A 144,179-nucleotide genomic window follows, 5' to 3' on the forward strand; every position below is an offset into this window, starting at 1 on the left:
GCTTTCAAGCGAACAGTTATCCCACTCTGTTATGAGTATTGAAGAATAGGAGGAAATTGCATACTGCATCAGGAACCATCATGTGAACAATGTTCAGTGTGTGATATAGGCATATAAATAAAAGAAATTGATAATTTGTTTGTTGTTTATGTTTCTTTAGCCAGGTGTGTAAATGGGGATTTTCCAATATTTTGCCTCAGTTTGATAGCCACAGTTATCGGATGAAACCATGCATTGCTTAGACATCTTTGGAATAACACATTGATCTGCTATGTCAAAGGTCAATGTCATAGCCAGACAAAAAAATTGTTAATGGCCAAACTCTTCCTTAGGGCAGGGATAGAAGTTGGCAACAGGTCATACACTTACTTTTTACCCCCCCCCCCCCCCCCCCCCCCCCGGCATATAATATGGGGTGATATAGCGATCAGCCAGTCTGTCTGTCCGTCCGTCCATCCGTAATCATTTCCTTTTCCAGGGGAAGGATTCCCAAACCATTCAGTGTATTTGATCGAAACTTGGCAAATCTATCAGGCGCATACTGAAGTGGTGCCTTTTGGTATTTTGGGATTTTTCTAAAAAAAAATTAATTTTTTTTTTTATGGAATGACGTTGGACATAGACTCAATTGGGGATGGGGTTCGTTTCCGGGGCAGAATTCAAAAACCATTCAGTGTATTTGATCGAAACTTGGCAAAGCTATCAGGCACATACTGAAGTGTTGCCTTTTGATATTTTGGGATTTTTCTAATTTTTATTTTTTTAAATTTTTATGGAATGACGTTGGACATAGACTCAATTGGGGATGAGGTTCGTTTCTGGGGCAGAATTCGAAAACCATTCAATGTATTTGATCAAAACTTGGCATTCATATGGATGCGACCATGGTGGATCTTTTGTGGATAAACAATGTATGCTTCTTAAAGAACTTTAAACTGTTGACTCATTACATACAGAAATGCACATTTACTAGTGGTTACTTTACAGACATCTGCCGGGGGGTTATGTCATCTTTCTGATGACTCTTGTTCTCTAATGTGCCTTTTCCTGCAGAAGTCTAAATAACTCTTACTCATATAGTTGTATATCATTGTCATATGTTTGTCAATGTTATACTGAATGAAGCAATTTACAATTGTTTTTGAAATATTCGCAACTGATATTGAAGGTCAGATTAGCTTTCAATGTCTTTCAGTAAAAATGTTCACAGTAACTGAGGAACAGCTCTCTGTAGTGTGATGAAATCTGGTACATGTCACCCTCAGAGTGAGGCATATTGTGTTTCAAACTTAAATGAAGCTGGTATGCTCGCAACAAGTACTTGTACCTTTACAAATAATCATATTATCATCTCACTAGGACCAAAGGCCCAAGTGAGCACACAGTCGATGAGTTTATACTTTCACTCAGAACAATCTGGAAGTCTGAACATGAAATTTAAGGATATCATCATACACGTATTAGAACTAATGTTTGTTCATTAAACAGCTTAACATCTAAAAAGATTGAAAAAATTGTCTTCTCCAAAAGTACATGCCCATAGATCTCAACTTTAAGGGGATATATACAACTAAAATGACACAGAATGTTACTACAGCTATCTGATATGCCCAGGCTAACATCATTTACCAGGATTGCATCCGGATACCTGCCGGATTCCTTCAGCAATGTTCAATTTTCATGGCTAGTTTCCAATATATATTTAGGTGTTTCACACTTAATTGAACAAAATGCACCCCCAAATTGTGACATGTTTTTGGAAACTCAGAATGAGGTATCCGGTGCCGGATCCTTGGTATCCGGTGCCGGATCCTTGGACACCCAGATTGAGGTATCCGGTGAGGTATCCGCTGCCGGATACCCGGATTCCAGGTGGCATACTTTCAGGTGAGGTGTCCTGCCGGATACCACGGATCTGGTATCCGGCTTGGTATCTGCCACCGGATACCCGGACGCGTTTTGGGTAAGTGTCCGGTGGTATCCGGCAGGTATCCGGATACCGGAAACTGCATTTTTTTTGCTGTGATATGATTCCCACGAGAATTGTAAAATGCTAAACAGCAACGTGTAAACGTAACCAATACTAATTTCGTTTTAATTATGTCAAGTAACCAATTTGAAATGAAACAACATTGATCGTGACCAACACAAAGTACAGGCTTATGCGACTTCAGGACTTGAATATTCCTGTCCTCTCATTGCCTGTACCTGGTCTGCTCAACACTTCTCTCTGCTGATCTGAAACTGCGAGATCAAAGGACTTTTCGTAAATAAATTTGATACAGGGATATAGAACATTATGTTTTGAAATTAACTGACCTATCGACGTTTAGTAATGTAAACGTGGAACTGATAGGGGAATCGGAGTTTCCAACCTGGCTGCGTGTCCACAGCAACATAAGGCGCGTGAGATCACGTGACGGCCTGTGTGCCTTGGACTTGTCTATAATTACTTCGTGTGTGTATCGAATAGATTCGTGTACTTTATTAACAACTCGTTGAGGCTTTATCCCTGTATCTGGAAGCAATGCAGTATCGATAATACTTAGTATTAAGAGAAAACAAGAAGGTGAATAAAATATGACGGTAATATTTGGGTTGATCGTTGTAGTATGGTGAGGATTGATGAAAAGCGAGGTATAGTCTTAGTACGGCGAGGGAATGTACGTAGTAGTATGGTTATATGACGACATGGGTTGTTGTTGTTGTAGAATGGTGAGGAGTTGATGAAAAGCGAGGTATAGTTTTAGTACGGCGAGGGAATGTACGTAGTAGTATGGTTATATGACGACGAGGGGTTGTTGTTGTAGTGTGGTGAGGAACTGATGAAAAGCGAGGTACAATCTTAGTACGGCGAGGGAATGTACGTAGTAGTATGGTTATATGACGACGAGGGGTTGTTGTAGTGTGGTGAGGAATTGATGAAAAGCGAGGTATAGTCTTAGTACGGCGAGGGAATGTACGTAGTAGTATGGTTATATGACGACGAGGGGTTGTTGTTGTAGTATGGTGAGGAGTTGATGAAAAGCGAGGTATAGTTTTAGTACGGCGAGGGAATGTACGTAGTAGTATGGTTATATGACGACGAGGGGTTGTTGTTGTAGTGTGGTGAGGAACTGATGAAAAGCGAGGTATAATCTTAGTACGGCGAGGGAATGTACGTAGTAGTATGGTTATATGACGACGAGGGGTTGTTGTTGTAGTGTGGTGAGGAACTGATGAAAAGCGAGGTATAATCTTAGTACGGCGAGGGAATGTACGTAGTAGTATGGTTATATGACGACGAGGGGTTGTTGTTGTAGTGTGGTGAGGAATTGATAAAAAGCGAGATATAATCTTAGTACGGCGAGGGAATGTACGTAGTAGTATGGTTATATGACGACGAGGGGTTGTTGTTGCAGTATGGTGAGGAGTTGATGAAAAGCGAGGTATAGTTTTAGTACGGCGAGGGAATGTACGTAGTAGTATGGTTATATGACGATGAGGGGTTGTTGTTGTAGTGTGGTGAGGAACTGATGAAAAGCGAGGTATAATCTTAGTACGGCGAGGGAATGTACGTAGTAGTATGGTTATATGACGACGAGGGGTTGTTGTTGTAGTGTGGTGAGGAACTGATGAAAAGCGAGGTATAATCTTAGTACGGCGAGGGAATGTTCGTAGTAGTATGGTTATATGACGACGAAGGGTTGTTGTTGTAGTGTGGTGAGGATTGATGAAAAGCGAGGTATAATCTTAGTACGGCGAGGGAATGTACGTAGTAGTATGGTTATATGACGACGAAGGGTTGTTGTTGTTGTAGTATGGTGAGGATTTGATGAAAAGCGTGTTATATATTGAGAGAGATTGCTGTAATATGGAGAGAGATTGTTGTAGAAGTTCGATAGATTTATGTAGTATGTTGAGTTGCATTGATAGGGTCAAGCATGATATTTTAACTGTTGTGAATTATGAACAGGTGGCGACACTAGTATTGTTAGACTCGTTGGCAGCATTTGATATGGTCAACCATTCAATTCTTCTGATATCTCTGCCACACGATAATAGCATCATCGACACTGCAGTACCCTTGTTTGGAACCTATCTCAGCGACCAATATTATATTATTACAAGCTTGACCACGGTGTCTTTCAAGGCTGTCCTTGGACGACCAATGCTGTTTACGTTTTATATGCAAGATCTCTAAGCAACATTTGTGACAGTACAAAGTCAATCAACACCAGTATGCGGGTTATAACCAGGTGTAATTTGGTCTATCGTATGGCCATACTGAAGATTGTGTAGCCAAGATTGAAAGATGTTGACTTGATATAAAGCCGTGGATGACATGAAAACTGCTGAACTTTAACCAAGACAACACAGAATTTATTGTGAAAGGTCCCGAACGTAAATCCGGCAATGTACATATGTTCAACAACATGTTATAGGTGATGCTCTCATTCTTCGTTTTGATAAGTTGAAGAATAAGGGCACAGAACTAGACCAGGAGCTGAGTATGAACCATCATGTGACCAGGGTGTGCCAAACAACTAATTGCCATTTAGAAATATTGGAAACATTCAACCATATCAGAAAATAGTCTGCAGTAAAACGTTTGTAACAGTCTCGTGAATGAAACCAAAAGAGCAGATTAATATACTTCAAACCATCATGAAAAAGGCTGTTGGGGTTATATAATATATATCTTCCAAGTTTGATCAGGTCTTCAAACATCTAATGGAGTTCCACTAGCTACCAGTTGGTGCAGTATTGTACTTTCGGCAAAAGAAAATTTTTCAGTTGCTTAAGCGTCCCTTTGGAACAATCTGCTAAAAAAAACCTAAAATCCGATCCCACTATTTCCACTTTCAAATCTCAGATTAAAACAGTCTTACAGTTTCTCAAGCATAAATGCATGTATTATTTTTGTTCATTACTATGGCAATTGATTGTAGTAGTACAGCGAAGGGTGTTTTTGGTAGTATGGCGATGGGTTTTGTTGCATATGGAAAGGGATATTCTGACGGATTGTTGCAGAATGACGAGATATGGTTTTATTATCGTTAGGAATTGCTATACTATCGTGAGACATATCGTGAGACATGTCGTAAAGCAATCGGTTGTTTTATGCAGGGGGATGCTTGACGTAAGGTGATACCTTGTTGAAATATGTCAAAGAGATCGATGAAGTATGGCGAAAGATAATTGTGGTATCCCGAGGGATCGTTGTAGCAGGCTGATAGAACAACGTACAGTAAACTACGGTTATAACGAACTCAAAGGGACTACTAATTGTAGTTCGTTACAGCCGTAGTTCGTTAAATGCATATATACAGCATAACTACAGCAAATAGTCGGGACCAAAAAGTAAGTTCGTTATATCCGTCAGTTCGTTATGAGCGTGTTCGTTATAACCGTAGTTTACTGTATTGTTTGTAAGATGACGATTTAGCATGAAGAAAGATTTCTGTAGGCAAATGGTTGATGTATGATTTGAAATGTTGTTGTTTGGTGAAGGGAAATACAACGTGATGTAAGATCACTGTTCATGTTCTAGGATGAGGGATCATTGTCATGCAGTAGGGAGTTAGTGAGTATGGTTTTACGCGGATGTAAGCAATATTACAGCAATATCACGGTGGGGGACATCTGAAATGGGTTTCACACATTGTACCCAGGTCGGGAATCGAACCCAGTGAGGTATAGCTGTAGTTTGGCAAAGGAACACTGTAATACACGTGATGTATGGTCTTGATGATCGTGCACCTTATTGAGTAAGTTTCGGTTAACACTGCTTCGAACAGTGTTCCAGTTAAAATACAGCGTGTCAAGGTGATGTTCAAGTGATGCAGGTCTCAGGAGTTTTCCAGTTTTGTGAAACTGGCACCCGTAAGAGCAGCGACATACAGCGAGTTATATCCCACGATATATTGTGGTATATACGTTCATGCTTTTATAAACAAATATAATAAATATATCTTAAAACAATTGGATTATCAAAGATACCTCTATGTATGTCAAATGTTAAAAACAAACAAAGTTTGCAATAGGTAGGAAGACTTAAGAAACAAAAACCGATAAACGTAATCGTCAGTTGGGAGCAATGCATTGCGGTCTTCACACATCAGTTGGGAGCAATGCATTGCGGTCTTCACACGGCAGTTGGGAGCAATGCATTGCGGTCTTCACACGGCAGTTGGGAGCAATGCATTGCGGTCTTCACACGTCAGTTGGGAGCAATGCATTGCGGTCTTCACACGTCAGTTGGGAGCAATGCAATGCGGTCTTCACACGGCAGTTGGGAGCAATGCATTGCGGTCTTCACACGGCAGTTGGGAGCAATGCATTGCGGTCTTCAAACGGCAGTTGGGAGCAATGCATTGCGGTCTTCAAACGGCAGTTGGGAGCAATGCATTGCGGTCTTCACACGGCAGTTGGGAGCAATGCATTGCGGTCTTCACACGGCAGTTGGGAGCAATGCATTGCGGTCTTCAAACGGCAGTTGGGAGCAATGCATTGCGGTCTTCAAACGGCAGTTGGGAGCAATGCATTGCGGTCTTCACACGGCAGTTGGGAGCAATGCATTGCGGTCTTCACACGGCAGTTGGGAGCCATGCATTGACCTGCTGTTTCATGGATAGAATTTAAAGTGAGTTCAACTTGCATGTATTGCTTGCTGTGTGATATCAGCTGGATTGGTACAAACATTTCAGGCTGCCTGGTAGGTAGTGAGGTATCATATGTGATTGCTAGTTGCTTGTTGGTATTCAAGAAGACAATCTCATCATGCAGATATACACTCATATGAATACTAGTGATAACTTGTGATATTGTGAATGGAATTAATTAATATTGCAGCTGGCACGAAAGTTATATAATAGGAATATAATTAATTTCAAAGCGACAACTAATCCTCTGCCCTTCAACACATGCCATGTGAACAACAGGTGGGTGAGGAATATAGATGTATATCAAGTCACCCTGCTACGGAAAACGACAGTTGTTGCATATGCGTAAATCAGTATCTCGAGTGCCACTGGCGGCAGCCTGCTGAGGAACTTTGACCATCTCAGAATCGATCGGAAAACGTACGGAGATGAAGAGGGCATTGAAAAAGCGACGGAATATTACTGTTTTGGCATATGTGGTCACGGCAGCTTTAGTTAGCTATAATATTATAATAACTTGGTATGAATTGGTTAACCGAGGCAATAGGGACTCTTTAAAGATCCAATTTATTAACAGTCATCATATTTCTCAACTTGACGAATATGAATCATACAACGTGACACAGCTTACCAAGGATGATTTCCGAAAAGATGATTTGATTCGAAACTTCAACGTCAGTGCCAATGGAAGTGATGTCATTGTTTTCATGCGTATACAGAAGACAGGAAGTTCTACATTGGAATTCCATCTGACTAACGACGTTGACGTCAGCCCATGGTGTAAGAGCAATAACGAAACACCAAATAACTGCTCTATACATTGGAGATCTAATGTTCTTTTCCAACGGGTAAACAATGGTTGGCCGTGTAAGGTCCACCCAGACTGGACTTACCTTCATGAATGTGTGGACGGGGCAATGGACAAGCGTCACGGCCGACATTTCCAACGCAGGTAAAAGTTATTTATCATATAATGGGAAGGTTCCAATGCTGGAACGGTTTTTTTGTTGGGGTCATATGCGGATGGAGATGCAAATGTGATAGGTCAGGAAGATACTTCTTTGAGTGTTTACAAACGAACATGTCGTCGACCTTGTCAATCGGTGATCGAGTCAGAATTAACTAACAGGAATCTGGAGAAATTAGTGGGATAATTGTTTTAATCTTATCAACAGTCTACGATACTAAAAATCAGTGTCTAACTGGCCATGGGACGTAGCGAGGGTATTTTACAAGTTTCAGCAACATCGAATATCTACATTGCGAAAATTTAAGCGAGGACATTAGCCTAACGGGATCAGTTTCCATATCTGTGCGTGTAGACAGCTGCGGCTTTGGGTCTTTTACCAAGTGAAAACACTTTAATGTGGCCGAAAAAAAGTCAGTATCCTTACCTTGTTTTAATTCGTTCCTGTGTGTACACATGACTTTAGAGTCATGCATTTCGTAACGTTATATATGATATGCTAGGCAGACCAAACAAACGTGACGTCTCATCGCCTGGAACGACTAGAGAAACATTCTTTATATTTCATAAAGGACAATTGCTCTAGCAGGTGGAGCGAATGATTGCCGCGAATGTCAAGTATACACAGTATGTGTTAGCAATTGGTATTGTGGCGGTCGGGTAGCCTAGTGGTTAAAACGTTCGCTCGTCACGCCGAAGACCCAGGTTCGATTCCCGACATGGGTAACATGTGTGAAGCCCATTTCTGGTGTTCCCCGCCGTGATATTGCTGGAATATTGCTGAAATTGGCGTAATCCTCTTTTTATCCCGAAGGAGATTCTTATATTTATTCCTGCTCTCAGTATAAGACTGTAATGAAAACAATCGCTTGGTTTCTAGTTTTAAATATCGACATTCTTTATCAAACCAAGACTAATCATCTTTAACACCCATAAACTCTATCTTTCTCTGCCGCTCGACGTAAAGCATCTGAAAACATTTCTGTTCCTTTATTTACATCTGACGGGGCTAACTAACACAGTCATCTGAACATATCAGTAATTTCAGCAGGGAGAATATTCTCCCGGAACTTGTTTGCACAATCGTTGTCCCATTTAAACTTGAAGCTGACATTAGCAAAATGTGTATTTCGTGAAGCATAGTTCTTGTTAGTTGACTGGAATGAACATGTGATTGGCAGGTGAGGTGACCATGGCCTAGTTTAGTTAATTAAATCTGAACAACGTGTAAACAAGTCACTTGTTCATATTATTTAATCAATTACACTTACACATGCACTAGAAATAAAAGTCAAGTTACCCACTGAGTTATCAGCACGACAGCGGCCATTAAAGATATATAGATTAGAAGATGAACATCCCTTTTTGAAAACATACCGCCGTATTTAAGTACAATAACTTTGGTCATTTTCGTGCTAACGCTTCATCCAAATTGTTCACACAATTGCTCCAGCACATTTATCTGTCTTTGAAGTCCGGGTACAGTACAGTACAGTACAGTACAGTACAGTACAGAAATCATTTAAAATATCATGGGCAAACAGAAGCAAATATATTTTAACAATATCTGTGTGTAGCTGTATACCACCTTTGCAAATATTTTGTATTTATTCTGCCAAGTTTTTTTATAATGAAAGTGAAGAGAAAAGGAATTAATATCTATCCTTGTCAATCACCTTCATTAATTACATTCAAAATATTATGAGTACTTGACATTACTTCTTACACAAGCCTTTACTTGTTCATAGATACTTGATAATAGTTTCAACATCTTGCTGCTTTCTCTTCGTAATTTGAGAATGCCCAACGTTTCTCGCGGTTAATGGAGTCAACTGTTTTAGAAACATCTACAAAAAAACCGCATAAAGTTTCCTTCCTTTGCTTGATAAATAACGTTGAATTAAAGAATAAAACTAAAAAATATTGTTCAGTACCCCTCTATAAAACGAGCTTGTTCATCACCTATTTTCTTAAATGATTCAGCCCCAAATACTAACCTTGTATTAATTATATCTAAGAGAGAGTGAGCGTGTATAGTTTTATGCCGCTTTTAGCAATATTCCAGCAATATCACGGCGGGGGACACCAGAAATGGGTATCACACACTTTACCCATGTCGGGAATCGAACCCGGGTCTTCGTCGTGACGAGCGAACGCTTTAACCACTAGGCTACCCGACCGTCCCCATATCTAAGAATGTTTTACAAATATAGAATACTAAAAGAGCTGCACGGTCCACGGCATAGTCCAACTGAGTTTAACAGAATAATACTTCAAACACGTCACAAGTTGAAACGTACGAATGTATTACCATACAACGGTCCACGTTTAGAATTCACAAAATTATCGTAGGGCTAAGACTATCGCAACTCACATACTTTAACATGGACTAACGACTGTCGTTGCGCTACAATGCGATCGCCATGTGGAACGGAGCCTTGCACCTTAAAGTTTACAATATCGTCACAATAACCTATGATTTGTGGAATTGCGTTGCAACATCCATCGGCGAAACAATGCCATGTGACTTTAGCCTAGCAACAAGGTTGCTGGGGTCATCGAGTGTGCATAAGCTCCTCTCAGTGATCTATTAACTCGACACACAATGTCGTTGAATAAGCCAAGGGATGTTGAGAGCTTTCAATATTTGTTCGTGAAACGTGTTCCGAGAGAACATAAGCACGCGTTTTGGTATTTCACAATGTGTAATACAGCTGTATGTTCATTAAACGGATGACCTCTTCACGAGCAAGTAATGATAAGATTTATGGATGAACAACTTCTTTATTACAATTAGGAGCGACTTTTCAGTGTAGGTTCTGACACAGTTATCAAGCAAGTGATGTACTGACTGACTGACTGATATAGAAGATTTAACGTGCGCTTTCCGACTGCAGCGTATTTCGCACACGGGCCTGGCCGGACCATTTAGTGTATTCCGAGAAGGGTGAAAGTGGTGTGTGCAACCGAAGAGGGGGCCTTTAGGGGTTGCTTATATTGATTTTTTGAAATTTTGAAATTTGGAATAAATGCCGAGACGGGTGGAGGAGGGAACTAAGGGAGCCGGGTGAGGTGGGTGTTTGTATGTTTATTGGATTTTGGATTGGTAGATTAATTAGTTTTTAGATGCGCTTAATTAGGTCTGTTTTGATTAGGAATACGCCTAGGGCCTTGAAGTTTTCTAGTTTATTTTGAGGGCTTAGTATTTCATCTAGAGTAGGAACCTTATTTAGATTGAGGGTGGTTTGTAGTGTGGTTCTGTGTGTTTGGTAGTGGGTGCAGTGGATGAGTGCGTGTTCTGTGGTTTCGGGTTGTTTGCAGTGGGGGCAGTTGCCTGTGGTGTGTCTTTTAAGTTGTTTTAGGTGGTTATTTAGGTTCGTGTGTCCTGTTTGGAGTTTTGTAATTAATCTGTCAATTTTTTTAGAGGGGTGTAGGATTTTAGGTTTGGCTAGTGGTTTTCTGAGCACTTTTTTATTTGGCTATTTGAGTTTGGATATTGATAATGCCATTTTTTGGTTATTTTTTGTTTGTTTACACTTTTAATTTCTGATTTTGAGATGGGTAGGTTTAGGCTTATTTCTGGTATTTTGAGAGATAATTTAGCTGCTTTATCGGCGCTTTCGTTGCCGTAAATTCCTACGTGGGCGGGGATCCACAAGAAGGTTATTTGTTTGCCTGCTTTTGTTAGGTCTTTGGAGCTTTTAAGTATTTGTTTTAATAATTTAGGTCGTTTTTTGGTATTTTTGTTTTGGAGGGCTTGTAGTCCACTAATGGAGTCAGTGAGAATTAGGATTTTTTTGTTGTTTTTAGATTGTTGGTTATGCAGGGCTGAGGCCATGCCCATTAGTTCGGCCGTGAATATAGATTGGTTATTAGGGAGTTGGTAAGATTGTGTGGATATAACTGGTTGTGTGGTATGGACTCCGAAGCCTGTGTGGTTGGAGATCGGGTCTGAAGATCCGTCAGTGTATATGTGACACCAATTTGGCCAATTTTCGTGTATGTATGCAAGTGTGGTGGTTTTAGCTATGTTTGGGTCGGTTTGTTTATTTATTTGGTTAGCTAGCGTTGTGTCTATTTGGGGTATTTTGAGTTTAGGGGTGAAGATATTTGATTTTTTGCAGTTTTGTTTAAGATTTTGAGTTTGGTGTTCATTGAGGTAGTTAGTTATTCTTTGGGATATTGGGGTGAGTAAGGGGTGTTTTCGAGCTAGACCTTGGTTTCTTGGGCTAATGTTTTGGTTAATTAGGTTTTGGATGAGAGGGTTTGTTTGGGACGCGGCCCAGAAATTAAGGCTTAGATGTTCCCTGCGTAGATTTAGTGGCATTTCTCCTGTAAGGGCCTGAAGTGAGGTGTAGGAGGTGCCATGTTGGGTGCGTGTAATTAGTTTCAGAGCCTGATATTGTATTGAGTCAAGTTTTTTAGATAGAGAGTTGTTTAGGGTATTGTATATGGCACAGCCGTAGTCTAGTTTTGATCTAATTAGTGTTGTATATAGTGAGAGGAGGGTATCTTTGGAGGCTCCCGTGTTAGAGCCGGTGAGACATCTTAATGTGTTAAGGTCTTTGCTGCATCTAGTTTTTAGGTTTTGGACGTGAGCCTCCCAGGTGAGGTGTTGATCGAAAATAAGTCCTAAGAATTTGGTTTGTTTTTGGAATTTGATTGTTTGGCTGTTTAGCTGGGGGATTGGGTAGGCAGGTTTCATGTTTTTATGTTTGAATACTACTCCTGTTGTTTTATCTGAGTTAAGTGAGAAGACCCATTTGTCTGCCCATTGTTGTATTTTATTTAGTGATGTACAGAGTATGGCTGACTAAGTATATATCCAGGTAGGAGGCAATGTTTATACAGTCGAGTAGATTAAGATGTAGTTACACTGGAGTGGAGAAGCCTGTTATGTACACAAAAAGGGTAGTAACCATATTGACCGGCGAAGACAGTAATATAAACAAAAGGGTGAAGCCAGTAAAGTAAACAAAAGGATTATGAATGATTTGGGGTCTTTGATTAGTTGATGGTACGCCGGGGGTAAGCAATAGCCTTGTCACGATTGATTGACGGTTGGAGTCTTTTGATATGTTTTCTTCTAGTTTTCTGATTTTGAAGTTTTTGGGGTTGGTGGTGAGGGCTTTGACTTTATCCCAGTGGATACTGTGGTTTGGGTTGTCATGGATGTGGTCTGATAGAGCTGATTTAGAGTCAGCTTTGGAGTCAGCTTTGGAGTCGGAGCTTTCATGTTCTTCAATTCGGGTTTTAAGGGGCCTAAATGTTTCTCCAATGTAAGCTTGTCCACAATTGCACGGAATGTGGTACATTTCTCCTGATGGTTCTAGTTTGTGGCTGGATGGCGGTTTCCCGTGGCTTTAAGTGTGTTCTGAATGGTATAACTTGAAAACTGAAAACTTGAAAACTCGCGGATGATGGAGCCCTCTGGATCCGCACAAAAAAACATTAAAATGGCCAAAAACCTACTTCAAAAATCTCTAAACAAAATACAGCAATGGGCTGACAAATGGGGCTTCTCCCTTTACTCGGAAAAAACTACAGGAATAGTATTTAAACACAAAAACATGAAACCCGCCTCCCCAAAACTCCAGCTAAACAACAAACCAATCCAATTCCTAAAACAAACCCTAATTCTTAGGACTAATTTTCGATGAACATCTCTCCTGGGACGCTCACATAAATAATGTAATAACTAAATGTAGCAAAGATCTAAACACGCTAAGATGCCTAACTGGCTCAAACTGGGGGTCCTCCAAAGACACCCTCCTCTCACTCTATATATCACCAATTAGATCTAAAATAGACTACGGGTGTGCCATATACGACACCCTAAACAAATCCCTAAGCAAAAAATTAGACTCAATCCAATATCAGGCTCTAAAACTAATAACACTCACTCAACATGGCACCTCCTACACTTCACTCCAGGCCTTAACAGGAGAAATGCCACTAATACTACGTAGGGAACAATTAACCCTAAATTTCTGGGCCGCGTCTCAATCCAACCCCCTAATTCAAAACCTAATAAACAAAAATATCAGCCCCAAAAACCAAACCCTAGCTCGAAAACACCCTCTACTTACTCCAATATCCCAAAGAATAACCAATTACTTAAATGAACACCAAATAAACAATCTTAAACAAAACTGTAAAAAATCAAATATATTCACCCCAAAACTTAAAACACCCAAAATAGACATAACACTAGCTAGCACAATAAATAAACAAACCGACCAAAACATAGCAAAAACCACAACACTAGCAAACATACATGAAAATTGGCCAAATTGGTGTCACATTTACACAGACGGATCCTCAGATCCGATCTCCAAACACACAAGTTTCGGAGTCCACATCACACAACCAACTAAAGCCACACAATCCTACCGACTCCCGAACAATCAATCAATATTCACGGCCGAACTAATGGGCATGGCCTCAGCCCTTCAAAATCAACAATTATAAAAAACAACAAAAAATCCTAATACTTACCGACTCGCTCAGTGGACTACAAGCCCTCCAAAGTAAAAACACCCCAAACCGCCATGAACTAATAAATCAAATACTAAAAAGCTCAAACGATTTAACTAAGGCAGGCAAACAAATAGTATTCATTTGGATCCCCGCCCACGTAGGAATATACGGCAATGAAAACGCCGATAAAGCAGCTAAACTATCCCTTACAATCCCAGAAATAAGCTTAAACCTACCCATCTCCAAATCAGAAATTAAAAGTGTCAACAAACAAAAAAATCACCAAATATCAAAACTCAAATAGCCAAATCAAAAAGGTTCTCAAAAAGCCCCTAACCAAACCAAAAATTCTACATCCGTCCAAAAAAATCGACATAGTAATTACTAAACTCCAAACAGGACATACCAACCTAAATAACCACCTCAAAATAATAAGAAAACAGGAACCTGCCCACATTACAAACAACAAGAAACCCCAGAACACGCACTCATACACTGCACCCACTACCTAACACACCGAACTACACTACAAACCACCCTAAATCTAAAAAAGGCTCTTACTCTAGAAGCAATCCTAAACCCACAAAATGAAATAGAAAAATTCAAAGCCTTAGGCGTATACTTTATCAAAACAGGACTAATAAATCGCATTTAAAACCCCAATAAACTGCCAAAACCAAACCACATAATCAAACTAACAAACTTCCATATTCAGGTCCCTTAGTTCGCCCCCCAAACCCTCTTGGTATTTTTTCCGAATTTCAGAATTTCCAAAATTCTATATAAGCAACCACTAAAACACCCCTACTGGATTGCCAAACAACTTTTTCCCCGTTTTCAAAACACATTAAATGGCTTGGCCGGGCCCGTGTGCGAAATACGCTGTCGGAAAGCGCACGTATAATCTCCAATATAAGTAAGTAAGTAACTTGAAAACTACATCAGTGTTGGCCTGTTTCTTTAAAAGTCTCTGGATTTTGTGGCTAACTGTACCAAAGTAAGGGAGACTTTAGCCAAACATTGCACACTCTCATGAATATCAGCTAATGCCACTTCCATTGACAGACTACTATAGAACGGAATCAATGCTAATGCCATATACATTCAAGAATGGACTCAATGATTCTAATGATTGTACTCAAGGTAAATTTTGGAATGTCCCATTCCATTGCAATGACTTTCTTGGCATATGCCTGCATTAAAAGCATTAATGATTCTGAATGTCATAAATTGCTAAATTTCCTCTTAATAGAGCACGCTATGATATCATGTGCAAGTGAACTGACACTTTGACACAATCTCGTAAGATTTATGTTCAATACTTGTTGTACGGACAAAGTTTGTCCAATTGCAGGCAAGATTATCATAAAGCAAGTTGGAGAAGGTTGAATCGTCCCCGTAATATCGTTTTTAAATCATACCCACGTGTGAAGAAATACATACTTGTGTTTCTGATAGTATCGTATTTTTGACAGGTATAGAAAAGTGAATTCCATCTTCAAAGTGATATCCACAAGTGCAGTATGGTATGTCTAATACGTGTCGTCTAAACTTACCAGCCTTTAAGTCACTGCTACGGGGCCTTAGACGACAGTGGACAATTTGGCATGATCTGTGGCCTTATTTAAAGTCAAAATTATTAATAATTGTATCAGAACGGATTATTAAGGAGTTGAATTCTTTTGTCTCTTGTCTTTTGTATGTTTATCAAATACATATTCTTTTTTTATCTGGCACCACATGTGTATTTTTGTTGTATGTTTGTTAGATACATGTACATCACGATGGTAAGAGACCCCGTGCGAAGGTTCGTCAGCGAATGGAAACATGTATATCGTGGAACAACATGGGAAAAGGCACGACTTGTATGCAATGGCCGTTCAGCTACAGAGAAGGAAGTTCCACCATGCTTTAATACAACGAACTGGTTTCACGTCACCCTTCAGGATTTCATGGACTGCGCATCAAATCTCGCCATAAACAGACAAACCCGGATGTTAGCCAACCTAAGCATTGTTGATTGTTACACCACTTCCGCCTCCGGTCTCACGTACGATGAAAAGCACTATCTCATGCTAGCAAGTGCAAAAGAGAACTTACGGAACATGGCTTTCTTTGGTTTGACAGGTCATCAAGAATTATCACAGATCTTGTTTGAGAAAACCTTCAACTTGAATTTCATCACAAACTTCAAGGATACTCCACCCAGTAAAACAAGGAGTGGCAGTGTCAATTTATCCAATGTGCAACGTGACAAAATAATTTATTTGAACAGATTTGACGTCATGTTATATCAGTATGCGAAAGGTTTGTTTTTCCAAAGATTGCAGATGTTGGCTGCGCGATCAAAGGACTCTTCTCTATTAAATTTGATAGAAGAATATAGAACATTAGATTCCGAAAAGCCAGCACACAGCTGACATATCGGTGTTTAGAAATGTAAACGTTCGGGTGGTTCTGATGGGGAGTTTCCGGGTTCGAACCTGAGAGCAGTGGATCCTGGCTGTGTATCCACAAGAAATTATGGTGTCTGAGATCGCGGGATGGCTTGTGCGCCATGGACGTGTATGTAATTACTTCGTGTGTGTTTTGAATAAAATGATGTACATAATTAAAAAACTAACAAAAAATAAACAAATGTGGTAACATGGTGAAGGATTGTTGTGGTATGGTGAGAAAATGTTAAATAGCGAGATATAGTTTCAGTAAGGCTATGGATTGTTGTAGTCCGGTGAAGGATTGTTAAATTATTAGGAGGATTTGTCGTTGAATAGCCAAATGTAGTTTAAGTAAGGCGAATAATTGTTGTTGATTGCTGAGGGATTGTTATATTGTGACGAAGAATTGTTGTAGTATGGCGATGGACGTTGTTGTAGTATGGTAAGGAGTTGTAGTATAGTGGGGAGTTGTTGTATTATGGTGGGGAGTTGTTGCTGTAGTATGGCAGGGGATTGTTGCAGTATGGTGAGGAGCTGTTGCTGTGGTAGGGCGAGGGCTGTTGCTGTAGTATGGCGAGGAATTGTTGTAGTATTGTGAGGAGTTGTAGTATGATGAGGAGTAGTTGTAGTATGGTGAGGAGCTGTTGCTTAGTATGGTGAGGAGTTGTTGGATATGGTAAGGACTTGTTGTATTGTGAGGAGTTGTTGTAGTATGGTTAGGAGTCGTTGCTGTAGTATGGCGAGGAGTTGGTGTAGTATGGTGAGGTGCTGTTATAAAATGGTGAGGCGTTACTGTAGTATGGTGAGGAGTCGTTGTAGTATGGTGAGTTTTTTTGCTGTAGTATGGTGAGGAATTGTTGTAGTATGTTGAGTTGTTGTACTATGGTGAGGAGTTGTGTTTGGTGAAGAGTTGTTGAAGTATGGTGAGGAGTTGTTGTAGTATGGTTAGGATCATTGTAGTATTGCAAGGAGTTATTGTAGTACGGTGAGAAGTTGTTGCGGTAGTATGGTGAGGAGTTGTTGCTGTAGTATGGTGAAGAGTTGTTGTATTGTGAGGAGTTGTGCTATGGTTGGGAGTCGTTGTTGTAGTATTTTGAGGAGTTGTTGTAGTATGGTGAGCAGTTTTAGTATTGTGAGGAGTTGTTGTTGTAGTATGGATAGGATAGGATAAGTTTTATTCCATACTGAATGGCCTCAGGCCCATAGTACAATTCTGTTTTCGGGAGTGGTTACAGATCCGTTTAACAGGTCATATTCTAATGAACATAGCATGATAAATGAACATTGATATATTTTCTTAGAGTATCTTTGTCAGTTGTTGACATGATCGTTGTATATTTTTGTAGAGTGGGATGTACATAACAAGGCAGATCAATATATTTTCTTCTAAGGTGGTCGTATTTTGGACAAACTAACAGAAAATGAAACTCATCTTCAATCACATTTAAATCACTTTGCTCACATATTCTCAATTCTCTGTCTGTGTTTCTATGCCTGCCTACTTCGATCCTAAGTCTATGAGAGCTGCATCTAAATTGTGCTAAACTTATTCTAAACCTTTTAAGGTTGATGTCTAACAAATAGTATTCTGGGGAAATTGTTGTCTTGAAAAGCTTGTAATAATTACATTTTTCTGAACTTAAAACATTCGATCCCCATTTTGGTAAATATATATCCTTAAGTCTTTGGCGAAAAGATACTAAAAATGAATCTGGGTTGTTTGGTACACATTGAGTATGCCAAACATAACCATAGCCGCAATCATTTAATAACGACTTTACATCATATACCCAATTGCTGATTCCATGTTTTTCATACAATAACATCATATTGTAACATTTTCTAGGTAATCTATCAATAGGCATTTTAAAAATCTGGAACCAATACTTGAGAGTTCTAATATGTTGAAATATGTAAAGTGGTACACGTCCACATTCACCATATACCATAACATAATCATTTACAAGCATATAGATGGACCAGTTCAATAGTTCTGTATTCAGTATGTCCACAGACCTCTGCTCCATATAAAAGAATTGGAGTAATTTTTGTATCAAATATTTAAAAAAAGGTTTGATATGAAAGATCAGTGAAAGTTTTTAAACTATGTAAGGTTCCCATTAGACTCCTTTTTGCCTGCATTGCTGCATTACTGGTGTTGCAATTCCACGATAATCTACCTGTGAAGGTTACCCCCAGATATTTAAAAGAAGTGGCAATTTGTAACGGTTGTGAGTTGAAGAACCATTTTTCCCTACTTGATAGTTTATTTCCCTTTTTGAAAAGTAACACTTTCGTTTTCTCGGTGTTCACTTGGAGTTTACAGTTATAACAGTACAGTTCAAGTTGATCTATCAAATTATGTAAACCTTTTATCGTACTAGAGAACAGGACTATATCACCAGCAATAAGCCACAGAAATATCTTAACAATATCTGGATGCAGCTGAATACCATCCGTACAATTTTCCTTAATTTGTGCAGTATAGGGTTGTTGTAGTATTGTGAGGAGTTGTTGCTGTAGTATGGCGAGGAGCCGATGCCTCGGTAAAAATTGTGATGACATTCAGCCACCAGAAAGTCACTACAAAGGGTTACACGCTCCCTTGACTATGCAAACTCCCAAAGTCGCAAGATTCTCGCGTTCTCGCGATCTTGTGTTTTTTGTGGCCTAATTTGACAAGTCCCTAAAAGTCGGGCCGGGCCAGGCCAAGACGGGCCAAAGTTGTATTGGCTAATTACTCCATTATCGGCGACCATACCTACATATCATTGATGCAACACACACACATGACATTAATGATCAATCATCAACCAAGAACTTAATTAAGTGATTCGGAGTAAATCGCTTGAAAACTAGATAGTGGAGCTGTGTATAAGCGTCGCTGATCTAAGCAACATGTAAATGGAGAACTGTTTGGCTTGTGTTGGGTCCGACTTGGCCCGGGCTGTCAAAATCAACTTTAAACACACAGATGTATCATCAAATGTGTTTACATCTATAGATTAGTATTATATCTGCTTTTATACTACTTTATAATGTCACAGATAGCGGTATTTAAAGAGAGTAAGGAGCTCAAAGTGAAGCCCTTTTCCCTCTACATTCTCAACATGGTTTCTATCAGAAGTGTTTGGTCCGACTTGGCCCGGGCTGTCAAAATCAACTTTAAATACACAGATGTATCTTCAAAAGTGTTTGCATCTATAGATCAGTGTTATATCTACCTACATACCACTTTAAAATGCCATAGTTTATCGCGTTTAAAGAAAACTGAACCGTTAAAGTCAAACACTTTTACTGTATTTTCTTAAGAAAATCTCTGTCAGAAGTGTTTGGTCCGACCTTGCCCGAACTTTCAAAATCAACTTAAATCATATTTTTCACTTACATTTTCCCCAGCAAATCCTTGTGTTTTACAGTCCCTATTGTGCAAATATTACCTTGAATATCATCACTGTTATATCCAAATGTATTTTTGAAGACGACTTCACATTTTCACTTCCAACCACCGATTGTCTGTCAGTATATAATACTTGGCTTGAAATGAACTTCGACGATTGGGGTTGATATTGTACATTACAGGCAGTCGGTGGAAATATTTCTAACAGCGATGTACTCAAAGAACACGCATGCATTCCATAAGAGTTTACATGTTTGTAATGCGGGTATTCTATATAGATCACATCTTCTCCACCACGCTATCCTACAAATGATTATGTTACTCTGCTGTGGAGATATCCACCCAAATCCAGACCCTCACAGACTATCAGATCTGAACATAGTTCAACTAAATATACGCAGTCTTAAAGATAAGATATACCCCAAAGCTATTGAGTTTCAATACTGTGATATTATCTGTATTACAGAAACGTTGTTACACCCTGGCATTCCGGATTGCCAAGTCTCTATTCCTGGCTATCATTTACCATTTAGGCTTGATCACAACACTAGAGGTGGTGGGGTTGCAATATATGTCAGGAATAGTTTACACGTTAAACACATGAACCAACTAAAACTGGACTGTAATAATTGGAAATGTTTATTGAGTAGACAAAAGCAACTCATACTGGGATCTCATTGACAAATCGATATGTAATGCCATAGGCCTTAATATATATCCAATTATAACATGAGATTTTAACATTGATTTTCATGGAGTTAATAAACAAAAAAAATAATATCTTCATTCGACATATGGTCTAAAACAGATAATCTCTGAGCCAACTATGATAACCTACCATTCTAGTATGCTACTTGATTCGATGTTTGTATCACGTTATAGTAAGGACCTTCGGTGTGCTTGACCCTGTTTGTAGTGATCATTGTCCATGCGTAGGAATTAATATACCTAAACCAAAATGATTTGCATATTCCAGAAAAACATTTAATTATAATCTTATGTTGATAGGTTATTGGTAGATCTCAATGGTAATGATGGAACGAGTTAATAAATTATAGCAATTGCGTAGATGATGCAGTTACAGAATTCACTTCAATACTTTGTCAAAGCTATGACGTTTACGTCCCAAACAAAATTATTACGGTAAGAAGTAAGGACAATCCGTGGATGAACAATGAGATCAGTCGTTTATTGCGTAATTGCCACCGTAAAAATAAAACTGCAAAAAAAATAAACTATCCCTAAGATTGGAAAACCTTAAGACAATTACGAAATCTAGTTGTCACCTCTGTTAGAATTGCAAAATAAAATTACTGCAAAAAAAATAGATGAAAAAATTAATAATTCCAGAGGATCTAAAACTTGGTGGAGTTTGGTGAAGCGCTTTCTAATAAACAAAAATCCAAATATGCTCTTTCCAGCTGTTATATATAAAAAACGGTTTATGATGATGATGTTTTTAAAGCTAATAATTTAAACGACTACGTCTCTGAACAATCGACGGTCGAATTCCCGTAAAAAACAATGCCAGTTGTAAGTACTGAGTGTTCTAACACATTGGACCGTATTGCCCTCACCCCAGGGGAAATTCAAGATGTTTTACTTTCTGTTGATACCACCAAGGCATCCGGACCTAACGGTATAAATAACAAACTTATCAAAGTTTCTGCTAAAAGCATATCCTTCCCCTTATCATTAATCTTCAACATGTCACTTAAATATTCTGTTTTTCCATCAAAATGGAAACTGGCATCTGTATTGCCAATTCCCCAGAAAGGAAATGTAAATGAATGCAGTAATTACAGACCAATCGCACTTACAAGTTGTTTGGCAAAAGTATTTAGAAAAAAAATGTATCCATAGACATGTGTTTAATTTCCTCAAAGACAACAGTATTCTGAGCAATCTCCAGTCAGGCTTTATACAAGGCGATTCCACGAGCTGCCAATTATTACATCTGTATAATTTTATTTCAAAGGCTCTGGACGATGGAAAAGAAGTAAGGGCAGTGTTTTGTGATATTAGCAAGGCCTTTGATAAAGTCTGGAATAAAGGATTACTTTATAAATAATCTTCATGTGGAATTCGAGGAAAGTTGCTGAAATGGTTTGACCGTTATCTATCAAATAGAATACAAAAAGTGGTTATTAATGGTAAAGAATCACAGTTAAAATCTATCACGGCAGGTATTCCACAGGGATCGGTCCTAGGACCATCATTATATTTGATCTTTATAAATGACCTGGATGGTGATATAGACAGTAATATACTTCTCTTTGCAGATGATACGTCACTTTATATTATTGTCGATGATCCTAACACAGCAGCGATTAATTTAAATGTTGATCTAGAAAGAATATCCGCATGTACAAAAAATGGCAAGCAACGTTTAATCCACACAAAACCGAAACCATAATGTTTTCAAGAAAAAACAACCTGTTCTTAAAATTAAAGTTACTCTAATAACACAAACATCTAGCGCTAATTATATAGCAAGATGGCTACTGGTCAAATCTTATAGATAATATAGTAGAAAAAGTAAGCCCAATTATTAACCGCTTTAGAACTTTCAAATACCGCCTGTCCAGAAAAGCGTTACAGAATATACATTTATCATTTATTTTGCCAATATTCGACTATTGTGACCAGGTATGGGATAACTGTTCTCAAGAACAAGTTTTGGTATTGGAAAGGCTAAATTTAGACGCACTGAGAACAATATGTGGAGCTACTCGTGGTACCAGCCACTGGTCTCTCTACCCTGAAACTATTACACCCTTATCCAAAAATTATATTATTTTACAAAATGGTTAACAAGTAGGCCTCTAAATATCTATGTAATCTTGCTCCCCCTAATGTCCTAGCGGGCTCAAGTTACAATTTAAGAACTACAGACTGAAAATGCTAGAACAAATCATTTTTACCCGACACAGTGCGAGTGTGGAATGAATTACCGGGTAATGTTCATTCAAAATATACTGTAAATGACTTCACTATATGTATCACCACGAAATAAACTTCGACTATGGTACCTGTTGCTGTCAAATTATCCACTGCCGCCTCATATTAGGATGCAGTGATTTAATTGCACACTAATATCATAGACATATTCATGAATCTACTACTTGCTCCTGTGGATATCATTATGAGGATCCTACACATTACTTCTTTTCATGTTGCAACTACTGTAATCTTCGGAACAAGATGTACTACTATATAAAGGGATATACAGTAGAGTACGTTTATAACGAACACGTTTATAACGAACTGACAGATATAACGAACTTATTTTGTAGTCCCGGCCATTTGTTGTATAAATGCTGTATATATGCGTATAACGAACAACTGTTATTACGAACTAAAACTAGTGGTCCCTTTGAGTTCGTTATAACCGTAGTTTACTGTACATGACTTGGATTAGATCTACTGATACTAACCTTGCTATTGTCAAATCTGTCCATTTGTTCATTGCAAAATCAAAAAGATTTAAAATCTAAATATGTTTTTATAACAGTTACATCGATCAAATAGTTGTTTGAATGTGTGAATGCTGTTTGTTTATGTACCGATATACGTATGCCTGTATTTGTGCCTGACTTGTATATCATCATAATATTTGAAACAGTAGGCACAATTAATCTTAATTTATATTTTATGTACAGTTTACTCTTATTAATTGTTAAATGTTCTGTGAAGGGAGAGGTGTTAACCTGTTCACCAATCCCATTCCTTTTTTCTTGGAAATAAATATTGTTAAAATCACACTGGTGGATAAAAGAATCCTATCAACAACAGTGTTGGTTACGGGATCCATATCCACAGCTCCAACCCCAAGCACATCCGGATTGCCTGCCTGATGGTCAGTATTCACTGCTGAATTGTAGGCAATTAATCATGCACACAAACTCATGCTGGAACTACCAGAAGAAGTCTTCCTATCAGACTCGCTAAGTGCACTTAAAGCCATCAACGGCAGAAACTCAAGCTCAAGGCCAAACACAGTCAATAATATTATATACGAATATACAATACTATCGAACCAATGGCAACAGCTGTGTTTTATCATGTCTCACATGGAAATCATATTAATACAAAAACAGAAATTCTGTGAATACCAAACTCGCAATAGATATGTGTACCCTACTCACACACATGAGTCCCAGGTCAGGTCAGCCGAAATAGTTTCGGCAGAAGACGACCTCTTAAACACTTAAAGCAACAACAACAACAACAACAACACAAGGCATATATGCTGAGGACAATTGCTTCTGACATATTCAATATCTTACATAGAAGTATTCTTGGCAATAAATTCACTTCGAGCTGAAACACTGCGTGCTTCTATCCACGAACGGTAACTCTCCTCTCTATGTCAATTCATACACACATTTTTATGGTACAGTCGGAAAAAGAAAAACACATTGTCGTATTATCTTTGAAAGTTTGAAAGTTGTTTTATTCAAAATAATGACGTAATGGTGTAATGGGAAACGTAGCAGTATTATGTTCTACCCTTGCTTGTCGTTATGACTGTGTACTATTAAAAAATTGATCAAAAGCATGGCATATGCTCCCTTACGCGGACTGCTATAAAACGGAATCAATGATCATGCCATATACATTCAAGAATGGACTCTCTCTTCTAATGATTGTACTTACTGTTGATTTTGGAATGTCCCATTCCATTGCAATGACTTTCTTGGCCTTTATGCCTGCATCAAAAGCATTAATGATTCTGAATGTCAAAAACTGATAAATTTCCTATTAATAGTGCCCGCCATGATATGATGTGCCAGTGAACAGACACAATTTGTCCAATTACATGTAAGATTAACATAAAGCAAGTTCGAGAAGGTTGAATCGTCCCTGCTGATTCGGTGTGATTATGATGAGACACCTCTGATTGCGTACAGCTGATTGTCAGTGCACAGCAAAACAACGCAGTTTCCGGTATTAGGATCCGTTCCGGTTACCTCCGGACACTTACCCAAAATGCATCCTGGTATCCGGTGGCAGATACCTTGCCGGAAACCAGATCAGTGGTATCCGGCATTGGACACCTCACTGGAAAGCATGCCTCCTGGAATCCGGGTATCCGGCACCGGGGACCTCACCGGATACCTCAATCTGGGTGTCCAAGGAACCGGCACCGGATACCCCACCGGATACCTTAGAACACGTTTCCCCAAAAATGTCACAATTTGGGGGATGCATTTTGTTCAGTTAAGTGTGAAACACCTAAAAATATATTTGAAACTAACCAAGAGAATTGAACATTGCTGAAGGTATCCGGATGCAATTTTTCGAGGTGTCTTTTTTTCTGGTAAATAATGTTAGCCTGGGCATATCAGAAAGCTGAAGTAATACTCTATGTTGTTTTAGTTGTAAACATCCCCTTAAAGTTGAGCACGTATTTTTGGAGAAGACAACTTTTCAATCTCATCTATAATTCCTTTTAGATGTTAAGCTGTTTAATGAACATACATCAGTTCTAATACATGTATGATGATATCCATAAATTTCGTGTTAAGACTTCCAGTTTGTTCTGAGTGAAAGTATAAAGTCATCGACAATGTGCTCACTTGGGCCATTGGTCCTGGTGAGATGATAAGAAGATTATATGTAACGGTACAAGTACTTGTTATATCTAGACATACCAGCTTCATTGAGGTTTGAAACACAATATGCCTCACTCTGAGGGTGACATTACCAGATATCATCGCACTACAGAGAGCTCTTCCTCAGTTACTGTGAATATTTTTTACTGAAAGACACTGAAAGTTAATTTGACCTACAATATATCAGTTGCGACTATTTCAAAAGGCTTCATATCACTTATACCACTTATGAAGGCCCTAGGCAGAATTATATGCAACAATGAAAATAACAGGATAATATAAAGATGTCAGGAATGTATACAACCATTGATTTTGCAACAACAGCTGTGAAGGCCATCTGACAACACACACACAATCAGTCATTATTTCGTTGCGTAAAAAAGGCCTATGAAAACCTTGTAGTCGGAGCAGCATGATACGAAGTCGATGGTGACGACATTTACAGCCTGTTTGAATAAGTGTGTATGCATGATAAAAGATGTTGCCGAGAGCCACATCGATGCCAACTATTGATTTGTTTTATTGTAACATGGATATACCTTTCCAAGACTGGGCCCTCCAGGCACACCGCTTTTAGCAATATTCCAGCAATATGAGGGGACACCAGAAATGGGCGTCACACATTGTATCCATGTGAGGCATCGAACCCGGGGTTTCAGCGTGACGAACGAACACTTTAACCACTAGGCTACGTCCCCGCCAGACAAAACAAGAAATATGATGTGATAGTTAGTGAGTGAGTATTGTTTTACGCCGCTTTTTGCAATATTCCAGCAATATCACGGCGGGGGACACCAGAAATGGGCTTCACACATTGTACCCATGTCGGGAATCGAACCCGGGTCTTCGGCGTGACGAGCGAACGCTTTAACCACTACGCTACCCGACCGCCCCTATGATGTGATACAATGGGAAGTATTACTTGTGACTTGTACCGGAAGCCTTTTTCAGGTGAACAATTGATTTGCCTTTGCATGTGTTTGTGACGGGTGCCCCCGATGGAATTGCACAATCGACACTGCTTTATGCAGATATTTCTATTGGATATGGAAAGGGTTTTGTCGTTTCATTAACATACATGTTTACAAACAGTGAAGGCATATGTAAGGCGATAATCTTGATCGCGATAAACCCCATTTCATCTCACTTCACGTCGCCCTACAAACCGCAAATATAATATTGCACATATAAAGTTTATGACCCTAACACGTTCCCATAGATCAATGCAAATTACAGCAGATGCGCACAATACGTCAGTGAGCGTCCACGCTCTGCAGTGACAAGGTGTGCATGTTCTCTGCTGGACCTTAGCTTTCTGTCGCAATGGGTGAGTTCTGTTAAACTTCGAATTTCAACTTTGGTACAAGTTTAACTTAATCGAAAACAACATCTGACAATGAACATGTCGATGCCTTTTGTTCATATGTCAATATTTAAAGAAACGTTGTGCTCTATTTTGAGACTATGACGAACTGAGGGCAAGCAAGGTGAATTATCTCCTTAGGTTTCCATGACCTGACGATACAACCGGTGTCCCATTTGCTATTGTCGACTGACAAACCGTGGAAGAGTTGAATCGATTGGACATAAAATCTCCATGCTGCAATTAAATTTCTAATAATAATCAATCAATCGACTTGATTTATGCCAGAATGATTTGGGGGAAATGAAATTATTGTTCTCCAGGACATGAAACTAAAAATATATTTGCTTCATTTTTAGAAAACAAAACATATCCCTGTTCGCCTTGCACTTAAGTGTCTCACTTGGTAAAATGAACGAAAACATGTGCCATTTATTAATATCAAATATACCCGCTCCCCTCCTCCCGCTCCCCTCCTCCCCCTCCTTTAGTCCCTCGATTGTCCCAAAGCTGTTGCAATATTACTCATTTGGAACATTGCCCGTTGGAAAGATAACGTGGCCTGTTGTCATACAGTCTAGTACATGTGGATAGGTATATTGTCACTTCGAACCTTGTTGCATATCTTAAAATTCGCAACTGATGAGGCGGTTTCACTGCCAAAAAACATGAGCTGCGAAATCACTTGCCGTGTGAGCTTTGGTGATGATACTTATCGAAATAATCGAGTCTGGACCAGACAATCCAGCGATTGACATCACGAGCATCGATCAACGCAATTGGAATCGATGACATGCATCAACCAAGTCAGCGAGCCTGACCCCCTATCCCGTCTGTCGCCTTTTAGGACAAGCATAGTCGCCTTTTACGGAAAGCATAGGTTCCTGAAGACTTATTCTACCCCGGATCTTCACGGGTCTAATGAGCAGGTGCGTTATAATCATATTGTTCTCCAGAGACTACCAAGGCCTCCTAAATAAATTTAAACAACACAAAGTAAGCTATTATATCCTCAAGCAGTATTCGCATATGCCAATAAAACGTATTCATGGCAAGATTAAACAAACATCTCTGCCCCTTGCGGTCCCACTGCAGGCAGCTGTTGAATAAGGAAGAAAATGTGATGTCACAGAGAAGGGAACGAAATCTTTACTGAGGATGCAGTGTTGAATACATGACCTGTTTAAAAAAACTCGTAGGTTCAATACCTGCCTGCAGGTAAATTGTCCAACAAATTTACACAATCCGAGCAGGATTAAACTTTCTCTAGCTCGGCAGGACCCGATTACATATACAGTAAACTTCGGTTATAACGAACTCGCTTATAACGAACTGGTGGATATAACGAACGGGATTTTAGGTCCCTGCCATTTGCTGTGTCTCTGTTGTATATATGCTCATAACGAATTACGGTTATAACGAACTACAATGTGTGGTCCCTTTGAGTTCGCTATAACCGTAATTAGAAGCTGCTAATATGTCGGATGGATGTCCCAGCGTTTCGATAAGCTTTCCACCATCTTTGCTTCAGCTATGTTATTCCTATTCACATCTGCACCGTACACCTACGCATGCTTACCATAGTTGAATCCATAAAACACTTCTGTGACGCCAATGTATTGTTAAAACGCTCAGTTATTTTTCAGGAATGGAGAGCTGTTTGTCAACTATACATTATATTGAACCAACATTTGAATTACTTTGCACTTGGAAGTGACGGAACTATTTTTAAAAATATTTCGACATGTGAATGCGTTCAAGTTTTGCGGATAACATGTATCGCCAGTGGAGTTCGAACTCGCGTCGTTTAATTTGTTGACGTGATTGTCGGCCCCAGCTACGGCAACACATGAGGGTATGGTGTGAAACATTTACGTCGCGTTTTCCTGACTATGTAATTCATAATTCTCGAAGCTATTTGCATCAATTTTTTATTCCGGGGAATGGTTTTCACTTTATAAGTATTAACACACTTGCAGCTACACTGTTGCATTGAAGTTCATTCCCCTTTTCACTGCAAACACGGTCGTTTTTCCCCGTATATGGTCATTGGACGGAAAAACGACTTTTTTTGGACGCTTTCGAACCATCGTATTTCTATCAAAAAAGCGTCGTTATTTGACATCGGAATTTACTGGGAGAGAACTATGTCATCAAGTACCTCCCTTTTTTGACTGACATTGTCAATCAAGCAACAGCGTCTACTGGTATTTCTACTTCTCAGATTTCAGTGATCAGTTCGCGCGTGTTAGATTACAGGCCTGTTCTAAATTCATCCTCTCATATTACCTTATATTGTTCATAATATCAAAGTTTAATCAACAATATCAAGAGCAGCAATTTAAACTAATAAAACACAAACACAAGGCTGTTATCAAGCGCTAGTGCAAACATTATGCATCGTAAAAACTGTATCGTGACGTCTTCAGAAAAACACTTTCTTGCAAATATACATGTATATACTACGAGAGAGTAAGGCTTACGCTTACTCACCGGTGCAACGTAGACAATATCGCTGATACATATACCACGTTTTTGAATGTTAATACTGAAGACAAACACTCGTCATTACTTTTGCAGTGACGATATGACACTTATACACGTTTCTTGGTAACTTCCAACAGTTTTGCTCTTCATTCTAATAACTTTCCTTTCACATATGCAGGTAGCACTACTCGACTGGTCTGCCATACATCATCATTGGGCAGTTTTCAATTATGGTCTGACTTACTCTGGTGTGACTGAGCGAAGCTTATTGACTCTGTTCTTTCGCCTCTTTCTTTGTGGAATGAGGTTTCACATTTGTAAAATAATCTCTCTTATCTGTCTGCACCATCAACTTAACTGCCCTCACCCCCTGCAGTTCTCCGTCCCAAATTATCAAGCATTGCTAATATGGTTGCTGATTAGCGAGGGAAAGGGTCGCCTGGCCCTCGCTCAGTCCAGCTTTTCTGTGCCTAGCACAGTATGTTGTGAAAACGTAGCCTTGCTGTGGCCAAACATTTTATAACAACTTTGATATGTAAACAGCAAACATAATTCAGTTTTATCTCATTTTAATATATCAATTGAATCCTAAAATATGTCTTCAGCAACCCATGCTTGTCGTTAGAGGCGATTATTCCTGTCTAGACTAACAGTTGGTAAATTATAGTTTAAAAATATAATAAAAAGGGGCCCATAAATGTTCTTCATTTACCTGATGCTGCAGTAATGTTGACTTGCCAAACATTATAGACTTGCCAGGTCTGTATTTGATATATTTGTTTCATGATCTGTATGCCAGACTATTGCTTTTCGTAAGAGGCAACTAAAGGGATCGGGTAGTTAGGCTCGCTGACTTAGTTTATGCATGTCATCGTATCGCAATTGCGTGGATCGATGCTTATGATATCAATCACTTGATTGTCTGTTCCAGACTCGATTATTTACAAACCGCCGTCATATAGCTGGTATATCGCTGCATGCGGTGTTTAACAACAAGCAATCAAACAAACGCTATTGTTAAACACCTTCCAACAATGAGAAATTAAACTTTTATTTTCTATATCTTTAGTTTTATTCATAAAATAATTGGATTAATAATTTAATCATTGTGTTGATTTCTCGTCATACAATGCACATGTTCAAACACCTAAACTTTGAATATTTGATTTTTCACAAATGGTAACGTCAGTGAGTTGCCTCGATCTCTGGTTACCTACTCACAAGAACAGATTAAAATAATTTGTTTGTACTATCTTTTTGTATTTCAGTTTATTTAATTAATAATAGTGAGTGAGTTGGGTTTAACGCAGCTTTTAACAGTATTCCAGTTATACCGCGGCGTGTCAGCTTAATGTGGGAGAAAAGCCCGAAGTGATGCAGGTCTCAGACGTTTACCACTTCGGTGAAACCCACGAGCACGGGTATGGTGCTGACAAACCTAGAAACATAATCGGGGTGAACCGGGATTCGAACCCACAATCATAGGTTTCTGGCGTTCCCAAGGGACGCAACTCTGCACAGCGAATCGCGGCGCCTTAGACGACTGGGCCACCCGTGCCCCCTAATTCATAATAAGAAATTAATAATTCACTTATCACAGTATGGATCATATCCGTGTGTATCACTCTCTGATGTTAAGCTTTTATTGCAGAAATCATAATGAATTCAACATGTGGAAAGATAACACAATTGAAATGCAATATTTCTCAACTTTTAAACTATACATAGCATATACTATAAGAATTAGAATGACTTCAACGGGCAGTGTTTAAGAAAGAAATATAAGCCGATTAGTCCCATTTATCAGATATGGGCTTTAGTATTATTATTATATATCTCCAGATAGATGTTAACATTGTAGATCTCATTATTTGTGGATAATTTAAAAAGCAACATAGACAATATTATGCCTATATATTCTACCATGACGAAAGAATACAGAGTATACAATAACTTTCAATTGTTCAAAACGAGATTTCAAATCACAATATCATATCTGATACGAACAGACTTGTGTGAGGTGGTAATGTTTTAATCTCTACTTTGTGCCCTTGTTCGCGAGCCCTTGTTCTATTCAGCAAACAGTCGGAACTCCACAATATATCCGATTACAATAACCGAGGCTGGCCCAGGCGTGATTCTCACGTCAGTTTTACATGCGATACTGACGCCGTTGTGTATCTCTCAGACCATAGAGAATAAATTTAAAAGGAATCCAGCTCAAGTCTAGAACGATTTGGCAAGTCTAGATTACCTCACTTCTATCCCTGAAAGTAACCACTGTTCTGGTTTCCTTTACATAATATTTAATAGATACATATTTTTAACTACGAATACTTTACTGACACCGGTACTGTCCCTGTGTCAGTAAAAAATTATTGTCGAATTGTCGTCCATTGTTCGATGTCAATACACGAATGACAAGTGCGGATATCAGATAGTAATTGTTAATGACGCGCTACACTATGCTACAAAAATATAATCAAGTTTACTAGTATGTATATTACTACAATGACCATGTACATGATCATGCACTTCGTAACGTCAAATACTTATATTATATTGTGTGATGAATTTAACTGGATCAGTGGTAACATGTGATATTAATATACCATCAATTTCTTTCCCTGCTCAATGTCTACAAAATGAAAATAATGAAATTTAAAACGAGCACAGAACAATTCTTATTTTCAGGCTAGAGGTGTGGAAATCTAGACTTTCCCAATCATTGTAGACTTGAGTTGGTCTCCTTTTTAACTTTGTTATCGTGGGTCTACATCCCAGCTCATACCACACAATAGCAAGACCAGTTTGCCCCCCGCCGGATCTCCTGGGATTTGGTTATATCATCTAACATGGCCAAATGTGCTCTTAAGTAGACAAGACCCTAATCATAGTCCTGCACAATGACCGTGGAATATATTTATTTTATGAAAAAATAATAATCGAGAAATGCATACATAAGCAATTCTAGCCAGCTCAAGCTAGCTCTATTCCACAGCATAGGATTTTTTTATATTTTTAGAGTCAAGAAGGATATTGTGTAATATAAAAAGATTTCAGAGACTAAATGTTAGTCTACCCTAATCAGTGAGGGGTCCTTTATCTTCCCTATTTGACTGCTCATAAAAAGCTGACATCTCTCCTCACAGCTGGTTCATATATATTTTCTGCTGAACATTCGAAACAGAGTGAGTGAGTTTGCACTACATGTGTATATGGTTCTGTTATAAATAATTGCAGCGCTCCATTATGAACGAAATTTGTGTGTGTTGTTTAACGCCGTTCTCAGCAGTATTCAAGATATGATATGGTCTCTGATTCCAGTTGTATATGACGGCGATCTGTTGTATAAGAAATACAAACAACTTGAATCTTGAAAGTTGTAACTTTCCGCAAATCAGTGTCACATGCAGCATACATTATATCAACTGCAATATACTGTGTACGCGCTGGGCTGGAGCACACATTTCCTGCCCCTCTTCCTTCGGCAAACACCTCATGGGGGATGTAATGAGGTCACAGGTCAGGCGTGCACTCGTCAGTTGTCTGATACGGTCAAGAGTAAGATCTTCCAGGCGATCACTGCACTAGAGGACTGTGGATTGTTGAGGAGGTACAACGTGTTTGGAACTGGGAGTTGAACACTAAACACTTATATACTATAACCCCCAGTGGTCAGAATGTATCTGGGCAGAGATTGTGGACTTTCAAGTTACAAAATGACATTCCATTAACAGGCTGAGTGCTGGTCCTTATGTAGAGGGGCCTAGGGATGGTGTCTCTTTAAGACAGATAACGGAGATCATATTACCAAACAAAAACCACTGTGTAACAAAGAGAAGAGTTAAAACATTATCAAACGATATGGATCGGCGAAGGGACTTATGTTTTCAATTATAAACGTACATGTATCAGGTTGAACTTCCACGACAGATATAATTGGTTATCTCTTCCTAGCTGAAATATTAATTGAACTCTACGCCTTTTTTGCACATTTGTGATGGGGCGACAATGCGACGAGACATATTTTGACCTTGAACATGTCGCGTTACGGCATCGTAAATAATAAAAAAAAGATTCAAAGAGCGACAATGCGACAAAGGAAAACATATCGCGTTGTCGAATTGTCGCGCTTTGGCTGATTTTGACACGTTTTGCTTGTTTTTGTAAGGGCGTCAATGCGACAACGCGACAATGTCGAAGATTCCATTGTAATCCGTGCAAATAAAACCGAGTTATGAAATAGAAGCATAACATGCCAATTAAAAGATGAAGTTTTGCAGCTTCTGATTTCATAGCTCTTCAAGAAGGTTTATCAATAATGGGATGGGTGATGAGTTCAACTGCAATACCTTGTCAAATGTATGACATGTATTTCCTGTAGAAACCTATTTTTGATACACGTCAATGTTTTTGACGAACAAAATGCTTTACATGCTCGGTAATAGTGAGGACTGGCATCATTGTGTGTTTCCGTGCTTTTTTCAGGTGAACAATTGACTTGTCATTGCATGTGTTTGTGCCACCTGTGTGGCAGGATACGCTCACCTTTTCGCGAACACCTGTTGGATGGCCTGAACCACTTCGTATTTTTATCCCATATCAGTCTGATACCCCGTGATGTACCTGAAATACTGTTCAAAGTGGTGTTTAATGCGATCGCCGTAGTGTGTTACTGGAACTGTCCAAATTATGTGCAGTGATGTTATGTAATATGTAAAAGAAAGCAATTATCCAGTTGATTTGATTAGAATATACTTGCGTCAGTGTATTTTATCAACCACCACAACCGTATTTGTTAAACACATATAATAACTGATCACATACACGCATGGTGCCTTGACGTGCTACTAGCTTTAATTGGCCATCCCTGAATATAATAGTTTCCCAAACAGAGATCTAGATGTCACATGAGCGTGTGTCAGCTCAGATTGCTTTTCAGTTTTTTTAGTTTTTTACAAGAAATGTATTCCAAACATCTTTAGATGAGAAAGGTCTATTAAGAAATACCTCATTAAGTCAATCACAATGACAGAGCGTCTTAAAACATTTACATCAAGTACAAGACTGAATGGCCGACACAATAAACGTGACGGGAGATATTTCCGAAGCTGCTAATGTAACTGTGGCTGTTTGTCATCACTGATCAATTGGTCGATCATTGAAAGGTGATTGTAAAGATGTGTCAAATAGATAGTAAGTAGGTACATTCATAAATTGTTGTAGACTGTCACTATGATAGTTTGGGTGTGCTTTTCTTCGATTCATTCTCTTGGATGGGTTGTAGCGTGGGTATCCTTGAACGGGCATGCATTCAAACTCTCTGATTTATCCCAATGTATGCTAAGATGCTAAGTTCAAACATATGTGGTCTAAATGATGAGAAACAACGCTTCTGTATGAATTTGTGCTTGGGAATTCCCAAGGGTTTCCCCAAGAATATGGAAGGAGTCAATGTTTACGTCATTTCAAGTATACAGTCACGTGAAAAATGTATGAACGTCAAAATGTGTCGTCCATTCCTCATATTCTTCAATTTCGCGGTCATGTGACCAGCATCTCGTCCAATGGAAAAGCCGTATATCGAGGTAACTTCACATTACAAAAATAGTTACTGTTATAACCAAATAAAACATAATCCATTATCCGATAGAGGTAACTGTGCATAGCGGAGGGATTTGTTACCTCAATACACAAGTAACATGGTTTGGTTTGACTTCTTGGTGCGGTTCTGAATTCCATTAACATGTCACATATCCTGATACTGACTAATCAGCAAATCTCGTTGCACTGCGCACGACAGATACTAGAGCAAGGCATGCCAGAAATACGAAACCTAATGCTCTCTAACGGAAGCCTTCGGCATCACGCACGTCGAGAGACCAGCGCCATCGGATTGGCCGTTAACAGTTGTCCAAGGAGGAGCAAAAAGCATAGTTTTTCCGTCTATTTTACGCTTGAAAAACTCGACGTTTTTCCGGAAATATTCTGGACGCTCACCAATTAATCAATGTTAATTAATTTTAGTCGTTTTTCGGTCCAATGACCATATACGGAAAAAACGACGCTTTCGTGTTTGCAGCATTTACAATATATATTCTTTCCAACGTACATAAAAGTGTGTTTTCGAGTTTTTGTCAATTGTGTTGGAATCACAAGCGATAATTGTAACTTGCGGTGACATGTAAACATAAAACGCCTTATGTAAAGCTTGTAGTAAGTAAGATAGTAAATAATAATATTCAATTCGCGTTATAATACAATGATACATCTGTAATCCTCACGCTTTTGTTCACAGAATTGCCAGGAGGAAAACTGATTTAATAAGAGAAGAAGTTTGCCATTACAAACATGCACAGGCATCATCTGAATATAATGATATATGATGTTACGATACTCTACCTATAGACACGAACTATTCAAAAAATGGGCCATGTAGGTCACGTAGACAGGGGCTAAAGATATAATACCATCATGAACATTTCATGTGGTCATTATTGCTTCATTTTAGCGAGAAGGATACCCTGCAAAACACCAAACGTTGAGTTACAAACATTCACCCAGTAGAGTAGGAGGTATGCAAATAAATAGAGGTTATCACGCGAAGGTGTTTGGGGATGGTAAATATCCTGCATTAGGAATAAACATTGTATTTAGCGAGCCTTGGCGAGCTAAATACATAGTGGTCATTTCAATTCATTTTGTCATTATTGCTTCATTTTAGCGGGAAGATTACCCTGCAAAACACCAAACGTTGAGTTACAAACATTCACCCAGTAGAGTAGGAGGTATGCAAATAAATAGAGGTTATCACGCGAAGGTGTTTGGGGATGGTAAATATCCTGCATTAGGAATAAACATTTTATTTAGCGAGCCTTGGCAAGCTAAATACATTGTGTTTATTACTAATACAGGATATTTACCATCCCCAAACACACTCGTGTGATAACCTCTTTATCATATAATGTCATTCTTCAATTCTGTGCTTGAAAATCGCTTCCCCTCACTCACAAACATTACCTAAACATTGCGAGTTTTCCTGGAATGCGCGCATTGATATTTATTACGTCACAGGGTAGGTGATGTGTCAGTCGGACAGTGACAGTAGCCAATATAGTTCAAACTGAAATCTCTTTCTTATACAGTGGCGAAGCAACATATACGCAAAACAAAAATTGTTTTTACTTGCCTTTCGCGACAATCCATCGGTCTGTCCGCTAGAGTAGCTGCCCTTTGTCAAAAGGAAGCTACTCTAACCCTAGTCTATGAGACATCACGGTCAGTGATTGTTCACAGTCGGCCTGTTCTGTCATAACATTAAGAAGTGTAGTCAGATGTATACACAGCGCCAAAACGAAACAAGGTAACAATTCATACATATTTCGCCTAAACCCAACTATTTTTATTTGTGGAAAAAGTTTCAAGCCGCAGAGGTCTACAAGCACAGATATGGCTTCTGATCCCGCTTGGCTAGGCCTAGTGCCCTCGCAAAATTGTTTCGAAATTTATATCTCCAAAGTTGCCCAAACTTATAAAATGCCTTAGTTACGTCGCAGTTCGACACTGACTTTCAGTATATAAGACTGTTTTTTTTAATAATTGTATCAATTATCCCTGTTAGTTTATCCAGATTCACGATGGTTAATTCTGACTCGATCGCCGAACGACAAGTGCGACGCCATGTTTGTTTATAAACACTGAAAGTAGTCCCTACTTGACCTTTGATATTTGCATCTCTATCCGCATATGACCCCAACGGATATCGTTTTTATCCGTTGGCTTTATCCTGCCGAGAAACCTACCCATTATATGATAAGTATATATATATCTACCGATATGCTGGCGCCCAAATACAAAACACTCTAGCGAATGTAATTTTCACAATTTGTGATATATAAAAACTACATTTGTTTTTTTAAATTTTACAAATCGATTGTTTATATGCTAAAATACATTATTTATAATATAATTATTATCTTACTGATATCTAAAAATTCATTTTGCGATATCAATAAATATAACATGATATAATAAATCAGATTTGTGATATAAAGTCATTCTTTGGAATCCATAAATGATTTACTGATATCATAAAATAAGAAATAAATAGTTTAAATTGGCGCCTTATATAGTGTTCACTATTTAACATCAATAAGACGTCACCTAACAACAGGTGTGATAATGGGCCCTCGTCAATATGATGCATTATTATGCCTCAAAGTGAGATTGACCAAACAGAGTAGAACTACTAACCCTATATTGGGCCGTATACCGTCAGTAAAAATCCAAGATGGTTGTTACTGACCTAATATGGGTCCGTATGCCGTCAGTAGCAGCCATTTTGGATTTTCCAACACCCACCTCACATATTTCACATGACAATATGTGAAATATAGAAATTCGTCATTCGACACTGTTTTTTTGTTTTAATGTTATTAATTGTGATGTGCAAAGACATTAATGTTCAAAGATACCACATTCGTGACTTTATTAATATAAAATTTAGAGAAAAAAGCTTACAACGGAGGTAACTGATTTACAAAAAGCAATGTCAGAGAACATAATATAGGATGACGTCACAAACAAGAAACGTGACGCAAATGACGTCACGTAGCAAAAGAATAGATAACAGCCCGTCGTAAAAGGGGAAGGCGGACTGCTATCATGTTACAGTTGCCCGCAGATTTCAGATAACATGCTGGCATTTTAATGAAAAAGCTATCCATTTTACATATAACACTTGTTTAAACGTTCACATTTAGTGTATTATATATTCCATGGTTAACGTTTATGTTTACATTAAAGCGTTGTATCGGAAAGATATGTACCTAGTCCTGTCCTATCCTGTCGGTTGTGTCAAGTTTTCATGTGAGATAAAGATACCAAATAATGTAAACTTTTCGGCATAATAAATACGTTATGATGTCTTTAGTTGCCGTATTCGCCTCGCCCAATATCTTTTTGGTAACCTAATATGACACCGTATACGGCAACTAAAGATACCATAACTGATATTATCAAGTGGCCCGCTCATTGCTGATAACACGCGGGCGGTACAATGATAATTCTATCCATTGCAGGTATAAAGATATTTGAACCAAAATAAGGTTGAAGTTATATCAAATTATTACTTCATAATTCAGTAAGCTACAGAGCCTTGTGGCTCTATATTTGCAAAAAAATATACATTTTGTGTACTATTCTAAGTAATGACCACAATCACATAATGAACGATTGGGTTATTATAAGGGTAATGCTATTTTTAAAGGGCGTTTCATTTCCAGAAGCCCGAGGTCTTCCATTAATTGCCCGACAAAGGAGCGCAGTTGAAAAGAGGGCTTCTGCAAATGAAAATACCCTGAAAATAGCTTTACCGTTATTATAGCTAAAATGGATGGAATTTTTTATCAAATAAAAAGAAACAACAATATTGGGTTTGAAACATTTACTGCAATCAACACGAATGTCACTGACCCACTTTTACAAATATGGAAACGTCATAGAACAAACCAGATGACGTCACTATTGAACGTGACGTCAGCGATCCTATCCTATGACGTCATCTAACAACTGGCGTGATAATGGTCCGTTGTCAAGCAATATGAGGGTATTATCAAGTTACAGTGGCCCGCTCATTTCTGATAACATGCGGATGGTTTAATGATAATTCTATCCATTTTAGCTATATTATATTAGGGGGGACGGGTTGCCCAGTCGTCTAAGGAGCCCCGATTCGCTGTGCAGAGTTGCGTCCCTTGGGCACGCCAGAAACCTATGATTGTGGGTTCGAATCCCGGTTCGCCCCAATTATGTTTCTAGGTTTGTCAACACCATACCCGTGCTCGTGGGTTTCACCGAAGTGATAAACGTCTTAGACCTGCATCACTTCGGGCTTTCCTCCCACATTAAGCTGACACGCCGTCATATAACTGGAATACTGTTAAAAGCGGCATTAAATCCAATTCACTCACTCACTCACTATATTATATTAATGCATATGTGACCATTGATGTGTAGAATGTCTTACTGCAGTCAGGTAAGATTGAACAGATTAGAGGTGCATTGCAATACCCATCGATGTTACGTTAAAAAAACTAGAGATTACGTGGAACATAAATATGTCAGGCTTCTTAATGCTTAGTTATTTTTTTCTGGAGAATCTGTTTCTTATACAAGTGCTGGACCACATTTCAACATTAAACTATATGAATATTTATACATAAAGCCCAGCGAATGAAGAAAAATGTAAATACGTTTGACTATTTAACAGATGTCAACACCTTTGGGATTGCCTAAAAGTCGGGCCGGGTCAGGCCAACGGGTAATACTAAAATGGACTGCAGGCTATTAAAACGAAACGTGCATATCTGGACGCATATATATACGTTTGACTATGTAACAGATGTCAAGACCCGTTTACGCGGTAACATTTAGCTACAATCAAACGGTAGCAGCTTGTCATACTTGAAATTGAAAGGATTACAAACAGTGAATGTCGTATAATCGATGGTACATAATGACATTTAGAAAACATGGTTACCTCGTTAACAGATTGATATTTGTCGATTTTTATTAATAGTCAAGGCCTCTATTTCAGTTCGGTTGCTTCACCATTTTACCGTCATTGTATTGTTCCAACCGTGTATAATTTTCCACGACCAATTACCCCCAAAAGCATGCAGCTGAAACGCCCTACTTGAACAAGTTTTGTAGTCACGATATCTCTGCGCATTCAACCGCCTGTTTCATTTCGATAACGGTGTAGTTGGTTGTATTCGCGCGTTTGCTCTTCGTCAACGTTGAATAATTTATGTCACAGAAATACCCTCGTTCTTTCTTTATGAACATAAACGTCGGTAGGATCCTACGGAAAGATTGTATCATTTCATTATGTTATTACCTATTATTCACGCTTGGTGTGACAGGTGGAATTTGAACATTATGATAGCGTCAGCAGGGATTATAGAGGTCATAATACATAACTTTATAATTAGTTGCTTTTCATCCACAGAAATTGGCATGTGAAGATCATACTTAAATATATTTAAGTTACATTGCAGCAATGTAGATTGTTTACAATTTACAGTGCATATAATGTGTACAATAAAACCAAAGAAACGTATATATATTTTTACACACTTATTTTTGTACTATTTAAAAATGTGGAATTTTAAGACATTTGGCTTATTTTGATAACATCTAGGTAACAAATAAAATATATCGCTGAAATCGGCGAGTATAGTCATGGTGCTGTCAAACCTAAAACCCTAATCAGGGCGCCCAGTTTTGACTTACCAAGTGCCTTAAAGTGAGTGAGTGAGTGAGTATGGTTTTACGCCGCTTTTAGCAATATTCCAGCAATATCACCCAGAAATGGGCTTCACATATTGTACCCATGCGGGAATCGAATCCGGGTCTTCGGCGTGACGAGCTAACGCTTTAACCACTAGGCTACCCGACCGCCCCTTAAAGTGAGTATATTCTTAGACATGTTAAAGGTGATTGATCCCACAAGATATAGAGAACTGTCATTCAGACGGTAATGGGTGATGATGATTTTCATAGTGTTACTGGGGAATGCTCCGTACCATCATTTGCTCCAACGTTGTAACTGTCACGCGTCTCAACTGCGCCATGACTGTGCTTACATATCGACTCCCTGTATTTAGTATCGGTAACATTCATTCTACTGCGGTCCAAATTTATCAGCTTTTTCATCTATTGTTGCAAGCTTGACTGATTTCTTTACACAATAAAAACTCTATAAAACTTCTGTATTATTAGAACATACAAACGTAAAGTAAAGCTGCCATGTTATATGTAGTCCAACAAGCTGGTGATAACTTCGTCGCAATAAGCTGAAAAATTGCTGGTGTGACGTAACATTTAACATCACTCACAGACAATATATATTTCTTGGGAGAGTAGACCGCCTCCGTGGTCTTGTGGTAGAGCGTCCGCCCGGAGAGCGGAAGGTCCAGGGTTCGATCCCGGGCCGCGTCATACAAAAAGACGTTAAAAGATTGTACTTGTTGTTACCCTGTCTGGCGCTCGGCATTAAGGGGCTAAAACAAGGACTGGTCGGCTCGGAGTCAGTATACTGTGTCTGAGTGGGGTATTCATGTTAAACTGCGGCATGGTATCTCAGTGAGCTAGCACTATAAATCGGCATCAGTCCGGACTAGTACAAGCAGCCACACACACACATACACGTGCATGCACGTCGCTATATAAGTGCAATAATCTTGGACGCGACGTTAAACCCCATTTCACCTCACCTCATCTTGGGAGAGTAGGACAAATCCCTATATTTGGCCGTTTACCGTCAGTAAAAATCCAATTGTTACTGACCTAATATGAGTTCGTATACCGTCAGTAACAGCCATTTTGGATTTTCCAACACCCACCTCACATATTTGACATGACAATATGTGAAATATAGAAATTCGTCATTCGACACTGTTTTGTGGTTTAATGTCATTAATTGTGACGTTCGCTCGGACAATACCCCGCACTGACATTTCCCTATACTGGTAATATAAATAATTTATATTAATTTATATTAACAATTTGAATGTACAGCTATAATCATATCACTGCAAACACGAAAACGTCGTTTTTTTCCGTATATGGTCATTGGACGGAAAAACGACGTTATTTGGACGTTTTCAAACCATCGTTTTTCCGTCCAAATAACGTCGTTATTTGACATCGGAATTTACTGGGAGAGAACGATAGCGTTAAGCTCCTCCCTTTCTTGATTGACATTGTCAATCAAGCAACAGCGTCTACCGGTATTTCTACTTCTCAGTTTTCATTGGTCAGTCCCCGCGTGTTAGATTACAGGCCTGCGTTTGACGCTGCACTCGAAGCGCTTAGCGGAAGTACTGAAATCAATCGTTCTGCGCATGCGGATTACTTAATGCCTTGACCAAATTTTCCGTTCTGTGCATGCGCGATTTCGCGTATTGTTTCCTAGAATTAATGTCACCACTATTTTTACAATGGTTCATAAACACAATCACGTGAAGGTTCGGAATCGTAACGAGTAACTCCATTTAAATTGAAGAGTATCCCCAGTGATATGGGAGATTCCAAGATGAAACTATTCTATGGCTATCTAGGCTGCCACCCAAACCGATCTAAACGGGACCCGATAGCTTATTGTATGCTATATAGTCATATGGAAGTGGACAAGAACTATACATTGTATTCCGGCCGATTGTTCTTGCATTTACTTATAAGTCAGGAAAATGGACTTAAAAGGGGAGTTGTTGAATGTAATTTTTTTAATTATTAAATGTTGCCTATACACTAATCTGGACGAACTTCTCATTGTTCTGTTTATGTCATCCTATATACTATTAGTATGTTACCGTTCTAAAGTCATCCTCTCACATAACATTATATTGTTCATAGTATCAAAGTTTAATCAACAATATCAAGAGCAGCGATTTAAACCACTGAAACACCCAAACACAAGGCTGTTATCAAGCGCTAGTGCAGACGTGATGCATCGTAAAACTGTATCGTGATGTCTTCAGAAATACAATTATACTACGAGATAGTACGGCTAACGCGTGACTCACCGGTGGAACAAAGACAATATCGCTAATACAGATATAACGTATTTGAATGTTAATACTAAAGACAAACAATCATTATTTTTGCAGTGACGATATAACACGTATACACGTTTATTGTTAACTTTCATCAGTTTTGCTCTTCATTTTAATAACTTTGTTTTCACATATATATGTAGCAATACCCGACAAGCATGTCATACATAATTATGGGGCAGTTTTCAATCTTGCACTGACTTACTCTGGTGTTAATGAGCGAAGTTTATTGGCTTGTGTGTAAAACCCCGTTTTTCTGGTAATCCTATTATTACTTAGTTTATTTCTATCTAATGACACCCTGTACTCTGGATCATGGCTCCGTGACTATCCATAACAATTAAGATGAACATTCAGTTCAAGTAAATGAATGAGTTTGTTTTGACGCTACAGTCAGTCAAAAAACCAATGCTGTGAGGTTTGATAACACACTTCCACCAGGTCGAACATCGTGGATCCTCATTTTCTGCCTAAAGAGAATCATAGTTCATATGCTAATCCATCTGCGAATACCCTCCCACTCAAGATGACCTTACTTGTTGCTGAATCTATCATCTATCCCCCCAATCTCAACCCCCACGCACCCCCCCACCCCGCACGCACGCACGCACGCACACACACACGCACACGCACACGCACACGCACACGCACGCGCACGCACACGCACACGCACACACACACACACACAAACAACTGACCTAATTAACCTGGATAGGAAATACTGCTGATAGCCTCTGGTCAACTCAGCCGCGCCACCGCAGAATGTCCGTCCAACTCTGCAGGGGGCATTCTCAGTGGCTTCAAACGCGCTAAAATGTTTTCGCCTTGCATCCACGATGGTGGACAAGTGAAATCGTATGAAATTTGGCTATTTTAGGTCTTATCTCTTTTTTGATTACCCAATAAAGTCAATTCATAGTTACACGGTTGTGAAGCTTACAACTTTATAAGACTTATTCATCTCATTCCAAAAAAGCTACTCGCGCTCACACAAAGTTGTAGTTATTATGTCACTGTTTTATTTCTTTAAAAATATATTACATGTTCAACAATAACAATTAAGATGAACATTCAATTTCCGATATTAGTAAATGAATAAGACATTAGTGTGTTTTACGCCACAATCAGTCAAAGACCAACGTTGTCCGGTCTGATGACACACAATCTACCAGGTAGCACATTGTGTACACCCTATCCCCATTGAAGTCTCCACTGTGGGTATTCCTGGGGACGAAAAGGTCCCATGTACCTAGGAATTTCATCAATACATTCATGCGCGGCATTCTCTGCCTAAAGAAGATCATATAGTTAACATGCTAATCCAACTCGAACTACCATCCCGCTCAAGATGAATGTTTTATGTAACATCCAACAGGCCCACATTTACGCACGCACGCACGCACGCACGCACGCACGCACGCGCACACACATATTTGGATTTACCAATCCCTGAATTGAGAAGACGTGCGTTACGAAGCTCCTCCAAGTCATCATCAATATCCGTATATGTCTGTGATATCATTACCCATCCAAAGCCGAATATACATTTATTGTGTTTTCTTGACAACAAATGTTATAATTGGGATAACACTTTCTGAGTAAAGTACAGATTCTCGTACTTTCTTTGGTTGAGTCCCGTCCGGGATTTGAACCCACACTGTGAGTGAGGCACCCAATCGCCAGAACACAATGTTGGCGATCTAACCCAGCCACCGAACCAAAAATGTTAGTCCAGATGACGTATACTTTGTGTACTCCTCTGACAAGAGAAAAATGGCACGGCTTCTATGACCGAAAGCTTTGAACCAACAATGCCTTTAAGAAAGTGGTCAACAGTAACACACATTATATTTGGATACCACTTTCTCAGTAAACTACATATTTTTAGGGTGGAGATAATAGACGTTGATGGTTGATTATCAATGGACAAATTAAAGCCAAAACTTAACTTATGAATGATTGGTAATGGGAAATGGACAATGGGCAAACGGGAGGCGGGGTAATCAGCGCCATGCCAGTTATCTGTTGGCTTCCCTTGTTGCGTTCCCTTCTTTGCTATCTTTTTACTTTTGTTGTTCTTACAGGTATAAATATATGTTCTCTGCCTCATAGCATTTAATAATATGCACCTGATGAAGGAGAAAGTATATATTCCGAAACGCAGTGTTCCTCCGTTGACATCCATAAATATTTTTCCTTGTGTGTATCAGTTCTTAATGCCCTTCAAAGACTCAATCTAGCTTTGTTTTTAAATGTGGTGATATTTGCGTAGAATATAATATGGTCATGCCTATATACATTTGGGTCTTTGTCTACATAAGCATTTAGACATACAATTTAAAGCTAAGGACATTGCTAATTCTGCAGGCATGAAGTACACGCCATAGCAAGCTGTGATCTTTATTCATACTTTAGATATTCGTAATGGAGATCTGTAACTGAAGTTTACCGTAATCTTCCGCAACTCTCACCTCCTGACCAGTTGAACGTCTTAGTGCATTCAGATGCCATTGTAAAATTCCAGGCTGCCCCTCTTTCTGTGATGTTTTGACGGATGAAATCTATTGCGTTATAATAATCTCTGTTTGCTTATATATAATATGTACATGTTGTAAAATATTTACGATATTTTAAACGTGTAATTCGATGCATATGCAATGCAGTGTGAACATAAGTGCGGATGCACGAAGGCGGTTATAGTCATAGTTATACTGCGATGGATGTAGGGGAATGGTAGGGGGGCGTATGTATGTATGTATGAAAGCACGAATACCGATACATGAGGGCGGATATAGTTATAGTTCGATGGATGTTGGGGAATGGTGGGAGGATGGATTATGTATGAAAGCATGCGCATGGATCCATGATGGCTGACGTAGACATAATGGTGGGTAAAGAAGAATGTGTGTGTGTGTGTGTGCGTGCGTGCGTGCGTGCGTGCGTGCGTGCGTGATACGAGGGTTGGCGAACATGTTGTCAGATGATTGTGTGAGTAAGTTAAGTGGTTGAGGATGTGGCGGGTATGAGTATTCGTACATGCAGACTTGGGGTTGGGGGACTGGGTGTGCCTGTACTGAGGTCTTTTGTTTCACTCACTTATAGTGTTTTCTTTCACTCAAATACTGTTTTACGCATTTTAATGACTGAAACTGTAGTGACTCAAAGGTCATACTGGCCGGGCATTCAACATATCTACCCCAACTACATACGTAGCCATTTTTATGGTGTACAATTCTTCTTCTACCTCTCTCTCACACACACACAGACAAACACACACACACACACACACACACACACACACATACACACACACACACGCATTAATTGTTTTATTAAATGTATCTTCGAGAGTCAGTAAGAAACTAGAAATAACTGCCTTTGTTCTGCAAACCTCACTAAGTTTCAGCTTTCGCCTCTTCCTTTGTGGACTGAGGTTTCACATTTGTAAAATGATCTCTCTTATCTGTCTGTACCATCAACTTAACTGCCCTCACCCCCTGCAGTTTTCCCGTCCCATATTGCCAAGCAGGTGACCCACAAGGAGGAATACCGCCCTCCCTCAGTCCAGTGATACTGTTCCTAGCACAATATGTTGGGGATACGTAGCCTTGCTGTGGGCAAACATTTTGTAACAATTTGGCAAACTTTGATATGTAAACAGCAAATATTATTCAGTTTTATTTCAACAAAAACGGAAAAAATCTGATCTTACTTATTTTTGTGGATACCATAACAATAAATCAAGCCAATAGATCGTTTGAGCTGGCATGAATATAAAAAATAATTAGCAAGTCGATAGTCACAATTCCCTCTGTTGGTCCCACGTGAAATGTTCTTCACGAATAGAATAGATGGCTGATAGACGTTCGACCGAATAATATCATTTGCTAACTTCAACTGTTCATCTAATTTCCATGAATGTATGTTACATAGTTCATATGTTCATGGGCTTCTACACTGAATGTATAATGTGGAGGACTACTTCGCTTGAGGATAAGTAACATAAATAATGATGATAATTATGATAGTATTGCCATTATTATTCCTTCAGATTATTAAAAAAAAAGTTATTATGTTTTCATAGAGAGAAAGAGGTATGGAGATTGTGAGATTATTTTTAGCATCGGAATTGTTAACATAATTCTTAAAGATATTATGTTTTGTTTGTTTGTTGTTAAATGCTGCTCTCAGCAACGTAAGGATATTAAAACATTACATTTAGGTTCAGTTGTATTTTTATATTTGTATCATTTTGCAAATGTTACAGAGACCTGATAAGGGATATATAATAATGTATAGTCGCTATTCTTAAAGTAAGAATATGTTAGATTTATCAACCAGAAATATTGCACACAAGAGGATAACCATATTTCATGACACTATTCAACGTCGAAGTCAACGATATTTGTGTATGTTATTGCTACATGACACGGATACGTCATGATAAAGCAATTAGAAATTGGCATTTGATGATATAAGATAGCTACGCGATAAATCACAAAGAACAAAGAAGGAAGCGATATTTATTTCACGATAAAAATTGTTCTATCATGACGTCATATATTGAGATTCGAACATGCACTCGCAACTTGAAAAGTAAAATTTGTAAATTTGACCTTATTTTTGAGAGGTATGTGTCTAGTGAGTTGTTCCCAATAAATGTTGCTGGAGAATCCGAAAGTGAGAGTGATATGACAATCGGTATTGGGAGAAAAGGTACAGATGATCAACGAGAAAATTGTGAGAATATGCGGGACCAAACTCAAATCCTAAAATGGATTTATCTAGCATGGCCGCTGTCGGATTCTATTCAAGGAATCATCATTATTTAAGTACGGGTAAATATTGTAAAGCGTGTATTTTTTCCTAATTTAACACCCTAAAAGAGGCTGTACGTAATGTTGATATCTCATATAGAAATAAACGAGTCTCGGTCGTTGTTTATCGTACAATAAACAACTCCCACTCGTCGTTTGTTTCTTAATTACATGACCATATACACTAACTTTATATCTTTTCATGTTTATCGGTCAACAAAAGCGACATAAGCATTTCCATTATCATGAGAAACCCTTGCCAAAAGTAGCGCCAACTGCACCATTGCGACAACATCGGGAGCATGTTTCATGATTCACCATAATAAATGATGACATTGGATGCTCGCAAAAACGCGAGCTCATTCCGATCCACTAGTGGCACCCGCCACAAACACATCCAAAGGCAAGCCAATTGTTCACCCGAAAAGGCAGAGAATTGCATCTGACATCATTTTTGTCATTGATACGTCAAACCTGGAAATGCCGTCTACACGTCCAACACAAAGCCCAAGCCAGGACCCAAATCCTTCAAACCGGGCCAAAGTTTAATTAATTACATACATTTCCCCCTAACCTTAAATAATCTCTACTAGTTCTGAAGTAAATCGTATTTACCCGTATGAATCGTCTTATGTTATTTATTGCCGATAAACAGAATATGCACACTTTCTGAAAGTACTGTGTGATAAGTCACGCACCAAAACCTATACTCTCGATATACATGCTCCTCTTACTTAAAAAAGAATAACAAGGGTTAACAGGATACGTACATTAAAGTACCATGCTTTCCTGATGTGCTCTCATTCTAATTTGAAATAATGGCATAAATAGTTACCACTCATCTTTCAATATGTTTCAAGGTTGGGTTAATTACGAACATATTTGAATATGTACAACATCTATACTTACTTATCTTTATACTTAAAGGCATCAGGTTTGTCTGTCATAAGACCCCGAAACAAATATGTCCAACACAGCCCAATATTTGGCTCTTGGCTCCTTGTTCTTATATTTTATAAGTATTGTTTAAACAACTGTTTTTTTCTGTAAAATATGTTCATTTCAGAAATTAGATGTTATTCTAGCATCAGGTCTGTGGTACGTTTACTGCATCAGCATTACATTAAAACAATATTACATTATATAAATTCATACAGAGGAAATGCTTAACATTTATCTTTTAGGGAAGAGTGCAGGACGACTTGCTTTATACATATAAATGTGGACATATATGTATGGACATTTGGATGATACAGATATACCTCCTTAAAGATAGTACAGTGTTCGTAGATGACTGTAGACAATGGAATAATTATGTGAGTAATCGGGTTAATACCACGTTCAGCAATATTTAGCCATATTGCGATATTGGTTTCCAACATACAAGACGGACCATGAAATTATGACTTGAATTTGGACCTGGCTTTCTGGTGTGATGTAACACCCCAGAATCTCCGGTAGAAAAAGGGCTCAAAGCACGAATTAAGATCACGAGATGATACTGATGTATGCATCTGGACACATATTTGCGTAGTATTGCTACCTTAATTCATCAGTATATATGTATTTTGCATAAAAGGATATTATAGGATCGACGCTGACGCGCATATAACCTATTCACCAGTGCTGTAATATTTCATTTCTTCTGACACATATCGACACGAGAAATTATATTTAAATTTAAAAGGAGCCCAAGTGGGATAGAAATTTGAGTCTGAACCTGTTGAACAAGGCTTGTTTCATTTTGGGCTATAGCATTGCCGCAAGGCCTGGGCGGAAGGGAACACCTGTTTGCACCCATCAGATACCAATCACAACTTCTCTCTCCAAACGAAAACAAAATACGAAAAATGTCGGAAGTGTATCCTTCTAATTTTCTATTTAGATACATGTTTTAACTTGTAATTATATGTATCTCATGTATTATTGGTATCTGTGATGCTGGTACCGTTTTGTTGCCATTGTGTAGCTTTTGTGGAGTTATTATGAATATCAAATACATGCCTTGAAATATGGACTTCCATGACGAAAGAATACAGAGTATACATAACTCGCAATTCTATATATTCAGCAAACAGCCCAAAACCGAAACTCCACAACATATCTGATTACACTGATTAAGGCTGTCCCAGTTCTCCATGCGATACTGACGCCTGTTCGTCTCCCAGACCATACAGAATAAATTTAAAAGGAATCCAGCTCAAGTCTAGAACGATTTGCAAGCCTAGATTGCCTTAATTCTATCCATGAAAGTAAGCATTAATAAAAAAATATTGTTCTTGTCTGCTTCAGATTATATTTTGTAGATACTTATTTTAACTAGGAAAATTGTACTGACACCGGCGCTGTCCCTATTGAAGCTATCCATAAGAATTTCGAATTGCCGTCCATTGTTCGATGTCAATACATCGATGACAAGTGAGGATATCATAAAGTAATCGTTGATGCCGCGCTACACTTTGATAAAAATTATAATCAAGTTGACTGGTGTGTACATTACTAAAGTGAACATGTACATGATCATGCCCTAATAATCAAATGCCGTAATGTCAAATACTAATTTATTATTGTGTGATGAATTTAACTGGATCAGTGGTAACATGTGATATTAATATTCCATCAATTTCTTTCCTGGTTGGTCCATCCATGTCTACAAAATGAAAATAATACAATTAAAATGGAGCATAGAACAATCCTTAATTTCAGGCTAGAGCTGTGGAAATCTAGACTTTCCCAATCATTATAGACTTGAGTTGGTCTCATGTTTTACATTATTCTCTTGGGTCAACGTCACAGCTCATACCATTCACTAACAAGACCAGCTTGCCCCCCGCCGGAGCTCCCGGATTTTGGTTATATCATCTAACATGGCCAACTCTGCTCTTAAGTAAACAAGAACCTAATCAGCGAGGGGTCCTTTATCATCCCTATGTGGCTGCTTATGAAAATCTGATATCTTTTCCCAAAGACCTGGTTAATATATTTTCTGCTGAATATTCGAAACAAATAGAGTGAGTTGGTACTACATGTACATATGTATACGGTTCTATTTTAAATGACTGCAGCGCTCCATTATGAAAACAATTTGTTTTAACGCCGCTCTCAGCAGTATTCCAGTGATATATGACGGCGGTCTGCTGTATATGAAATATATGCAAATTGAATCTTGAATCTTGAAAGTTGTAACATTTCCGCAAATGTATCACATGCAGTATACAGTATATCAACTGCAATATACTGTATACATCAGTATACAGTGTGTCGCGAGCTCTGCGCTGGGCTGGAGCACACATTTCCTACACCTCTCCCTTCGGCAAACACCTCATGAGGGTTGCAACGAGGTCACAGGTCAGGCGTGCACTCGTCAGTTGTCTAATACGGTCAAGAGTAAGATCTTCCGGAAGACCACTGCACTGGAGGTATGTGGGTTATTGAGGAGGTACTACGTGTTTGGAACTGGGAGTTGAAAGCACTTTTAGAGAAGAGCTCATAATAAAACGTTATGGTCTCGCGGACGGACTTGTGTTTTCATTTCAAGACGTACATTTATCAGGTTGAACTTCCTAACTGTAACAATAACTGAACTTTACGCTTTTTATACACATTTGTGATGGGGCGACAATGCGACAACGAGACATATTTTGACCTTGAAAATGTCGCGTTACGGCATCGTCGCCCTTTTGTAAAATAAAGAAAAGGATTATCAAAGAGCGACAATGCGAACACGCGACAATGCGACAAATGGCCAATTGTCGCGCTTTTGTTAATTTTGACAGGTTTTGCTTGTTGTTGTAAAGGTGTCAATGCGACAATGCGACAACGAGACAATGTCCCTTCCATAGTAATCCGTGCAAATAAAACTGAGTAATGAAATAGAAGTCTGACATGCCAGTTAAAAGATAGAGTGTTGCAGCTTCTGATTTCATAGATCTTCAAGAAGGGGTTATCAATAATGGGATGGGTGATGAGTTCAACTGCATACTCTGTGATTAACAATAATGCTCCGAGTCAATACATTTTGTCAAATGTATGACATGTATTACGTGAATGAACATATTTTTTATACTCGTCCATGTTTTTGACGGACAAAATAATTTACATGCTCGGTAAAACTGAGGACGGGCATCATTGTGTGTTTCCGTGCTTTGTTCAGGTGAACAATTGACTTGTCCTTGCATGTGTTTGTGACGGGTGCCACTTGTGTGGCAGGAAACGCTCACCTTTTCCCGAACACCCATTGGGTGACCTGAACCACTTCGGATTTTTATCCCACAGCAGTCTGATATACCATGATATAACTGAAATACTGAAATACTGCACAGTTGAAAATGATGTTTAATGCGATTACCGTAGTGTGTTACTGCAACTGTTAATATTTTGTGCAGTGATGTTATGTAATATGTAAAAGAAAGCATATTCAATTATCCAATTGATTTGAATAGAATATACTTGCGTCAGTGTATTTTATTAACGCCCCAAATCGTAATTTAAACACATAAAATAACAGATCACGCATGGTGCCTTGACTTACTACTAGATTTAATCGGCCACCCCGGAATAAAATAGTTCCCCCCAAAGCGAGGAACATATGTTTTAGTATGTTTACAAGAAATATATTCCAAACAATATCCTCATAAGATGAGAAGATCTTTTACAGAATTACCTCAGTAAGTCAATTACAATGACAGCGTCGTAATACATTTACATCAAGTACAATACGTCAAAATGGCCGACACGATAAACGGGACGGGAGATATTTTCGAAGTTGTTAATTAACCTGTGGCTATTTCAAGCCTTTGTCATCACTGATCAATTGGCCGATCATTGAAAGGTGATTGTGAAGATGTGTCAAATAGATACTAAGGTAAATTCATAGATTTCTGTAAATTGTCACTGCGACATTTTCCATTTTTTTTCGTGTTTTTTTTCTCTCTGGGATGGGTTGTAGCGAGGGTATCCTTAAATGGGCTTGCAACCACGCTTCTGTATGAATTCGTACCAGGGAATTCCAAGGGTTTTCCCCAGGAATGTGGAAGTAGTCAGTGTTTACGGCTTTTCAAGAATACAGTCACGTGAAGAACGTCATGTGACCGACCTCGCGTCCAAGTCGTATATCTTGTAAACTTCACATTAAAAAATTAGTTATTGTTATAACCAAATGAAACACAACCCATTATCCTATAGGGGTAACTGTACATAGCCGTTACCACAATAAACTTAGTAACATTGTTTGGTTTGACTTCTTGGCGCGTGTCTGAATTCCATTAACATGTAACATATCCTAAAACTAGCTTATCAGCAAATCTCGCTGCACTGCGCGCGAGAGATACTAGAGCAAGGCATGCCAGAAATACGAAACCTAAAGCTTCCGAAAGGAAGCCTTGGACATCACGTGCGTCGGGGGACCAGCACCATCTGATTGGCCGTTAACAGTTGTACAAGGCGGAGCAAAAAGCATCGTTTTTCCGTCCATTTTACGCTTGAAAAACTCGACCCTTTTCTGGACACTTTCTAGACGCTGACCAATTAATCAATTTTAATGAATTTTTAGTCGTTTTTCCGTCCAATGACCATATACGGAAAAAAACGACGTTTTCGTGTTTGCAGTGTATGAATATTAAAATTCATAATCACTTGTCAATTTGACCAAAATGTCACCTGTTGTAAGTAGTCACAGATGCACACTGATTCTGACAAAGTGTGATCGTCGTTGACACAGACAGACAACAGATTAGTTTTATTCACAGATGTGTATCCTGAATTTGCCACCACACTTCATGGGATTGACAGTTACAGCCCAAAACGCTCACAGTACTGAGTGCTTGAACTGAGTAGTTTATGAGTTTATGAGTATTTATCAAAACCTGTTAAAGCTAACTCAGTTCAATGACATTAAGTGAGTGAGTTGGGTTTAACGCCGCTTTTAACAGTATTCCAGTTATATCACGGCGTGTCAGCTTAATGTGGGAGGAAAGCCCGAAGTGATGCAGGTCTCAGACGTTTACCACTTCGATGAAACCCACGAGCACGGATATGGTGCTGACAAACCTAGAAACATGATCGGGGTGAACCGGGATTCGAACCCACAATCATAGGTTTCTGGCGTGCCCAAGGGACGCAACTCTGCACATTTAAATGAGTAAGGCACCAGTGACCAGTTAACAACCAATCAATGATAAAGTATACTGAACCGCCAAAGAAACGTCACAATGGCTAGATATGCGAGAAATCTTATTTGTAAACATACTTTGAGACATATTGAAAAGATAAAACTTGGCAATTTGCATTGATGACTGCCGTGCAACGTCGATACATGACATGGATGAGGCGGTTGATGAAGGCCATAGGCACTTGAGCCCACACGCCCGACGCAGTTCAGCTGCAGTTGTCGGCCTTGGTCGGACGTCATTCAGCCGTCTTTGAATCTCGTCCCACAGGTGCTCAATGGGATTTAAATCGGGACTGAGGGCAGGCCACTGCATGGTTCTGATGCCATTCTGGTGGTGGAAGTCTCTTGTTGTGGGCCGTGTGGTCACGGGCGTTATCATGTTGAAACTCATGGTTGCGGCGACGTGCCAAATGAGGTACTGCGTGGGGTCTCAAGAATCGATCAATGTACCGAGCTGCTGTGACACCATTGCCTCTCCCTGGAGCGATATTCTAGAAGACCACAGGGCCGACCCTCTGTGCACCCACGGACCACCCTACGAGTCTGTCTCAACAACACAAGCATACGAATAACGTCATCCATGGCGTCGCCTCACTCTGTGTGTGTCTCTCTCTGTCTCTCGCTGTGTCTCTCTCTCTCATCTACTGTTGAGATACAGTAACGGTTCTCTTCTGAGAAGTGGACTCTTCTTCACCGCTGGTGGCGCCGATGCTGGTGCTGTGTTGCCCACTGAAAACGGTCCCAGCGATGATGTGGTGTCAGAATGGGTCCTCGGTGTTGCCTGTGACAGTGGAGGTGTCTGTTCGCCAATCGCCGAGGCACGGTGTCCGCACTAATGTGTCGCTGGTGTGTCCCCATGGTCTGTCGATCAGTTTCCGCAGCAGTAACAAAGCGATTTTGAAGATGCTGTCGCACAATCTGACGATTATAACGTCGGATGGAGACCCTCGGTCTTCCACTACGTGGTCGGTCATCTGTAGTGTACGTGGTCTGGTACCATTGCTGGAGCATGTATATGGTCCTTACGTGGACTTGAAATGCATAGGCTACTTGCCAGGCGGTTTGTCAAGCTTGCAATAGGGCTTGGTGTCGCTGATTTCGTGTCAGTCTTGGCATGTGGTAGCAATTCAATAACGAATGAATATTATCCGATTTGGGTGAATTTTTATAGGGCAAGAAATGGGGCTACGCATGTGCATTTCAATTTGCACGGAACTCACGTGCATCGGGTTACCATGGCCGTTGCCGTGATGCGTTTGGTCGATCGGTTTTATTGTCAACTGCTTTGGGTTTTTTTATCATCAAATTTCATTTTTCCGGACAAGGTAATATTAAATATTTTAAACTTTGACAAAAATTACCCAGATACTAAAAGGAGTTTGTGTGTTTTTATGGGTTTTATAGGTTAAGAATAGCAAAGAAAATTACGCTGACTTCATTCTGGATCAGTCTCGTCTTCAGTTGATCGATTCTGCGTTGTATATCACAGAACTTCTTTTTTGGTGGGAGACGTTGGCCGGCCTGGTACTGTAGCAGATTACACTCTGTCTTCTGCTGTTCAGCTCCTAGAAATCTTATCAGCTCAAAGATGTTGGAATGGGCTTTGCCGATGACTTTCTTTAAGCGTCCATGCCATCCCTCCAGGTGGTTATTGGTGCGAGGGCCGTCGTTGTTGAAATGGTTCCAAGGCTCCTTCTCTGTCTCAACCCAGGTTGTGGTGACGTAGTCGCCGAGCTGGACACAGCGTTGGTCGTTCGGCATGTCAGCAATTGTCTGGAGCCATACATCATCAAATTACAGAAAGAATATTGTAGATATATATTATTATCATAATTGGATTGTAATAATAACATATATTGTCATAAGAAACATAACTTATTTACTCTCAATGCTATATGTATGGGGGTCAGGGATGACTTTGCCTTCTGTTTGAGATTCTGCAACGACTCTCGGATCTGTCAAATATACAAAATCACATTTAAGAAACGCAATATTTTAATACGTGTTATACGTAGTTACATTTGCATAAACACGTTTATCTCATACAGTCAAAGTGCATGATAATACACCAGTACAAAGATATCTACTTCCGCGTGTAGTTGGTAGAAACGTGTACTGTAACTGCGCGTTTGCCATATCGAGAATGATGACAGACTATCATGTTTCGGAGATTTATAACAGTGAGTGAGTGAGTTGGGTTTAACGCCGCTTTTAACAGTATTCCAGTTATATCACGGCGTGTCAGCTTAATGTGGGAAGAAACCCCGAAGTGATGCAGGTCTCAGACATTTACCACTTCGGTGAAACCCACGAGCACGGGTATGTTGCTGACAAACCTAGAAACATAATCGGGGCGAACCGGGATTCGAACCCACAATCATAGGTTTCTGGCGTACCCAGGCGACGCAACTCGGAACAGCGAGAAATTAGAGTTCACCATTTCAGTGAACACATTTCAGTTTGCGTGTACATATTTCAGTTTTTGACACTAACCAAGGAGTTAATCCCCTCCTAAAACAACACCACACACCAAAGGCGTACCGGCGGTCGTCGTCCTGCGAATGGAAAAAAATCGAGGGGTCGTAGTCCTGCGAATACCCCATTTTGTACGCGACAGATGATTGTTAAGACCACAAATTCTATCTACAACCGGACAACATGGTTCTTTATGTTAATTTCCAATATCCTTCTATAATGTTAATGGCAAATGGTAGAGTCCCCCACAAAACTGCCTCTTATTAATCCTTACCAAAGGAAAATAAAACATGGGGTGTGGGAAAAAGGAACATATCCCTAAGTGAGAAAATAAAACACTAGTGGTGGTGATTGCTCTAGCATAATTGTACTATCTGAAGCATAAAGTTGGCGAACGAACCTCATTATATTTCGAATCACCTGGAATGAATTATATAGGCAAAAATTCAAACGACAATTTCCGCAATCCACAAACACAATCACTTAATTGCGAACATTTTCCGACCCGCGACAATAGTGTCAACTCGGTGCTTTCCGAAACAACTAACGCGTATCTAAATTCACTCCATGTTCTACTGTCGGCTTGTCACAACGGCTAGACATGGACCCTAGTGGAACGGATCACGGTCCTAGTGGAACGGATCACGGTCCTAGTGGAACGGATCACGGTCCTAGTGGAATGGATCACGGTCCTAGTGGAACGGATCTCTGTCCTAGTGGAATGGAACACGGTCCTAGTGGAATGGATCACGGTCCTAGTGGAATGGATCACGTAGTGGAATGGATCACGGTCCTAGTGGAATGGATCACGGTCCTAGTGGAATGGATCACGGTCCTAATGGAATGGATCACGGAGTGGAAACCCGGTCCCGTGTTACATGTATGGCACGCGCAGGCTCAATGGGTTACCCACGCGCTGCACTCCCGGTGCACCCCCGTGTCACATGCGTGTTACACGCGTTTTCAATGCGTGTTGCACGCGTTTTCAACGCGTGTAAGGGGAATCAACTTCTGGACAGTAGTGTACATGTATCTTCGTTAATTGATCTGATTGCAATGTGTCGCAAGCTTCTGCATGCTGGGCCCAAGTTTTAAGTTTCAAGTTTTATTTAACGTCATGCTCAGTAAAAATTCATCAGCTTAAATATCTCGTCAACTTTGTTCACTCCATCTGGTGTGCAAATACAGCTTAATCAGGGCGTCCCGTGCCCGACGATCGCGTGGTTGACAACTAATTTCACCAAGCCTTGCTGATAATCGTTTACTGGCCGTTTCATGAACATCTGGGTGTCTGCTTTGCAATCCTTTAATAGGGTTGGTTGGTTGGTTGGTTGGTTTGTTGTTTAACGCCGCTCTCAGCAATATTTCAGCTATATGACAGCGGTCTGTAAATAATCGAGTCTGGACCAGACAATCCAGTGATTGATATCATGAGCATCGATCCACGCAATTGGGATCCATGACATGCATCAGCCAAGTCAGCGAGCCTGACCACCCGATCCCGTTAGTCGCCTTTTACGACAAGCATACGGCAGATCATGGTAGAACAATGATTGTGATATAAACCACGCATTGTTCTTCGCGATTTTATCTCATAGCAATGTTATATATATATATATATATATACACACACACACACACACACACACACACACACACACAGGTGTATATGTATATCATGAAACAGGATTAGCCTCAGAACAGATACCTTTTTACTCCGCTCAAGCATTTAAATTTTTTGTAGTACTGCACGCGTCCATTGACTTACACATTAAGGCGACATTTGTTTTTATTTCTTGGTTTACGGATTTCAAACTCATTTCAAAAGTGAGGTAGGTCAATTTAAAAAAAAGTTCAGAGATTTTGTTAATTGAATTTTGTTAGGTAGGTATAAAACATATGCTGGAGTAACAAAATTAAAACAGCTAAATTTTTCAGGAACATTTTACCATATCCCCGGCACTCACCGTGTGCACAAATGGCAATATAACAATATTCATGTCATGGGAGGAAATGCATGAAAAACGCTGCTATTTTGGCAGCATTGGTGACGTTTAACTGTTTCAACACCAGCCAACCAGAAGATTACTGCCGTGACACCAAGTTCCGGAGACTCTTGTTGGATAGATGAAGCCAACATTTATCAAGGAAATTAATCTTTGCTACTACTTTGCTAAATCATTCATAACATCCAGATTAACGACATATGAAGCGAAAATTTAACAATTTTCGGCTAATATAAGATTTCATTAAATCCACCTACTTTTTTTATTTTCATTTGTTTACGTTGTTAGAACATCATTTTAAAAAGAATTACGAATAATATCTGTCATCACCCATTTCCCGATGAAAGTGGCTGTCTGCTCACTAACATGAGGTATTACCTTCGTTTTCGAAGCTTTGTATCATGTTTGGTTTGTTTGTTGTTTAACGCCTCACTCAGCAATATTCAAGCTATATGACGGCGCTCTGTAACATAATCGAGTCTGGACCAGACAATCCAGTGATTGACATCATGAGCATCGATCCACGCAATTGGGACCGATGACATGTATCAACCAAGTCAGCGAGCCTGACCACCCGATCCCGTCAGTCGCCTTTTATGACAAGCATAGTCGCCTTTTACGGCAAGTATGGGTTGCTGAAGACCTATTCTACCCCGGAATCTTTACGGGTCCGAAGCTTTGTGTGAATAACACATACGTCGAAGTGTACATACATGTCAGTGTACATTAACAAAACTTATATTGTTTCACCGACATAATATGCTACAAGGTTCGTGATTGGTCTAATTTAAGCACGTGACCTAAGGCAGCCAATCAAATTACAGAAACGGTACTGTCCTCGTATATGATAATTTCAGACTCTGACGAAACATTTGGGTTAAATCATGTTATTCTGAACGTTTTAAGCATGAAATCGCGATCTATATTGAAAATATTGAACTTCGTGGATGCATAGAGCCAAGAGTCCTTTTGGACTTTGAAAGAGGCGCATCCATAAACCAAGAGATAAATATGTCGCCTAATGTACTGTCTTTGTGTCTTAGCGAGGTCAGAGGATAATGCCATATGTGGTGCTTCCTCTTCAGGTTACAAAAAGATATATGTGTTCGCACCTGTCGTCATTCTCTTGCTGGTGATGTGCTGGTACAGACACCAATCAACGCAAAACTCTATGTCGTATACAGACAACATGACAGAATTTCCTGGTAATATTCAATTTTATTCATTCAACGTTTCTGATTGCTTTTTCACTTGAATGTTATTCATTATTCACCATGGGATCATGGGATCCCTACACGGTTAAGGGATGCAACTCTGTCTTCATAATTCTCGTATATCAGAAAATAGATCAATACGGTGTTTTTTTTAAGTTAAGGAAATATATTTCTCTTTTTTTCAGGTAAAATAGTCGACGAATCCTTTAGAAAACTATTGAATCTCTATCAGAAGAAACTTGAAGGTACGTCTGTAACACGTGTATTGTTTACATACGTGTACGCTAGATTTGTGTTACGATTTCAGTACTTCTGTTGTTGGATGGGTTGAAATATTTATCAAAATAATAATCTGTTATAGACAAAGATAAAATGACAAAAAACTCGCATACAGGTATTACCGTACCGTCTTTTCTCCGTACCGCGTACCATACTAAATTGTTAAAATAGCTATCACTGTTCGGGACTTGTATTATGGATAACAAACATACTCGCTTGTTCATTCAGCAGGGAAGAGAGCAACGAAGTGAGTGAGTGAGTTGGGTTTAACGCCACTTTTAACAGTATACCAGTTATATCACGGCGTGTCAGCTTAATGTTGGAGGAAAGCCCGAAGTGATGCAGGTCTCAGACGTCTACCGCTTCGGTGAAACCCACGAGCACGGGTATGGTGTTGACAAACCTAGAAACAATCTGGGCGAAGCGGGATTCGAACCCACAATCATAGGTTTCTGGCGTGCCCAAAGGACGGTGCCTTAGACGACTGGGCCACCAGTGACCAATTAACAAAATGCCTGGATAAGAAATGTGAGGCAAATCCTTAATAAGTGTGGTCTTAAGGCGTTTCCAGCCAGTGGCTAACTGCGCAGATAGAAAAACACAACTTTAAAAGATCAGTTTTATCAAAATTGGAGATCTGACGTCGAGAGAAGTTCAAAAGTGTATTATTATAAATCTTTAAAAGATATCCCGTCATTTGAAAACTTTCTTCTATCTAAACAAATTTATTATCCTACTCTAAAACATAGAACCTGTAACCATAATCTACCTGTCAAAGTTGGCCGTTGGCTTGGTATAGATAGAGAATTTTGGACATGTAAACAGTGTTTGTCGCCAGCTGTAGCCGATGAATTCCACTACCTGTTTAAATGTGAAGCGTCCAGTGAATCTAGATCTAAACTTATCTCAAACAAATATGTGCAATATCTGAATATAATAAGATACAAACAATATATATTTTCCAGAAATGTAACAGAAATTAAGAACCTTGCAAAATTCATATGTATAATAGATACATGTAAGTACCATTGAGTGTAACTGTGTACATGTGTGTTTGTTTATGTAAGTGTTTCTGTTTAAATGTTCATACAAATCTTCAAGCAAAATGTTTATCGCCAAAAAAGTGTACAGTATAACCGACATCTTGTTAAATATAAATTATTATCACGTTAAGAAACTTTTTCTTTTCTTTCTGGTTCTTTATTAGAAATATATGATGATAAATTAAATGATGATGATGATGATGTATGTGTGCATGCGTGCTTGCTCGGGAGATGAAAAGTATGGATTATATACAAGGTCCACTCCAGAACATGATCACATGTGTAGTGTTTGTTAACACGCCGTGATATAACTGGAATATTGCTAAAAGCGGCGTCAACACCAACTCACTCACTAACTTAATGCAATCGATCTATTTCATAAAAGCATTTAGTCTTAAACATCATGAATCAATCACCAAGAAGAATAGACATAAGGTCCATATAGTCCATATAGCCCGTTGATGTCAATGCTTCTAGCCAAGACGAACTTCAACCATGGACGACTCTCTCTTGATGAACTCTTGAACTGATATGCGTTCTTGTAATTATTTGTGGATGAGGACAGTAGGCACTGAGAAGAGCTGACTGCTTATCGCTGCATTCAGCAATATTCTAGCTTTTTGACTCCGATCTGTAAATAATCGATCCCGGACCAGACAATCCAGTGACTAATCCAATGAGCATCGATCTACACAGTTAAGAAACAATGACATGCATCAACCAAATCAGCGAGCCTCACAACCTGATCGCATCAGTCACCTCATCAGACAAAAATTCTAACCCGGATCTTCACAGGTTTTCTTTCATATTTATCTATTAATCTTTTGTCAATGACGTATATATATGAGATACGGCACAAATTGTCTGTAAAGATATTCATAAAATATTTTTTTATATTTACAGCGTTGCAGAAGTCCAACCTCTGGTCGACTATTCCAGAAACACCTACATGCAAAAAAGACATGAATCCATGTGAGGCTTAACATTGATTGTTTTATAATGAAATACATGTTCATAAACAAATGCTCTTAAAAGAAGCATAGGTGACAAAAGGAATAGGCAGAAAAGATAATGGAATTGAACGCAAGGTGAATACCAGTTTCACAATGAGTTGTTCCTAATAGCATATCCGAGCAAGACCATCAAAAAAGAATAAGCAGTTTCTGTTTTGGTCTGTATAAGCACTCGTACTGTCCTTGCCCAGTGCCATCTTTGACGTTAATGTTCATGGGTAAGGCCTCTCCACGGATGGGGAGGTTGGCTGGAAATACCTGCGACACGGAGACGTCGTAGCACAGTGGGTCGACTGATGCGCCGACCAAACGCTGTTGCTACCGTTTCTGTCGCTGTGGCGAACGTGTTGCGCGCATGCAAAGTGTGCAAGTTCCTGATCATGCCCTGTCCTGTGTTGTACCACTGTCTAACGATGGTTGCAGAGTCCACGATTGAAGTGTTTTTTCAATCTGTGTGTGGTTGGATCCGATTCGCCGCATTCTTAAAAGAAGGGTTCGGCGTTGGTTTGGAACAAACGTTTGCAGTGTTTTGGTGGCTGTTTTCAGCCTAGTAACAATTTGATAACGTTTGTTATTGATGGTCAAATCCAATTTTAAAGTGTGTTCCTTCTTTTTCACGGCATTGTTTAGTATAAAAAAAATGATTAAATGGTGTATATAAATTGATACCTCGCAACTAAATAGTGTGCAAGAATCTCACGTTTACGTCATATATAAAATTTTTACAATATTATATTTGTGCATCTTTTGTTGATTTTTAGCATCTCAATGTGTTGATCCAGAATGTCCTCAGGATTTGCCAGAACGCCCTGTAGTCAGACTCCAGAATGTTCTCAGCTCGATGCGCCCAGAGGATATGACAACACTGAAAAGAATGAGTCAGTTGGAGGAATTGCAAGTACAACCAACAGGAAAACGGATTCTCTTCGTTACGGGAGCATCGTCGAACCACTTTATGGAATCCCAAGCAATGCTGAAAAACTTTCATGAAATCATCCCAGCACACTTTAGTAATTATTCACTTAGGTACTATGATCTGGGACTTAAGCCAACAGAACGCGCTCAGGTATGTAAACCATAACTATCCTCACTAGTATATCTTCATTCCTCGATATGTGACTTAAAACGTAACTCACTCACTCACTCATTCCTTGATACATATTTAACACCCATTCACAATCACAGATGCGTTGTGAGTCTGTTTCGATGGACACGATTCCATCATTAGCTTTCCAATAGATATAAACAGTATTAAAAATAAGTGTATTTCATTCACCTTGAGTCCTTTCTTGAGCCATTTTGAGTTTGTTACACTGTTGCGATGCAGCTGATTTGGAGCCAGGAATCTGTTGAAAAGCTGCTGATTTAGGAGTTAGAATCAACCCGTTCGGGGCTCGTTGCTTCTACTTCCGGAATCAGCAACTTCTCATTGTGGTCTCCATCATAAACACATCTGGGAACACCTTGAAGGTCTTTTCTCATACTTACTGTTCTTAATCCTCAGTATCACATCATTTCCACCTTAAAGTTCATATTATTATCAGATTTTTTATACCAAGGATGAATCCTTCCAGGCCGGGGTTGTGAGTCGCGTTCGAAAAAAGTATTTTGATAAGTTGTTGACTGCAAGCTCACGAGCGGGAGAAAATATGTACAACGTCAGTAAGAAACACAGATCGTGGCGTCACTTCCGAAACGACGCTCTGTTTGCGAGTGGGTGAATACGACAATCAAGGATGGTAAAATGTTTGTTTCTGACAGTAGTCGGACCATTGGTTATTTATTAGTAGTTTCTTATTTTGAGTGAGTGAGTTAAAGTTTAACGTCACATCGGCAATATTTCAGCCATATCGTGACGAAACAAAATTTGACATTGACAATATATGTTAAACTGTATAAAATTCTGCCGACGAAGGGCAGTATAATAACTATAATATCACAGATTTACATAAAACTAGTTAGAGAGCATGTTAAAATATATCATCTTTTTGCAACACAATATAAAAACAGGCTATATATCGCCAACAACTGAAGGTAGATCACCACGCTAGGGTCCATGGGGACTTACGGTACTTTTGCTACCTGCATGGACCCCAGCAGGATTTACACCATCACTTCAGTGGTTGGCGATTATTGTCAATTTAGCCGAATTAAAAGAACATCTATTCTGCGAATAAATTCTTATTTTGAACAATCCACTAAATACAAGAGTTACGTGTTGTTTTTCTGCGTTATTCTTAATGCAAACTGTTCGAAATTGCGTCCATAAGGCGTGCCAGAGTCCTGTAGTCGTGGGTTAGAATCCAAGATTCAGCAAAATATATGATATTTGGTATGTCAGTCCGTGTCCTTGCCCTTGGCTTAACCAAAGAGGTAAACGTTTAAGACCTTCATCGCTTCAGGCTTTCCTTTTCTTTGAAGCTAAAACGTCTTGGTATAACTGAAAGCTGTGATAACCCTACTCACCCCTGACACATTGAGCATCTGTTTCAGCTGGAAAAGCATTGCAAATGTGATGTTAAAATCTTCCCAGTGCAAAAGTTGGACCCATGGATGAGGCGGCTTAATTGTTACATTTGGAAACCCATGATAATACAGGTGAAGTGTTTGGTGTACTGCTTGAATGTGCATGGATGGTGATTTGGATAATTTCTCCTGTTATCTATGAGAGCGTCTTACTGGATACAACAACAGTTGCCAAAACTTTTTCCTGATCGCTGAAAGACAAATAAAATGTACAAATATGGCGCCGAAATATGATGCTCTTTCTAAAGATCAGTATATCAACTGTCAAAACATATTCCTTAAAGAAAGAATGCGACCCCTCTCAGAAATTTAGAATTTCAGGTGTGTTATTAAATCAATTGAAAGGGTTCAAATGACTCAGAAATTGTTCAGTTTGAAATTTCAGCACAAAGGTTTCATGACTACATGAATAAAACGTTTTCAAAATTCTCACGGAAGTCACGCTGCGGGTTAAGTTACAGCTTTTCTCGTAAAAAGGTCAACTTTGATGGCGGTTCCATCTTAAAAGAAACTCAAGACGCCAAAACCAGAGAACAGTCAGCCTTGATCATGATTATGTCGAAAGAGATGAAAATTATATAAATGGAGCACTGATAATCAGTGATGGCGCCATGTGTTTGGGAAAAAAGAAAACAATTGTATATATTATTATGTATACCTTATATTTATTTACATGTTTGTTAATGAAATTACTATGCAAATGGTGACTTTCAGGCAAATATAAAGGCTGCTGACATTGTGGTGTGGTTGGACTCTTCTATCAGGCTGCCGAAAGAGGGAATTGGGAAATCTGTCCAGGACGTCCTCCTGCAGGGGCTGACCATCGGAGGAGTAGGAGGACGTGCTCCACAATTTATTGACACAAGGATGATGAACTATTTCAATTCCACTCCGTGCATGTACTCCCCATTCACCATGATAGAAGCCAATTTTATGATGTTTCATAATGACGAGTTTGTGAGGGATGCGATAATTGCACCATGGGCGACGTGTGCTGTTAATCATAATTGCATGTGTCCTGATAATTCGGTTCTTTATTGTAATCATGCCATCAACAAGTATGGGAAGTGTCATCGGTATGATCAAGCTGCAATGAATATGATTGCTCTGCAGTTGTTTGGAAAACATGTCGAAACTTTACGACCTAAGAATCTTCAATATGAAGTTAAAAGAGGGGACACTTTTCCATATTTCAATCATTTAGATTCCCAGTTTAAGACAAAAGGTGCCTGACAAGCAGCCCAGAGACTGTCCATATTTGATTATCATCCTCTTGAATCTGTTCTTTTGTGTGCTTTTGTTGCGATCTTATTGCACGAAGTATCTTCAGGAAGACACTTTGTTGACGTTTTCATAGTTTTAATGAATCATATGATGCTACCTTTTGGCATCATTGATGGTTATGGGCTTTTTTACGTTTGTAGTCTCCACGGACACCATGCCAATTGTTACAAGGTGAAATATCCATTAATGTCAAAACCGTGTGCAAGTGCTATTCACATATTGCTTTAAAAGGCTCACTGCATGAACTGACCTTGCCTTAAAGAAATTCTAAAGCTGAAAAAATTGATAAGAATATACACCTGGGAAAAAGTAAAAGGCCACCTGAAAAAGTAATTGTCACAATCATATCGGTAATGTCACGAACAGCTATCCTAAGCTAAGAATGTAAATGTTTGATGCATGTGTAGCAGGTTGAAATCACTAAGTCAGTATGGTTTAACGCCGCATTTAGCAATATTCCAGCAATATCACGGCGGGTAACATCAGAAACGGGCTTCACAAATTGTACCCATATCGGTTATCCAACCCGGATCTTAGGTTTGACGAGCGAACGCTTTAAGCACTAGACCGCCCCACGTTGAAATCAATCCCTTCAACATTCACTGAGCACAGGCTCAGGTGACTCTCCTCGCCCAAATAACCACTGTAGCCTCAGAGCCCTCCCCGTTGGGCTCAAATTACTCCCCTACATTTTTGCAGCATGATAAGAGAGAAATCTTGCAAAATAACGTTCCACTGTTGTATTATAAGGAAACTTAAACCGTGAGTATTCGGGGTGGAAAAGGTCTTCAGCAACCCATTCTTGCCGTAACAGGCGACTATGCTTGTCGTAAGAGGTGAATAATGGGATCAGGTGGTCAGGCTCGCTGACTTGTTTGATGCATGTCATCGTATCCCAATTGCGTGGATCAATGCTTATGATGTCAATCACTGGATTGTCTGGTCCATAAATGCTTTTTGGTTTGGTTTGGTTTGTTGTTTAACGCCGCACTCAGCAATATTCCAGCTATATGACGGCTGTCTGTAAAAAAATCGAGTCTGGACCAGACAATCCAGTGATTGATATCGATGACATGTATCAACAAAGTCAGCGAGCCTGACCACCCGATCACGTTAGTCGCCTTTTACGACAAGAATAGTCGCCTTTTACAGCAAGCATGGGTTTCATACACGGACCAGGGGGATGTTTTTTTTTATACTACAGGTTATTCCTGTGTGAAGTCTGACATATCTGGCCCGAAACTTCAGATGTAATATTGTTCACACAGATATCTCTGTTGACCTGAACATATATTCCATTGAATCTGTTGTTCATGCAGTGTTCGTACATACATGTATTTTCATTTAAACTGTACATCTTCTGATGGTCATTCTGCCTTTGTGTGAAACAGGCTGTTTACATTTGAAACCCTCCTCCTCTGACGAACAACTTATTTGGGAAGTAAGGATAAGAATTAATGGATGAACATCTTCTTTATTACATTTAAGAATCTTAATTGTAATAAAGAAGTTGTTCATCCATAAATTCATATCCTTACTTCGTACTCCAACTGGGGGCACGGGTGACCCAGTCGTCTAAGGCGCCGCGATTCGCTGTGCAGAGTTGCGTCCCTTGGGCATGCCAGAAACCTATGATTGTGGGATAGAATCCCGGTTCGCCCCAATTATGTTTCTAGGTTTGTCAGCACCATACCCGTGCTCGTGGGTTTCACCGAAGTGGCAGACGTCTGAGACCTGCATCACTTCGGGCTTTCCTCCCAAATTAAGCTGACACGCCGCGATATGACTGGAATAATGTTAAAAGCGGCGTTAAACCCAACTCACTCACTCACTCACTCACTCACTCGTACTCCAACTTATAAATGCCTATCAAAGAAGTTATTTGGGACGTAGTCGGTCACGGAAGGTACTTATGTTTCTAGGTTTGTCAGCACCACTCACTCACTCACTCACTCACTCACTCGTACTCCAACTTATAAATGCCTATCAAAGAAGTTATTTGGGACGTAGTCGGTCACAGAAGGTACTTATATCTGTGTTGCGAACTTTGTTTTGGCATCTTTCTGAAGGAAAACAAGAATGCCAGAAGTGCCATTTGTTTAAATTACAGGCTAATTTTAAGTTTTCAAAAACAGCAACACTGCCCAAAATACTTTTTGTCAAAGGACATAAACAAGAAATGATGAATGTCATAGACGCTTATCACTTTCTTGCAATTGAAACCAATGAACCCGGAAATGATGCTGACAAACCTAGAAATATCAGAGCCAAACACGAATTCGAACTCACTGTAATAGGTTTCTGGCAGGCCCAATGGACGCTACACTGTAAAGCTATTGCAGTGTCTCGGACTGAGCTGCCCTTGTCCCAGTGCAATTTGGGTGTAGCGAAAGCATCATTATATAATGATACAACCAAATAAAACAGGCAGAATGCACTTGTATATCCTTTGGTTGTTGGCTTGTTTGTATTATAAACCAAAACGATACAGTATATATTTTATTAATTAACCGTAACAATTAAAATAGATTTATCTATCTCTTCTTGAAACTCTACAGGGTTACTTACTGTGCCGAATAGTTATATAGGAATCAAAGTTAGTATACATGTATGGATGTTTTCCTCAGATTTGCCAGATGAAAACGCCACACGCATTGTTTCTTTTAGAAATAAAAACATATATCATAGTATGAAGTCTGTAGCCATTACAAACGTTATCTTGCCTTAAAATAAGATATTCGTTACTGAATAGTTACACTCTATATCATTCCAGTGGAGCGTTGGGTGGGGATTGAGTCGCATTAATTTGCAGACGCACTAATTTCAAGAGATTTCATGTACCTTACTTGGAAATGTTCCCATCTTACCATTGTGAATAGAATATGATAATACTATATCGAACCTGAACACCTATCATATCCGATCTAAGTAATCTTGACGAAAGTATCAAATTGTAATTCAAGGGCGATTACTCTGGATGTCACGATGTCTGGTCAGCAGTTCGCTAGCATTATTGATGACGATATTGTAGATTCTAAAAATATTAACAATATTAAATTTATTTCACAAAATGCATTCGTGGTCACATCTGGTCCCTCGGAAGTTTCATATTAATGGATGACTGGTGAGCAGTGATGACACCAGGTTTTCACAAAAAAATAAGTCACAGACAGCTGTTACATACAGGACATGGTGTATCGATGATCTTGGATAAAGTTAATCTGAAAGGATTAGTGTTATCGGTGCAAAGCTTAAGTATACGGCATACACCGAAACCATTATAACAGAAAGTCAATAGAAGTGCGAGTGTATAGAAAAATCATATATATGACTTAATTTTGTATAACATATAGTTTCTATTTCAGAGAAACCTATATTCAAACGGTTAAGACCTACTGTTACGAGGTAACAGCCTCATCACAGGAAGCCATGTTTTGACCATAACGTCCATGTCTAACTGAATAACAGAGCATTATTTATTGACAAATGGTTATTCTTTCAGGAAAAAGCACAAGCTCTAGCTTTTATGCCATACATTTGGGACCAGCGCAAAGATTTTTTCAAACCTCATGTCCGACATAGCAGGGACGATTTACAATTTCCCCAGGTGTAAATTCACTTTCATGTCTAAGATCAACTTAATTTTCACGGTTACACACAAAATAGTTTGCAACATTATGGTTTGGTTTGGTTCTGTATTGTTCATACCTATCTATCAGAAACAAATAAAGCAAAGCGAATCTGTCTCTGCTTCAGCGTTTCATGTAACAAGTGTTCAACACGATTATAACAATGTTAATTAAAACAAAGGAACGTTAACGCATCTACCAGAAAGACAAATGTCGCCAGGCCATGCTGGAAAACCTTTACAATAACAGTGAACGATTTGACAAATGTGCAGATGTGCTAATGTCTTCGATGTAAACTGGGGATTGACAATACATGAAAGTCACCTAGCTGCAATCTGTAAAAATGTGCTTGACACTTGTCGGATTCATATGGAAGAAAAGCCCCAATTGATGCAGGTCTCAGACGTTTACTACTTTGGTGACACCCACGAGCACGGGTATGGTGCTGCCAAACCTAGACACAGAATCGGAGCGATCCGGGATTCGATTCCACGATTATAGATACCTGGCGTGCCCAAGGGACGCAACTCTGCATAGCAAATAGCAGCGCCTTAGTCAACACGGTCATCTTTGTCCCCGATCTTTGTAGGACATATTTTAGATAAATAATATAAATGACGAGCTCCTGTCTCCGTTTCCATGATAAGAGAGAAATCTTGCAAAATAACGTTCCACTGTTGTATTATAAGGAAACTTAAACCGTGAGTATTCGGGGTGGAAAAGGTCTTCAGCAACCCATTCTTGTCGTAACAGGCGACTATGCTTGTCGTAAGAGGTGAATAATGGGATCAGGTGGTCAGGCTCGCTGATTTGTTTGATGCATGTCATCGTATCCCAATTGCGTGGATCAATGCTTATGATGTCAATCACTGGATTGTCTGGTCCATAAATGCTTCATACACGGACCAGGGGGATGTTTTTTGATACTACAGGTTATTCCTGTGTGAAAGTCTGACATATCTGTCCCGAAACTTCAGATGTAATATTGTTCACACAGATATCTCTGTTGACCTGAACATATATTCCATTGAATCTGTTGTTCATGCAGTGTTCGTACATACATGTATTTTCAAGGTCAAGGTCAAGTCATGACAAGACGCGTGTGAGAGTGCTCTGACTAAATTTTTTTAAATCATCACAGAAAAAGAGGCCCAAAGAGTTATTGCACAATTGAGACATCTGAAGCTAGTGTCGAAGTACCTGGAAAGACAATGGGGGTGAGTTTAGAACAGTGGCGGGTGAGAACTGGCTCATTCTTTGGGAGTCGACCAGGGAAAGTAGCCATAGTCGATGGAAGCCATTATCGTCGGCCTGTCCCAGTCGGACTTTTTATCAGACTGACATTCTTGTGCTGCCTCTTGATCGTGATTAGCGGGTCAGTAGAGCCAAATCCTGGTCCCGATTTGAGATCGTCTGACCAAGCGCCGAAGAAAAGTTCTACACAAAGTGAATTAACTTATTGTCAAGAAAAGGGAGGTAACCCGACAGAGCCTAGTCTAACTGACATTATGAGCGCTCTTCAGCGAATGGAGACAAAATTCGAGAAGTCGCTTCAAAACATCCGGTCAGATGTCAATAAAGCTACGAAGCAACTCAACGAGTGTGTAAAAGACTTTGAAGCTGTGCGCAAAGAAAATCGTGTGCTCAAGGAAAAGGTTAGCAGACTTGAAGATTCATTTAAAAGAAATAATGTAATCATCATGGGAATCCAGGAAAGCGAGAAAGAACTGTGGACAGAGACAGAAGATAAACTTGGCGGGCAAATGCTCAAACTATGGTGGGGGATTAGGGCCATCGCCATATCGCCCTGAGACAACCACGCGGAATCGTGACAAAACGATAGCACGGCGCGGCATCGCGACACGATATAGCGATATTGCGATACAGCTCAAAACAAAGTAGCAATAACGGGCAATGACATGTCGGTATCACGACACGACATCACTATTACACGACACGACACGACGTAACATGACACAACATGGCGACAACACGACACAACATTGCGATATGGTAACGCGATACAGCTAAATGGCGATACGGCGATAGTTATTTTACGAAATAAAGTAAGCGGGAACGTAGGATCATATTGATCATGAACATCTCATAATATGAGAGCGGGATGTAAGTTTGATCAACGCACTCGTAAGCAGGCACGACGGCACCCTGTATCTAACCGTTGCTCAGTTGGTGTAAATCCATAACAAATTATTCCATCCTAGTCGGAAAATGTGTTTTTGGTATTCATTGGCACGCCGACTAATCAAATGAACTAATTAGTAACGCGTAATGATCACCGAATCCTACAAATTAGGCTAATGCTAATGCTCTGTTGTGTGCAAGATGAATGTCATTTTCGCGAAGTAAAATCAAACATCAGATAACAACAGTTCAGGTTATTGTAAAATGTCACATCCATATAAAATCCTAAAACGAGAATCGAAGGTACTTGCAGCTGAATTCAAACAAACTCCTATTTGAGGATTTTACGGCGCATCTCTCTCTACACCACTGCTGATATCAGTGTCAAACGCAGTATAATTCGACATACACAACTGATACCGTTCATATTTTAAATAAATTACATAATTATAAACAGGTGCCTAAGCGGAGGGATGACACTCAACAGGACGTTCTTCGAATGAGGGTCCTCGTTTACCACGAGCGGCTTAACGCTTAGCGGGTGTCAACTACTCAGTGATTATATGGAAGTCACGATATAGAAGTCAAGATGGTATCACATTTTTAACTAGCTTTCTCTACTCCAACCACAATATCTGTTAACGGACATACATGCAGTGGTAGGACTTACCTAACTAGACAAATGCTGCAAAACGCCAAAGAAATGTTTGATAAGACACCACATTCTGTTGAATACATTTTTTTTTGTCTGAAACCTCTCACATAAAATATGATATTGGTGTCCGATGATCTTGTGATGGAAATTAGCTAAGCGGGAAGTTAGCTTATGTTAACCTTGTATACAACGCACTCTCATCATTTGGGGATTATCGTAAATAATCTTTAACAATCGGCCTACCCTAAAGGCTCATGTGGTAGCCCAATACGTTTAAATACACACATTTTCATTTTGTTGTCCAATCCCCGTTCAGCACATGATTACACAGATCTAGCTTCACACATCTTTCCAGCACAAGCAAAATACTTGACAGATTTATGTCGAGGTGCTGTGGAAGGAGGCAAGGAGCCTGGTTGGGCACTTCTCCCTTTAACAATCGACCCTAGAAGATCCGGGGTGGAACAGGTCTTCAGCAACCCATGCTCGCCGTAAAAGGAGACTGTGCTTGTCGTAAGAGGCGACTAAGTGGATCGGTGGTCAGGCTCGCTGACTTGGTTGATGCATCTCATCGTATCCCAATTGCGTGGATGGATGCTCATGATGTCAATCACTGTCTGGTCCAAACTCGATTATATACAGACCGCCGTCATATAGCTGTAATATTGATGAGTGTGGCGTTAAACAACAAATAAACCAAACCATAATACAGTTAGGTTGTGGGTTACGTTCATACGAGATATACTTGAATTACATTCCTCCATGGCAGCCCTGTTGGCTTCTTAAAATATATTGAATGTCTTAAGCTACAACTTTGCCAAGGGTCATGATTTTATGACAAAGTGCAGATTTTGTCACGAAGCGGCTGCACTATATTGGCAATCTTAAACTTATATATGTGTATACACACACTTACTCCAATCCATACAAGCTGAAATGACATCTACACCATAAACACTGGATGTATGTACGATGTATCATGACAAGTTATTGTTTAGTGGAAAGCTCGATTCTGACCAGTCGCCCTCAACTTCCTCGTATAATAACAGGTCGATATAATACAAAACAAAGGGAAGGAAAAAATGCGTAAATTATGTAACTATTGATACATAGAAAACGAAAATCATGTTTTGCTTGTTTATGAGGCTTATGCTCTGTGTAGATCCCACCTTACTGATATATTCGATTCTAATGTCTGTTGATGACATTGGAATTGTTAGACCTTTGACTATGTTTGTTTTTCATACAATGCAATTACGAAACAATAGTGTTAAAGTTATGTGTAACAAGAAGACTGGCTGCACTGACTGTCTTTAACCTTCATTTATGTTGCAAATAAAATGACGATGACGAATAAGCAGATGACATACATTGGGGAACTGCATTCCACATAAGACAAAAACCGGAAATCTGAATTTGCACCTTTATATAGAAGCAAATACAATCACACAATGGTGAAGATCAGAAAGTTGTGAGGAATTCATCCAACCGCAACTTCAGGCCCGGTGTCAAATGAGATGGCGAAATTCTTGAACCATGTGTAACAATCACGAGTTGGGGCCCAGGTTGCGTTGCTCCCACCAAAGAAGGTGGAAAAGAAAATGCCATCAATTTTGACATCACTTTGTGACCGTAATGCTAGGTTGTAATTGGCGTACACCACCTTCCCATTGTACAACGTCTTAATCGCCCCATCCGTGCTCCCCGGGGTGTTCAGCTTGATTGACTGTGCAATAGTCTGCCATACGCCACGTTGAAACCGCCACGACCCTCTGCCAAACGAAACGCCCTTCACCGGATCACAAATATTTTTCGTACAGAAACCAGGGAGTTGGTGCGATTGGTCAGGAACATAGCCGTAGACTTCTCCATCCCCATTATCTCGCCACATAAACCTTGTAGAGAAGCAGTTGTCTGAGTGTCTCCCACCTGAGCAATTCGCCAAACCACCATACAATCCAGGAAGTTTGCCGCCTATGCGGAAGTCGAAATTTGGGTCGAATCTAACGTCATAACTCAAGGTCATGGCGACACGTGGTTTGGTTGGAGTGGCAAAGAACTGCACCTTGTTGTTTGGCCCATGGTGGCTGTAGCTCCCCTTCTCATAAAAGACTTTCAGAACGAGGTTGGAACCTCCATTTGGATCCGGAACTACTGTTGCTGATCCGTTGACATCTTCGTCGGTGACAGGACTGTGCATGCCATTCCTGAAGTACGCGGGATCGAATTCATTGTGCGTCCATACAAGGCTTGCTGTTGAAGAGAGGAATTTTAAGATGATGTTGACGATTTTAAAGAATATACACATCTAGGACTTTGCACATTGGTAAATTTTGTTTTACGCCGCAGTCAGTAATATTTGACGTGACCTGAACAGGTATAATTGTTTCGCCAGATATTGACGTCTGCCTTCAATTGTGTGCTTTAATTAGACCGCCTCTGTGGTCTAGAGGTAGAGCGCCCGCCCTGAGAGCGGGTTCGGTCCCGGCCGCGTCATACCAAAAGACGTTAAAAGATGGTACTTGTTCTTACCCTGTCCGGCGCTCGGCAGTAAGGAGCTAAAACAAGGACTGGTCGGCTCGGAGTCAGTATACCGTATACTGTATTAGCATCACTCCGGACTAGTACAAGCAGCCACACATAAACACACACGTGCAAGCACGTCGCTATATAAGTGCAATAATCTTGGACGCGACGTTAAACTCCATTCCACCTCACGTCACCTGTGTGCTTTAATATGCACGAAAAGGGACACCATAAAGTATTACATGATAGGAGATCTTCAAAGTGACTGACTTTACCAATGCATGCTCTTTATTCACAGTATAAGATAATGAATGTGTTTTCACAAATGTATCTCCAGTGGACATAATGAAAATAGCTCACCCTCTGCTGTAGTCAGAAAGAAGAAGAGTAGATACGTTAAGATCTCCATTGTCCACATCTGGTCAAGGTAATGAAAGCAATGCATTACTATGTTTTACTTCTTTTCAATAAATGCATTCATTTGAAAGTAACAGATCTCATTATATACGCCATCCTGATTACCGGCCGGACATTTGCATTATACTGAATATCAGTATATTTTGTAACCATCGATCAGTCATGTTGTCATGAATGCGCTTCTGCAATTAAGTAAAATGAAATGGTTAGTGTTTTTACGTTTGGCGTTGTGAACATGGTAATAAAAATGTTCAGCTTTCTGTCATGACATAGATGGTATTTTAGATTTTTCCTTCATGTCAATCGATATACTTTATTCCTCAAAAGGGAGCAAGGTGGCCCAGTCGTCTATAGCGCCGCGATCCGCTGTGCAGAGTTGCGTCCCTTGGGCACGCCAGAAACCTATGATTGTGGGTTCGAATCCCGGTTCGCTCCGATTATGTTTCTAGGTTTGTCAGCACCATACCTGGTGGGTTTCCCCGAAGTGGTAAACGTCTGAGACCTGCATCATTTTGGGCTTTTCTCCTACATTAAGCTGACACGCCGTGATATAACTGGGATACTGTTAAAAGCGGCGTTAAACCCAACTAACTCACTCACTCACTATTCCTCAAAATATGTAGTTTATTGAGATTCAATGGAGGCTGTTGTTGTTCATGACACAGTAATGCTTAAAGCATTATTTGAAGGATAAGCACTCAGTCTTGGTATAATGATCTATACCGAAACGTTTCAAAAATAATACATTAAAGAAGTCATTATCCATAACCGTGTTATCCATGTCAACCGTCAACTGACAAGCTGGCAAGCTATTCACTGATAAGAGCATACTGTAACAGTCTCATGCAATCTGTTGGTTTCACAGGTCTATGGCATACAGTGGAATTCTGTGTATCCGGACGGTATCGTCCATCAAGGAACCTTCCGGATTAATATAGTCCCAATTAGCAATTCATGGGTGTAGAGTTAATATGTCCTTGTCAGGTTGTACTCGTTCGGTTGGTTGGTTGGTTTGTTGTTTAACGCCGCACTCAGCAATATTGCAGCTATATGACGGAGGTCTGTAAATAATCGAGTCTGGAACAGACAATCCAGTGGCTAATGTCATGAGCATCGATCCACGCATTTGGGATCGATGACATGCATCAACCAAGCCAGCGAGCCAGACCACCCGATCCCGTTAGTCGCCTTTTACGACAAGCATAGTCACCTTTTACGACAAGCATGGGTTGCTGAAGACCTATTCTAACCCGTAATCTCCACGGGTCTGTACTAGTTTGGAATGACGGGTCCGGACCAACGGGCATCGTGTCGGACGCAAAGCAGCGACCCCTACATTAAGTTCAAGGTCACCCTCCTTCATGGTCGTCGACTCTTGTCCTCGCTTTTTGATTTCAAATGTATATCACAGTGGCAATACCCTGATCAACCTACCAGAATACATTAGTGTTCAAACAAAAGCAACAAAACTCTTTCCATATTCATAAGAAATATCTGCCAAACGCAGAGTCGATTGTTTGACTATATATCAAGAGCAGGTGTTTTTACAATGAAAGTTTACTTAAATAGTGAATGTAGGTTCTTCTATATTCTACCATGAATGCTTGACTCTGATTGGTTAAAAAAAATTCATTTTTGCTAAACCCGTTTAAATATATAAAGCCTTTTCACTCAAAACACCGTGCGTATGAATACAGCTATAGCCTACATATCGAGGTTTATAGGTTTATATCTAAAATCGAAGCCCCGTCAAGCGGACAAAAGCGTAACATACCTTCATTCCTGTCTGGTAAGAGAGCAATGAAAGCAAGATGAGAACACTCTGACCCCCATTCTCAAGACAGATAACACACGCTCCATGTGATCAGTTCACAACTTAAAGGGCGATTACAAAAGTTGATTCAGTTATTAATTTATATGTTACTCACCGTAGTTAATTGTATCAGACCATGATTGTTATGTCAACGTCAAAACGACGGCACGGAATGTGCCCTGATGCCAAGATGCCCTGATGCCCTGTTACATAAAGTCGCCCGACTGTGGTGCTCTGTCACCTTGTTCTTTATTTAAAAGAAGACCGAAGACCCGGGTTTGATTCAGCACATGGGTACAATTTGATAAAAATTTGCTGGAATATTGCTAAAAGAAGTATGAAACTATACTCACTCACTCTCTCACTTTAAACTTTACAGCAGGCAAAGTTTTTGCATATATTAAGTATTTCTGTTAACCTTCTGGTAGATCCGTGATGATTCCGGGATAGAATAGGTCTTCAGCAACCCATGCTTTTGTAAAAGGCGACTATGCTTGTCATAAGAGGCGACTAACGGCATCGGGTGGTCAGGCTCGCTGACTTGGTTGATACATATCATCGATCCCAACTGCGTCGGTCGATGGTCATGAAATCAATCAGTGGATTGTCTGGTCCAGACTTGATTATTTACAGACCGCCGTCATATAGCTGGAATATTGCTGAGTGCGGCGTAAAACAACCAGACAACCAACCAACAGCGTGATTTAATGTTAATAGCATTTCTTCTTCAAGAGGTAGCCTTGTTGTTAAAGCGTTCGCTCATCACACTGAAACCCCGGGCTCGATTTCCGGCATAGGTACAATGTTTGAAGTCCATTTCTGGTGTATGGTGGCATGAAACCATAGTCACTCGCCCACTCACTTATTCTTATTTTGACTTATACATTTGATAAGACTGTGAGGCAATATGTTATTTCTCACGCCTATACCATAGATCAGGTGCATGGTGCATGATGTAATCATAGGTTTCCGGCGTGCAACTCTGCACAGCGAATCGCGGCGCCTCAGACGTTTTGGCCAACCGTGTTCTCCGTCGGATACAGATATGGGTGTATCTGCAATGTTAATGTTAGTTTAATTTACAATCAGTTGTACAAGTAAAACATGTCCACCGTTGTGAAACCGAGTTGGAATTTATCCCCAGCAATCTGTACGTCTAATCTAATTGGCAGGATTGGTGACTTGGCAGGTAGAGCATCATTGTAACCTAACAGAGGGGATCGTTACTCACGCTATCAGTCTCTGATGACTGTTCAAACTGCTGTACAGTGTCATATTTTAGTTTGGTTACAACCAATAGATTCAAATAATACCATCATTAGATGAGAAAGATCTGTGTAAATCTACGACAGTAAGTCAGTCACAGTGAGAGCACGTCGTAATACATTTACATCAAGTACAGGACATCAAAATGGCCGACATGATAAACGTGACGGTTGGAGATTTCAGAATATTTTGATGAACCTGTGGCCATTACACGTGTCAGGCATCACTGATCATTTAACCGATCATTGAAAGGTGATTGATAAAACGATTTGTCATGTAGATACTGGGTTAAAATTACACATTGCTGTAGATTGGCACTGTTAGTCTAGACACTGATCGAGTTGATAGTTTTAATTTAATGTGCATTTCTTCGTTTTGTGCACTAAATGGGTCGTAGCAAGCATATATTCTCGAACGGACATGCCGTCAGACTCTTTGACTTTTCTTATGTATGCTAAACTTATAGTGTAGTGTCTAAGTGATCAGAAACAACACTTCTGTATTTTTGCGTTCACGGAAATTCCTAGGTATTTTTCCATGTACATGTATGTGGATGTAGTCCTTTAGTGTTTACGTCAATTGAAGAATACAGTTTCGTCAAAACGGTATGAACGCCAACGTCTGTCGGTTCTGCAGTCATGTGATCGACCCTTTGTCCAGTGGAAAAGCCATATATCGTGTAAACGCCACATTAACAAATTATCAATAGATAACGCATTCCTACATGAAGCGTCATTGCACGTCGGCTGCCTGGCCCCGTCACGATAAAGACATTTAAAAATATTTGAAGCCAACTTCACTACCGGCTGGTATAAATACTCTATGTACAGGCAATGACATATAACATTTTATGAATTAATAATTGAGACGAGAATGCCCATTTCCACAACAAACACATCATAACTATTTGCAACCAACATTTAATCAATCAAATTGTCCATTTGATACACTACTAATCCATAGTCCTGGCGTACTTTGCAACTCCCAACATCTGGATGACGTAGGTGTAGGCGTCTGAGGACCAGAAGGGAAAGAACACGGCGTTGTCGTTGTAGCCGGGGAAGACGGTGGGTGTGTGGTAGTGGCCCCAGATATGCTTCATCTTCTGTTCATATTCTTCCTCTGGAATGACGTCTTCAACCCCAATAATGGCATGACCATGAGCACGAAACGGGTCGTTGATTCTTGTGCCATTGAACAGCTCAATTCGGTTCATCGGATAGAAGTATGGTTCTGTCTGCAATTAAAAGGAAGCCTCAATTTACAATCAGTTATACGAGTAATACCCGTCTTCCGTTGGGAGAACGAGTTAGAACGAGTTAGTTAACTTAAAACATTACTGTACACATTGAAGCCATACCTAATTCAAGTACCAATTTTGTCTTGAAATGAAATGTCCCCAATAAAACGAGTGCTACTTCTATCGACGAAGAATTGCTCTTCCGGGGAAAAAATGTATATGTTCTTGTTCTTTGCCATAGACTCGAGGCCTGCGCACGTTTCAACCCCATGGTCCAGGTGTATTGTCCTCGTAAAGCTAATAATACTAATATGTGAGTGAGTGAGTTAAAATTTTAAGTCACATCGGCAATATTTCAGCCATGTCGTGACTATCCACATTTAAACATAATACATATATTGAAATTTATATAAAAAAAACTGTCACCAAAGAACAGTAAAATAACTAGGTTTATCACAGAAAAAGATATAAAACTAGTACAGAATCATAAAAGAGAATAGCACTATACATAACGATACAAGATAAAAACGGGCTGCAGATCGTCAGCAACTGAAGGTAGACCACCATACTGGGGACCATGGGGACTTACAGTGCCTTTACTACCTGCATGGACCCCAGCAGGACTTACATCATCCCTTCAGCAACTGGCGATTGTATGCAAAGTTAGCCACAAGTAAAAATACAAATATTCTACGTTTAAAAAAGCAGAAGGCATTAATATTCTTTGAATGGCATGTACTTACGATATCCTCTCAACCCCCTTTGAGGATACGGCCATATATACGGAAATATAATTTCATTCTACTAATTTTTAAAAATGTATATACACAAAACATATTAACAATTTTGTTGATACAGTTCTATCTCTTTTTAAAAAAAAACAATAATTAAAAAAGTACTTATAGTATTAAAAAGATCCTTTATAGATTTGACCTGAAAATATTTATCCCTTGTGATGGAAAAATCAACACAGTCAAGCAAAATATGCTTGACGGTGATTCTTTCATCACACGGGATACAGAACGGAGGATCCTCACCTTTCAACAAATATTCGTGGGTGTATCGGCAATGGCCAATACGACATCGTTGCAAAATGACCTCTTCAAATCTGGACTGACAAGCCAAGTAGATTCTAATATGTCATACTGGCAGATATGTGTATACGTACTGTATGTCCCTTGTAGGAGCCGGAGAAGAAAGCATTCCACGGTTCGAACCCACTGAACATACCAAAGTAGTACAACCAGCTGACGATTCTGTCGACTGTAGTCTTTACATTAGCAGGTGTATCTATAATGAATAACGTACATGATTTTAGTTCTGTACTAAGTGATTAACCAGAATCAGGGGTTAACCAGAAGTCGATGTTCGTCCAGTCGTGCCTCGTTTATACGGACGGACACTTGCGTCATTTCATAATTCCTCCATATAAACGAATTTCCTTATAACTGAAACCAGCTTCTTACTGAAAGAGTTACTTCCCTTCAAATATGCAACTCATGACAGATGACAGAGCAAACAGATACATCCACTCAATCTTTATTCAAGACATACCCGTTTGAATTTCCGTATATACGGGTAAATTTATATAGTTATTATTTCGTTTTGAATGAAAATCGTCCGGGAACCGAGGTTTCCGGATATCTGAAGTCCGTATTAGCGGGGCATGACTGTAATCCTACACGAATGTGAATTAGTGTTAAAAACATGCTGTGGTATTTAATATCTGCTAAATGTGTAAAGCTGAGTAACTTAATCCATCGTTCAACACTTGGACATGCTCTATTAGCCCTTTAAAGGAGATATTCATATTATCTGAAATATATCGAAACGAGCATGATGAAATCTGTTACACACTGAAACCTCGTTAGTCTGGAAACCCACCACACGCAGGACGATTATGATTATATATACAGGAACACAGAACTGGCACCAGTATAATACACATATGGTTCGATACTCCACATGGAAACTGACTGTGAAGCCCGACGAGATATTGCTGGAATATTGCTGAAAGTGTCTTAAAAATCTTATTCACCCACCCACTTACTGCGAACGCATGATAATCCATGTTAACTTGGAAATTTGTTCATCCGATGGTTTCGTTGGAATCGTACCGTTCGTTTTATTGTCACCTGCTTGTTTTTTTTTATCATCAAATTCATTTTTTCAGACAAGGTAATGTTAAATTTTAGAAACTTTGAGAAAAATGACCCAAATATTTAAATGCAATGTTACTTGGGGTGACGTTTCTTTTGCGGTTCAGTATATATATATATATATATATATATATATATATATATATATATATATATATATATATATATATATATATATATATATATATATAATCTACAGGAACACAGAAACCCACCACACGCAGGACGATTATAATTATATATACAAGAACACAGAACTGGCACCAGTATAATATACATATTGTTCGACTTGCCACATTGGAACTGATTGTGAAACCCGACGAGATATTGTTGGAACATGGCTGAAAACAGCGTAAAATTTTATTCACCTACTCACCTACTGCGAACACATGACAAGCCATGATAATTTGGAAAATTGTTAATCCGATGGTTTCATTGGAATCGTACCGTCCGTATAAACGAGGTTTCATTGTAGATATCTAAAACATCAAACACTGCAGGTTGACAGTTGACATCGACATATTGATGTGTTCAAACAGATTAGCTGTGTGTGGTATTTCAGGAAAGTAAGGAATCTCTACCTTTATCCCAGATGACCTTCTCGGTGTGCTGGTCCTGCGTGGTCCAAGTGGTCATCAGAGCATTCAGCGCCATGGAAGTCGTGAAGATACGGTCCTCCGCGTTGTTCTGCAATATATCTTAACGCAATGTTTATAGGAACATGTGTTGAAGCGCTAAATTGCATCCAAGTGGTTAGCTTTCTAAGACCCTGGTGACCTTCCAATAATGATAATAATAATAGTTACAATATATTTGTAGCTCAAAAGCGCTCTTGGTCACATGCTGTCCTGATCTCACATAGAGTTGCACATAAACATATCCGACATGGCTGGAATGCTCTGTCACCGTAGGTCTTGGTTTTCTGTGGCAACCTTCGTCTGTCAGCATTGCAACCATCAATGGCATAAACCAAAATTTCACACAAATGTCCACGGTCACACGCAGTGATTTCAGCTAAGACTATATGTCCCTATTAAACTATGCAGGTCGTAAAGGGCGAGTAAACTGATCGTGTGTTCCTGGAGAGACGAATATGCTTGTCGTGGGAGGCGACTAACGGGATCGGGTGGTCTGATCATGACTTGGTTGGTGCATATTATTGTATGCCAATTGTGTGTATTGATATCGCGTTTCAATCGCTAGACTGTCTGGCCCAGACTTGATTTTTCTTATAATTGAGTCGACGTCTTGTGTCTCCTGTCGTTATATTGCTGGAACGTTGCTAAAAGTGATGTCGAGGCAAACTCAATCAATAACTCTTTCATAGCAAACCTTCGCCTGCCAACACATAAACTTACCACAGTTTGGTTTTCATATGTTTTATCAGCATTGCCGAGAAAGTCGTCATAGTAAATGAGGTCATATCCTGCTTGAGAGCCTTTCTTGCCCTGGGTGACAAGTCTGGGGCTGGCGTATGTTCTCAGTACACGCTTGAAGTCTGCTAGAACCTGCTCCATGCCCTGCAAGTTGGAATGAAATATTGTACTTTGAACTGTACAGTCAAGATTTATGTTGCTTGACTCTTTAAAGCTTTTTAATGCAAAAGTTTGTCATATCTAAGTGTTTATGTAGTTCAAAGGCTGGTACCACATGTAGTCTTTCATATAGGCTAAGCCTTAGTCTTGATGCGTTCAACAACTGATTATAGAGTGTACTGTCGTTGAGGCTACACTTTGATCAGAATGTTTGATCAGCATGATCACAATCATGATCCATGAGTGTATTTGTCAACACCTCCAATAGCTAATTTTCGACAATAACAATGTAATCAGGGTTAGGCCTTTCAGAACTATTAGGTTTAGCCTTAAAGCCTTTCATCACCTTATGTGGCAGCGATCCCGTCCTGTCCAGAGTTTCCTGTAGTTTGTTGTACGTCCTGGCCACGAACCAGTAGAACTCAATGACAGAGGGGTAGTACGTCAACGCCAAGTCTGCTCGGTCGGAGAAGTTAGTCTGAACTTGGAAAGCGATCATCCTCGATGTATCATTATAGATTTGCTGAAAGACAGAAATGCTTACTTTGACTAACCAGGACTATCTTGGAGTCGCCCAGAGACCACATGTCCAACAAACTTGAGGTTGGCTTTGAGCAGTACATTGTACTTCAGTTGTATCATGGCATTACAGATTCATTTGATGCAGGCCGCAGATCTTTAGGAAACAAACGAACATGGGTATAATGCTGAGAATGACATACATCTATTCAGTGATTCTGGAGTTTGAACCCGTTTGAATCGTTCAATAACCATCAAATAGCCAATTCCCTTCCACTGATTTACCCATCTGGACTAGAAATAAAGGAGACCAAAGAGTGACAAAGACCGTATGACAAGAGGAGTGACTTCAACGTTCCAATAGTATACTTTCTCTTCATGTTGAGCAATATTTCAGAAGTCCAGCTTTTGGAGTCTACATTTCACTACTTTTGAGACACAATCGAGCATGCTCTTTCTACCAAGATTTCAAAAAGTGCCATACGACTCTTGCTCTGAAGTTGTTGGATCAACACTTAAGGCCTCAGTAAATCTTTCACAACATTTATGGTAGACATGTGGAGAACATTTCCAAATCTGACGCATCAGTGACAAAAAAGATATCCGATGCAATTCCCTATTTTGACGTGTGCCATTTGTTCCCGTGTTTACTCAGATGAACAATTGACTTCCCTTTGCATGTGTTTGTGATGGGTGCCACAGATGGGCCAGGATATGCTGACCTATTCGCGAACACGTGGTATCATCACTATTTGATAGTGTATTCATAAACACATGCTCATGATAAACTCGGAATCGTACAATCGCTTTCAGCAGAGATTTCTATTAAATATGGATTGGTCGCATTAGTTTACAGCTTTTACTGACTAACCATTATTTCAGGATCATCCAACAGTGATGGTTGAAAGAGGCCATTGATGATTCCATTGGTGACGCCAAATATGAAGTTGGCACACACAGTGACGTCAATGTTGTTAATGTTGTAGGGCATCATGACTCCTTTGTCAAACCAAGTGCGAACCTCGTCAGTGTCCTGGATCTGTATACAGCAATGTAAACCTTAATATTTCAATAATCTCAGTTATAATGTCACATAAGAAAAATGCGTAAAACATTACTTGAATCTTGCTATTCCTGAGAATTTAGCAGCTGCGCCCGACTGCCATGGTGGACTGGTGTCGGCAGGGATGCATGGAATAACTTCGCAAATTGATCTCAGCAAAAATCGTAATTGTTGCGCTAAGATATAAAGGTCCTTCTCAGATACACAGAACGTACAATTGGTGTGATCTCCAAGGTGTGTGGGCGCTAAATCTACCGTGCCTCCTGTAAGCTGGTCGTTCTAGAGTCGTCAATGTTGCTTCACTATATGTTTCTATGGTTCGCGTTTCTTTTGGCGGTGAGTATGATCTAAATGCTGGACCTACGAGATTCGGCCGTTTAACTCATTTAAGGCATATAAGCGTTAAGATAATAAAAAGTCCACTATGCTTGAAGTATGATAGTAGCTTTAACGTATACAATAACTATAACAACCACACCGCCGTCATGCTTTGTTGATATATATTCGTACTTGTAGGTCTAAGTTACATTAGCGTACTGCTACTCATATCTCCGACAAGCTGAACGTGTGCTAGTCGTGTATGAAGATGTGAAGGATAAACTACGACACTCGTGTCTCCAGTCATACAGCTGTAAATGTCTCTTCCGAAGCCACCTTGTGAAACAAGTCAAACGACCCGCAGTTAGTCCTTGATATATTCCATGGTATATATGATCCACGTAACTGTATTTATACTGACGTTAATGATACTTTAATCAATGACATCATCAGTACTGTTGAATGTTAACAGGGAATTACGTGACATACTCCTAACTGTTATCAGAAGGTTATAGAAATAACAATATTCATGAACCCGCCTTTTAATCTGTGTCTGACATATAGATGATGATAGGTTAAATGGTACGAATGTACCCATGTATACAAACCCATGTTGGCACTAAGGCTACATCGTGTCCGGCTTGTTTCTCCTGCTCCAACCAATGTCTGAGGTAGTAGTACGTCCTGGGGTCGATGGTATTTACCCTTTGGTTCCCAGAGAAGGGTCTGTGTGATAAACAGAATTAGCGGTATAATCTTGAAATATTTGAAAACAATACTTTCGGATGATATTGATCAAACAATAGCAATGCTATATTGGGAATTTAATGAATATGCAAGGTCCCTTCCATGTAAATACATCTACCTTGGCCACATTGGTGTTACAAGTGGCCCTAATTAAGCATTGAAGTTGGTACGTCAGAGGAAAAGGGACCTAGAGGCCACTCCGTACGTATTCTGTCATTCCTTTTCTCTTAGCAGGAGCATTAAATGGCATGACGCCCTTTTCTTTTCAACATACAGTTAAAATCGCGGGTGCATGGGTAAAGTTTAATATTGTAAAGTTTCATGTAAATAATTTAACATTTGTTTTATAAACAAACAACAGAATAGAACAGTTGTAATGTAATCTTTTGCATGTGTAACTTAATGGTTCTTACTTGACCCGGGAATTCTCAAGGTAATTTGCTTTATAGTTCTTGATGTTAAAATTACTTAAATTTAATTTTGCTTTCTATCCACGAACAGCTGCTTTATCAGGTAAGTAGTAATTATAGCAAGGAAGCAACTTAATATGTATCAACAAGAACATGTATGAGTACTTTCAACAGATTTCGAGTATCGTCCCCAGGATGGCCTTTGGCTCTAATTATGTTTACACATTTTTGTCGTCTCCTTGACCACCATGTACTCTTCAAACTGTTGTCAAATGATTATCGTCTCACACAATTGAAGGGTATAATATTTTCTAGAGAATCTTTGATTTTGATGTATCACATTTTCTGTAGGTGATAAGTTAGGATTGGTTAGCAATTAGTAGCGCAGGATACGCGCACCTTATCGGAAACAGCTAGTGTCATTACTTTTTTCATATTGGCTCATCAACACATTTTCACGATACCGTCAAAATCGTACAATCGACTCTGCTTACAGCGGATATTTCTTAGGATTATGGAAATGGTTTATTCGCTTTAAATTACTCATCTTTTCACGTCTTTTAGTATTGCTCGTTCAGGACAGACACTCTATCCACTACACCAAGGACTCATTCACGTACTAAGATGAAGACAAGCATGCCCTCTACCATACTGACCTGTAGGCGTAATACTTGAGGGCGTCGAACACAGATGTGAGATTGGTGTTGTGGGATCGCCACATCTTGTCGTAGGTTGGGTACAGATGGGACATCTCTGAGAGGAGGGAACCGAGACCAATGTTGAGGAAGGTGTCATCAAAGTCCGGGGGGATGTGAAACGCATATGTGTAACCACCTCTGTATCCAAAGAAATCGGTCAGTATTACAGTTATAGCACAGGGCGTGAGCTTGATCAAAGATGAAAGCCGTAAGTAATGCCTGACTTAGACGTTTACCACCTCGGTGAAACCCACGAGTACAGGTATGTTGCTGACAGAGAAGTAGTATCAGGTCGAATCTTAGAATCGAACCCATGATCACAGTTTTGTAGCAGGCCTAAAGGACGCAATTCTTCACGCTGATTGCGCAACAACCTGTTAGATTTTGGTTTGGTTTGTTATTTAACGCCGCACTGAGCTATATTCCAGCTATATGACGGCGGTCTGTAAATAATCGAGTCTGGAATAGACAATCCAGTGACATCATGAACATCGATCCACGCCATTTGGATCCCTGCCGACACCAGTCCACGCCTGACGACTCGATCCCGTTAGTCGCCTTTTATGACAAGCATAGTCGCCTTTTACGTCAAGCATGGGTTGATGAAGACCTTTTCTACCCCAGATCTTCACGAGTCACAACCTGTTAGAGGACTTTGCTAACCGTGCCTCCACGAACACTGAATGCTGGAGCCCATGTCAGTTGATTCGTGGAGTGACACGGTTCTGTATAACGTATTGCGGTGTTATTGACCGCGTACTGATCTCTTACACCACCCTAACTAGCAAGGATACAATCAACACTAAGATATGTTGTGTATGATATTGATACAAGAGGTTGTCAGATATATCAGGGTACTTACATATGAAAATCGGAAAACAATACGGACATCAAAATAATACAGACCTGATCCTCATTAAGGCTTTGATGATCCCCTCAACATCTTTCAGACCCAATTTCTCGAGGAACGCATACGTCGCATTAAGTGGCATGGCGTCAGTCGTTTTGATGAGGTCATTGAGATTGATGGGGTAACTGTTATAGACTCCGAGTGTCTCGTTGTATTTCTGAGGCCAGAACGTCATCAGTGAGTTAGAATAGTTTACATTCATATCATGATGGCTTTTAATGGCATTCAAACCATTAGTCATTTCTTCATGCGTCGGTCCATACGATGTGCTATTGATATACCTCCGTCCTTCGACCAGGCAAGCCATAACGTAGGTGGTTGTGAACATATTGTTGTCGAATATGCCAAATAGTTCTCTGAACAAGACATTATCTGGGTAACCATGGAAGTTCAGCTTGACATCACTGGGCCACATTCCTTGTTCCTCATCCCATCTGAACGGAGGAAAGAAGTGCTTTGTTTTAGGTACTTGCAGGTCCATAACTTGCGACTTCAATGTTTCAGTCGCCAACTTCAGTGACGGTAGATCAAATGGCAACTCATCGGGTGTGACGATTGATATCAACAACAGAAATATGATATTCTGCAGTACCATGTTCAAAATGTCAAATTAATCTAGATGTGTCGAATTTCAGTGGTTGGAAATATATACCTAGTGCTCCAAATGGTAAGATTGATAAGATAGCACTCTGAGAGATCATTGTGTCTGAGAGCAGGTGTTTTTCTGAATGTCAAGCTTTATCTATATCTTCTTGTGTCGTATGTTTGAAATCTGCACTTTCAGCTCGTACCACTAGGAATCTCATCAGGCCATAAATGAATAACGGACATGGAGTTGTAACATATAGTTACGTGACATCATAACATTTAGGAGAACTATGACGTCACAATACCAAGGTGAAAATGGACAAAGAACATACGCCTTTACATTTCACTTAGGCGCGTATTTATGAATAAAACGTTGCTCTTTTTTAAATAATGTAGGTTCATGATCAAAATTTAGCTTATATAGCGGGAAAAGTAAAAAGTTGTCGTTGCCACATGCTTCTTGATGTTGAATCATCTTGAATCGTGTGGTTGTGTGGCTGCCTTATTTGTGAACAGTGAAGATTCATTCTTCTTTTCAATTTATGATCTGTCTGATATACCTTTCATGGTACCAACTACAAATAATCAGGTAAATAACATTTCTGGTATTACAAGTCATATTTTCGTTTACAGTAAATTTAGTATCTTCCGTAACTTGGATATGAACAACCTTCAATTATATTGCTGCAAGTAAGGCAGCATTTGTCACTGCACTTAGGCATGCTTCTGATTTGTGGATGTTCGAAAACCCTAACCTGACATTTGTATTTGATGCCCTGAAGCGTTATGCCTACAGGTACCACCGTAATGTATGCATCACTCTGACTGTAGGTACGACGTAACCATCACTCTGACTACAGGAACGACGTAGCCATCACTCTGACTACAGGAACAACATAACCATCACTCTGACTACAGGTACGACGTAACTATCACTCTGACTACAGGTACGACGTAGGTATCAGTTTGACTACAGGTACGACGTAGGTATCAGTTTGACTACAGGTACGACGTAACCATCACTCTGACTACAGGAACAACATAACCATCACTCTGACTACAGGTACGACGTCACCATCACTCTGACTACAGGAACGACGTAACCATCACTCTGACTACAGGAACAACATAACCATTACTCTGACTACAGGTACGACGTAACCATCACTCTGACTACAGGTACAACATAACCATCACTCTGACTACAGGTACGACGTAGGTATCAGTGTGACTACAGGTACGACGTAACCATCACTCTGACTACAGGAACGACGTAACCATCACTCTGACTACAGGTACGACGTAGGCATCAGTTTGCCTACAGAGGTAAGACGGGTGTATCAGTTGCCTACAGGTAAGACGGATGTATCAGTTAGCTTACAGGTTAGACGTATGTATCCGTTTGCCTATAGATAAGACATAAGCATCAGTATGCAACTTAAACGTATGTATCAGTTCGCCTACAAGTAAGACGTATGTATCAGTTCGCCTACAGGTAAGACGGATGTATCAGTTCGCCTACAGGTAAGACGTATGTATCCGTTTGCCTACAGGTAAGGCAAGTTTGCCTATAGATAAGACATAAGCATTAGTATGCAACTTAAACGTATGTATCAGTTCGCCTACTGGGGAGACGGATGAATCAGTTCGCCTACAGGTAAGACGTATGTATCAGTTCGCCTACAGGTAAGACGGATGTATCAGTTCGCCTACAGGTAAGACGTATGTATCCGTTTGTCTACAGGTAAGACGGATGTATCAGTTAGCCTACAGGTAAGACGTATGTATCCGTTTGCCTACAGGTAAGATGGATGTGTCAGTTTGCCTCCAGGTAAGACGTATGTATCAGTTCGCCTACAGGTTAGACGTATGTGTCAGTTAGCTTACAGGTTAGACGTATGTATCCGTTTGCCTATAGATGACATAAGCATCAGTATGCAACTTAAACGTATGTATCAGTTCGCCTACTGGGAAGACGGATGTATCAGTTCGCCTACAGGTAAGACGTATGTATCAGTTCGCCTACAGGTAAGACGTATGTATCAGTTTGCCTACAGGTAAGACGGATGTATCAGTACAAATACAAATGATCCGTGTTCACGCGTGCATGGGAATCCCCAGGGGTATGTGGATACAGGCCTTCTGTGTTTACGTCATTTCAAGAATACAATTTTGTAACAACGTTTCGCAGTCATGTGATCGGCCCCTCGTTCAATTGAAAAGTCATATATCCACCTTAACAAATTTTCAATAGGTAACAGATACTTATATGAAGTGTTAAAGACATTTAGAGCCGACTTCATTTTCTGCTGGTATCAATATTATATGTATAGGCGCCGACGTGTAGCAGTTTGTGAATGAACAATTGAGGTGATAACGCCCATTTACACCACAAACACAACATAACTATTCGCAGTATTTAACCAATCAAATTGTACACTTGATACACTATTAATCCATAGACCTGGCGTACTCCTAACATCTGGATGACGTAAGTGTAGGCGTCTGAGGACCAGAAGGGCAAGAACACGGCGTTTTCGTTGTAACTGGGGAAGACGGTGGGTGTCTGGAAGCGGTCGCGGACATGTTTCATCTTCTGTTCCTCCTCTGGTGTGACGTCTTCAACCCCCATAATGGCATGACTATGAGCACGAAACGTGTCGCTGACTCTTGTGCCATTGAACAGCTCAAGTCGGCTCATCGGATAGAAGTATGGTTCCATCTGCAATTCTAAGACAGCCTTAATTTACAAGTTGCGATCTCATTCTGATGGTCATGCTCGGTGACTTGGTTGATTGCAATCACTGTAACCCGGTGGCGTTGATCGTTGCTCATTATGTCAATCATTAGATTATCGGGTCGAGACTCCATATTAAACAGCTGTAATGCGTTTTAATCAACAAACAAGCTATTTCTGTCACTAAAAAGCGTTACTGCAATGTTTACCTATGCTATGTACTAATTCTACCATGACATTTTTCTTTTTGCTACTGAAACCCCTTTCAAATAGATTAAATCTTTTCACACAAAAAGCGTGCTTATGGAGACACCAATAGCCTTCATATTGATTCATAAAAAAATTCTGCCGATCGATCACCCCCATATGAACTGTAAAACGTATCTATATTTCCTCTTTTACATGCTGGGTCTCAAATACAAGCCAGGTCTCCAAAACACGCCGAGTGAAGCATGTCTGAAGAAACTTTATTCAAGACAACAGGTTGTCTACTACCACCGTAAGAGTTTGGCAGGAGAGGTGTTTAAAGTCCATCATCAAAAAACTTATATTGACAGGTCAAATCATGCAGATACCTCATGTCAAAATAGCTGGCTTGTCTGCAAACATAAAATCCCCTTGTCAGCAGCCTAAAAAGCAGCTGTTCAGTCATAGTCCAGTGCTATTGGTAATCACATTGTACCAGAAGGCACATTCCAAGTGAATCTTCAGGTTAATGTTGAACCACATCATAGATCGGGGTTGTCATCTTGTTTCGTAACATGTCTGCTGAGGCACCTAAAATGTAAACATTGGCAGCCATATTGACACTTTTGAAGTGTGAGTAACTGTGATGATGAAGTGAAGAAGCGTTTATTTTGATTTTTCATTATTTACTGGTGGTAATTGCTAACAAACTAATATGACTTACACTTCCTAAATAAATAGTAGAATGTTAAGTCTGAAGTTTGTTGAAGAAATATATTCGTATAGCATTTTAAAAACTAGTTCTACAACCTGTCACCCCTAAAATTTCAAAGAAATTACCTCTCTCGCTGATTTTCAAGAATTTACTTGGGGTCATTCCAAACAGTGCACAGCGGGTTGGTAGAAATTAAAACATCTGTCTTTGGACTAAGTTTGGAGTGTTGTTTGTCAACCATTTTGTGAAAAACTATGTGTTTTGAACACTTGTTTTGAACAACTCAAGTCTTGTGTTATTAATCTTGAACTTAACTAATATTTGTTACATATATAACTACCTGGGATCACTTTTCGGAATGTTCAAAGATTGGGACCTACATGATGTGTCATCCTAAAACAAAGACGTATTTAGTAAAGTCGACTTCGTTATCGTTTAGTGTCAATACTATATGCATAGACGCCGAGTTGTAATACTTTGTGAATGACCAACTGAGGTGATAACGCCCAGTTCCACAAACAAGCACATCATCATTATATTATTTGCAATATTTAATCAATCAATTTGTACATTTGATACACTACTAATCCATAGTCCTTGCGTACTTCGCAACCCCCAACATCTGGATGACGTAGGTGTAGGCGTCCGAGGACCAGAAGGGGAAGAATACGGCATTGTCATTGTAGCCGGGGAAGACGGTAGGTGTGTTGTAATGGCCCATATGTTTCATCTCATACTGGTACTCCTTCTCCGGAATTAAACCCTCCACGCCTTCTATATATTTAGCAGTGTGAATTCCCGTTCTGTTCATCCTGGTCCCATTAAATAGCTCGACTCGATTCACTGGGTACAGTAATGGGTATGTCTGGAACAGGAGCGACCCTTTATTTGAACAACAGTAACTGAATCTGATAGCGTCTAGTGTGACGAAAACAATATCACTCAAATGATCTCATCTTTGATATTTATAAACGCAAGAAATTCTTGTTCATATTCATAAGAAAGCTTGATTGTCCATTCCGACCATATAATGAGTAAGCGCCCGTCAGATAGTGACATCAGGTGTTCGTGAAAAGGTGAGCATTTCACGCTACACTGGTAGCTCTCGTCACAAACACATACAAAAGCAAGTCAAATATTCAGAAAGTCTTCTGTCCATATTAATACTAGACATTAATTATCAATGTACAGTTTAAAACAGCAGCCATCGACAGTGAAAAAGTATAGTTATCCACAGTTCGTGTGCAACATTAGAATACAGTAGAGGGTTATATTTTGTTTCAGGCAGACAATAATGATAGCATCTACCGTGTTTAATTAACTTGAAGTAACAGTGTTTAGTTATTACTTTACTCCCGTATGTTTGAGCCCTTAGTTAAAGATATGTGCGAGTTCTTTGGATTTAATGCCGCATTAATATTATATTATTACTGTACAAATGAAAGAAAGATTAGACATAAGCGAATGTAAATGTAGACAGTCACCATTTAAGGTTGCCTGTTCCATGACTACAAATTGAACAAGGTCTGTGTCCAGGGGAATCTGACGTGTGACAGGTACATGCTTGAAATCATGCACCTGATGGTTGTACCACCTTCTGGCTACCAGAACTTTCTACATGGACGACAAAGCAAGACACCGATCTCAACAGGTAATAGTGTTCCTCTAGCAGAACACCATAACGACCATCCCTAGTCACGCCATGAATCCGCAGGGGCGCATGATACAGACACTGGACCAGCGAGGGATCAATCTACAGGAACACATATACAGGAACTGAGACAAGCATTGCACAGAATATGGCAACACCTACCATCAAACGTCTCCAGCAGGCCACATGACGGCTATATACGCTATTGACAATCTCGTGACGGGAAGACATGTTTTGGCCAAAACGGAATTTTTAGCAACAACTTACGAGGGCACGTTAAAGCCATACTTAATTCAAGTACCAATTTTGTCAACTTGAAATGAAATGTCCCCAATAATACAAATCTTACTTTCTAAAATGTCACTATTGTTGGCTTTATTTACCGACGAAGAATTGCTCTTTCGGGATAACAAGCAGCATGTTGTAGTTCTATGCCATAGACTAGCGTCCTGCGCACGTTTCAACCCCATGGTCCAGGTGTATTGACCCTGTCAAACTAATGATGCTAATATGTCAAAGTGACAGCTATGTGTATACGTACTGTAAGTCCCTTGTAGGAGCCGGAGAAGAAAGCATTCCACGGTTCGAACCCACTAAACATACCGAAGTAGTACAACCAGCTGACAATTCTGTCGACTGTAGTCTTTACATTAGCGGGTGTATCTATAATGAATAACGCACATGATTTTAGTTCTGTACTAAGTGTTTATTCAGAATCAGGGGTTAACCAGAAGTCGATGGTCATCCATGTAATCCTACACAAATGCGAATTAGTGTTAAAAACATGATGTTATCTGAAATATATCGCAGACCTCGTAGTCTGGAAACCCACCAAACGCAGGACGATTATAATTATATACTGAACTGCAAAAGAAACGTCACCATGGCTAGATATATGAGTAGCCTTATTTGTTTCAAAACACTGTACACATACTTTGAGTGCTATTAAAAAGATGAAACCTGGCATCAAGGTTGAAATTAAAGTGCCTAATGTTCTTAAAGTGAAACACAACACTAGCCTCTGAGAAAATGCCATCACAAGTCAGTATCTAGTGTGTCCGCCATTTCTTGTTGCTCTCATAGTGTGGGCACGGGCGTTATGATGCTGAAACTCGTGGTTGCAGCGACATGCCAAATGAGGTACGGCATGTGGTCTAAAGACTTGATCAATGTACCGAGCTGCTGTGACACCATTGCCTCTCCCAGGACCGATGTTCTGGAAAATCACAGGGTCGACCCTCTGTGCAAGACCAATTTCAACCTACACCATGATGCTCGGACCACCCAAGGAGTCTCTCTCAACAACACAAGCATCCGAATAACGTTCCCTACGGCGTCGCCAGACTCTCTCTCTACCATCTGCTGTTGAGATACAGTAACGGCTCTCGTCTGAGAAAAGGACTCTTCTCCGCTGCTGGTGGCATCAATGCTGGTGCTGTGTTGCCAACTGAAGACGGTCCCGGCGATGACGTGGTGTCAGAATGGGGCCTCAGTGTGGCCTGTGACAGTGGAGGTCAATCGTCGACAAAGCGACCTTGATGAAGCTGTCGCACAATCTGACGATCCTGATGTCGGGTGGTAACCCTTGGTCTTCCACTACGTGGTCGGTCATCTGTAGTGTTTCTGGTCTGGTACAGATAATGGAGCCTGAATATGGTCTTTACGTGTACTTGAAATGCATAGGCGGGCGGTTTGTCCAGCTTGCAATCGTCCAAGGGCTTGGTGTCGCTGATTTCTTGTCAATCTTGGCATGTGGTAGCAATTCAATGACGAATAAATGTTAACCAGTCTGGGGGGATTTTTATAGGACAAGAAATGGGGGAACGCATGTGCATTTCAATTTGCACAGAACACACGTGCATCGGGTAACCATGGGCGATCGGTTTTATTGTTATCTGCTTTGTTTTTTTATCATCAAATTTCATTCTTCCAGACAAGGTAATGTTAAATTTCAGAAACTTTGAAAAAAATGACCCAAATATTTAAATGACAACTTTTTATGCAATGTTACTTGGGGTGTGGTATTTCAGGAAAGTGAGGAATCTCACCTTTGTCCCAGATGACCTTCTCGGTGTGCTGGTCCTGCGTGGTCCATGTGGTCATCAGAGCATTCAGCGCCATGGAAGTCGTGAAGATACGGTCCTCCGCGTTGTTCTGCAATACATTTTTACTCAATGTTTATAGGTACACGTGTTGAAGCGCTAAATTGCATCCAAGTGATTAGCCTTCTAAGACCCTGGTGACTTACCAATAATAATAATAATAATAGCAATAATATATTACACATTTTTGTAGCTCAAAAGCGCTCTTGGTCACATGCTGTCCTGATCTCACATAGAAGCAAGTTGCACATAAACATATCTGACATGGCTGGAATGTTGCATCCCTTGAAAACGCCAGAAACCTATGATTGTGGGTTCGAATCCTGGTCGGACCGATTATGTTTCTAGGTTTGTCAGCACCATACCCGTGCTCGTGGGTTTCACCAAGGTGGTAAACGTCTGAGACTTTCACTCCCACATTAAGCTGACACGGCGCGATATAACTGGAATAATGTTAAAAGCGGCGTTAAGTGGAACTCACTCACTCACTCATGGCTGGAATGCTCTGTCGCCTTAGGTCTTTGTTGTTCTGTGACAACTTTCTTCTGTACAGCACTGCAACCATCAATTGCATAAACCAAAATTACAAACAAATGTCCACGGTCACCCACGGTGATTTCAGGTAAGACTACAGGTCCCTATCAAACTATGCTTGTCGTAAACGGAGAATAAACTGATCGTGTGTTCCTGGAAAGACGAATATGCTTATTGTAAGAGGCGACTAACGGGATCAGGTGGTCAGGCTCGCTGACTTGGTTGATGCCTGTCATGGTATGTCAATTGTGTCTATCAATGTGGTGGTGTCAATCGCTTGACTGTCTGGTCCAGACTTGATTTATTAACAGACCACCTTCATAGATCTGGAATTGTACCGCTGGTGATATTCAACAAACATACAAACAATACACTGCAGATCACGTCCGATTTTATTCTGCCAAATTAGTCATAGACTAATTAAAAGTATATTACCTTCTCCGGCTCATGTAAAAGTCATATAACATTCATTCACAACATGAGGAGAGGAACCATCTGAACACAAATGTCAAATTTATGAAATTATTAACCATTTCATTTATGTTATAGGTTAAAGGTGAGGTTTGATTACCTGCCGTTATATTGCTGGAACGTTGCTAAAAGTGATGTCGAGGCAAACTCACTCAATAACTCTTTCATAGCAAACCTTCGCCTGCCAACACATAAACTTACCACAGTTTGGTTTTCATATGTTTTATCGGCATTGCCGAGAAAGTCGTCATAGTAAATGAGGTCATATCCTGCTTGAGAGCCTGTCTTGCCCTGGGTGACAAGTCTAGGGCTGGCGTATGTTCTCAGTACACGCTTGAAGTCCGCTAGAACCTGCTCCATGCCCTGCAAGTTAGAAGGAAATATTGTACTTTGACCTGTACAGTCCACATTTATGTTGCTTGACTCTATAAGGTTTTTGTAATTCAAAAGTTTGTGATATCGTAACGACGATGCAAATCATGTGTTTGTGTAGTTCAAGAGCTGGTACCACATGTAGTCTTTCGTACAGGCTAAGCCTTAGTCTGGATGCGTTCCACAACTGATTACAGAATGTGTACTGTCGTTGAGGCTATTCACTTTGACCAGACTGTTTGATCAGTATGATCACAATCATGATCCAAGAGTGTATTAACTTTCATCAGAACACCTCCGATAGATAATTTATGACAATAACAATGTCATTTGGATTAGGCCTTTCGAAACCATTAGGTTAAGCCTTAAAGCTTGTCATCACCTTATGTGGTAGCGATCCCGTCCTGTCCAGAGTTTCCTGTAGTTTGTTGTACGTCCTGGCCACGAACCAGTAGAACTCTATGACAGAGGGGTAGTACGTCAACGCCAGGTCTGCTCGGTCGGAGAAGTTAGTCTGAACTTGGAAAGCGATCATCCGCGATGTATCATTATAGATTTGCTGAAAGACAGAAATGCTTACATTGACTAATCAGAACTATCTTGGAGTCGCCCAAAGACCATATGCCCAACATACTTGAGGTTGGCTTTTATCGTGGCTTTGAGCGGTACGTTGTACTTCAGTTGTATCACAGCATTACAGATTCATTTGATGCTGGCCGAAGATCTTTAGGAAACAAACGAACATTGGTATGGTGCTGAAAATCACATACATCTATTAAAAAGTGATTCTGGAGTTTGGACCTGCAATCATTGTGTTTTGCGCACCTAAGGGATGTAACTGTAAAGCTAATTGCGATACTGTGGACAACTTGGAAAATCAAACCAAAGTCAATGAAGAATTTTCCTTATCCGGTTAATCAATGAAACTATGTTTCAAAATCCTTCTCTTGTATTACCATTTGGACATGTGTCGCGGTAGCTTACGTCCTTTTGAGTTCCTGGACAAGATTCATCCTTATTTGAATCCTTGATGGTTATCAGTTCGTCACTAACGATCACTAGTGGGTCCTCCCAGATTACAAAGATATGAACGATAATTTGGCCAAGATGTTTAACTAAGCTTCTGGCCTAACGATGATCTGATATCGCTTTCAATAACCATCAAACAGCCATTTCCCTTCCACTGATTTACCCAACTGGACTAGAAATAAGGGCGACCAAAGAGTCACAAAACACTCTCCACAAGACTGAATGACAAGAGGATTGACTTCAACGTTCCAATAGTAACTTTCCCTTCATGTCGAGCAATATTTCAGTTGTCCCAGCTTTTGGTGTTTTCATTCCACTACGTTTTAGATACACTCGAGCATGCTCTTTCTGCTAAGTTTTCAAAGAGTACAACACGACTCTTGCTCTGAAGTTCACAAAATTAATGGTAGAACATTTCCAAATCTGACGCATCAGTGACAAAAATGTTGTCCGATGCAATTCCCTATGTTTACGTGTGCCATATAATTCTGTGTTTACTCAGATGAACAATTGACTTCCCTTTGCATGTGTTTGTGATGGGTGCCATCAGTGGGCCAGGATATCCTGACCTTTTCACGAACACCTGGTATCATCACTGTTTGATAGTGATTCATAAACGCATGCTTATGATACAGTCGGAATCGTACAATCGCTTTCAGCAGATATTTATTAAATATGGAACGGATTTGTCGCATTAGTTTACCACTTCGACTGACCATAATTTCAGGATCATCCAACAGTGATGGTTGAAAAAGGCCATTGATGATTCCATTGGTGACGCCAAATATGAAGTTAGCACACACAGTGACGTCGATGTTGTTGATGTTGAAGGGCATCATGACTCCCTTGTCAAACCACGTGCGTACCTCGTCGGTATCCTGGATCTGTACGAATCAATGTTAATTTTAATATTTCAATAATTTCAGTTACCATGTCATATAATACAAAACAATGCGTTAAACATTAGTTAAATGTTGCTATTCATGAGAATGTTGCAACTGCGCCCGACTGCCATGGTGGACTGGAGTCGGCAGGAATGCATGGAATTACTTCACAAAGTGATCTCAGCGAAAGTTTTACTTGTTGCGCTGAGATATAAAGGTCCTTCGACGGCGATATCTCAGATATACAAAACGTAGAATTGTTGTGATCTCCAAGTTGTATGAGCGTTAAATCTACCGTGCCTCCTGTAAGCTGGTCGTTCTAGAGTCGTCAATGTAGCTTCACTATATGTTTCTATGGTTCGCGTTTCTTTTGGCGGTGAGTATGATCTAAATGCTGGACCTAAACGTTAAGGTAATAGTAAGTCCACTGTGCTTGAAGTATGATAGTAGCTTTAACGTATACAAAAACTATAACAACCACATCGCTGTCATACTTTGTTGACATATATTCGTACTTGTAGGTCTAAGTTACATAAGTGTACTGTATACCCATATCTCTGACACGCTGAACATGTGCTAGTCGTGTATGAACATGTAAAGGATAAACTACGACACTCGTGTCTCCAGTCATACAGCTGTAAATGTCTCTTCCGAAGCCACCTTGTGAAACAAGTCAAACGACCCGCAGTTAGTCCTTGATACATTTCCATGGCGTACGTATATGATCCACGCATCTGTATTCATGCTGACGTTAATGATACTTTAATCAGTGATATCATCAGTACTGTTGAATGGTAACAGGGTACTACGTGACATACTCCTAACTGTTAGGTTATAGATATAACAATATTCATGAACTCACTTTTTTATCTGTGTCTGACATACAGATAATGATAGGTTAAATGGTACGACTTTACGCATGTATACAAACCCATGTTGGCACTAAGGCTACATCGTGTCCGGCTTCTTTCTCCTGCTCCAACCAATGTCTGAGAAAGTAGTACGTCCTGGAGTCGATGGTATTTACCCTTTGGTTCCCAGAGAAGGGTCTGTGTGATATACAGAATTAGCGGTATAATCTTGAAATATTTGAAAATAATACTTTCGGATGATATTGATCAAACAATAACAATGCTGTATTGGGAATTCAATGAATATGGAAGGTCCCTTCCATGTAAATACATCTACCTTGGCCACATTGGCGTTACAAGTGGCCCTAACTAAGCATTGAAGTTGGTACGTCAGAGGAAAAGGGACCTAGAAGCCACTCCGTACGTATTCTGTACCTGGAGAATAGAAGGAGAATAAGACGGCACGACGCCCTTGATTGGGGTTAGTTAGTTAGTTTCATGTGGATATTTTAACATTTGTTCTATAAACAAAATCAGAATAAAACCTTTTTTATGTAAAAGTAAGTAGTAATTATAGCATGGAAGCAACTCATCATGCATCAACAAGAAACATGTACTTTTAGCAGATCTCGACCCCCAAGCTACACATTGGTTCTAATTATGTTTTCATATTGTTTGGTCTCCTTTACCACCATGTATTTTTCAAACTGTTGTTAAATGATTATCGTCTTACTGTGGTCAACATAACATAATTGAAGGATATAGCATTTTGTAGAAAACCTTTGATTTTGATGTATCACATTTCCTGTCAGAACCTAGAGAACCATGAATTCCAAAATAAAACTTCTCGATTGTAGTTTGAACAACTTGACTGCCGGAAAAAAGTATAGACTTGAGAATTGGATTTGACTGGAAACAGGAAAATGTCATTTGGCTGGAAACAGTGGGAGAAACACTGCAGACATAGAGTTAAAACACAACTACCGCACCGGTATCAAATAGAAGCAAATAATGTTTTGTCGTGAAATAAACCACACTTAGTTCTTTATTGTTCTTCGAGATTTATCGCGTGGCTATCTAATATTTCAACATGGTTCTATCTTGACGTCATTTCTGGGGATTCGAATACGCGCTCCCAACTTGATGACGTCATATATTGGACGTCATTTTTTTATGGGAGGTGTCACTGCTCGCCCGCCCGTCCAATACCCGCTCGGCCGCGCCCCTTCCTAAGGGAAGGTGACGGTTATTTCGTCGTAACGGTTTTCTGCCAGTAATTATATGCTTGTCTCATATGCGCCTCTCATGGTTTAATCCTCCTGCAGTGTTTTATTGTACGATAATCAACGACCACGAGTTGTTTATTTCTTAAATACAAATACCGTTTCAGGGCCACAAAACAGGATTATAATTGCTGCCCACCACTGGGTTAAATGTTGTGAAGTGGGAATAAACGTCGCGTTTATGATTATGTTACTCATATGGGGACGTGCATGCACGTGTGTGTATGTGTGCATGTACGTGTATGTGTGGATGTTTGCATTTGTGCAGACGTAATAAATACGATGCTGGTTTTAAAGTGCAAACCAACTGAGACACCATACCGTAGTCTAACATGGATAATCTTCTCAGACATAGTCCTTGTTTCATCAGGGACTCATTCCCGTATTAAGATGAAGATAAGCATGCCCTCTACCATACTGACCTGTAGGCGTAATACTTGAGGGCGTTGAACACAGATGTGAGATTGGTGTTGTGGGATCGCCACATCTTGTCGTAGGTCGGGTACAGATGGGACATCTCAGAGAGGACGGAACCCAGACCAATGTTAAGGAAGGTGTCATCGAAGTCCGGTGGGATGTGAAACGCCTTTGTGTAACCACCTCTGTATCCAAAGATATCGGTTTTATGCCGATTTGGACAGTATTGCCGTTACAGCGCAGAGCGCGTGCTTGATCAAGGATGGAAGCCGGAAGTAACGCCTTAGACGTTTCCCACGTCGGTTTAACCCACGAGTACCGGTATGTTGCCGACAGAGAAATAGTATCAGGGCGAATCTTAGATTCGAACTCATGATCACAGTTTTGTGGCACGCCCAAAGGACGCAATTTTTCACGGCGATTGCACAAAAACTTGGCTAACCGTGCCTCCGCGAACACTGAATGCTGGAGCCAATGTCAATTGATTCGTGGAGTGACACGGTTCTTTATGTCCACTTTATATATCATTTATATAATTATAATAGACCACGTACTGATATCCTGCAGCACCCTAACTAGCTGGATACAATCGACACATAGATATGTTGTGTATAATATTTTTACAAGAGTGAGTGAGCACGTACGCTGCTTTTAGCAATATTCCAGCAATATCACGGCGGAAACCAGAAATGGGCTTCACACATTGTAACTATGTCGGGAATCGAGCCCAGGTCTTCGGCGTGACGAGCGAACGCTTAAACCACTAGGCTACCCGACCACCCCTTTTTCATAAGAGGTTGCCAAATTTATCAGGGTACTAACATATGAAAATCGGAAAACAATACGAGCATCAAAATAATACAGACCTGATGCTCATTAAGATTTTGACGATCCCCTCAACATCTTTCAGACCCAGTTTCTCGAGGAACTCATACGTCGCATTCAGTGGCATGACGTCAGTCATTTTGATGAGGTCATTCAGATTGATAGGGTAACTGTTATAGACTCCGAGTGTCTCGTTGTATTTCTGAGGCCAGAACGTCATCAGTGAGTTAGAATAGTTCACATTCATATCATGGTGGCTTTTAATGGCATTCAAACCATTAGTCATTTCTTCGTGCGTCGGTCCATACGATGTGCTATTGATATACCTCCGTCCTTCGACCAAGCAAGCCATAACGTAGGTGGTTGTGAACATATTGTTGTCGAATATGCCAAATAGTTCTCTGAACAAGACATTATCTGGGTAACCGTGGAAGTTCAGCTTGACATCACTGGGCCACATTCCTTGTTCCTCATCCCATCTGAACGGAGGAAAGAAGTGCTTTGTTTTAGGTACTTGCAGGTCCATAACCTGCGACTTCAATGTTTCAGTCGCCAACTTCAGTGACGGTAGATCAAATGGCAACTCATCGGGTGTGACGATTGATATCAACAACAGAAATATGATATTCTGCAATACCATGTTCAAAATGTCAAATAAATCTAGATGTGTCGAATTTCAGTGGTTGGAAATATATACCTAGAGCTCCAAACGGTAAGATTGATAAGATAAGCGAGAACATCGTGTCTGAAAGCAGGTGTTTTCCTGAATGTCAAGCTTTATCTTCTTGAGTTGTATGTGTGAAATCTGTAATTATCAAATGCTAATGATTATAGAATAACCCACGAGGTACGAGTGATTACAGAAAATATGTCATGAGTGATATGAACGGTTTAAGTTCCGAGCTTTAGCTTTGTCGGAATGAATGACCCGACCTTACCCAGATATGAGACAGCCGAAACCAGGAATGACAAGAGAAGCGGCGTTACAGTTTAATCCGGACAACAAGTTTAATGAACATCGTGTGTAATTTGAGACAAGTGTGACTGATTAGAAACATGTGCATGTGGGATTTTAGGAAGACTTGTCAAACACGCTTGTGGAGTGGACACAGTCAGATGACGGAAGTTTGTTGATATTTTGATGCGATTCATAATGGTCGAATACCTGTTGATAGGCTAACACGATATCTGGAGACTTGGTGACAAGCTGTCCGCATTCACGGAGTTCATTTAGTTCAAAATCGGACACAGGATCAGCTCGCTGGGGTAAGTTTTCTTTTCCTTGTATTTTCAATTGTTTTTGGTTTGATGTGTTTTCAAATTTAGTCTTTTTCATTGTGTTTTCATTTTCATTGGCAGTTATCGATGTCATCATCGTTAACTAGGGCAAACCTGTCTGTACTAAATCCGGTTTTGGGTTTCGACAAACAGCAAGTCCTCTAACACAAACGCAAACCCGGAGTTGGTGGTGTTGATCTTGGCGCACTAGAAACAGTTTCCGGCAACATCACAATCTGAATCTTGGAACTTCAATCTGGCCATATGCAGTTTTGACAACAAAGACATTAAATGTGTTCAGAGGTTGAATTATACGAATAACTTTTCATGTCAGTCAGATCTCCGTCCGCTTTAACGAGGTCATTTACTTTGACATGTGTCAAATGTTTGTTTACAAACGCAGACGTAGTTTTGTTTTTTAATGTTAAACGAAAATCATGTGAAATAAATGAAAAATAAATGTTGTGGAATCATGTTCTTGATATGAAACTATGTTTCTCGTCTTAAAAATCTCGAATCAGTGAGATTGTAGCACGTAAAACATCTGAAGGGAAAGGCGTGGATTTATAAATGAATGGGATGAGAAAAAAATAGTTCCGTTGTCCAATGAAAAGTGATCATTGATCAACTTCGAGAATCACTAATTGCACACTGCAAATATCAAAAAGTTATTAACTGCATATTTGAGTTCATATGGGTAATAATATGATTTACTCAACGGGTTTCACGCATGTGATTTTCAAGAGTACAGTTATACCGTTAAGCTGTTTTGACGTCACAGTGCACTTTCATAGTATGACGTCATAGTGCAATCAAACTTTGTGACGTCACAATAAGACAGACGTAGACGATAGGGCAGGCGTACGACACATACAGAATTATGTATTCTACCATGAATTTGGAATTTACTCGATTCTGATTGGTCAATCAGAGGCTATTAAATCACAATAATCCCCCTCTGATTGAAACAGCTGGTTTGACGGCCGCATCACCGCGGAAGCTAATATTCATAGAATAGTACTATTTTCAGTCAGTGTCGGTAGGCATATTTAAATAACTATATGTACAATTACAGGTTACAAAATGCACAGATGCCGTTACTACAATATTCAAAGGATGTGTGGCAATACATTTCGTGCAGAAAAACACGACAAAAAAATCAACAAAGGGAATGTATTTACGTTTTGGAGACAACAGAGGGCTTGAAATTTTGGCGCTTTTCTATATACGACTGTGACGTCATATATTTTGCGTCACAATGAGAGATATGACGTCATAATGGTGACATGAGATGTAGAGCAAAAGCCTTGGGATGGCCACCTCATGGTGGCTTACCAAGTTGCCGTGCTTATATGCCTGTCATATGTTCGAGTGAAGTATTACGGAGTAAACAAACTGCTTGAGTATATACAGAACCATATTTTGTTCGGTGATTGCGTAATTCAGATCGATAACCAACTCAAAACATTGAACTCAACCCATGCCGCTTCACTCAGTATATTTTTTAACACCAAAGAGTTCGCGTTTTATTTAGTCATGGTAGAATGGAGATAAACATACTGTGTTTTCAATGTAGAGCTAGGTTACCTGTAGATTTAACCGCGCTAAATTTAACATTTGAAACCTCACGCTGCGCGTTCGGTTCCAAATTCAATTTAGTGGGGTTAAATCTACAGGTAACCTAGCTCTACATTGAAAACACAGTATGTTTATCTCCTAATTGTAGTGGCAGTAAAATGTACAATACATGTAATTGTATGAAATAATTCAATTACTTCAGGTTTGAAAGTATTAACAAAATAACTTTCTTTTTTTTCTCAGTGCATCATTGTCACATTTGTAAAACGGGAATATCACAGAATTTGGTGTTTTATTCCCGCCACACTGATCAATGTGTTGACTGAGTGGGCTACACCGACAAGAGGGGTCCCTTATTTGTTGTCGGTGGACCCTCACTCTCGCTCTTAGGGTGTCCCCTGTCTGTCCAATTTATTCGGCCTTTGATCCAGCATATTGTATGACATAAATCACGTTTTTAAAGCACAATTCATATTTTCACGGAAATAGAAAGTTTTTCCGTCTTAGAATGTAAAAGAACAACATTGTAAAACATAAGGGCAAGTACCACAATTTGGTCTGTTACACTTTTGTACTGTTTTACATTCTTATTTTCCATTTGAGAAAGAAGCCCTAGTAAGAATCTGTTTCAGATTTTGTCTCTGTCATTTACTTTTAATAAGTTTATTTTGTGATATTTATATTATTATTTAAGGAATACTGTGTTTCCCGAACACTTCCAAATATTTCCGGGTTTGGGGGATTGAAGGTTTTAACAAAAGGGAGAACCCTCTCGTCAGGTTTATCTTTAGGTTTTAAAAGTTCACAACGGTTTTGCGATTTAGCATTATTTATTACGTCTTCAACTATTTTTCTAGGGTAGTTTCTTTCTAATAGTGACTCCCTCAGTTAATCGAGTCTATAGTGTGCGCGATCTGAATTAGATACTATCGCGCAGATTCTGAGCTAATGAGTAAGGGACACTGTTTTTAGTATGACGGGGGTGACAGGTATTGTAATTGAGGTATTGCTTGGAATCGGTTGGTTTGTAATATACATCTGTTTCAATGTTATTGTCCAAATTGTAACCATTACATCTAGAAACGATAGATTGTTATCGCTCATCTCTAAAGTAAAGTTTAAAATTGGATGAAGTGTCTGTAAAATACACACACACACACACACACACACACACACACACACACACACACACACTCACACTCACACATAACTGAACAACGGACATGAAGTTGTACCAAATAGTTACGTGACGTCATGACGCCTCTATCATACTATTAGTAATCTTGATTTGATTGTTAGCGAACACTATAATATGAGCAAAAAAGATATATCGATAGTGGCTGCGTTGTCAAACCTGTTTTGGTAGGTAACCAGACGGTAAAATTTAGCTTAACTTCTATGGTAGATATCCCAATAGTAACTGTATAATCTAACCTGCATAGTACTTATATATTCAAATTGCTGTACAATAATTAATGGCATGTTATTAGTTTGGTTACAACAAATAGATTCAAATATCGGCATCATTAGATGAGACAGATCTGTTTAAAACTTCGTCAGTGAGTCAGTCACAGTGACAGCGCGTCGTAATACATTCACATCTAATGAATGTAGTACATCTCTTCTCTCATGAAATATTCTTGGATTACGTCTGGCAGCCATTTTATTTTAAATGACTTAAGTCAAGGTGAGTCTAAATAGTTAAGTCAGAAAATGACAAAACTTAAGTCTTAGTCTTATGTTAAGTATGACTTAAGTTTTTCCAATAAACTTAAGTCAATAAAACAAGAAAACTAAGTTTTTTAACTGACTTAAGTTTGATTTATGACTTAAGTTGTTTGATAAATACGGCCCCAAGACGTCAAAATGGCCGATACGATAAACGTGACGGGTGGCGATTTCCGAAGATATTATTGAACCTGTGGCCATCACACGTGTCAAGCATCATTGATCACCTGACCGATTATTGAAAGGTGATTGATTGTAAAGATAAGTCAAGTTGATACTGAGCTAAAATTACACATTGCTGTAGATTGTCACTTCACATGAAGATTGCGGGGTAGAATAGGTCTTCAGCAACCCATAATTGCCGAAAAGGTGACTATGCTTGTCGTAAAAGGCGACTAACGGGATCGGGTGGTCTGGCTCGCTGACTTGGTTGATGCATGTCATCGATCCCAATTGCGTGGATTGATGCTCATGATATCAATCACTGGATTGTCTGGACCAGACTCGATTATTTACAGACGCCGTCTATATATATAGCTGGAATATTGCTGAGTGCGGCGTTAAACAACAAACCAACCAACCAACCAACTTAATTCTTACATGATTCATAGTAGACTCGGGACATTCGTGGCTGTTTCGGAATGTTTCCGGGTTGAGGACAAGACATTTTGGGGATCTAGGAATCGCTAAGAATTGCCAAGAATGCAAAAGAATCGATAACGAAGCTGTTACGGAACATAAGAGCTAATTACGAATGGATTACGATACAGCCACGAAATTGCAATTCGGGGACCCTTCCACGAAAATTTTTGACAAACAAAATTTTTCTCGACGATTCGTCGAACTCTAGCGAACTGAACGAAAGTTTGGGAATCAAATAAGATTCATTTAAGGAACTTCAAGAAATGATTGAGATTTATCTACGAACATGAAAAAATTCCTCTTTGGGGTGATTCGGGATATTCGTGGTCGTAGTGAAATTTGGGCATAAGAGGCGACCTTGATCTGATTGGTCAGGCTCGGTTACTTGCGATCATTTGAATAGAAGTAAATTTCGTGCTGTGTATACGCTTGTAGAATCAGTTGTATTGTATAATGTAACAAGGTAAACATTTCCTACAGCTATACAGCATTAAAATCGTGAAGAATGTACAGATGTTTATTGTAAGTATTGTGTCTTCATGTCGATTGCCTGAATTAAAAAAGGAATTTCCTGCAGAAGTTTACTTTACACAATAACCTTTCGTAAAATCACGATTTTCATTTACACTTTGGCATAAATGTATTGTTCAGCAGTGAGGCGACATTTTTTTCTTTCTTGGTTTACGGATGCGCCGCTCTTTCAAAGTCCAAATGTTAAAAAAATAAAAATGAAAATTACCCCTTTTTATTACCGCCGATCCTTTCTTCAAAATGTTCAAACAAAAAAAGATTTCGTTTCCTCGTCGAGTGTAAAGCAAAGGGAGGTCACTCTGATATTTCTCGCTGGGATCTTTCTCTGATACGATCAAAGCGTGTCAACGCAAACCGCAGTGGCGACCAGTTTATTCGTCGTTCATGCATTTCACCTAGAAGCAAGTCAATATCTTCATTTTTGAATGTGGAGCTTGACAGGACTGTCGGAGATGTCATACTTGGTTTAATTGACAACGAAAATACAGTCGAAAGTGTTAGGGCGAGCAAGGGTGGAACAAGTGAAGACTTCGGATTTCGCCACATCTTGATGAAAGTTGTTCACCAGACCTCTACAAACAAAATGGATACTGCAGACACCACGCCAGTCTTTGATATTCTCATGAATTCTCAAAAACGATGTACATCGCTGCCACAAAAAAAGTAAAAAACAACAAACCCGGTCCCGGTCGATTGAACTGTCATGTAAGTTATAGTTACAACACACCAAGACGAGTTGTTTGGGCAGTAAGAGCACGGTTTGGCTTGGCATTTGATTGACAGACATAAGGACCTCGGGGCGGAGCCCCGAGGTCATCCTTTTGTCTGTCAATCAAATGTCAAGCCAATCCGTGTTCTTACTGCCCAAACAACGAGTAGGTGGGTGTGTTGTAAGTGACTTGTAGCACGGGTTGCGACGGTCATTCCAAAATTGCGCGAGTTTGTGTAAAATTTAGTGACGTTGAATATGACGTCACATGCTTTCTAACTTCGAACCGTTCCGAAAATACTGCGTTATTTAGAAGCAATCGTTCGAAGTGTAACCATGTGGACTGATGAAATTGATGATATTACTTTGTCTCAAGCTGCAGACGTGATCGAAATGAACTTTGCACTAGATCAACTAACGTTATCGCAGGCTTTGAATGTATTTGACATTAAAAGCGAAGACATGGATATTGATCTTGATAGCGGCAACTTTGAGATCGACTACGACCCGTTTGATGAGGACGAAAATGATTCAAAACGCTTCCCTAAGTCTGTTTCTGAACAACACATAGCATCTTTATTGAAAGACAGTGAAAGTAAGAACACGCGCAGCAACACGAATCGGGCTCTACGAGTTTTCAATGAATGGAAAGATATTCGGTCTCGACAAATGAAAGTGCCTGCGTTGAAGGATTTTACTTCTGATGATGTAAACACATACATGTCAAGATTTGTTCTCGAAGCAAGAAACAAAACGGAGATGAATATCCTCCAAAAACATTGTTTCAAATTGTAACAGGACTGTTACGTAACATGCGAGATAAAGGAAATATTCATGTGAACTTCTTGGATATAAAACAATTGGAATGTTTGCGTTTTAGACAAGTGTTGAATGCTGAAATGAAAAGACTGACTGCGAAAGGTCTTGGAACCAAAACCAAACAAGCCGAACCAATCACTGAAGAATCCGAAAACACACTTTCGAGAAAAACATGTTTGGAGACAGTACCTCACAGAGCCTACTCAACACTGTCTTCTATTATAACTGGAAGCTCTTTGGACTCCGTGCATGTGACGAGCTCAGAAGTTTACAAGTTGAACAGATAATCGTGGACAAAGATCAAATCGGAGATTATATTATATAGAATTCAGAGGGACGGCGGCGAAGAATTACAACGGCGGTCTTTACCACCGTTCAGTGGAGGCCAAGAACATACGTCATCATACAACCGGGGATCTGCCGAGATTGTACAATACTTACCTGTCGAAAATTGGTAACACTGGACCATTTTACAGGCGACCACTGCCAGAGAAAGACAACGACAACCTACGCTACAGCAGCCAAGTGATCGGTGTGAACAAACTTAAAACTTTAATGAAGAAAATGTTTGAAAGTGCTGGAATAGAAGGATATTTCACGAACCACTCCGGGAAACGTACTTGTGCAACGCGTTTGTATGAAGAGGGCATCGAAGAGCAGGAAATCATGCGTATAACTGGCCACAGAAGCACAAAGGCAGTGAGAAAGTACAAAAGACCGTCGCAGGAAATGCTGTCATCTATTGAAAACGTATTGGATCCACCCAAGAAACTCAAACTTGCCCCAGACTCGGAGGTGATCACGCCAAGTCATCCTAGATTGGATTCCAAGCCACACGCAGTTGTGAACGGTGAGAAAGAAAATCAACCAACTTATTACCTTAACTGTGTTTTTAACTTTTAATCTAATCAAGTGTAACCTTAGCAAAATGCGTTCTGTGTCCAGTTGACAGTTACATTGTAATCTCTTAATAAAGTTATAAACATTTCTATTGTTTTTTGTTGTTTATTTACGTTATTACTCTTGAACACTGTGTACAACACTGAAGAAACATTGTTGTAAGTTTGAAATTTCTCAAGCTAGTAGGCGGGGCTTGCTGATCTTGGCATCAGCCAATGGTTATAATCTTTAACAAACCGTGCTCTTACTACCATGATACATCACGGGTAAGATCAAAGGTCACGCTCGCAACCCGTGCTACAAGTTTCTAAAAACGTATGGTAATGATTTTGACAACTTGTGCTTATGACACTCGTATCAGAGGATATAGTTCTTTTTTATAATTTTAATTGAAAGGAAGTAATGTTAAACATTTTTAAAATACTGGTGCATTGATAATAAACCAATAGTAGCAAGTTTGGTGCAGATTTGTTTTAAATATTCCTTTCATATTTATAATTTTGAACTTTCAGATGATTTTATGGGTAAGAATATTTACTTTGTTTCCCAAATGCTCCATGTGCTGTAGCTCTATGTTAAATTGTCTGATCGTATATGGTGATGGTACTATATTCCTACTTTCATACCTTCTCTTATAGTAGCTTCTTAAGATATTCTCCTCACGACTTAAAAATATATATTTATTATGCACAGATATTTACATGCTAGAACATTTATGTTAATAGAAGTGGGTAAGTTCAATATATGGAAATATATGTGGTAGTCTATAGAATTCATATTAAAGATGTGTGTTTATGACATGATAAACAATATTTATGATAAGATCTCACACTCGCAACAAATTTACATTTTAAGTGTATCTTTGATCATGTGAATTGTGTGACCTATTTATATTGATAAATATATTAAAGTTATTAAGTGATTGTTTATATGAACCGGATAAAAAAGAGATTTATTAACTTCTGCATTTTCATTTTCCACTGTCTGTCAATTTGTTGCTTAATGTATCTGATGTTAGTTTGTTTGTTGTATAACGCCGCACTCAGCAATATTCCAGCTCTATGACGGAGGTCTGTAAAATAAATCGAGTCTGGACCAGACAATCCAGTGAATGACATCATGAGCATCGATCCACGCAATTGGGATCGATGACATGTATCAACCAAGTCAGCGAGCCTGACCACCCGATCCCGTTAGTCGCCTTTTACGACAAGCATAGTCACCTTTTACGGCAAGTATGGGTTGCTGAAGACCTATTCTATCCTGGCGTCTTCACGGGCCGAATCTTCATGGGTCGATGGGGTGCATGAACGTAGACCCCATATGTACATACCCCTTGCTATCTCACTTGATGATTTTAGACAGCAGATTGTACACGGTTTGCTGCCTCAAAGTCCAACTCCATCAGTATCATGGACACGTATGAACATCTGCAGATGAATCCATATGCCAGAACAGCTCTACATTACAGACCCCGGTCGCTTTAAAGTCGAGAATGCAATACAACAGAGATTGTTGCACTAAAAGCATCCTGACAAGGATATGCATACCATCAATTCATGATGACGAAGGAAATGGCAGTGCAGGATTCCACAATGGTGTGCCTGGATGATAAGTCAGTTGTACCTATTGGTGAACCAGAACAGTATGTTTCAACAGGAGTCCGTCCTCATAACAAGTCCCTGGTCCCTGTTGGGGCGCAGATAGTTTGCGCTTGACCATGACTTCCATGTCCACGGTCCCATCCCTTCGGTTCTGTTTGATGTCAACATACCCAAAGACTCGTCCGATCCTTTTTACGACGGAACTATTCACGTAACTTCGAAGGACAAAATCTTCTCACCATCGACAGCTGTAAGGCAACGCCACACTGTCTATCTTTAGAGGAAACAAAGATACATGTTCTGATTGGTCCACTCATGATGCACCGGTGTTATTTGTCATCAAAGATGGTGGACCTGACCTTCGTTCAACCTACTGGTCAGTACAACTTTTGTACATACTCCTCTTCATTGCTTTGGACATTGATCTTTTGGTGTCAGCCAGGACAGCTCCATACAATAGTTCTGCGAACCCTGCAGAGAGGTGTAAGAGTCTTCAAGACATGGCTTTGCAGGAATGTATAGATGTTTATTTCAAAAGTCTACTTTCTAGATTCGAATACTAGTAATGGAATCGGACTTGGAAACAAAATGAAATATGAAACTGTTAAGCAATTTTAGGCAATTGGTGTCTACAGAATTAGTATCATGACCTGTTTTGTGCTTGTGATACATATTATTAAAATGGGCTACTGTTCCATGTTTAGAATGTGGCCCTCGCTAGACGAGAGATGGGAGAAGCATGGGAGTTTCTAGTGAAGTCGTTGTCAAGTATGAAATCACTCCGTGACTGTGCCACAAGAAAGCCTGCCTTGAAAGAGGCGCTGGAGGCCTTTCTTGAGCCTGGAATTGCTCCACTTAAACAGAGATTTTCGCACCTCAGATTCCACGAGGAAGAGGTGGTGGTGGTACATGATAAAGGAGAGAACTTCTCGGCCGGCCATGTTTGGCTATGAAGACAACCCATGTATCATTGAGAATCTTCAAAAGAAGTCTGGGCTGAAAAGCTTTCCACTTCTTGATGATTTCGCCTAACAGCATTGGTCGTTTTAGACAATATTCATTTCAGGTATGCAGTTGAGTTTATTGGGTATGAAAATGCTGATTTTTTTTGTGTGTGATCAGTGTTCTGCCGAGACAGCTGGCCTTGCCTTATCCTTGCAATATTAATGTCTCCTTTTTTTTAAACAGTTTACATCACAGGACAATCACAGGACAACTGCAATTATAGTGCAATCATAACTTTGCAATTTTAGTGTAGAGTAGTCATAGTTCTTATAATCCTAAAGATGTTTCTGCTTCAAATGACCACAAGTTTATATAAGCGAATCACAGTATGTGTCTCATGGCTAACGTTAGAGGGACAATGGTGACAGACTGAGGAAAGGTAGAAAAACAAAGAACGTATAAATTAACGTTTACTTGTGGCGATTCTGTATCATCGACATGCATATCATGTTTTTTTCAGTGTTATATGATCTCTCAGAGTGTGTCCCCCATAAGTTTTGAAAATGACCCCATGTATTTATCATATTATACACAATCATTTCATATTGTTTTTCATGTAGGCGAAAAAGTGCAATATATTTATATGCATCCAAGAAGAATTCCAGATGATGTTGTGGTGGACTTGCTTCCTGACTGTGTTCCCGACAGTGATGGGTACAAAAACTTCTCAGAAGTATGTGGGTCTGAGACCAATGCTGCTGCTAGGCCATCCTTCAAATTTAAGAACACTGCTACTGAGAATGATAAGGAGCTCAAGGGAACTTTACTGGCAAACATACCACAGTTAAAATGTATTGGTTGTACAGACTACTAAATCTTCTGGGGCAATGGGGTAGTCACCTCCGAAGACCCGGGTTTGATTCAGCGCATGGGTACAATTTGGAAAGCCCATATCTAGTGTCCACCGCCATGGTTTTGCTGGAATATTGCTAAAAGAACTATGAAACTATACTCACTCACTCTCTCACTTTAAACTTTCTACAGCAGGCAAAGTTTTTGCATATATTAAGTATTTCTGTAAACCTTTTGGTAGACCCGTGAAGATTCCGGGGTAGAATAGGTCTTCAGCAACCCATGCTTGCCGTAAAAGGCGACTATGCTTGTCGTTAAAGGCGACTAACGGGATCGGGTGGTCAGGCTCGCTGACTTTGTTGATGCATGTCATCGATCCAAATTGCGTGGATCGATGTTCATGATGTCAATCACTGGATTGACTTGTCCAGACCTCCGTCATATAGTGGAATATTGCTGAGTGCGGCGGTAAGCAACAAACCAACCAATTAATTTGGTCGAAAATATTAGATTGTCAAAGCTTTATCTGATCATCCACTGCTCTGAAGATAGTTTTGGTTGGTTGGTTTGTTGCTTTGCGTCGCAGTCAGCAATATTCCACTATATGACGGCGGTCTGTAAATAATCGAGTCTGGACCAGAAAATCCAGTGATTGACATCATGCGCATCGATCCACGCAATTGGGACCAATGACATGCATCAACCAGGTCAGCGAGCCTGACCACCCGATCCCGTTAGTCGCTTCTTACGACAAGCATAGTCACCTTTTACGGCAAGCATGGGTTGCTGAAGACCTAGTGATTAAACCCTGGTATATTTTCTCAGCAAAGCCCAGAGCCTTCATTCTCTATAGCGAATGCGGCAAGAGAAGGGTGATGTACTCTGCGGAAACTTGCAGATGACAACAAGCAGGGATTTGGCGCAAGTCCGACGTTTGGACGATGAATTGGTTTTCAAATGTGACAGCATTTCCAGTCTCACAAATTGTGCTGTGGTCAGAGAGGGGATCATCTTCTCCTCGCCAATAGACACTGCTTATTATTATAGTGAGCCATTTTGTAGCTTTCGGATGCGTTTTTAATTCGTTTTATTAATAGATTTTCCAAATACAGTGGTCATTGAAGGAGGAATGTTTGAAATAAAACAACACGGCGAAAACAAGCTAAATTTTGAAAAAAAGATAGATCTTTATACATTAATACATGATTAATTTTAAGGTTCTTATAAAAACATCCTGTGTTATGACAGGTGTATTGTGCAATATTCCCCTTTATCTGCTTCTATTGGGGCGACATCGAAGGTCTTGCTAATGGACCAGAAATTCAGAATTTGACAAGAAACTATGGCATTGTTCGACCCATGTGTACAAACTGTTTAGCACTTGGCAGACAGCCACATGTTCGGAATGCCCTGACAGTGGGAAAAAGAAAGCGCTAATGTGTCTTCAGCAACCCGTAGGGCCTACTTGCCGTAAAAGGCGACTATTCTTCATGTCGTAAGAGGCGACAAACAGGATCGGGTGGTCAGGCTCGCTGACCTGGTTGATGCATGTCATCGTATCCCAGTTGCGTAGATCGACGCTCATGATGCCGATCACTGGATTGTCTGCTTCAGGCTCAATTATACATATAGTATACATGATATAGCTGGAATATTGCTGAATATGGTGTTAAACAACAATCAATCAAACAAACTATATCACCTGGAGGGGGTAGGGTGATGTTATGTTGAGGCAAATATATATGGAACTATTTGGCCCGTGAATATTCCGGGATAGAATAGATCTTCAGCAACCCATGCTTGCCGTAAAAGGCGACTATGCTTGTCGTAAAAGGCGACTATGTGGGATCGGGTAGTCAGCTGACTTGGTTGATGCATGTCATCGATCCCAATTGCGTGGATCGATGCTCATGTTACTAATCACGGGATTGTCTGGTCCAGACTCGATTATTTACAGACCGCCGTCTTATAGCTGTAATACTGCTGAGTGCGGCGTTAAACAACCAACCAATCCATTTGCGTGGATCGATGTTCATGACGTTAATCACTGGATTGTCTGGTCCAGACTCGGTTATTTACAGACCGCCGTCATATAGCTGGAATATAGCTGGAATATAGCTGAGTGCGGCGTTGAACAACAAACCAAACAGTTACATTATCTGTTGTTATGTCAACATTATGATTTTTCAGAGTGTAAACCCCCTGGATGCCACAGCGACACACATGTCCCTCCTCTTCAACTTCGAAATCGAATAAAATTTAAAATACATCCCGGAAACTAATACACTTCATAGTTTTGAATTCCTCCTTTTGTTTATCATTTACTGCCATTTTAGGCAAAGCAGAATTACGGAAAGTGACCTCTGAAAATTAGGTACATTGTAAATCTTGCCAAATCACAATTCCCGGCGTTATTTATTGTGTATTTAGAAATCTAAATATCGGATATTTTACACGATTAATTAACCCTCGTCCGATGGAGCGAGGTCCAAATGGACCCCAAGGCTATAAATATTATGATAGAATTGCTCAGTGGTGAAATATCTTAATGGGACATTAGGTAATCTTCAAATGACCATTTTGTCTATTTGAAAATTAGCTTTAAGTCTCAGAAGGAATTTCCATAATAAAGTATTTGATGTGTTATTGCTCATACCCTACTTGGGACTGATGGGGTCCATGCAGACCCCACTGACAAATCTTTGACCAGTACTTGGAATAGCTCCAGGTAATCAACCTCATCTAACCTGTTTCAGGTCTGCTTTGACTTGTGCGCCTAGACAACATTCGAAATGGATTTTCGAAACATATTTGAACTTATGCAACAGGAACTTGTTGATGATCACTATGATGACAGTGATGAAGATTATCAACCATCAGGTGAATCTGAAAGCACAGATTCGCAATGTGACCAAGATGACGTTAGTTCCAGCTCTGACACTGAAACTCGTGTACAAAGACAAGCTCCTGACAGGTATTGAAGTCGTGATGGAACACAGTGGTTCAAGGAACCAATGCCAGTAGCTCGGACGCCCCAGAGAAACATTGTTCGTCAGCTGAATGGAAAGGTCACTAATGTCAATGGAGATTTTCAAAATCCAGTGGAGGCGTTCAGTTTGTATGTATGTTCGGAAATTATTGACGATATTGTCAAATGGACAAATCGGTTTGCTGAGTCTGAACTTGGCACACAGTGGAAGCCAACTGATAGTATTGAAGTTACGGCACTGATTATAATATGGATTATCGCTGGCGTTACCCCCAACAACAATCAGAGCACAGAAATGCTGTGGAGTACGAAATACGGATTGGCTCAGGTACGTTCAACCATGTCCAGAGAGCGGTTTCAGCACCTAATGACGTATCTCAGATTCGATGATAAGGCCGACAGATCCCAGAGACAAGAACGCGATAAACTGGCTCCAATTCGCAACGTGTTTGAGACCTTCAATGCCCGACTTCAGCGCTTTTATTCTCCTAGAGCGTATCTGACAGTAGATGAACAGTTGGTGCCCTTTAGGGGGAGATGCAGCTTTAAGCAATACATTCCCTCAAAGCCAGACAAATTTGGTCTAAAATTATTTTGGATTGTTGATGCCAAAACGTTCTACCCTTTTAAGGCGTACCCCTACATAGGAAAGGAGGCTGGCAGAGTACAAGTTGGTCACCATGGACAACTATTTCACGACTCTGAATCTGGCCTTGAATCTTCAAAAGGAGCAACTTACTGTTGTTGGAACCGTGCGTTCAAACAGAACATTCGTGCCAGCTGAATTTTTGCCAAAAACGTGCAAGAGAAGTGAAATCATCTGTGTATGGCTTTCAGGAAACGACAACTATGGTGTCGTATGTGCCAAAGAAGTCCAAGGCCGTCATTTTTCTCTCAACCATGCACAGCTCTCCTGATGTCATTACTGAGAGGAATCACAAGCCTGAAATGATACTGTTCTACAATGAAACCAAAGGAGGTGTGGATTCCCTCGACCAGCTGGCACACATATATATAATACTGCCAAGAGGCGAACCAACAGATGGCCTGTCGTGTATTTCATGAACATAGTCGACATAGGTGCTATTGCTGCCTATATCATTTGGCTGTGGAAGAATCCACTGTGGCTGGACAAAAAGAAAACAAAACGCAGACTATTCCTTTTGGCATTTGCTTAAATGAATGTTTATCATTATATTGCAAACTGAAATCAATCTATTTACCTTTCAGCACTGAATGCCATCCTTAGTTCCTCTTCCATGCTTCTGGCTATCTCTGATTTGGCGCCAAGAACCCCTGAGCTACAATTTGTGGACCCTTTGCTGGTGGGGTCCAGATGGACCCCAAACCGACTCTGTGTAAAATTTAGGCTTCCATCGGACGAGGGTTAAAGTAGAAAAATAGCATATTAGTGATCACGGGTATCAAATCAGTAATGATAATTCTGAAACGTCGCTGATAAGCCTAGAATCGTTCAGAATGTTTTGGAAAATACGCATACACGAACGCCGAAGTGTACGTTCCGCCATATTGGATTGTGTTTACAAAATGCCGGTTATGAGACGCCTATTCGATCAGGTATATTTCAAACTCAGCTGCTATACATGCATCCCTGAATTCCTCATACATTTTAGAAACAAATGACAAATGGTCTTTGTCACCAATGCAAATTGTCTAGATGAAATCATGCGAAATAAATAAGGTATGAATCAAAATTCAGATTTTACACTGTGTAACATTTTAACTAAAGATACTTTCGTCTAACTGTTACATACACTGGCTCGATCACGCGTTTGAGAATATTCATAGGAAGAGTATCGTTGCACTTATGGAAATACACATATATACATTACAATAATGTGGGAAATTCAACAGAAGCCGTAAAAGTGTCCGCCATGACTGACGCTAAATCACGCACAACGACGACGATGGTTATCTGCATTTCTGACTTATTCTCTTTGTTACATTGGTTGGTTGGTTGGTTTGTTGTTTAACGCCGCACTCAGCAATATTCCAGCTATATGACGGCGGTCTGTAAATAATCGAGTCTGGACCACACAATCCAGTGATTGATATCATGGGTATCGATCCACGCAGTTGGGATCGATGACAAGCATCAACCAAGTCAGCGAGCCTGACCACCCGATCCCGTTAGTCGCTTTTTTACGACAAGCATAGTCGCCTTTTACGGCAAGCATGGGTTTATTGGAAAACATGGTAAACAAAAAACAGTACGCAGATTGTCAGAATGTTTCGGATTACTTACGTGACACATTTATGTATAAACGATCAACGAAAATCCTCCTCTGGAAATCCCGCGTACTGTTGTCAGTGAAACACGGCAGTGATGTCATACGGAAGAAAACATTGTTGTACATATTTGGTAATTTCTTTGAGGTGTAAACTTTTAACCCTGCACACAGCGTGTTCTTTGTTTTTGTCTTAGTTGCATTATCATGATCATCATCGCCTTGATAATCCACAGATATGGCAGAAACGTTTTTGTTTTGGGTCACATATTTATGAGTAGAAAGCAGAATATAGGATGACGTCACTTATGACAGTGGTGATATATATTAATGCGCTACTGCAATCATGAGAATAGACAAAATGCATCGCTTCGATGCTAAAAAGGTGCGATTTTAGGGTGTTTAAGAAACAGATTACTGCACCGTTAGATACGTTTTGAAACAACTCGTAAGATCAATCGTATCTGACAGACACACGTGTAGTAATCTCTATTTATCAAATGGGTCATATGTGGGTCTCACATGAATTCGCAGCTGTTAAATCCCTGTATACTTTGAGGTCAAAGGAGACATTCTATCCACTATACCAGTGATAGTAACTGACAGTTTTAGTCCACAAGTCCTAAAAGTGATAACATATAGCAAAACCCATAAAAATGGCAAATTACAAGTCGTCCTTATGATACCTGAACTATTGGGAGGTAGGGCAAGGATCAATTGATGCCACTGTAGCAGGGAATCATTCCCGTATTTTATGAAGATAAGCATGCCCTCTACCATACTGACCTGTAGGCGTAATACTTGAAGGCGTCGAACACAGATGTGAGATTGCTGTTGTGGGATCGCCACATCTTGTCGTAGGTCGGGCACAGGTCGGACATCTCAGACAGGATGGAACCGAGATCAATGTTGAAGAAGGTGCCTTGGGAGTCGGGGGGATGTGAAACGCCATTGTGAACCACCTCCGTATCCCGATATACATACCATGACACTTATGCCATTCCACTGCTTTCACCGTGGATGTGTACCATTGAGGGAATGAGTTTGGTTTAATGAGGATTTGAACAGTATTGCAGTCATAGCACGAAGCGTGTGTTTGATCAAGGATGAAAGTCGGAAGTAATGCATGCCTGATCATGAACACATGTGTTTAATTAACACGAACATATGTTTAATGATCACGAACACAAATGTTTACGAACACATATGTTTAATGATCACGAATACATTTGTTTAATTATCACGAACACATATGTTTACGAACACATGTTTCATGATCACGAACACATATGTTTACGAACACATATGTTTCATGATCACGAACACAAATGTTTACGAACACATATGTTTCATGATCATGAACACAAATGTTTATGAACACATGTTTAATGATCACAAACACAAATGTTTATGAACACATATGTTTAATGATCACGAACACATATGTTTAATGATCATGAACACATGTTTAATGATCACGAACACATATGTTTACGAACACATATGTTTAATGATCACAAACACATATGTTTAATGATCACAAACACATATGTTTAATGATCACGAACACATGTTTAATCATCGAGAACACATATGTTTACAAACACATATGTTTAATGATCACGAACACATATGTTTACGAACACATATGTTTAATGATCACGAACACATATGTTTAATGATCACGAACACATATGTTTAATGATCACGAACACATATGTTTACGAACACATATGTTTAATTATCACGAACACGTATGTTTAATGATCACGAACACATGTTTAATGATCGAGAACACAAATGTTTACGAACACATATGTTTAATGATCACGAACACATATGTTTAATGATCACAAACACACCTTTAATGATCACGAACACATATGTTTAATGATCACGAACACATATGTTTAATGATCACGAACACATATGTTTAATGATCACGAACACATATGTTTACGAACACATATGTTTAATGATCACGAACACGCATGTTTAATGATCACGAACACATGTTTAATGATCGAGAACACAAGTGTTTACGAACACATATGTTTAATGATCACGAACACATGTTTAATGATCACAAACACATTTTTAATGATCACGAACACATATGTTTAATGATCACGAACAAATATGTTTAATGATCACGAACAGATATGTTTAATGAATCACGAACAAATAGGTTTAATGATGACAAATATACATATTTACTCTTTACACTCGAGATACTCCAAGGTCAAAGTCTGTTTAAGATCAAGACCCTATGAAAATAAAAATTACTGAAACTTTTAAGGTTTGTCTTTTATTTCAAGGCTGCATAGATATCAGACGTTCATCATTTGTTCGGACATGCCACTGGTAACACACAAGCGGACCTTCACGTCTAGACCCATGACCTGACGCGTGCCATTTAAGATAAACATATGTGTACCGGCCCTGATTTCACATTAGTTTTCACGTTTCATATATAATAACTGACCATATTATTGGTATTTTTCACATTCAACATGACTGTCATAGTTGCATGGTGCTTTGTGTTACTGCTAACGTGTGTCTCGTCATCCCCGACCAAGCAAGACATAGAGGGAGCTATACGGTTTATGAGAGATATTGTAGAAAATGCCCAGATAAAGACGGAGAAGAAATACGTGCCTTTATTTGAATGGGCAGAACACAAGGGTGTCTGGCCGAGTTATGTCAAGCAGTACTTTCATGGTGACCCTGACTTGGCTTTGTTCAGGCAACTATTTGGTGTGTTTGACAACAACATGTTTGCCACAGCGTATGTGATGGAGATTCTGGCAGAGTTCAGTAGATATGGAGATATGATGGGTTTTAATCTGACGGGTATCAACGCTGGTCTAGACGCCATCAAGGATCACCGGGACAAGAATGTTGCCTTCAACAATTCTTTAATGACGTTCTGGCCACAAGTGTATAATGAATCCGTGAAGGCGTGGGACAGCAGTCCTCGAAACTTGGTGGATCTTATAGAGGGGATCAAATATCTACCCTTAAACTGGACCTATGCTGAGCTGGAGAAACTTGGTCTAAAGGACATCGAGTACATCATGGTGCGGCTTATGCGATCCAGGTAATGTCCTTGTCCTGTTGCTGTTATCATCACCTTTTATGTTTTTATTATACTAATAACAAATGTTAATAGCAACGAAACACATTCCATAGTCATAGATTACATTGTTTCTTTGTTGTTTACCCTTACCTCAGACTGATAGTTCAAGTATCTCAAAACACTGAAATATGTCCTTGTCAAAGATTCTATTTCTGGACGTGTTTTGTATTCCTTTCAGAGATGGGTACATGTCGGTGTTTCATGTTCCGCCAGATTTTGATGACACTTTTCTCAACATTGGTCTGGGTTCAATGCTAAAGGAAACGTCTCATACCTTCCCGGAGGCCTCTGATTTGTGGAAGTCCCAAAACTCGAACCTGACATCTGTATTTGATGCCCTGAAGCGTTATGCCTACAGGTACCACCGTTAATGTATGCATCACTCTGACGACAGGTACGAAGTAGGAATCAGTTTGACTACAGGTACGACGTAGGAATCAGTTTGCCTACAGAGGTAATACGGGTGTATCAGTTTGCCTACAGGTAGGACATGTACATTAGTTTGCCTCTGGGCAGGAAAGACGTATGGATCAGTATGATTCCAGATAAGACGGATGTGTCAGTTTGTCTACAGGTAAGACGGATGTATCAGTTTGTTTACAGGTAAGACAGATGTATCAGTTTGTCTACAGTTAAGACGGATGTATCAGTTTGACTACAGGTACGACGTAGCAATCAGTTTGCCTACAGAGGTAAGACGGATGTATCAGTTTGTCTACAGGTAAGACGGATGTATCAGTTTATTTACAGGTAAGACGGATGTATCAGTTTGTCTACGGGTAGACGGGTGTATGAGTTTGTCTACAGGTAAGACGGATGTATGAGTTTGTTTACAGGTACGACGGATCTATCAGTTTGTCTACAGGTAAGACGGATGTATCAGTTTGTTTACAGGTAAGACGGATGTATCAGTTTGTCTACAGGTAAAACGGATGTATCAGTTTGACTACAGGTACGACGTGGGAATCAGTTTGCCTACAGAGGTAAGACGGATGTATCAGTTTGTTTACAGGTAAGACGGATGCATCAGTTTGTCTACAGAGGTAAGACGGATGTATGAGTTTGTCTACAGGTAAGACGGATGTATGAGTTTGTTTACAGGTACGACGGATGTATCAGTTTGCCTACAGGTAAGATGGATGTATCAGTTAGCATACAGGTAAGACGTATGTATCCGTTTGCCTACAGGTAAGACGGATGTATCAGTTTGTCTACAGGTAAGACGGATGTATCAGTTTGCCCACAGAGGTAAGACGTATGTATCCGTTTGCCTACAGGTAAGACGGATGTATCAGTTTGCCCACAGGTAAGACGGATGTATCAGTTTCTCTACAGGTACATTTGTAAGACGGATGTATCAGTTTGTCTACAGGTAAGACGGATGTATCAGTTTGCCCACAGGTAAGACGGATGTATCAGCTTACCTTCTCGCAACATGCGTGAACCAGTCTGTACACTACATCCCGTTATGTTACGACAATGCGGATCATTAGATAATCCATGACCTGCCGTTCATGGTCAACATGTATCCTAGATTTCCCCCGAAATCACCCACGTGGTCTTCCCACAATAAGATGACACGTAATGTAATGTACTGATCACTACATACCACGTACATTTGAGGATTGACGATCCATCATGCAACGCAGCTCAAAACGAAACTTAAAGCCAGTTATAAATTCAACCTGTCTTTGAGTATATGGAATCCATATGGACATTAAGCAGGTGGGGAAAGGCAGTGTTGAGACAATGTATGATACTTAGAATGATCGATTTCACTGCACCAGACTATGAGTAACATTGCGTATTTTATCCGAACACTATAATATGAACAAAAATATGTTAATACAATCAGATGCATATGGACAAAAGATGATTTGATAAAATGTTAAAGGCAAAAATGCCTCATCTTTGTTAAAACCGCTTTTTTAACGTTCGTGCCAGTTACCAATCGAGACACTTACGATAAAGGGAGACAATTTAAGGGGAGTTTACTCTTGTATGACAATAGTTCCGCCACTGCAGTGAAATATCAAGTGTTATGTTCACTGCAATGAAAATATCACTTTTCATAACTTCAGAAAACTCAATCGTTCACACTGAAGTATCTAATAAATGATTATGTTTTTTTGTTTTTGCAAAGGCCATTTTCCGGAGATCAGCGAGTCAACACGATCGATTCCCGGTCTTATGTCTACCTGCGGAAGTGGCTAGAGCAGGAAGAGAAAGCTGGAAACGACGTAGTCCTCGTGCCAACGTGGGTCAGTAGACTGCAACTGTATGTCCGTTTCAATTTGTGACGTCAATTTTTACGCAATAAATTCTTCATAGACAGCGAATCTTTGCCAACGTAAACGTAAATATCAGTATAGCATGACGAGACAAAGCTGACGAGACAAATTTTGTATTTCTGCTATATTGGGATAACACTTTCTTAGTAAAGTACAGATTCTAGTACTTTTGAGGGTTGAGTCCCATCCGGGATTCGAACACACACTGCCAGAGAGAGGCACCTAATTGCCAGTACACAAAGTCGGCGATCTAACCCACTCAGCCAACGAGACTTCAACAAAAAATGAAAGTCCGACAACTTGTAGATCGCGTACTTTGTGTACCCCTCTGAAAAGTGTATTTCTGCTTGTCTCAAACTTGTTCTAGATTTGTATTGGTAAATCAATTTATAATGAAGTTTCGTAATTCATGAACATTGGGATACAGATCCAGGACACTGATGAAGTTCGGACCTGGTTACAAAAGGGGGTGATGATGCCATTCAACATCAACAACGTCGACGTCACTGTATCCGCCAACTTCATGTATGCTGTAACAGCCGGCATCATCAATGGTGTACTTGAACCTTCTTTGTTGGATGACACAGACATTCTGGTAGATATAACTGTATAATCAGCCCTTCTGTTTCTCCGATATTAACATTGTAGTCCAACCTTCTCTGGTGGATATAACGATAGCAACTGCGAAGTCAAACCTTCTTTGCTGGATGACACAGACATTCTGGTAGATATAACTGTATAATCATCCCTTCTGTTTCTCCGATATTAACTGCGTAGTCAAACCTTCTTTGGTACGAAATCCGACGGTACAACTACAGTCTATTCTCCATTGGGGGCACGGATGGCCCAGTCGTCTAATGCGCCGTCATTCGCTGTGCAGAGTTACGTCCCTAGGGCACGCCAGAAACCTATGATTGTGGGTTCGAATCCCGGTTCGCCCCGATGATGTTTCTAGGTTTTGTCAGCACCATACATGTGCTCGTGGGTTTAACCGAAATGGTAAACGTCTGAGACCTGCATCACTTAGGGCTTTCCACCCACATTAAGCTGACACGCCGTGATATAACTGGAATACTGTTTAAAGCAGCGTAAAGCCCAACTCACTCACTCACGCCAACCTTAACAGTATAGTCCAACCTCCTCTGGTAGATATAACAACAGTAACTGCGTAGTCAACCCTTCTATGGTACCAAATCCGACGGGACAACTTTTGTCTATTCTCCATAGTAGATATCCCAATAGTAACTGTATAATCTTATGGCAGATATCGCAAAAATAACTGTTTAATCGAACCTGTATAGGAGATACCCTGCTAGTTATTATGTTAACCAACATGCTGTTGTAGATATCCCGATAGTTACTGTATAATCAAACCTGCAGGGCAGATATCCCGACAACTACTGTTCAATACAACATGCAGGAGAGATATGGCAATAGTTACTGGATAATCCAACCTGCAGGACGATATCCCGATAGTTACTGTTAAATAAAACATGCATGGTCGATATCCCCATGGTTACTGTATAATCCAGCCTGCAGGGTAGATATCGTGATAGTAACTGAATAATCCAATCTGCGTGGCAGATATCCCGAGAGTAACTGTATAATCCAATATTCCGAGCTTTCAGATATCTCGATAGTAACTAAATAATCCAACCTGCAGGGTAGATATCCTGATAGTAATAGAATAATCCAACCTGCAGGGTAGATATCCTGATAGCAACTGAATAATCCAACCTGCAGGGTAGATATCCTGATAGTAACTGAATAATCAAACCTGCAGGACAGATATCCTGATTGTAACTGAATAATCAAATGTTTAACCTGCAGGGCAGATATCCCGATAGTAACTGAATAATCAAACCTTCAGGGTAGATATCACAAGGGTAAGTGAATAATCCAATTGGCATTGTAGACATCCCGATAGTAGCTGAATAATCCAACCTGCAGGGTAGGTATCCCGACAGTAGCTGAATATTCCAACCTGCAGGACATATATCCCGAATATAACTGAATAATCCAACCCGCAGGACAGATATCCTGATAGTTACTGACTAATCCAACCCGCAAGGCAGATATATCGATAGTTTCTGTATAATCCAACCTGCAGGGCAAATATCTCGACAGCTACTGTTCAAACCAACATGCAGGAGAGATATTGCGACAGTTACAGGATAATCCAACCTGCAGGACGATATCCTGATAGTTACTGACTAGTCCAACCCGCAAGGCAGATATCTCGATAATTACTGTATAATTCAACCTGCAGGGCAGATATACCGATAGTTATTATAAAGTTTTTGGGGTTGATATAGATAATCTCACCCTCCTTTCTTTTGATAAAATTATATATGTCAACACGAGTCGTACACGGGGGTTAGATTATATATATCATCTAAAATCATTCTTTCAAATGTTTCATGGCAACCGATGATGTCACAAATATTTGCAACGCATCGTGATCCAACAATATTGTAACGAAGCTAGTTTGGGATGAAACATCCTGATGTTGACTATATAATCCTGCATTCGTGTATATTAGTGATACATTTCTGGTATAATTTGCGCTTATGTTTTTAAATTGCAGAAAATATATAACGACACTACACGAATGCTCGCTTTCCAAATCAAGACTAATTTCTCTGATCGTGTTGACCTTGCGCTTACGTACTATCCGCCAGTCATAGAGTTCTACTGGTTCGTGGCCAGGACGTACAACAAACTCCAAGAAACTCTTGACGGGACGGGATCACTGCCACATAAGGTGAGTCAGTGGAATTACACAAATACCTTTTCATCCATATATCTGTGGCGCCACAGTTCTGAGGGTTCGAGTGGCCCAGTCGACGTTTAAGTTACCGTCATGCATTTCAAGGTTGACACAATTTTATGGATAACAACTTCTTTAATACTGTGAAAAGCGACGTTTCGGTATAGATCCTTAAGCAAGACTGAATGAGGGACATAGTACAGAATATATATAGTAGGTGGAGGATGAACAGCACCTATGTGTTTTCTGTCCATCGTGTTGTGACAGCATTATCCCTTTGTTGTCAACACCTACCAATGTTATCCCACTCATGTATGCAATTGTTGTTACTGTTAATCCTCTACTGTTAATCCTCCACCTACTATATATATTCTGTACTATGTTCCTCATTTAGTCTATAGATCTATACCGAAACGTCGCTTTTCACAGTATTAAAGAAGTTGTTATCCATAAAATTGTGTCTACCTTGTCATCCGTCAACTTCTAAGTAATGCCTATCAAACAGTTTATCCGTCATGCACAGATCGCGCCTTTCTCGTCAGTGTGACCAAAGTGAAAAACGTATGACCGGCAACAATTCAGGCTTTCCTCACATGCTGACGCACTGTGGTTTAACTTAAATAATGTTTAACGCTGCGCTAAACCGAACTCACTCACTCACTTAAAAGAGAGTGTTAATACAATGACTCTTCTGTAAAAGATTTCTTACTGTTAAAAAGATCTGTTTCATGATATGACTGCTGTATTTAATTATATATTAAGACGCAACTTTAAATCAAAGATTTCTTTATATTGATAAGACCTGTTTACTTCATGATATGACTGAAATGAATTAGTTTCCATTTCACATTAAGACACAACTTCAAATCAAAGGATTCTTCATATTAATAAAGTCTGTTTATTTCAAGATATGACTGAAATGTATTTAATTTCATATTTAGACACAACTTCAAATCGAAGGTTTCTTCTGTTTATTTCAAGATATAACTGAAATGTATTTAATTTTACATTATGACACAACTTCAAATCCAAGATTTCTTTATTTTAATAAGATCTGTTTATTTCATGATATGACTGAAACATATTTAATTTCACATTAAGACACAACTTCAAATCCAAGATTTCTTGATATTAATAAGATCTGTATATATTACGATATGACGGAAAAGTATTTAATTTCACATTAAGACACAACTTCAAATCCAAGATTTCTTGATATTGATAAGATCTGTTTATTTCAAGATATGACTGAAATGTATATAATTTCACATTAAGACACAACTCAAAGATTTCTTTATATCAATAAGATCACAACTTCATCATGCACATTATGTGATAAAGGGGATGGAGCAGGTTCTGGAGGACTTCAAGCAGGTGCTACGAGAGTATGCTTCACCTTGGATCCTGGACCAGAGAAAGACTGGAACCCAGACAGGCTGGGACACCATCTACTACGATGACTTCCTCGGCGGCGGCGACACCACGTACGACAACAAGTCTGTGGTAATATATCTCATAATACATGATACACAACATGTGAGTGAGTACGTTTGTTCCACGCCGTTTTTAGCAATATTCCAGAAATATCACATCGGGGACACAGGTGGGATTTACACACTGTGCCCATGTAGGGAATCGAACTCGAACCTTCAGCGTGACATGTGACAGCATTAACCACCAGGCTACCGCTTCCTGTCTAACATGTGCATACACGACTAGAAACATTTCCGTTTCACGATCACAAGTGGAAACGCTCGGTCTTTCAGATTATATAATTTTTCTCTTTCATTGATTAAGCTATTAATGTTATTTATAAATATATGAATAGAATGTAGAATTACACTGCAGACAGTGGTTAGATTTGAATCAATATTCAAAATATACACCCAATAAATAGCTTCGTTTCGGTAGTGATCACTTTCCCCAATCTCTAACAGGAACAGGGGCGGTCGGGTAGCCTAGTGGTTAAAGCGTTCGCTCGTCACGCCGAAGACCCGGGTTCGATTCCCGACATGGGTACAATGTGTGAAGCCCATTTGTGGTGTCCCCCGCCGTGATATTGCTGGAATATTGCTAAAAGCGGCATAAAACCTCACTCACTCTAACAGGAACAGGATCACTCAAGCTCATGAAAATGAGGTGATTGGCTGGACAGCCTAAGCATCCTGCCATTCTAATCGGGTTGAGGCTGTGGTGGGGAATAGTTCCTATGTATTCATGGAACTAGGATGTAGATATAATGTAATGGATAATCGAGGATTACTTTTCTTTTGAAATGAGCAATTGTGGGATTGAAACGTTTAATTGCAGAACAACGCGGAAGACCGTATTTTCACCAGCTCCATGGCCCTGAACGCCTTCATGACTATCTGGACTACTGAGGACCAGCATACCGGGAAGCTTATCTGGGATAAAGGTTTGTGTAGACATTGGCCGGCCTTATCCCTCAGGACCCTTGAAGATCCAGGGTGGAATATGTCTTCATCAACACATGCTTGCCGAAAAATGAGACTATGGTTGTCGTAAGAGGCGACTAACGGGATCGGGTGGTCAGACTCGCTGACCTGGTTGATGCATGTCATCGTATCCCAAATGCATGGATCGATGCTCATGATATCAATCACTGGATTGTCTTCTCCATACTCGATATTTACAGACCGCCGTCATGTAGCTGGAAAAGTGCTGAGTGCGGCGTTAAACAACAAACTAACCAACCAACCTTAACCTTAAGCAGAACATGCATCTAATTTATCTACATAATCAACCGGGTTCGATTCCCCACATGGGTATAATGTGTGAAGCTTATTTCCGGTGTCCCCGCCGTGGTTGAATATTACTTAACGCGGCGTGCATTCATACTCACTCACTCTCTTATCAGCGTCATTGTTTTAATATTTACCGTACACGCACAAGAATGTCCTCAAACAAATATATACATCTGCTAAAACAAGAACAGCCATTAAAGTCGGCAATTCAGGTGAACTTAATGAACTTCAATAATCGGCCACGTTCTTCCGACCCGTTTTTTTTCGGGTAGCCTAGTGGTTTAAGCGTTCGCTCGTCACGCCGAAGACCCGGGTTCGATTCCCGACATGGGTACAATGTGTGGAGCCCATATCTGGTGTCCCCCGCCGTGATATTGCTGGAATATTGCTAAAAGCGGCGTAAAACCATACTAACTCACTCACTCACTCGCACGTCAGAAACCTATGTTTGTGGGTTCGAATCCCGGTTCGCCTCGATTATGTTTCTAGGTTTGTCAGCACCATACCCGTGCTCTTGGGTTTCACCGAAGTGGTAAACGTCTAAGATCTGCATCAAATTTTAACTCACTCACTCACAACCGTTCCTGGCACCCGAGAGACATTTAGTAAGAGCCATAATCCCATATATGGATCTGGTGGTGAGAATGTCGAACCTGGCTGACTGCATATTATTGTGTTCTGGTCCAAAGTCAACTTCAGTATTCAGTAAATATCCACGTGTCAATAATATCATCATACTCGTTCTATATTTCACACGTGCCTCATTTCAGATACGCCTGCATTGGTTCAAGACACTGTCAAGAAGATTGTTACATGGCTGTATCTAAATAGCTACATGTATGGGGGTGAATACAAACCCTGGAACGCGTTTTTCTCTGGTTCCAACAAGGGCGAAACGGTAAGGAAGATAAAGTTAATAAAATATTGTTTACTTATCATTAATAAGGTTATTACATTTTAAACCCAAGATTGCCATACGAAACGGTTTGCGCTAAAGTTGTGTACAATTTGACTTTACTAGAAAGTGTGTAGGCTTGCAATCTGTACTTGCAAGTAATTTATTGACAGGATTATACGGCACTCTTGAAATAATATAGTATTATATGCGGTATACTCTACAGTTTGGGCAAACGATAACATCTTGATTACCTCGTTTAGGAGGTGACTATGGTATCACATACCACATGCATAATATACATAAGGTAGAATTCATACGGTTATGTGCATCCATCCATCCATCTTCCCATCCACCCATCATCCATCCATCCACTAATCCATCCACTAATCCATCCATCCATCCATCCTACCGCCCATCCTCACATCCACCCATTATCCATCCATCCACCCATCCATCCATCATCCACCTGTCCATCCTCCATCCATTCAACCATCCATCCATTCATGCAACCGCCCATCCTGCCATCTATCAATCATCCATCCACCCATCCATCCACCCGCCCATGTTCCCATCCATCCAACAGTCCATCTATATTTCATTGTGTAGGGCAGGCTGTTTTGCTGTTTCATATATTTACACCAAGGACGTACATCGGATCTATCACAATACCGAGGGGCGGTGAGGTGGTCTAACGGTAAATGTATTCGTCTCTCACGCTGAACACCCGGGATCGATTCCACACAAGAAGCTCATTCGTGGTTAACGTAGTGAATGATCAACTCATTCGTTCCCTACGATGTACATACACGGGTAACAGTATGCGTCCGTATGCTAAGTGAAACTTACTCTGTTATGTGTTTACCATGCCGCATACTACATGTTCCTCCGCGAACCATCTCAGAATCAGTGTTTCCTTCACTTCAGACATCTCCAGCTACGTACCCAGTGAATCGGATCGAGCTTTTCAATGGGACAAGAGTCCCTATTGCTGACAACTGTAGAATACACAGAGGGAACGAACCATTTATTTTTGGAGTTGAGGGAATTATTCCTGAAGTGACGTACGAAAACATGACAAGTAAATGTCATTCTCCTGTAGTGTTCCATGGGTACAACGACCAGGATCGCTACTTCCCTTTCTGGAGCTCTGATGCCTACACCTACGTTACCGCCATGACCGGAATGGCCAAATATGTCCGTACCCTTCCTGAATAAAGCACCTGGGAGAGTTTGAAGCGCACTTTTAGTTTAAGAAATATACACTTCCGGGCAAAAGAAAGTATACATCCATGTTTCGTGGTGTCTTAAAGTGAAATAAACATGCAATTGTTATTCGATGGGGATGTATTTGATGCGGGTATCATAGTTGTGTTTTTGATGTTAGATTTGCAGTGTTTCGACGACTGTTTTCAGCCTAAGAACTTTTTGATCACCATTGTAACGTTTTTGTCACATCCAATTTGAATACTTTATACAATGTGATTACAGTAAAGTACGGATATAACGAACTCAAAGGGACTACTAATGTTAGTTCGTTATAACCGTAGTTCGTTATAAGCGTACATACAGCATAACTACAGCAAATAGTCGGGACCAAAAAAGTAAGTTCGTTATATCCTTCAGTTCGTTATAAGCGTGTTCGTTATAACCGTAGTTTACTATATTTTAATTCACCCGACAGTTTAAGTTAAGTTAAGTTAAAGTGGGTTGTAATCGGATGTGTCGACTCCACGGTTGTGTCGAACTGACAATCTTGACCCAGACAACTCTTGCTAGATATATCACTATTTTAACCCGATGTAACTCAATTTACAGTTACAAATATATTAAACAGAACTTGTACTACGATGTGAAAAGTTAGATGTATTTCTTTCTTTTTTTTGGAGGGGGGGGGGGGGGGGGGGTGAGGGGGGGGATGTTTGTGTAAATAGCATTACAGACCCTTGAAGACCCGGGATAGAGTAGGTCTTCAGCAACCCATTCTTGCCGTAAAAGGCGACAATGCTTGTCAAGAGGCGACTGTTGTTGTCTTGGTTGATGCATGTCATCGTGTCCCAGTTGCAAGGATCGATGTACATGATGTCAGTCACTTGATTGTGTGGTCCAGACTCGATTATTTACTGGCCGTCGTCACATAGCTAGAATTTTGCTGAGTGCCTCGTTAAACAACAAACAAACAAAACACACAATAACATAATAGACAGAAACACTGCTTCGAAACACTGGTACAATACTTGTATGTAGATTGAAACGATCAAGTGTCCAATGGTGGACAGCACACAAAATATATAAGAACATAACACTTTTCGAAACCATCCAAGCCATGTCTGCCAGTGGATATTGACTTGATATACAGGTCTGAAGATGTATACCGAGGGCAACACATTGGTCAGTGGTTGTAATTTATAAATACACAAAAAGTTGTGTTCGTGATTTCACATTGAGCAGACTGACTTCAGTACTGATTCGCGTAAATAACTTGTTATCTATTACCTGATATAAGATAGCAACACGATAAATCGCAAAGAACAATGAAGAACGAACCGTGGTTTATTTCACGATAAAACATTGTTCTATAGTGCCGTCATGTCTAGAGATTCGAACATGCGCTCGCAACTTGATGACGTATATAGGACGACGTTATGTTTTGAGATAAGTGTCCAGAATAAGTTGTTCCCCACAGATGTAGCTGGAAAACGCAGATGAACGCATTAGTCGAACGATCGCACCCAAAATTGGGAGAGGTTTGACAATCGGTATTGGAGACAATGAGCAGGAAATAGACGTGAACATTGTGAGAATACCAAACTTAACTCCACTTTACTTAAAAAGGAGTTGTCCGGCATTGCCGAGGGCGGATTGTATTCAGGGAGTCATCAATATTTAGATACTGGTAAATGTTTTAAAAGTTTGTACAATTTATTGACATCCTTAAAAAAAGGATGACATAATATTGGTATCTCATATGAGAAATAAACGACCCGTGGTCGTTGTCTATCGTACAGTCAAAGACCGTAGGTGTTTTATTGTGCCATAAACAACTCCAACTCCGTTTATTTCTTAAATAGTTACCAACAAATGAAGCGGGTTTGGCAGAACAAAATTTGCATTTGGAAACTACGGCGAAGACATAAATCACGTGTAGATACAGACTTGTCACTTCTATCACAAACAGATTTCAAATCATTTGCACTCACTCATCTCCAAAAGCATGAACATTTGTAATACGTATAAAAATATACTAAACGATGCTTCATTCCTCCATTCACCGTCAACAGTGTGGTCCTATAATGAAGCGGCGCTAAAATCCGTTTCAGGGGACACCATACATGTAGCTCTCCATGCTGTGCTTCATTTGTGTATTTAAGTGCTTTTTCGAATGCATGATGTTCAGGGTACGTGATGTCGGCGAAAGCCAACGTGACCCAGACCTATGGTCGAATCCACGCACAGTGTAGGCATTACCGGTTAAAGTGATAATCGGGGCATATTGGATTCGACACCACGATAGGAGGATCCTGCAAGTGTCATCTACGGATCACAAGCCTGTACAACATCGACACCACGATAGGAAGACCCTGCAAGTGTCATCTACGGATCACAAGTCTGTACAAACAACATCTACAACACGATAGGAGGATCCTGCAAGTGTCCTATACTGATCACAAGCCTGTAAAACATCGACACCACGATAGGAGGATCCTGCAAGTGTCATCTACGGATCACAAATCTGTACAACATGGACACCAAGATAGGAGGATCCTGCAAGGCAAGTGTCATCTACGGATCACAACCCTGTACTACTTTGACACCACGATAGGAGGATCCTGCAAGTGTCATCTACGGATCACAAATCTGTACAACATCGACACCACGATAGGAGGATCCTGCAAGTGTCATCTTCGGATCACAAGTTTTTACAACATCGACACCACGATAGGAGGATCGTGCAAGGCAAGTGTCATGTACGGATCACAAGTTTTTACAACATCGACACCACGATAGGAGGATCGTGCAAGGCAAGTGTCATCTACGGATCACAAGCCTGTACTACTTCGACACCACGATAGGAGGATCGTGCAAGGCAAGTGTCATCTACGGATCACAAGCCTGTACTACTTCGACACCACGATAGGGGGATCCTGCAAGGCAAGTGTCATCTACGGATCACAAGCCTGTACTACTTCGACACCACGATAGGAGGATCCTGCAAGTGTCATCTACGGATCACAAGCCTGTACAACATCGACACCACGATAGGAGGATCCTGCAAGTGTCATCTTCGGATCACAAGCCTGTACAACATCGACACTACGATAGGAGGATCCTGCAAGTGTCATCTACGGATCACAAGTCTGTACAACATCGACACTACGATAGGAGGATCCTGCAAGTGTCAACTACGGATCACAACCCTGTACTACTTCGACACCACGATAGGAGGATCCTGCAAGTGTCAACTACGGATCACAAGCCTGTAGAACATCGACACTACGATAGGAGGATCCTGCAAGTGTCATCTTCGGATCACAAGCCTGTACAACATCGACACTACGATAGGAGGATCCTGCAAGTGTCATCTACGGATCACAAGTCTGTACAACATCGACACTACGATAGGAGGATCCTGCAAGTGTCAACTACGGATCACAACCCTGTACTACTTCGACACCACGATAGGAGGATCCTGCAAGTGTCATCTACGGATCACAAGCCTGTAGAACATCGACACTACGATAGGAGGATCCTGCAAGTGTCATCTACGGATCACAAGCCTGTACAACATCGACACCGCGATGGGAGGATCCTGCATGTGGCATCTACGGATCACAAGCCTGTACAACATCCACAAAGGATAGCGTTTGCCCAGTTGAAATACAATCACGTTTCTTTGTTTTTCACTTCCTTACTGGTCTCTGGAATGAATTATGCTCGGTTTAACGCAGCCAAACACAACAGATTCGCGGCAACGTCGTGCAGAAGGCAAACAAACATTTGTCATCCATGCCTATTGTGGAATATAAGGAGGGAGCATTGTAGGACAATTGTTGTCTTCGTAGACAAAGCAAGACCTCAGTATAAACGATAACCAATGATTAAGTCGAGGAGTTCCCTCATGTTGCTTACTATATTCTCAACAAATCAGATACTATGATTTCAAGGTTATAGCATTTGCATAGGCAGACCGAGGTGTGGAAATGAAACGTGGTTAAGTTGATACTGTTAAACTTTTAAGGCCGGGAGATAAGACACATAGCGTTAAGGGATAGATTCAGATCTTTATGCATCATAAAGACTGGGTTTAGGGTCATCAGGACCAGTAACTGTTGAAAGCTTCAGAATTGCGAGTGAAATGTCGGTGGCTTGTGTTCAGAATCAAGATGGCTGCTGATAAAAAATAGAATGGGCGTCATCCAATGTCTTGTGACCAATCGAGGTTCCTTCTCCGCAGATGGCGTGAGACGTGGTTGGAAAGGCGCTCACGAAGACTGCTGTCAGTGTATCAAGACAGACCTTGAGTACAGACCTTGGCCGTCTGGATGATCGATTTACAGGGGTTCGGTATAGTGTAGTAGTCGTCGGCAGGAAAATAACCACTCACAAGTCCTGTGCCAATGGACATTTTGAGGAATTGGAACATAATGAGGTAGATCAAGGTCCTATCCTCAGTAGACTGAACATCTGTTTGGTGAAATTAGACGTCAGCACCCTCACAATCTTAACCCACTGCTTGCAAGTATCTGAACCCTCATCTTGAGCATGAACATACACCGACGACGCAAGGCGGTTGTCCTGATACACAGGGTAACAGTAGTTACTGACACCTCGGCGTTGCACCATTTTCACAAGTCATGACCATTGAGTATCAGTTCAGTTGATTCGCTCGCATGTTAGCCGTGAGCATGTTTTGACAATACAAAATGATAAATTAATAATATTAAATAAAGCGACAAAAACCTTTCCATATCAAATGGAAATGTCTGCATAAAGCAGAGTCGATTGCACGATTCCGAATATATCATGAGCATGTGTTTATGAATCACTATCAAATAGTGATGATACCAAGTGTTCGCTAAATGGTGTGCGTATCCAGCCCCACTGATGGCACCAGTCACAAACACGTGCGACGGCAAGTCAATTGTTTAAAATAATGTACACGTTAAAAAGATTTTGCTCCACTGAAATGACATTACAGATATAAATGCGTGTATGAACGTGAGTACAACTGGACACACACATACTATTTAAGGGAAGGTTCCCTTACGTGGGTGTTGGTGTTTACTGGAATTGCCAGCTTGAATATTGATACACAACAACCTGTTTGTGTATTTGCTTGTCAGTTTGTTGTTTAACGCCGCATTCAAGCTACATGACAGCGATCAGTAAATAATCGAGTCTGAACTAGACTGACTCCTTAAGCAACGATCCGCGCAATGGAGATCAGCTCATCAACCAAGGCAGTGAGCTAGCCTGACAACCCGGTCCCGTTAGTCGCCTCTTACGACAAGCCTGGGTTGCTAAAGAACAAGTCCATTAAACTCAGAGCTTCAAGGGGGATATACAACAGTAGTAGTAGTATTAGTATTAGTAGTAGTATTAGTAGTAGTAGTAGTAGTAGTAGAAGTAGTAGTAGTAGCGACTAGAAGTAGTATAGTACGGGGTCTGGTAAAAAGTTCTAAGCCTAACAAACAAAACCAACAATTGTGAAAGTGTTTTTTTATTTTTTGAAAAAAAAAACATTCACGGTCGCTTTGAGGTCACCGTTGTCGTCAGAGCGCTTTCCACGAAGGTATTCTTTCTGTTATGGAAACGGGTAGAAATCACTCAGTGCCAGGTCTGGCGAGTATAAAGGGTGGGGAAGAGCTTCGAACCAACATTGTCGCACAGCAGCCTTTGCAAGTCGAGAGGTATGAGAAGAGGCATTGTCATGAAGTAGTAGAACTCCAGCAGTCAGCATTCCTCGTCCCTTTTCTTTGATATAATCTCTCAGGCGGTGAAGAAAATCAGCACAGTAGGCACCGGTACTAGTCGTTTGATTTTCTAAGTAGTCAACCAGGCTCACACCATTTGCATCCTAGAATACATTGGCCATAACTTTCCTCACTGAAGACTTGAATTTCTTTAGGTCGGGAGAATAGGAATGATGTCATTCCATGGATTGACGTTTTGACTCGGGATCATAGTCGTAGACCCATGTTTCAACACGCGTTACTAATCTCTTTTTGAATTTGACGAAATCCTCCTCAATTACCTCAAGTTTCTCTGGCAATGATAGATTCTTTTCCTTAGATCAGAATTGAGAAACTTTAGCACCCAAACGAGCAGATATCTTATTCATCTGTATAAATATTCAAGAATAATAGTTTCAATGGATCCATGGCTGAGACATGTGTCTTCCTCAGGTTCAATGGTAATACGTTTATCTGATAGTATAAGTTTTTTTTCTATCTCCTTGATCGAAACTTCATAGATGGACATCGAGAGACGTCAAGACCTAGGGTCCTTATCAAGGCTTGTTCTCCCAGCCTTAAACATAGCTACCCGACGTTTAACAGTGGAATAGCTAGGGCACTTATCCCCATACACTTGTCACGTGCGGCCATGAATTTCGTCGGGAGTTCTCTTCTCTAAAGTAAAACACTTGATGATTGCTCGGTACTCATTATTTCTTTTCCATTCCTGTGTCAATTTGGAACTCTATCACGTTCACCTGGTTGTCACTAATATACAAACGGCCTCAACAGACATAATACACTTGCAATGAACTCCTCAAACAATGTCCTACATGGACTAGTTCACTTTGTCATGACCCTTAGTTGAAAGTTAGAACATTTTTACTAACCCTCGAGGTTGTAGTAGTAGAAGAAGTAGTAGAAGCAGTAGTAGTAGCAGCAGTAACAGCAGCCGCAGTAATGGTAGTACTGGTAGCAACAGTCACAGTAGCAGTAGTAGTAGTAGTAGTAGAAGTAGTAGTAATAGCAGCGGTACTAGTAGTAGTAGCATCAACAGAGTATTAGAATCAGCGGTACTAGTAGTATTAGTAGCAGCAGTACTAGCAATAGTAGCAATAGTGGCAGTAGCAGTAGTAGTAGCAGTAGTAGCACTAATAGTAGTAGTAGTAGTAATAGCGGTAATAGTAGCAGTAGTAGTAGCAGCAGTACTAGAAACAGCAGCAATAGCAGTGGTAGAAGTATCGGTAGCATAGGAAGCAGGAGTAGTAAAACTATAAGTAGCAGTAGCAGCATCAGTAGCAGTAGCAGCAGCAATAGCAGTAGTAGAAGTTGTAGCAGTAGTAGTAACAGTAGTAGGAGTAGCAGTTGTAGTCGCAGTGGCATTAGCTGCAAATGAAGCAGAACTAGTAGCAACTGTAGTAGTAGTAGTAGTAGTAGTAGTAGTTGTAGTAGTTGTAGTAGTAGTTGTAGTTGTGGCAGTAGCAGCAGCAATTGTTGCAGCAGCAGAAGCTGTGATACCATTATTGTGTTGTTTAACGCTGCACTCAGCAATATTCCAGCTCAGGACCAGACATTCCAGTGAGTGACATCATCAGCATCAATATATGCAACATGCATCAAACAAATAAAAGCCCTTATCTTCAAGTGGGATACATAACAGTAGTAGTAGTAGTAGTAGAAGAAGTAGTAGTAATAGAACTAATAGAACTAGCAAAAATAGTATTAGCCGAAGTATTAGTAGTAGTAGCAGCAGTAGCAGGAGCAGCAGTAATACTAGTAAAAGTAGTAGTAGTGGCAGCCTAATTAGTATTAGTAGAAGTTGCAGCAGAAGCAGTAGTAGTAAAAACGCTGTGTATAGGACTAAATACATTGCATGTCATGGAAGGAAAAGACACACCAAATCGATCACGAAAGCGTTGTGTATCTTTATATTCACTGAAAAGCTACATGGATTTTTTTCTAAGGTTATTTTGAAACTCCGTTGATGACGTTCAGATGATAAATACTTCACATTATTTATATGATGTCAAATACAGAGAATGGGCTCCCCGACAGGCCAGACTTTAAGTTATCTGAGTGCTGTTCTTTCTCTGGGGAGTAATACAATAAGCATCGTGACAACATTTGTTTCGGTGTACTGGAACACAATAAAATCGTCTCGATAACAAGACAAGAAAGAAGATGCTCATGACAAATATTCATAAAATGTTATTTGAAATTGCTTCAGAGAGATTTAGCAGAGATTTCTTATGATTATGGAAAACGGTTTTTTTATTTGCTTTTTCATCGACGCATAAATCAATGCTTTAAAGGATTACTTCTCAAATGCATTCGTGTTCCACACTCGCATTCTGAGTAGAATCAATCATGTAAATGTAAAACCATTCTACTATTTGCATATTATTTGTTTGGATAATGTTCCTAAATTCTTTTAAATCTGACAAATTGCAGGCACGACATGAGCCGATGACGTCCGTTATGTCGGGTCTTGTTTTAACAACGGCAGCAATTGTATTAAGACCAATCTTCTTGTTTTCATTTTCTGTTTTCTGCTTTATAAATACCAGTTAAAACCTTTCAGTGAATGTTTACAAAATTGATTTTGTGGATTATAGTGAACACTTAAATGATAAAAAACGTAGAACCACTTAAACAGAAAACTCTCTTTGAGAAGGAAAGAATAGAGCACTCGCTCCCCCTTTCACTTCAGACATTGTTGATGGCGCATATACCCGCTATGTGGTGGTGGAAAGATCAAACAGATAGTGTTGGCGTTGTCGATTAAGTCAGAAGGAAAATTGATAAGGGTCAAATTTCATGAGAATGTCTACAGAGACCACCTCAGAGACCATTTAGAGGAAATAAGAAGATGGATTAACATTAATGATGTAGAACGAAATCCAGTGCTAATATCATTGGATGTATTCCGCATCACAACGCGAAACACAAGACGGGGAAAAGTACCGTTATGCAGGTTTAATGGTGATAAATCCTCTTTTTCTTGATCCGTTATGCTGGTGACCATAGGAATATTACGATTTTTGTCAAACCACTTTTCCGAGATTGTGGTAATCTTCGTGAAGTATAATGTGGTGGTGAGGTGAAATGGGGTTTATCGTCGCGTCCAAGATTATTGCACGTGCATGTACGTGTATGTGTTTGTGTGGCTGCTTGTTCTAGTCCGGACTGATGCCGATTTTTAGTGCTAGCTCACTGAGATACCATGCCGCAGTTTCACATGAATACCCCACTCAGACACAGTATACTCACTCCGAGCCGAGCAGTCCTTGTTTTAGCCCCTTAATGGCGAGCGCCAGACAGGGTAACAACAAGTACCATCTATTAACGTCTTTTGGTATGACGCGGCCGGGGATCGAACCCCGCACCTTCCGCTCTCCGAGCGGACGCTCTACCACTAGACCACGGAGGCAGTCATGAAGTATAATGGATTTACCATAGCACGTCTTGCTATCTATCAAAAACCTAAATCTAGCCACATCAAGTTTTGTTTGTTTGTTGGATTGTTTCTTATACATTTTATGTGCTATCCGCCATTGGACACTTGGTCGTTTCAATCTACATACAAGTATTGTACCAGTGTTTTGAAGCAGTGTTTCTGTCTATTATGTTATTGTTTGTTTTGTTTGTTTGTTTGTTGTTTAACGCCGCACTCAGCAATATTCCCGCTATATGACGGCGGTCTGTAAAAGATCGAGTTTGGACCAGAAAATGCAGTGATTAATATCATGAGCATCGATCCACACAATTGGGATCGATGACATGCATTAACCAAGTCAGCGAGCCTGATTACCCGATCCCGTTAGTCGCCTTTTACGACAAGCATAGTCGCCTTTTACGGCAATTATGGGTTGCTGAAGACCTATTCTATCCCGGATCTTCACGGGTCGGATTATGAAAGACACATCGAGTGATCCATTGTTCGTAACAAACGGAGTACTATAACGCCGATAACTACTCTGGTTGGTTTGTTTGTTTGTTGTTTAACGCCGCACTCAGCAATATGTTATATAAGTTATATGACGGCGGTCTGTAAATAATTGAGTCTAGACCAGACAATCCAGTGATTGAAATCATGAGCATAGATCCACGCAATTGGGATACGATGACATGCATCAACCAAGTCAGGGCCCGACAGTCCAGTGATTGACATCATGAGCATCGATCCACACAATTGGTGGCTCCTTGCTTATCTTATACAGGTCATACAAGACGACATACCACATAAATGTAACCATTGTAGGTACACTGTATATTGTAACACAAGACTTTGGAACACTGTTTTTAGATATCAGTGCTCACTGAATAGACTAAAATTCATGACTAATTATTTTAAAAGAACGATTGTTATTTTTATATTTGACGCAGGCATCTCTTGGCACATGACGCCCTGGTAGAAACTGTTTTACTGCAGAGGGTTCTAATGACTTATAAAACCTTAGAGCTTTTTCGCTTTCATTTCCAGCAAACATGGATCATGTCAGGACTTCAAAAGCGATGTGTATATCATGAAAAGACCCTCATAAAAGAGGTATTAGTTATAAAGAAAGTTGCCTTAGTCTGGAATCCGACAATCCGTCATATACATCCTCAGTATAGTAATGACTGTCACACCAGAGGGCGTCAACACGTGCTACAAGACACAAGGACTACAACTGTCAGTCTTCAGGAAGACGTCCGCATCATTTAAATGTTCTATTATGTTTTAAACAAGAAATTCCACCAACTTAAGATACGCACAAAGAAAACACTTTTTTTTCTAAAATCTACTTATTCATGAGCGGTGGTCATTTCAGCTGGGGACCCGTGAAGATTCGGGGTACAATAGGTCTTCAGCAACCCATGCTTGCCATAAAAGGTGACTATGCTTGTTGTAAAAGGCGACTATAACGGGATCGGGTGGTCAGGCTCGCTGACTTGGTTGATGCATGTCATCGATCCCAATTGCGTGGATCGATGATCATGATATCAATTACTGGATTGTCTGGTCCAGACTCGATTATTTACAGACCGCCGTCATATAGCTGGAATATTGCTGAGTGCGGCGTTAAAAAACAAACCAACAACAACAACAACAACATTTGAGCTGGGAGAATTGTGTGCTGGGGCTGTCTGATGAACAGATTATCATCTTAGAGCACTGTGACAGTAGCCAACAGACTGACCCTGTTTGTGATATGGGTCCACATAGGAAAGCCAGAGTAATCTGTATTAAAATGAACAGGTTAAGAAGAAATATAAATACATATATTAATTTTTTGAGTTTATATAGATTTAGGTATGACTTAATACATTCACGTTTAACCGGGGTAATGTTGGTTTTTTCATAAAAGTTTCTTAATTGACCTGAGATAGTATGTTTAAATAATTGAAGTCTTCATGTTTAAAAAAACACCAAATAATTATAGGCAAAAATACATTAATTAAATTGATCTGGATAAACTTCACCTGTTGAAAGGGGAAACAATTGCTGTGGTTGCAAAACATCTTGGTCGTGAGATGTACGGTCCGTCCGGAAAAGATTGATCGTGATTGAGTTTTTATTTTCTTAAAATATGAAATTTAAGTCTCGATTATTTCAATATAGCTATGAAATATGTTTTTGATCGATCGGCTCTAGATCAACACTTCGTTATAACGTGACATTTCTTATGTGGTTGATAGTTATTATTTTTAAAGATACCAAACAATATGGTTTGTTTCACTATTCACATGAATTAATTAACTGTTTCATTAGCGTTGTTATTAGCCTTGAAAACGCCCAGTAAAGAATGTACCGGAGATGACACAACTCTCCACTCTCAGCCAGCCAATCAGATTGGGTGAAAAAAATAAACCACTGCGAATAAACCACTGCTGGCGATTGAAGATCAAGCTCTGTTATGGGAGAATGTAAGAAATAAAATTTACATGCCATGCTAGATGTGTATACATAATACATACATTTGCAGTTTATGTTAATCAGTTCATTTATTTTATCGTAA

At 39.9% G+C, this 144,179-nt stretch overlaps 6 protein-coding genes and 1 long non-coding RNA gene across 9 annotated transcripts in view; 4 read left to right on the plus strand and 3 right to left on the minus strand.

The window, feature by feature from the left end:
• The window catches only part of LOC139473267 (uncharacterized), a 2,305-nt gene extending 2,122 nt beyond the window's left edge, over positions 1 to 183 (plus strand). The window contains exon 3 of the long non-coding RNA XR_011653926.1: positions 1 to 183. This exon is cut by the window's left edge and continues 473 nt beyond it. This is a non-coding gene — a long non-coding RNA (uncharacterized lncRNA).
• A 6,889-nt stretch (positions 184 to 7,072) lies between these two features.
• Positions 7,073 to 16,511, plus strand: LOC139473147 (heparan-sulfate 6-O-sulfotransferase 3-B-like). Its single transcript, XM_071255666.1, has 2 exons — positions 7,073 to 7,596; positions 15,860 to 16,511. Exons 1-2 carry the CDS (start codon positions 7,073 to 7,075, stop codon positions 16,509 to 16,511), a joined length of 1,176 nt encoding a protein of 391 aa, XP_071111767.1.
• A 10,300-nt stretch (positions 16,512 to 26,811) lies between these two features.
• On the plus strand, positions 26,812 to 66,856 carry LOC139473242 (uncharacterized). Of its 2 annotated transcripts, XM_071255774.1 has the most exons (7): positions 26,812 to 26,874; positions 59,572 to 59,691; positions 59,886 to 59,945; positions 61,926 to 61,994; positions 62,797 to 63,101; positions 64,529 to 64,633; positions 65,276 to 66,856. In XM_071255774.1, exons 1-7 carry the CDS (start codon positions 26,871 to 26,873, stop codon positions 65,792 to 65,794), a joined length of 1,182 nt encoding a protein of 393 aa, XP_071111875.1. In that variant the 5' UTR covers positions 26,812 to 26,870; the 3' UTR covers positions 65,795 to 66,856. The 2 variants fall into 2 exon arrangements, with proteins under 2 accessions (XP_071111875.1, XP_071111876.1); XM_071255775.1 differs by lacking the exon at positions 64,529 to 64,633.
• Positions 66,857 to 73,680: 6,824 nt separating this feature from the next.
• On the minus strand, positions 73,681 to 77,047 carry LOC139473209 (uncharacterized). The gene is made up of 3 exons (XM_071255730.1): positions 76,989 to 77,047; positions 75,158 to 75,215; positions 73,681 to 74,524 (listed from the first exon to the last, which is right to left on the minus strand). Exons 1-3 carry the CDS (start codon positions 76,992 to 76,994, stop codon positions 73,752 to 73,754), a joined length of 837 nt encoding a protein of 278 aa, XP_071111831.1. The 5' UTR covers positions 76,995 to 77,047; the 3' UTR covers positions 73,681 to 73,751.
• Positions 77,048 to 79,208: 2,161 nt separating this feature from the next.
• On the minus strand, positions 79,209 to 88,542 carry LOC139473224 (uncharacterized). Its single transcript, XM_071255750.1, has 9 exons — positions 87,889 to 88,542; positions 86,941 to 87,120; positions 85,736 to 85,853; positions 84,618 to 84,785; positions 83,574 to 83,750; positions 83,051 to 83,212; positions 82,274 to 82,379; positions 80,702 to 80,823; positions 79,209 to 79,530 (listed from the first exon to the last, which is right to left on the minus strand). Exons 1-9 carry the CDS (start codon positions 88,485 to 88,487, stop codon positions 79,246 to 79,248), a joined length of 1,917 nt encoding a protein of 638 aa, XP_071111851.1. The 5' UTR covers positions 88,488 to 88,542; the 3' UTR covers positions 79,209 to 79,245.
• Positions 88,543 to 92,701: 4,159 nt separating this feature from the next.
• On the minus strand, positions 92,702 to 103,232 carry LOC139473241 (uncharacterized). The gene is made up of 9 exons (XM_071255773.1): positions 102,579 to 103,232; positions 101,718 to 101,897; positions 100,093 to 100,210; positions 98,994 to 99,161; positions 97,631 to 97,807; positions 97,078 to 97,239; positions 95,818 to 95,923; positions 94,311 to 94,432; positions 92,702 to 92,983 (listed from the first exon to the last, which is right to left on the minus strand). The coding sequence occupies exons 1-9, from the start codon at positions 103,175 to 103,177 to the stop codon at positions 92,702 to 92,704; spliced, it is 1,914 nt and encodes a 637-aa protein (XP_071111874.1). The 5' UTR covers positions 103,178 to 103,232.
• An 18,609-nt stretch (positions 103,233 to 121,841) lies between these two features.
• On the plus strand, positions 121,842 to 132,556 carry LOC139473236 (uncharacterized). 2 transcript variants are annotated; one of them, XM_071255764.1, is made up of 9 exons: positions 121,842 to 122,461; positions 122,679 to 122,858; positions 124,644 to 124,761; positions 125,219 to 125,386; positions 127,379 to 127,555; positions 128,903 to 129,064; positions 129,872 to 129,977; positions 131,097 to 131,224; positions 132,149 to 132,556. In XM_071255764.1, exons 1-9 carry the CDS (start codon positions 121,875 to 121,877, stop codon positions 132,437 to 132,439), a joined length of 1,917 nt encoding a protein of 638 aa, XP_071111865.1. In that variant the 5' UTR covers positions 121,842 to 121,874; the 3' UTR covers positions 132,440 to 132,556. The 2 variants fall into 2 exon arrangements, with proteins under 2 accessions (XP_071111865.1, XP_071111866.1); XM_071255765.1 differs by having other exon boundaries at positions 128,903 to 129,061.
• The last annotated feature ends 11,623 nt before the right edge of the window (positions 132,557 to 144,179 follow it).

Source organism: Haliotis cracherodii, unplaced genomic scaffold (assembly GCF_022045235.1).
Source record: "Haliotis cracherodii isolate W230 unplaced genomic scaffold, xgHalCrac1.p SCAF_27, whole genome shotgun sequence".
Classification (NCBI taxonomy): Eukaryota; Metazoa; Mollusca; class Gastropoda; order Lepetellida; family Haliotidae; genus Haliotis; species Haliotis cracherodii.

What these genes read in the sequence shown, in the direction of transcription:
- LOC139473147 (XM_071255666.1), top strand. Translation starts at nt 7,073, where the DNA reads ATGAAGAGGGCATTGAAAAAGCGACGGAATATTACTGTTTTGGCATAT. An exon ending in GGCCGACATTTCCAACGCAG is followed by an intron (nt 7,597 to 15,859) that starts GTAAAAGTTATT and finishes TATGTTTGTTAG; the next exon opens with ATACATGTACATCACGATGG.
- LOC139473242 (XM_071255774.1), top strand. An exon ending in CTATCAGAAGAAACTTGAAG is followed by an intron (nt 59,946 to 61,925) that starts GTACGTCTGTAA and finishes TTATATTTACAG; the next exon opens with CGTTGCAGAAGTCCAACCTC. An exon ending in GGAAACCCATGATAATACAG is followed by an intron (nt 64,634 to 65,275) that starts GTGAAGTGTTTG and finishes GGTGACTTTCAG; the next exon opens with GCAAATATAAAGGCTGCTGA.
- LOC139473209 (XM_071255730.1), bottom strand. An exon ending in CTTTCTGACTACAGCAGAGG is followed by an intron (nt 74,525 to 75,157) that starts GTGAGCTATTTT and finishes TCTCTTCAACAG; the next exon opens with CAAGCCTTGTATGGACGCAC.
- LOC139473224 (XM_071255750.1), bottom strand. Translation starts at nt 88,487, where the DNA reads ATGGTACTGCAGAATATCATATTTCTGTTGTTGATATCAATCGTCACA. An exon ending in AAAGCCTTAATGAGGATCAG is followed by an intron (nt 87,121 to 87,888) that starts GTCTGTATTATT and finishes CTTTGGATACAG; the next exon opens with AGGTGGTTACACATATGCGT. An exon ending in CGGGATCGCTGCCACATAAG is followed by an intron (nt 83,213 to 83,573) that starts GTGATGAAAGGC and finishes TCCAACTTGCAG; the next exon opens with GGCATGGAGCAGGTTCTAGC.
- LOC139473241 (XM_071255773.1), bottom strand. Translation starts at nt 103,177, where the DNA reads ATGGTATTGCAGAATATCATATTTCTGTTGTTGATATCAATCGTCACA. An exon ending in TAGCCTTAGTGCCAACATGG is followed by an intron (nt 99,162 to 100,092) that starts GTTTGTATACAT and finishes TGATTCGTACAG; the next exon opens with ATCCAGGATACCGACGAGGT. An exon ending in CATATGAAAACCAAACTGTG is followed by an intron (nt 95,924 to 97,077) that starts GTAAGTTTATGT and finishes AATGTATTGCAG; the next exon opens with AACAACGCGGAGGACCGTAT.
- LOC139473236 (XM_071255764.1), top strand. Translation starts at nt 121,875, where the DNA reads ATGACTGTCATAGTTGCATGGTGCTTTGTGTTACTGCTAACGTGTGTC. An exon ending in CTGAAGCGTTATGCCTACAG is followed by an intron (nt 122,859 to 124,643) that starts GTACCACCGTTA and finishes GTTTTTGCAAAG; the next exon opens with GCCATTTTCCGGAGATCAGC. An exon ending in GAAGCTTATCTGGGATAAAG is followed by an intron (nt 129,978 to 131,096) that starts GTTTGTGTAGAC and finishes GCCTCATTTCAG; the next exon opens with ATACGCCTGCATTGGTTCAA.